Source organism: Daphnia pulex, chromosome 11, assembly GCF_021134715.1.
Source record: "Daphnia pulex isolate KAP4 chromosome 11, ASM2113471v1".
In the NCBI taxonomy this organism is placed as follows: Eukaryota; Metazoa; Arthropoda; class Branchiopoda; order Diplostraca; family Daphniidae; genus Daphnia; species Daphnia pulex.
The window spans coordinates 5,294,235-5,417,707 of NC_060027.1; the positions used below are offsets into that span (position 1 = coordinate 5,294,235).

The 123,473-nt window shown below is 41.2% G+C and overlaps 19 protein-coding genes and 1 long non-coding RNA gene across 45 annotated transcripts; 11 read left to right on the forward strand and 9 right to left on the reverse strand.

Moving 5' to 3' along the window:
• Window positions 1-18,302: 18,302 nt before the first annotated feature.
• LOC124207008 (connectin-like) lies at window positions 18,303-29,470 on the forward strand. 2 transcript variants are annotated; one of them, XM_046604247.1, is made up of 5 exons: window positions 18,303-18,612; window positions 26,402-27,047; window positions 27,138-27,648; window positions 27,724-28,199; window positions 28,236-29,470. In XM_046604247.1, exons 2-4 carry the CDS (start codon window positions 26,484-26,486, stop codon window positions 28,191-28,193), a joined length of 1,545 nt encoding a protein of 514 aa, XP_046460203.1. In that variant the 5' UTR covers window positions 18,303-18,612; window positions 26,402-26,483; the 3' UTR covers window positions 28,194-28,199; window positions 28,236-29,470. The 2 variants fall into 2 exon arrangements, with proteins under 2 accessions (XP_046460203.1, XP_046460202.1); XM_046604246.1 differs by having other exon boundaries at window positions 27,724-29,470.
• A 9,997-nt stretch (window positions 29,471-39,467) lies between these two features.
• LOC124207035 (E3 ubiquitin-protein ligase sina-like) lies at window positions 39,468-42,909 on the forward strand. The gene is made up of 4 exons (XM_046604280.1): window positions 39,468-39,989; window positions 40,213-40,344; window positions 41,379-42,188; window positions 42,389-42,909. Exons 3-4 carry the CDS (start codon window positions 41,853-41,855, stop codon window positions 42,638-42,640), a joined length of 588 nt encoding a protein of 195 aa, XP_046460236.1. The 5' UTR covers window positions 39,468-39,989; window positions 40,213-40,344; window positions 41,379-41,852; the 3' UTR covers window positions 42,641-42,909.
• LOC124207034 (carboxypeptidase B-like) lies at window positions 42,716-45,457 on the reverse strand. The gene is made up of 9 exons (XM_046604278.1): window positions 45,273-45,457; window positions 44,755-44,994; window positions 44,580-44,664; window positions 44,289-44,492; window positions 44,025-44,135; window positions 43,704-43,755; window positions 43,393-43,634; window positions 43,205-43,289; window positions 42,716-43,137 (listed from the first exon to the last, which is right to left on the reverse strand). Exons 1-9 carry the CDS (start codon window positions 45,341-45,343, stop codon window positions 42,962-42,964), a joined length of 1,266 nt encoding a protein of 421 aa, XP_046460234.1. The 5' UTR covers window positions 45,344-45,457; the 3' UTR covers window positions 42,716-42,961.
• A 2,386-nt stretch (window positions 45,458-47,843) lies between these two features.
• Window positions 47,844-54,467, reverse strand: LOC124207036 (palmitoyltransferase ZDHHC8-like). 4 transcript variants are annotated; one of them, XM_046604282.1, is made up of 11 exons: window positions 54,139-54,467; window positions 53,917-54,038; window positions 52,442-52,599; window positions 52,100-52,375; window positions 51,924-52,015; window positions 51,633-51,804; window positions 50,041-50,196; window positions 49,666-49,976; window positions 49,424-49,510; window positions 49,094-49,326; window positions 47,844-48,971 (listed from the first exon to the last, which is right to left on the reverse strand). In XM_046604282.1, the coding sequence occupies exons 1-11, from the start codon at window positions 54,225-54,227 to the stop codon at window positions 48,739-48,741; spliced, it is 1,929 nt and encodes a 642-aa protein (XP_046460238.1). In that variant the 5' UTR covers window positions 54,228-54,467; the 3' UTR covers window positions 47,844-48,738. The 4 variants fall into 4 exon arrangements, with proteins under 4 accessions (XP_046460238.1, XP_046460237.1, XP_046460240.1 ...); XM_046604284.1 differs by having other exon boundaries at window positions 48,830-48,971; window positions 49,056-49,326; window positions 54,139-54,431; XM_046604283.1 differs by having other exon boundaries at window positions 48,831-48,971; window positions 49,047-49,326; window positions 54,139-54,431.
• On the forward strand, window positions 49,240-49,845 carry LOC124207038. The gene is made up of 2 exons (XR_006879730.1): window positions 49,240-49,571; window positions 49,641-49,845. It is a non-coding gene; the product is annotated as an uncharacterized LOC124207038 (long non-coding RNA).
• Window positions 54,468-54,998: 531 nt separating the features above from the next.
• On the reverse strand, window positions 54,999-56,514 carry LOC124207037 (zinc finger C4H2 domain-containing protein-like). Its single transcript, XM_046604285.1, has 4 exons — window positions 56,367-56,514; window positions 56,120-56,291; window positions 55,807-55,985; window positions 54,999-55,755 (listed from the first exon to the last, which is right to left on the reverse strand). Exons 1-4 carry the CDS (start codon window positions 56,438-56,440, stop codon window positions 55,386-55,388), a joined length of 795 nt encoding a protein of 264 aa, XP_046460241.1. The 5' UTR covers window positions 56,441-56,514; the 3' UTR covers window positions 54,999-55,385.
• Window positions 56,515-57,085: 571 nt separating this feature from the next.
• LOC124207045 lies at window positions 57,086-59,568 on the forward strand. The gene is made up of 5 exons (XM_046604295.1): window positions 57,086-57,409; window positions 57,650-57,858; window positions 58,223-58,428; window positions 58,934-59,050; window positions 59,135-59,568. The coding sequence occupies exons 1-5, from the start codon at window positions 57,339-57,341 to the stop codon at window positions 59,399-59,401; spliced, it is 870 nt and encodes a 289-aa protein (XP_046460251.1). The 5' UTR covers window positions 57,086-57,338; the 3' UTR covers window positions 59,402-59,568.
• Window positions 59,569-59,657: 89 nt separating this feature from the next.
• LOC124207048 (akirin-2-like) lies at window positions 59,658-61,651 on the reverse strand. The gene is made up of 4 exons (XM_046604297.1): window positions 61,175-61,651; window positions 60,860-61,110; window positions 60,416-60,578; window positions 59,658-60,349 (listed from the first exon to the last, which is right to left on the reverse strand). The coding sequence occupies exons 1-4, from the start codon at window positions 61,344-61,346 to the stop codon at window positions 60,339-60,341; spliced, it is 597 nt and encodes a 198-aa protein (XP_046460253.1). The 5' UTR covers window positions 61,347-61,651; the 3' UTR covers window positions 59,658-60,338.
• Window positions 61,652-61,657: 6 nt separating this feature from the next.
• On the forward strand, window positions 61,658-63,189 carry LOC124207047 (dehydrodolichyl diphosphate synthase complex subunit nus1-like). The gene is made up of 5 exons (XM_046604296.1): window positions 61,658-61,817; window positions 61,922-62,507; window positions 62,586-62,717; window positions 62,775-63,006; window positions 63,068-63,189. Exons 2-5 carry the CDS (start codon window positions 62,144-62,146, stop codon window positions 63,156-63,158), a joined length of 819 nt encoding a protein of 272 aa, XP_046460252.1. The 5' UTR covers window positions 61,658-61,817; window positions 61,922-62,143; the 3' UTR covers window positions 63,159-63,189.
• Window positions 63,178-66,384, reverse strand: LOC124207041 (arginine/serine-rich protein PNISR-like). Of its 2 annotated transcripts, none has more exons than XM_046604291.1 (11): window positions 66,276-66,384; window positions 66,039-66,207; window positions 65,758-65,979; window positions 65,606-65,697; window positions 65,380-65,430; window positions 64,894-65,316; window positions 64,742-64,838; window positions 64,496-64,552; window positions 64,180-64,286; window positions 63,910-64,114; window positions 63,178-63,715 (listed from the first exon to the last, which is right to left on the reverse strand). In XM_046604291.1, the coding sequence occupies exons 2-11, from the start codon at window positions 66,115-66,117 to the stop codon at window positions 63,303-63,305; spliced, it is 1,746 nt and encodes a 581-aa protein (XP_046460247.1). In that variant the 5' UTR covers window positions 66,118-66,207; window positions 66,276-66,384; the 3' UTR covers window positions 63,178-63,302. The 2 variants fall into 2 exon arrangements, with proteins under 2 accessions (XP_046460247.1, XP_046460246.1); XM_046604290.1 differs by having other exon boundaries at window positions 66,273-66,383.
• A 144-nt stretch (window positions 66,385-66,528) lies between these two features.
• LOC124207043 (oxygen-dependent coproporphyrinogen-III oxidase-like) lies at window positions 66,529-68,444 on the forward strand. The gene is made up of 7 exons (XM_046604293.1): window positions 66,529-66,852; window positions 66,917-67,109; window positions 67,174-67,512; window positions 67,579-67,861; window positions 67,936-68,031; window positions 68,091-68,164; window positions 68,230-68,444. Exons 1-7 carry the CDS (start codon window positions 66,755-66,757, stop codon window positions 68,314-68,316), a joined length of 1,170 nt encoding a protein of 389 aa, XP_046460249.1. The 5' UTR covers window positions 66,529-66,754; the 3' UTR covers window positions 68,317-68,444.
• Window positions 68,332-69,819, reverse strand: LOC124207044 (dehydrodolichyl diphosphate synthase complex subunit DHDDS-like). The gene is made up of 5 exons (XM_046604294.1): window positions 69,491-69,819; window positions 69,259-69,420; window positions 69,045-69,193; window positions 68,641-68,933; window positions 68,332-68,576 (listed from the first exon to the last, which is right to left on the reverse strand). The coding sequence occupies exons 1-5, from the start codon at window positions 69,649-69,651 to the stop codon at window positions 68,442-68,444; spliced, it is 900 nt and encodes a 299-aa protein (XP_046460250.1). The 5' UTR covers window positions 69,652-69,819; the 3' UTR covers window positions 68,332-68,441.
• Window positions 69,820-70,002: 183 nt separating this feature from the next.
• Window positions 70,003-72,340, forward strand: LOC124207040 (RNA exonuclease 1-like). The gene is made up of 8 exons (XM_046604289.1): window positions 70,003-70,185; window positions 70,244-70,386; window positions 70,443-70,669; window positions 70,740-70,772; window positions 70,830-71,114; window positions 71,178-71,419; window positions 71,490-71,768; window positions 71,837-72,340. Exons 1-8 carry the CDS (start codon window positions 70,078-70,080, stop codon window positions 72,317-72,319), a joined length of 1,800 nt encoding a protein of 599 aa, XP_046460245.1. The 5' UTR covers window positions 70,003-70,077; the 3' UTR covers window positions 72,320-72,340.
• On the reverse strand, window positions 72,304-78,449 carry LOC124207039 (protein HID1-like). Of its 2 annotated transcripts, none has more exons than XM_046604286.1 (17): window positions 78,050-78,449; window positions 77,767-77,980; window positions 77,460-77,701; window positions 77,229-77,397; window positions 76,917-77,167; window positions 76,642-76,845; window positions 76,485-76,575; window positions 76,293-76,418; window positions 76,131-76,235; window positions 74,428-74,592; window positions 74,191-74,360; window positions 74,020-74,083; window positions 73,696-73,958; window positions 73,047-73,133; window positions 72,841-72,971; window positions 72,622-72,780; window positions 72,304-72,563 (listed from the first exon to the last, which is right to left on the reverse strand). In XM_046604286.1, the coding sequence occupies exons 1-17, from the start codon at window positions 78,113-78,115 to the stop codon at window positions 72,500-72,502; spliced, it is 2,571 nt and encodes an 856-aa protein (XP_046460242.1). In that variant the 5' UTR covers window positions 78,116-78,449; the 3' UTR covers window positions 72,304-72,499. The 2 variants fall into 2 exon arrangements, with proteins under 2 accessions (XP_046460242.1, XP_046460243.1); XM_046604287.1 differs by having other exon boundaries at window positions 76,642-76,842; window positions 78,050-78,310.
• Window positions 73,294-76,226, forward strand: LOC124207042 (slit homolog 1 protein-like). Its single transcript, XM_046604292.1, has 5 exons — window positions 73,294-73,448; window positions 74,648-75,069; window positions 75,140-75,382; window positions 75,460-75,724; window positions 75,795-76,226. Exons 2-5 carry the CDS (start codon window positions 74,650-74,652, stop codon window positions 76,121-76,123), a joined length of 1,257 nt encoding a protein of 418 aa, XP_046460248.1. The 5' UTR covers window positions 73,294-73,448; window positions 74,648-74,649; the 3' UTR covers window positions 76,124-76,226.
• Window positions 78,450-78,611: 162 nt separating the features above from the next.
• LOC124207049 (28S ribosomal protein S17, mitochondrial-like) lies at window positions 78,612-79,421 on the reverse strand. Its single transcript, XM_046604298.1, has 5 exons — window positions 79,247-79,421; window positions 79,059-79,184; window positions 78,932-78,999; window positions 78,803-78,865; window positions 78,612-78,743 (listed from the first exon to the last, which is right to left on the reverse strand). Exons 1-5 carry the CDS (start codon window positions 79,364-79,366, stop codon window positions 78,641-78,643), a joined length of 480 nt encoding a protein of 159 aa, XP_046460254.1. The 5' UTR covers window positions 79,367-79,421; the 3' UTR covers window positions 78,612-78,640.
• On the forward strand, window positions 79,421-80,098 carry LOC124207050 (glutaredoxin-related protein 5, mitochondrial-like). Its single transcript, XM_046604300.1, has 2 exons — window positions 79,421-79,732; window positions 79,799-80,098. The coding sequence occupies exons 1-2, from the start codon at window positions 79,465-79,467 to the stop codon at window positions 79,969-79,971; spliced, it is 441 nt and encodes a 146-aa protein (XP_046460256.1). The 5' UTR covers window positions 79,421-79,464; the 3' UTR covers window positions 79,972-80,098.
• A 526-nt stretch (window positions 80,099-80,624) lies between these two features.
• On the forward strand, window positions 80,625-87,780 carry LOC124207053. 2 transcript variants are annotated; one of them, XR_006879731.1, is made up of 10 exons: window positions 80,625-80,783; window positions 80,872-80,912; window positions 80,971-81,093; window positions 85,297-85,463; window positions 85,528-85,568; window positions 85,627-85,749; window positions 85,807-85,920; window positions 85,981-86,166; window positions 86,232-86,345; window positions 86,404-87,780. XR_006879731.1 is itself a non-coding variant. In XM_046604317.1 (9 exons), exons 4-8 carry the CDS (start codon window positions 85,429-85,431, stop codon window positions 86,139-86,141), a joined length of 474 nt encoding a protein of 157 aa, XP_046460273.1. In that variant the 5' UTR covers window positions 80,625-80,783; window positions 80,872-80,912; window positions 80,971-81,093; window positions 85,297-85,428; the 3' UTR covers window positions 86,142-86,166; window positions 86,232-87,780. The 2 variants fall into 2 exon arrangements, 1 of the variants encoding a protein (XP_046460273.1); XM_046604317.1 differs by having other exon boundaries at window positions 86,232-87,780.
• Window positions 86,908-94,133, reverse strand: LOC124207051 (endophilin-A-like). Of its 15 annotated transcripts, none has more exons than XM_046604303.1 (15): window positions 93,978-94,133; window positions 92,344-92,484; window positions 91,807-91,875; window positions 91,614-91,716; window positions 91,436-91,549; window positions 91,062-91,195; window positions 90,916-90,988; window positions 90,631-90,633; window positions 90,315-90,383; window positions 90,035-90,135; window positions 89,821-89,924; window positions 88,511-88,647; window positions 88,362-88,451; window positions 88,206-88,288; window positions 86,908-88,134 (listed from the first exon to the last, which is right to left on the reverse strand). In XM_046604303.1, exons 2-15 carry the CDS (start codon window positions 92,386-92,388, stop codon window positions 88,015-88,017), a joined length of 1,245 nt encoding a protein of 414 aa, XP_046460259.1. In that variant the 5' UTR covers window positions 92,389-92,484; window positions 93,978-94,133; the 3' UTR covers window positions 86,908-88,014. The 15 variants fall into 15 exon arrangements, with proteins under 15 accessions (XP_046460259.1, XP_046460260.1, XP_046460257.1 ...); XM_046604304.1 differs by having other exon boundaries at window positions 90,919-90,988; window positions 91,436-91,552; XM_046604301.1 differs by having other exon boundaries at window positions 91,436-91,552.
• Window positions 94,134-99,465: 5,332 nt separating this feature from the next.
• On the forward strand, window positions 99,466-117,920 carry LOC124207020 (myogenesis-regulating glycosidase-like). Of its 5 annotated transcripts, none has more exons than XM_046604257.1 (16): window positions 99,466-99,619; window positions 99,815-99,862; window positions 99,939-100,097; window positions 105,963-106,144; window positions 106,880-107,325; window positions 107,410-107,532; window positions 107,630-107,702; window positions 109,741-109,834; window positions 109,923-109,947; window positions 110,037-110,145; window positions 110,247-110,421; window positions 110,492-110,535; window positions 110,660-110,848; window positions 115,329-115,485; window positions 117,471-117,551; window positions 117,649-117,920. In XM_046604257.1, the coding sequence occupies exons 1-16, from the start codon at window positions 99,481-99,483 to the stop codon at window positions 117,768-117,770; spliced, it is 2,166 nt and encodes a 721-aa protein (XP_046460213.1). In that variant the 5' UTR covers window positions 99,466-99,480; the 3' UTR covers window positions 117,771-117,920. The 5 variants fall into 5 exon arrangements, with proteins under 5 accessions (XP_046460213.1, XP_046460214.1, XP_046460218.1 ...); XM_046604258.1 differs by having other exon boundaries at window positions 99,942-100,097; XM_046604262.1 differs by having other exon boundaries at window positions 99,592-99,734.
• The last annotated feature ends 5,553 nt before the right edge of the window (window positions 117,921-123,473 follow it).

The window sequence follows — 123,473 nt, forward strand, 5'->3', positions numbered from 1 at the left end:
ATAATATTAAGCCTGAATGAATTTAAAAAATTTACTGAATGAATTATTTTAGGGAGTAACGAGTCCAGCTCCAGCTCTGATGACCAACTGCAAGTAAAGCGCAAGAAGTCATTGCAGAGACTTAAGGAGGCCAAACGCTTTAAGAAACTGGAAAAGAGAAGACTGCCTACAATCGACTCAGATGACGACCTTGGAGATCTGACAGATTCGTTTTCGTCACGATGCTCTTCCCGCGACTCAGACGACTGGAGTGACTGGGAGGATGACTTCGAGGACAAATGAGTAGACTTGGATCCATCAAGCTCTGCGGAAATCTTAGATTAAACGATTAAACGATCTTCTAGGGTGTCTGAGTTGTGGAACATAAGAATTAATAAATCTAAAAGTTTGCCACAGTAATAATCGGTAGATCGAGAATAAATGCTTGTGGAACTCAGTTTGTCCAGCACTCCAGCATACGGCTTTTCATCTGCCATAATTCACTGTCGTTTTCTGCTTAATCTCACGACAGGGAAATGCAAAGACGCAAATTGATATCGATTTCTTCCACGGACAAAACAAGTTTAGAACAATTTTCAGATTCAAAACGAAAACTGATAGCACAAATTATTAACTAAGCGACTGGATGAATTTGTTTGAGAAAGTTTCGCCAAAAGGAATGACCGCAAACATTTTTCAACCGAAATTACACACAGAACGTTTTGAATTAACCAAACGAATACCTGTCGGAATTTATTCTTGGAATTGAAATTGGCCATCAGCTTTTGCTCGTCTTCAGCGTCGTCGTCTTTGCCCGGCTTCTGATTTGTGACTGGCATGTGTTCCAGAATCTTTTGCAAGAAACCAAACGCACCCAAGAATCAATCCTTCAACGATGGCAATCATTTGAAGAAGGCCTGGAATCCTGCAACCAGTGGTTGCGTAAACAAGAAACTGCTTTTGGTGAACAGGCCCTACAGGTGACTTTGCCTGACAAAGAGGCTAACACATCATATTTCACCAATCGCGATATGACGGAAGAAAACGGCAAATTGTATCGGCTGTTATTATGCTGCTAAATATGATGGAAGAGAAATGCAAATTGTATCCATCCCATACCGTCCCTTTTATTTCAAATCACAAAATTGGCGCGGCACGTGCAGTACGAGACATACATCAAGTTACATGCAGGAGTGATAATATAATTGATTTGTTGTTTCAGGTGAATAATTGCAAGTCGGAGAAAAGTCGTACGGAGTTGGAACACAGCTGGAGTAAAACGCTGGATCGTGTACAGATGACAATGAACAGAAAGCTTCTGATTCTTTTGTACGTGTCGAGGTGTTTTTGGGTTGTTGTTGTTGTTGGCTATTTCATGTGTTGATTTGCTCCACGCCCTCCTGTGATGTAGTACAACAACGTCGACGACGTCCAAACAAACAAAACGGGAAAAGACCTCGGCCACAGCTGGCGCAGAGCACCAGCACACCAACAGCAGATGATCTCTTCATCTTTTATATGTATATACGCCACACATTCCTCCTCCTGCATGGCTGGTGTATGTACGAATATAAGGCAACAACATCTTTGTGTGTGTGTGTGGAGGAGACTAACCTGCTTCCGTTCCGTATTGATGGCGCTCGAGTCCGAGTCGGAATTGAGAGTCAGCGGGGAAATGGCTCGCGGAATGGGACTCAATTTGGTGGAAAACATGGAGCGATTATTGGAGTCGCTTTCCGCCGGATGAGCTACCAACCCACTTTCTGTTATAATTGTCGAGTCCAGCGGCCTGGCCAGCGAGAAAGTCGCCTCGAACGAGGTGTACTGCGGGGTCAGCGTCAGATAAGTGGTGTCCAGTTCTTGCGGGATTTGGCTGGCATCCGTCTCGTCGTTGGATGGCGGATTGGCCACTGGGGGTGGTCCCGGATGACTTACGCAAGTTGAAACGAAACATGGTGTTAGAGCAGCAAATGCATTTGTATTATATTGAAAAAAAAAATATTTGATGAGGAATGAATAAATTTTTAGAGTAACAGAAACTTAATATTGTTTTTTCTTATAATAGGGTCTTTTCGAACAAGAAACGAAGGAGATCTTGCAAAATTTCTAATGCCTAGCTGAACAATTAAAGGGAAGAAACTACGAGTATCTGAATCTGTATCTGAATACAAGTTCAGTTAGAAAGCGAAAGAGGACAAAGCAAACTAGTTCATATCACAACTATCTTTTGCTGGTTTAATTCGGAGGAATGTTCTGCTGCAACACAAGGTTTTGTTTTGCTAGGATTAATTGTGGGAATAGTCATAGAAAGATTTGAAGACATTAGCTGCAAGTATTTTCAAGATACTTTGATCAATTGTTTATAAACAAAAATTTTTATCAAAGTTTCCCTCAGCTATAACCTGATTAAACTTTTGCTGAGGTAACAGTAGGTATAATAAGTGAAGACACTGAAGAGCATCGTCCCAAAAAGATATGTGTGGAAGCAGTGGATGCTTTCAGACTATATCGGCAAAAGATAGTTGAGTGAAGTACAAGTTCCTGGATAGGCTAAACCATCAGAGAAACTCATAGGAACGCCTGCCCGCCATCATCATGTTGAGACGAGAGCTCTTTTCTCGATCATTTGTTAGAATCAGCTGTGGTTTATTGCAGAAAAATATACAGCATTGCCAATTACAATATACAATTCTAATGTATTGCCATCTATTGAACACATTTTTCAAGTTTCATTTATAGTAATTAAATCGAAATTGAAAACACGAATTATAAGTTTTCCATTTATTTCCCCTCGATTCCCCCTAACCAGTGTTGCCATATCTCAAAATCTCTTTCTTACCTTGAACGGAAGAGGGAGAAAGAGAAAAGGTATAGATTATGGGATATGGCAACACTGGTGAGGGGGAATCGAGGGGAAATAAATAGAAAACTTATAATTCGTTTTTTCAATTTCGATTTCATTACTATAAATGAAACTTGAAAAATGTGATCTTATGACCACACATAGAGCTAATGCAGCTCTTTTTTTTAAGAACTTTCCCACCCTATAATATAACGTAGATACCGAATGACAGGCCTCCAAAGTAAGCCCATTCCCTACTAGGCCTCTCGGCCGTACGGATACTTACGCAACGCGATAAAAACCACATATTGCGTTGCTGAAAAATTCCCAAAAAAAAATCACATGAAACCCCACCCTAATATTAACCTTAGAAAAAAATGTGTATTGAATTCTATCGAAAATTCAATTAATGGGAGCGTTTTGAAAAACGCGTTTTCCCTACTGATCCTCTCAGCCGTACGGATAATTTCGGTACCCACTGTATGTTACAACAAAATAATCACTTGCGCAGCTGATAGCGCTGCAGAAGTCGTGAATTAAGTTCAAAGAATCATCAAGGGTCTGAGCTGTGGACGGCTGTGAATCAAATATTTCCGCCGGGACATTTTTTGCTAAAAGCCAGTCAGCATGACAACTAGTATCACCTAACGGCAAAGAAAACAACTTCGAAAACAAACAACAAGCGACAGTTACAAAAAAATCTCAAGAGCTTTCCTATTCCCTGATAAATGATTCTTAGGGGAGAGTAGTAAGGGTTGGCACCAATTTTTTTAATTTCTCTCTCATATCCCTCCATCAATACCTTTTTTATATCTTTTTGTCTTAAAAAAAGAGCAAAAATTCTTTTATCCTGTACGTATTTTTTGAAAATTTCATTAGTTACAATTCCAGCGTTATTAAAGTTATAAAACAAAAAGAAAAATGGCGCAACATGCCCCTTCAACGGGGCTAGTTGGCTTTCCCTGTAATTCTAATGGGAGAACAGCCGAAACGGGGGTTGATTTGAAACCTCGATTTTGATCACATAAATCATAATAACAACGATTTATTTTTTCAGGGTGGTTTTTATATAATTTTCTTGGTTAGTTTTTTAATGTCCATAAGTAATTTGAGCTAATTCAAAAATTCAGTTATTCTCAGCAATAGCAATTTTCCATAAGCCAACTAGCCCTACGGTGAAAGGCAGAAAAGCAAGGTCGTCTACACAAAATATTTGTTAAGCCACTATAATTTATTTTTCTGTTTACGCCTTTACATATATTGATAGATGATAAAATTATCTATTTCACTACTATTTTTAAATATTTCTATCGTTATTCCAAAAGAAATTATATGAAAAAGCTTTTCGAAAAATCTTACATAAGAAAAGTCAAAAAGTGTTTTTACTTTATATCTTCAGAATGGCTAGTCATATGTTCTTGAAATTTCCAATATTAGTGCGCATGATAATGATGCACACATGGTTAAAAGCTCAATTTTTAAAATTAAATACAGAGCTAAATAATTAAAAAAGAGCGACCCGCCCCAGGCCTTTTAGCCCCACTCTCCCCTACAAGAATTTGAACTTTTAAAGCATATTGATAACAGACTGAAAATGAATAACCAGCATTTTAGTTAGAACATGTGTATGTTTGTATATAGTGAAATATGTAGGCCTAACTATGAGGCCTATATCTATATCACTATATGTATCGCAATTTTCGCAATTATTATATAGACATTTTATTTTGTAACCGCAAATAAATACTCGGCACTAATAAATCTCATTGAACTAACTCAAGGTGAATTCCGAATTGATAAATTCGACCAATGTAAAGTAATAGTTTCATTTGTTACAAATAAATTTATCGCGATTTAATTTAAACTACGCGCCATCACATTTCGATAAAACTTAAAAAAAGGAAGGCATTTATTAGAAATAAGATTACATCCGACAATGTTCCGAGACTTCCGGCGCTACGCGATCAAAAAGTAAACTGCGTAAGTGATCGAAACGTTGAGCATTGGAGCCGTTGAATAATAAAAATAATGGACTGATGATTTATGGATTGATGGTCTGTTTGGATCTTATTCTAGATGGCGTGACGGCTTAGTCACTAACTTTTCATCTAGTGAACTCGACGATGATGAAATGACGAATTGGTAATGGGACACGACACCCATAGAGTTTCATGTTATGTTTCACGTTATTAAAAGTTGGGATGGAGAGGGACGAGGGTATAGAAAAAGGGACAGGGAAGTGGATGGATATACTAAAGTGAGGAAATGCGATCCGCCCGTTATACACCAATCCACCCGCTCTGAGACCTAAACCGCACGAACGCGAGCCGGGGGTTCGCGTGACAGGATTTGTTCATGGAAAAATAATACCGATGCCTCGCGCATTCTTCTTAAGTTTTTTTTTTTTCTCTCTCCCCTCTCTCTCTCTCTCTCTCTCGACAACTCGTGGTGTAATAATTCAGTTATAATTTTCTGTCTAGGTCTATGCAGCAAGACGATATGCTGACGCAATGTTTAATGGCTTCGGATTTTCACGTTCGAACGGATCTATAAGTTTGACGCTTTGCATCGACTGCAGGTTCTCTCGTTCGATCTGTATAGGGGTTCTTTCGTTCTAGACTTCGCTGGCGGGCCTGGCCGCCCAATGACTGATGACCTAATCATAATATCGACGCGGTTTATAGTTTATATAAAACTCCGGGTCTTGTTCCCCTTATATCGTCTTTGCCCTGCAGTTATAAACTCGACTAACAAGAGGAGAAAAAAAATAATCGACGACGATGAAACTTTGGCATTTCCAACAACGGAAAAGTTTCGATTGAGGCACGTTCCAGCCTAAGTACCGCGGGCGCGGTGGAGTAAAACAGACCGAGCGACGGACGGCCGTGCGCATCCTGTGTAGCTGTCACCGATTAATCAACCGCCCGTCTCGACTCTCGAGTTGCCAAAGAATCCGTGGACCCTGGCTAGTATATGTGTTTCATCGGAACCACTAATCTGCTTAACAAAGGAGATGGAGTCCTGTATATGTGCCACAGTCACTAGGCCTGTCTGAGCTCTGTGTGACAGCCGAGAGAAGAAAAACAAAAAACAAACCAAACTAATGAATAGGCAAGAAGGGATTTCAGGGGGTCTTTTATATACCCACTTAATATTTTCCTTTTTCCTTTCACTCTCTTCTTCGCGCATATATTTTTTAGCTGCTGGAACGGAGCCAAAACTCAAACTGCTGGCGTGGTCTGGGATTCGACACACAGTTACAACTATACCTATACAATTTTGTTACTGTGATCTACGACTTTGCTGCTATACTACTACCGCGAATGTATTAGACGAACGAATGCTCTTCTTTCCCCTTTTTGATGGCATTTCACGAAGATCTATTGTCCATCTAGATATATATTATACGGTGGAGTGGGTATATAAAAGCACGGACCATCTTCATTTCATCGGATAGATATGGGGGCCTTGACGAAGGACGTTCGTGTATAAATTTGGCTGGGCCATTAAGCGCGGAAAAAACTTTCTAAAACCGTATAGATACTTTTTAATATGAACGTACACATTTGATTGCTTCTATAGCTACACACGTTGGAATTGTCAATTCGATTGACCTTGTATGGAGTGACGATGCAATGAAAGAAGGCCTCGCACCGTTACACCGACGTATAAACAATCCCGTAGCGATCAGCTGATCTATTTCGAGGAAGAGGATGTGAATGTGTGTTTCCAAAAATAGGGGCAAACTAACTCATGAACACAGTCGACGCATAGGTATATACAAGTGGCGAATTTCCTCTCTCTATTATCTCTGAAGGCATGCGCTTTGGCTCCTTTTGGTTTAGAATTCCAGGATTCCTATAAAACTCAGAGTGTGTATCGTATATACCGCCCAAGAGTTTGGAATGCGCGCCGTGAGAAACTGAGAAATGCGATCGTTATACAGTTTGGAGCTGATTCGTTTGTTTGCAATTTCCTTTTCCATCGTAAAAAAGGAAAAATCGTAATTGTTTTCTTCTCAGAATTAAGGCCAACGAAATGAAACCCTCAACTGAAATCACACGCACAGCAGCAGAGAGCCTGGAACACAACTAAATGAAAGAAAAACAAAAAAGGACGAAGATTAATTGTAGTCTCACCTGATTCGGCTTAAATAGGACTTGTCCACCAACTTCCGCTACAATCTAAAACCGAGCTGGAGCTAAACAAAGATCATATATATACATAGCCCTTGTATACAAGGAGCGAATCGTCACAGCATTGCTCCTTGAATTATCTTTGGCTTTCGAGGAGACGTTGGTTTCCCGCCTCTGAATCATTCCTTATTATATTCTCTCCCGCACAGCACCCAACAGCCGCAGCCCTTGACTATAGCATTAAATTAACCCCCCCGCAACATGCGCTGACACATCGTCGACGAATTGTTAAAAGTATTTTCTTTTAAAAAAAAAATTTCTTGCGCACTCTTCCTTTCGTTTGTCCCGCCTACTTTCCGACGCGTGCCGGGCGGTTCTCGGCTATTTCGCGAAAGATATAAACAAAATGAAAATGAGGCTCCTGAAATAGCCCCCAAAGGGGAGGAAAAAGGCTATACTACGGTAGTACCACTTGGAAGAGAGAAAGACAGCGCCTTCATTCATTCGCAACCGGTTCCTCAAAAGTCGTGCCGTGTAGAAATGCACAGCACGCCAGGATGTGGAAGCGGACCGGGCCAGCAGCTTATAACAGCAGCAGTCGTGTGTTCCAGTGGGCGTCGCGCGATTGTCTCTTTCTCTCCCTTCTTATATAAAGACTGCTGATGATTACGAAAACACGCACAGAAGACGTGCTGGACATTGTTGGGTCATGATTTCATTGAGTATATCCGCGCGCCTTATGTTACTGTGCGGCATTCTTGGATCAGCCGGGCGATTCGCGTGTACGGAACGGCGAATACGGAAGAATTTTTTTTCTTTTCATTTTCTTTTAGAGAGGCAGCAGCACCAAGGAGACAGTGACAGATGGGAGTTGATAATCTTCACGATGTATGTCACACGCCGCGAAGAGAGTGCGCGAATGCGGTAAGAATTGCGGGCGGGATGGAGATGATGCCCCTATGCACGACATGAGAGAAAGGGCCGAGAATCAAGACACGAAAAACCGTATATATACATTCCGTCTATAATAGAAATATGGGAAGATGAAAAAAAAAACTATTGTTGGTAATCGTTTTTTTTTTCTCAGTGTTTCTGACGGTTCCAATTTGCGGCTGCTGGGTAGGACTCTAGTCGACAAGGAGAACAGGTCAGAGAAAGTGCCTGAGGTCTACATTCAATGTAAACAAACAGGAAAATCAACGTTTCCAATATATATATGCTGCATTTGCCAGCAACTTATCGATTGGCATTGAAATACTGCCAAATTCCTCTATAATCCTGTCGCTGGAATATAAAAATGCGTTCAATTGTCTAGGCACTGGAGGTTTGAGATAAGTTATTCGCGATATCCGAGTTCCCTTTGTATTGGAAGAGAAGAAAATGATCAAACGGTGAAAGCAAATGGCCAGAAAAATAATAAACGAGGTAGACAGTCTGATGGCTTTTGAACATTTCCAGACGTGACTGATGACTTAACTGGACACGCTCTTTTGATTCAGAAGACTATGCGAAATGATATGACGAAATTCCTGGACACTATACGGTACGTTACGTTATTTTTACAGCAAGTCATTTCGCGTGACGGGGGGTGATTTAAAACACAGCGTGAACGAAAAAGTGGCGAACAAGAAAGTCAAGTGAGATTTCTTATAAGTAAATCAACGTTACAAACCTGTTTGGAAATGGAAATCAGATGCAGTTCACTGATTCAGACAGCCCAGGCACTTTTGTTTTCTAAACAAAAATGGTGTGAATTCCGGATGACGTTGTATCGCTCTATCGCAATCAAACAACTTCTCCGATTACCGCGGCCAGTAAAAATTATTCCGTTTCTCGACAAGTTTTTCGAGTTTTGTATAGTAGATTCATCACGATTGTGTTTTGAAGATTTCGTTAATCAAAATTCCTGCACGTGAGTGGGATGTGAAAACCTGAATGGACCAACCTGCTGATGGAGTCGATATTAAAAACAATCCCGATAGAATAAGAGACATGGATTTTAATAACCGGATTCGCGCAACTGGAATAAAACGACGGACCTAATGGACTCGCGTTATCCTTCCAGAGGTTGGAGAAATCTCCGCGTATAGAACACCGAAAACGCGATGACTCATTTAATGACCTTTGCCTTTGTTTGGTCTGCACAGCAGTTTTCCTCCACGTATGAGCTAATATTTCGGATGAGTCAATCATCAATTCATAGTGGGAAGAAACGGCGAGGCGTCGGTTAACCATTCATTTCAATTTTTCAACCCAACCAGAGAGAAGAGATAAAATCTGGTTGTTTTTTATTGCCGAATTTCTCTCTCCTCCATTCTCATTCGGCGTGGGCTACAAATACTACAAATCGCATGATGCAATATGGCGGAAGTGGTCCAGCGCATACATTATATTATGCGCCCGGCAATCCCATTTCCCTTCTCCCGTTTAAAAAGCCCAGCATCATCATGGGTGCTGTGCATTAGTCAAACATTCTCAAAATCGCACGCCAAGTCTCATCGAAATGGTCACGGACGAAAAACCCACGCACCAGTCGAAAAAAGAAAACGAAAAGGAAACTTTCTTTTTCGGTTATTTCTCAATCGAAAAGAAGAAGAAGACGAGAAGCTTATTCGTGCTGAAAGTGAGTTGGAATATATGGTAGCTATACTATACCCCCGGCATGATATTACCCGCGTTCAACTTATAGATATACTAACGTGCAATTTCATTCTTAATGCAACACTCACACGCTCCATTTCCAGTTGTTTCAGTGAACAAAACTGCGAATTGAGCCATTCGTTTTCGCAAGTTCTTTTTTGTTTTATTGTCGTTGTCGTTGGGAAAAATGAGACCTCCTTATTTGGTTCATGTAGGACGAAAACCAATAATGGCGAGAAACAGGCGAAAATATAATTTGACCAGTCATATATATTGCGCAGCACGTATAGACTACTAGACTAGTGTGTGAGGTCAACAGCAGCAAGCACATAAGCAGTAACCCAATAGCCCGAAACATTTGTGCTGCTTCGAATATTCTTAGCTGGATCGATTCGGAGACGTTGAGCAATAATGACAGGGGATCTGGAATTCTTTCTTCCGTGAATGATTTGAGATTTGTGTTTTTGTCCACTATTGTGAATCTACTCACTCGTGACACGATTATTGTGAGACAGAGCTGGTGGTGTCGCGTAGACCCCCACACTTTGACACCACGGGGTCGTCCATTGAACCGCGATGAGATATGGAATGAATTCGATTTCATATCGTAGAGAAATTGAGCAGCCGAGTTCCATTAACAGAAAAGGGCAGCAGCACTCGTCAGGTTTCTTTTACAGCGACGCAGTTGCTGTCTACCTTCCAGCCAGCCAGTCCGCCGCCCCATCCGCCCCATCAATAGGGCGACGAGGGAGTGCAATATCACACGACGAAACGAACTTTATATGGTCATAGAGTGAGGCAATATGGCAGGAGGAAATGATGACGTCGAGAGTTGCCAGCAGAGTTGCCCCCGTTGCGTTTCATTCTATAATGTACTAGCGATGATGAAATACTCCAACCTACTTATGCATGGATGCACGCCAAAACTTATTTAAACAAAAACACACAAAAAATTGCGCAAACAAAATTCGCGCACCGCCAAATTTGGTGTAATCGAATCATTGGCGGAATTTTTTTTTATTATTTTTTTTAATTCTCTGCTGCGCCTTTTACGTGTTTGCGGGTGGAGTCGAGGTCTGGCCATGTAACCTGCAATGTTATATTATTCATGATTTCATATTTTTATTGGGCATTATAAATTCGTTGATTTCGGTTTGATTTTTTATAGTTTGTTAATTCGCCTAAAGTTCAATTAAATTTTTTTTAAATAAATTGTGTACAAATTTTTTCATCGCCAGCTGGAGCTATTTGCTAAAAGTACTGAGCTCGTCGGGGTTAATATGTTTATCCCGGTTTATCCGAGACAACCTTCGCCGAAATTACAAGCGTGTGTAGGTGAGAGACCTTCTGCTGGAGACAGAAACACAAGTCCGCGCGAAGCAATAACACAGACTGCCGAGTTGTTGTTGTACGCGGCCGGCCCCCGCCCGTCTAATCGTTAAATGAGCTGATGATAAGTCTAACAACAGGAAAAAGGCAGAATGAAATCAGGTAATTATTTTGAAATAAATGCGCCAAAAATATATCTCCTCTCGCTCCTCGCCCAACACCCGCCAAAAAATGATAAAACATCCTTCAAATTTTTTTTCGAACAAGGTTATTGCGTCACGTGTGGCTTATTCGATTTCGGGATTTTTTTTTTCTTCTTCTTCTTCTTCTTCCTCGTTCAGGTGGCGTCCCACTGCGTTGGAGGCCATTCCTATTCCTTCCTAGTAAAAAAAGGAAAGTCTCGTCCCTTCTCTATCTCTCTCTCTGTATAGATATTCAATTTGACTTAGTACTATATAGTTCTTTTTTCTTTTGGCATAAGACCGACACACACTGTGTGTGTGTGTGTTGTATAGGTTGGGAACTTTTGGATGGACGTTGAGTGACGTGCTACTCTCACTTTTTCTTTTGGTTTTTTGGTCTTTTCGCTCGATCTCTTGGCGCCCATCAGTTTATATTATTCGCCAGTCTTGTCTGCTGATGTTGTGTACACGTCCGCACGCGCGTCCCGGGCGGCGAAATTCTTCGGAGAAGATCAACATCGCAACCGCGTATGAAATCGGCGCAGCGCCAAGGTTTTTTTTTCTTCTATTATTCCCTCGCCCGCGACGACTAAACAAGCCCGTACGTGTGCAACTAGCAGCTCCGAAAGTGACGCAACACCGTCGTCGGTGTATGTCTATAAGCCATCCGGAAATTGATTAGACTGTATAGGGAGAGAGGAGATATATACAACAACAACCATTTTGTGGCCTCTATGTACATGTATACAGCGCTGAAAAGTCGAAGCCATTTAACGCTCTCTCTCTCTGTTTTGCGCTTTTCTTTTTTGTTCTGCGTCTAGTGGAAAGATGACAGGCCACTCCGACAGTCCGACCAAATCAAATTCGTGAATAAATGAAGGCAAATACAAAATAAGAGTTCACTCTGCTGTCACACGCCACTCCTTTTCAGCTTTTCAACGCCCACCTTCGACGACTGCTGCTGGGCTGTTGCTGTGAATATTGTCCGGCTCCAGTTCTGTTTATGGTCGTCGGCTTTATTTTTATTCGCCCCCGCGCCCGTGTGTATATGAAAATGTAATGTTCCAATGACATCACCACACCGCGCAAAAATGATGGCTTCGTCTGCTGCTGCTGCTGCGCCGTCTGTTTATATTTACACTAGCTGTGAAAAAGCATAAATGCGAAGCAGGTGATTCAAAGTGAACCGATTTACTTTTTATTTTTATTTTTCGACTTTTTTGGTGGGTAGTCCAGCTCAGAAGAGTCGAGTCTTTTATCTCTCGACCGGATCCAGCAACACACATCAGCAGAGCAGCTGGAAGAATGCGTCTATTTTTGAGCCGTAACACCGGCCGATAAAAAAGTATACCCCGAAAGAAAAAAAAGAAGAAGAGCCGCGGTCGTCGTCGGTCGTAGGTGTGTAGATAGATATAAATATATTCTACTCTATACGAGATAGAATAGAAATGGGAAGAACAAGAGGGAGATATGAACGGCGACGGGAGATCTTTTCTCTCTCCCTTACTACATCGCGTCTAGCTATATTGGACCTTAAAAAAATAACACACCAAACGAAATCTATCTCTTTCTAGCGTGTGTGCAACATTATTACGCAACCCATATAACCATCACTCCTACGGTCCTGCCCCTACAATCTCGAATCTCAAGTTTGGGCCCAGCGCTCTAAACAAACCGTAAATCCGCCACACTTTCTACAGAGTACGCGGTATAAACTTTTGACGTCATTAAATCGGTTATATAATGTGTTGTGTGTGTGGATATACTACCGGACTCAATGGGAGATTCTATTCAATCTTTTTCTATTTTCTATTTCACCGTCGTGTGCCGTATTGTATTTATGCAAAGAAGATTCCGAAAGACATATAAACTTGATTGGCCGCTGTTAAGTTGGAAATGATTATTATTATTACTCTCAAGTTTGCGTGTGGAGAATGACCAATGGAGAGCAGCGCTCGCCACTGGATGTCCGCTGCTGCTGCTGTCCGCCACGTCAATGCACACGATAAGTCGAAGAAGAAAAATTCGAATATTTTTGTTGTTGTTGTTTTTTGGTAAATTTTTTAAAAGGGTTTACAGCGTCTTATCTATTGAGGTTTCTGTTGTTCCATAGCCATATACGTGACAGGCTATATGCTGGGTGCTCCGCGCTATAGGTGAATCGCTTATCGATTGAAGACATCGCCGAGCACTTCCCCGGCCCACAAAGTTCTTTTTTCCAGCAGCTCCGCTATTTCTTTCTCTTTCCATTTTCTTCGTATTTTCCAGCAACTTGTAATGTGTGTTTCTTTCTTTTTTTGTTTGTTTTGTTTGTGACGATCCTGTTTGGTGAGGACAAATGGAAAAAGAAAAGAAAAAATAATTTTAAATGAAACCCCAAAACAGGAATCTATGGGCAACCGAAAAGACTAGATGGGAAAAAAGGTCACGCGTGGCGCGGAAACTCCAAATCAAAGTGGACGTGATGGATCGGTGCGGGCCAAGTGTTTTTCATTTTTATAATATGACGTTGCTCCTGATTTTTCCTCTCTCGATTTTTGATACGCGCCGATGTGTGGGCTTGTTTGTATACGGTACCTTTTTTTTCTAACGCGTTGTTTTGTCCCCCTATAGGTACCGTATATCGCCTGATAAAAAGAAAAGAAATTTGAATACATTTTCGTTGTCTTTAGACCTGTATTACCGGCCGTCACATTTCTCCCCCCGTCGACCTGTGCCCGTCGTGCTGCTGCCTTTGAAGGCCTTAAACGGCCATGTCGCCCGTCTGCCGCTGCTCCTGCTTATACGGTGATGTCAAAAGCCGGTAGCCGACTTGGCTTCTCGGGTCTCTTGACACCCGCCATTCGAAAACATCCGTCAAAAATATACGTATAGAAATTCCATTTGTTTTATCTGGATGCATATGTATAAAAAGGTTATTCTCTATAGGCTGTATGCTCTCTGGTACAGGCCTCTATACAGAATTTGACTCGATGCTTCCCGCTGTCGCCCGGCATGATAGATTCCATTTACGGACAAGGGGGAAATTTATCAGTGAAATTTGGCATGTTGAGCATTGGGTTTGCTTGCTCACAGGAAAGGCAATAAAGGAAGGGCACTTATACTTCCCTTTCTGGTGAATCTTTTTTTCTTCTTTTTCCTTCTCAGCTTGAAAAGAAAAGTAGAAATCTACCAGAAAGGAAAAAAAAAAGATGAAGGATCCCCTTTTTCGATCGGAATCTCTCCTATCTATCATTTGATACACTGTACGTTGGAGAGCGACCTCGCCAGCTCTCATTGGCTCCATTCTTTTCCATCCCTTTTTTGCCTTTTTTTCCAACACAGAGACAGAATGTTTTTGATCCATTTCCTTGTCACTTTCCTTCCTTGATGCTATATTTTTATACTGAAGAACATCTCCAAACATTACGGTTTCTTTTTTCTTCAGACTTTTTGCTCTTCCATCGTCTGTTAAAGAAGCTGAGCCTTGCAGCAGCAGAGGCTTCCTGTCTTTAAAGCTCTTTCCTGCTTTCATTCGTTTTCTTTTTCTTATGCTGCGGGATCTTGGATGATGGCTGACGCCGGTAATGGCAACATGCCGGAATCTCAAAAGCTTCAAATGCACCGCGGCTACAGGGGGAAAAAAAGAGACCAAAAACAAAAAAGGGGGAAAAAAAAGTCAGACGTTTAAAAATTTCACCAATATTACCAATGGATATGGCCTGCAGGTCACGAAAAAAGCTCACGCTTTTCGTTTGTTTCGATCAAAAAGAAAACTGCACCGTTATTCATCACGACGGGAAAATATCTAATATTCATGTCGTTAGCCTAGCAAACGCGCAGCATAGTCTTCCTCGTCAATATCAGAAACGTGAATAGACGGAAAAATGTAGATGAACGGAGAAACTATATAATATTCAAGGCAGGCAGCATTCAGTTATTCCCCCCTTGAATAACCATAAAATGTTTGAAACAGTCAAGACTTTGACGCTGTTTCGGCTGTTGTTTTGGCTTCCCGAAAATCACGAATGTAAGGAGGATGAACACGGTGTAGTAGAAATCAAATTTAGCGTTATCTAGTCGCAGTTAATGTCCGATGCTGAGATAGACAAGTCGTGTGTCCGATATTATATCGCTGGAACTCGAGTTGGCCGACATGGGCAATTCTCCGTTACGACGTTTATTTGTTTTACCTTTATTATAACCAATCGGTTGTCGGCTTTCACTCGCTATTCTTGGGCTGTATAAACACATAGGAACGGGATGATTATACTTGAAAGGAATAACTTGCGTTCATTTCCAGTTGATTGCATTTGTATAGAAGAATTAGTTATTATAGACTGTACAGGGCTGAAAGGAAGTCCCGCGCCGCTCCATCACCCGGCCTTAATCGTGTCTGCATTCACCGTTATTAGTTCTCTAAATGTATGTACACCTTGATATTCAATCGTCGGTAATCTTCCAGTTCCTCCAGGCCATTTCAACAGCTGCAACAATTCCGATCCAGTCATTAATTTTTTTTTTCCTATTTTATCTAGACAGGCCTTTTTTTCTTATTCTTATTTCCTGTGTTATTAATTCTTTTCCTTCATTTTTATTGATGATGTCCTTTTTTTTTCTTTCCTTTTTTGAATTTAATCCGGGGCTGCTCTGTTCTCCTCTCCAGCAAGAAGAGAAACCCACGGAAAGCAGATATACACTACGCGCCAATCTCCACCCTAGTATAGTTACACTGCCGCCAACGTATACGAAAGGTATTTCGTTCCAAAATAAACAAAATAGTAAAATACTGGAAAAGAAAAAGGTCGAGACGGGATGGACGTGAAGGTCGTGACTGGCTGCTAGGGAGGGAAAAAGAAACAATCCGCCCTCGTCTCTCTTCAAAGACACTATGTAAAAGACGTGTGTGTGTGTGTTTAGGTTACGCAAGAAGCGTTGGCACGCCGGCACACGACGGCCGCCTCTAAACACAAAAGACACCCATTGTGAAACCTGATCACAGATTGGATGGGGATAGAATATTGGGCAGCCAAAGGGAAAAAAAATCTATAGGCAGTTGACGCCCTTCATTAGCTCGTCACTTTTTGGCTCGGTCATTCCGTTGTCGTTTAGAGAGAAAAAAAAACTCTTGACGTGTCTGACGTGTTGCAGCTAATTGATTCAACGACGGACATGCGTCAGGAAATGGAGTGTGAATGACATATCCCGGCTATGATTTATTATATCTAAACTGTTGCCCAAAAAATGTTGGTTTGAAAATGATTTTCCACATTCTCGACACACATCGCAACAACAATTCATACATAATATCTCTATCCAACAATCTACATCGATATTATTATTATTCGCCTTTTCCTCTTCCGCACAGCACAAACCGGAAGCCGGCCCTTTTATACCTGACGCGTATTTTTGATTGTCGCACACTCACATCCATGTATGTGTATGTGCGCACGTGGAGCTCCCCTAGTCCCCTCCCCGCTTGAACATTTGTGCCGTCGTGTTTATGATGATGTTAACTTTCCGGTTTTTGTCCGAAATCGAACGCTTTTTGGCTCTGACTCCAGGGGGGGGGGGGGATGTGAAATGTTGCCGACCTGACAAGCTGCTGGAAGGGGTCCGTCGCTGCCGCAGCTGCAGCAATCCTATGCATATTATTTGGATGGTGTATAATGCGAAGGTCGCGACCCAAATGCCACCGAAAACCAAAAAGGAAATGCAAACGCACAGTCAGCAAAGCTCTCTCGGTTCTACTGTCGAATAATTGGTAGCTGGAAATCAAGAAAGAAAGAAAAAGAAAAGAACACACGGACAACACAAGGTATATATGCCACTCGGCAGTCGGTGCGCATCCAACGGCACACACACGGGGATGCAAGGCCGTCGGGTGCGGATATTGTTGGGGTTGCTGGCGCCAGCAACTTGGGAGAGAAACAAAAAATGTTAAGCTTTCGGGCATTCGTATTGGGTGGGGTCCGTTGCCTTCATACATGAGGAATTATATTATAGATCTCTCTCTCTCTTTCTTCTTCTTCTTTTTTTTCTGTCTGCTGTTCTGCCCCTTTCATCAATCGTAATGATTTTTCTTCGTGTGTGTGTGTGTAGATGTGTTCCCTCCTGTCTGCCCATGTTATTTTATTGACATTAATACCTAATGATGATCGCATCCCAAAATATTCACATCGCAAAAAAAGAAAAAAAAATTATTCAAATCATTTTTCCATGGCCAAGTTATTGCGTATTATATTCGATGGCGATTGGTGCGGCAGACTGGACAATAAATTACAATTAGCGAGCTCTAGGAACCAATTAATTTCCCTTATTTCTTTTTTGTTCTGTAGTCGGAAAAATGTGTAGAAAATAGTCTGTCGCTTTTCGGGTCATTCCAGTTTTTATTTTTTTTTTGTCGTACATCATGTCACAGTTAATATCTGTCTGTGAGTCGCTCGTATCTCGTGACAGGTCAGGTGCTTTTGAGTTGTTTATTCCCTATGCCTTGAAGTATATAGCGGCAAGTTCAGTTCGTCAGGGCCGTCTCCATTTTGCTATGGTTTTTCTAGTTCATTAGAGCGGTTGACTAATCGTGCCGTCATCGCCCGTAGTCGCTACAAGTCGTCATATACAGTATACGTTCACCTTGCGTCAGAAAATGAACAAACGGTATACCCATTTTGACTCAGCCAAGCGTTTAAAATGTTGCTCTGTCAAGCGCGTCATCGACCGCAAGTGATTTCGTCGTCTCCGCTGTTGCGCGTATTACATTTGAACTACTTACAAATCACTTAACCAAAAAGATTCGGCGGTTTGATACCACTTATTCGGAAGCTGTCGTATAGTCAAAACAATTTCACAATCACTTTCCTTCGTCGTCTTCTCTTTAAGGAGCCGTGACTCAAACGGGACGGTGTAAGGATCCATGTCGGCTGCTGCTGTCGACATGATCGTGAAAGTGTTCTTCTCAATTGACCTTGTGGGAAAATTGGCTAAAAGACAAACAGCAACACAACCGACAGAAACAAAAAGAAGAGTCAAGTTGCTACTAAAGATGTGCAGTTTACAGCTGCGGTGAAAAAATAAAAAGAGAAATAACAAATAAAACAGGGACAACTATCAAGACGGCCTGTGGTGGACGGGAATAGAGAGGTGGGAGGAAACCGGCCTCGACCGCAAGAGGGACGACCGAGTTGAGAGAAAGGGAATAGAAATAAGGGGCTGGCCCGTCGCCCGTCCGTCGGCAGTCTTCTTTCGTTAGTCGAGCGGTTCGCACGTACGCGCATTCTATTTAGAGTTCGGCTCCCTTTTCTACATCGATAGTGTCACTCTTTTATTTCCCCCAAAAAATTTATCGATCGTGTGTGCTTGTGTGTGTGTGTGCAATTGATCCCTCCCTACAGGCGAATTAGTCAATTACCCAGTGCAGAGATCAAACAGACTTGTGCTCTTATCCCATCGACTAATATCAATTTGTGGACCGGAAAAAAAAGGAAATATAAGACACACACCGCGTTTCATCGTCACACCTGTCGAGGTAAATGTCACAACTGTTTATTTTCTATTGAATATTGGGGCTAAGAAATTTGGGCAATTTGGGTGAATCAGATTTGCGTGAATATACGCTAATCAGAACTTGCTAACTGGGTTATAGCCGGTGAAAACACAAAATAGACTATAGTTCTAGGTTTCTTTTTCTCCTTTGGGAACTCAAATGGTTGTTGGCGAATGTGTGCTGTTCCCAAGTTTTCCCCAAATGTCAGACACAGCTGGGCGGTCGGCTGTGTTGTGTTGTATAATATCAGTTGCAGCCATCACCGAATGATTGTTCCCGCTAATGTGTTTTTGGGCGTCGGCGCCGATTCACTCTTCTTCCAGTTTTTATATCTTCAATTGTGACTCGGTTTTTTTTCTATCCACTGCCTTTTGTTTGTCTGCACCGGTTTCTTCTCGCTAGAGGAAAGAAATGATCGTCGGTGGGCATTCATCTTCGTCACAAAATGGGGCTCCTGACTTTGCGTGTGTTGACCTAACCATTTCCGACGCAAGAAAAGAATGGAACAAACCAAACACGCGTGTACAGGCGAGAAAAAGGGGGGCACCCGCTTGCTGATTATATTTTTCTAGAGTGCTTATTGTGTCTGCGATACATAAATTTTTTTTATCGCCACCGATTTTCTTTAGAAAATTTTGAAAAACTGGTAGTGGCGCCAAATATTTTTTATTTTAAAAAAGGGACCCCGGTAATGGCAGCTGCTGCCGGGTTTTTGGGGGTGAGCAACGGCTATATAACGGCGTCCATGCATGGCATTTAGACTTGCGTGGGCGATGTGTGTGTGTGTGTTTCTCTGTTACCATAGCTGCCATCGTTGAATCATTAGCCATTCAATGAACTCTGACTTCATTTTCATTTTTGGACCAAATTCTCCGTCATTTTTCATCGTCTAAAAAATCAAAAACAGCGGATGTCACAAAATCCGGATTATTCAGTAAAATCTGGAATGTTTTTAAATTTAAAAAAAAAAATACAAAAGTAAATCCCAAGTTCAATGTCGGAACACACAGGATGTTTCCACAAATCACGACGAGAGAAAAGACTAAAGCCGAGAGGAAAATCGCTCTGTGTGTCTATCGATCCTTTTCTAGTTGTTTCTGTTGGTGCGTATAAAAGACTCTACTAGACGAGATGAAAAAGAAGACTGTCCTCCACTCTTGTTTATTTATTATGGCCGTCGTCTAGTACATAACCAATGCTCAAGTGCTGCAGTGCTACTAAATTCTCTTCTCTCGTCTCCTTGTGTTTTTATTATTTCGTTTTTCTTTTTCTTTCCTGGCTGCTGCGTTTGTTATAATGCCCAGCTCCACTCTCTCCGGCTGGTTGGGTTGCTCGCCTATAGACTCCAACAAGCCAAGTTCATTTATATCATTGTGTGTCACGTCTTGTTGGAACTCTTACCCAAATACCCCAAATGGTCGGAAAAGTTTAGTCGAGGACACCCAACAAAAAAATTGTACATACAAAAAAACGTCAATTCTGCACTTTTTTTTCTTATTCATTTCCCTTCTGCTGTGAGATCCAACGACTGCTGTATATACACGCGAACCAACGAACCGGTTTTTCGTTTGTCTTCGCATGTTGACGTTTGACGTAAAGACTTTTTCTTCTTCTTCTTCTGCTCTTTTTGGGGTTTTCCTTTTTTTGTTTTAGCCTGTCACCCGCGTTTGCCATCGGAAATCTGTGATGATTGCGTGCTGTTGTCCACCGGGTTGGCGGAATAAATATTTATGACTTATTGGGAATCAGCTGTTTGGCTACATTCCAGCCAACAACAACAACACAAAAAGGTATCTCTTGTGTTGTGAGCCATCGCGAAAGTCCGACTTTTGTGGAAGTCGATTTATTTCGGGTCGATTGGATGTTCGTTAGTTAGCTACTTGCCGGTGTGTTTTATTGTTTCGGGGTCTTCTTAGCGACGGGGCCACGCCTTCCTCATTTCCATCGCCTTGTTTTAAAATACTCACTCGAGTGGCATGTTGATGGACGTCGCGCAGGTTGTAAAAGCATCTCGGATTGACACCCGCTTTTGGTCCCCTTTCTTCTCCGTCCAAAGCGACGCCAACAAGGAGTGACGAATTGGGCGGAGGCCATTCTTTTCGGGGTTCGGCCGTCCATCTTCAACCCATGTTGTAGGGTCGCGGTAGCCTAGCTGTTTTTTTTCTTTTTCTAGAAAAACAGTTTGTCATTCCGCTTGTGTTGGCCCAGCTGATTGTCATCAACCTGGCAACACTGAAACACCGACAAAACCGGTTATCAAATAAGGCTTGTAGATTATTAGTTTAGACTGCGGCCTTTGAACTGGGTCTGTATATACAATGGTGTTACGGTGAGGAGAGTCCGTGTTATTTGCCGGATGGCCGGAATTGCGGATGAAGAAGAAGAAGACAGGAAAACTAGCCCGGCGATCGTTCAACACCGGCTTCACATAGACATCACACTTTCATAATTGACGTGTGCAAGTTGGAAAAATGAAGGGGGGAAAGAACCTTAGAACCTCTATAGCTGGGCTGGCCCATTGGCTGTCATCGCGTGTTCTCGAAATATCCCGCGCTTGGCCCTCGGGGCTAGCTATAGCCCTGCTCCCTCGATCCTCACGCGCACTCTCTCCGGCCAAGTAAACCCTATGTCTAGGCTGTGTACCATGTTCCAGCAAAGGGGGAAGAGCAGCAAGGCCGGATGGGGGTCTCTCTCGGCCGGCAGGGTTACTGATCTCTTTCTCTTGATGACGATCATAACATCTGAAGATATGAGCTATTGTTTCCCCATGCGTTATTTACGTTGGTTGACGAAGATGGCGACCCGACGCCCAGACGCCGGGCGATTGCGTCGGTGGCCGTGGCCCACAGCGGGCGATGGCGCTGCGCTGCCACCCCGGAGAAAAAAACAAAAGAGAAAAACGTTTGCGTTTGCGGTCGGGCTTCTTCTGCATCGAAACAAATGGGAAACGGGAACAACATTTTTCTTCGTGACCGTTGCCTTCCGGCCAAAAGGAGTCGTACACTATACGCACACACACAAACTACACACAACGGCGTTGTACCAATTTCTTCATTTTCTATTCAATAACAATTGCCCTCAACCCCGAACTTTCCAACCGCTTTGGGTGTTTTATTTTGAGTCGAAATAATAAAATAAAAAGGTCAGACTCTTACTAGTAACTGAATCTAAAAATAAAATGACGCAACGTGTCAATTGCTTTTAACTTAAAAGAAGAAACAAAAAATTTTCATCGGATTCGACGTCCGTGTAATGTAGGTTTCACTGCGGTTTTATTAAATAGATAACCCGAAAGGAAATTAGTTATTTTTTGTATCGAATGGATAATCAGCGAAGCGGATCACACTCCCGTTGTGTCCAATATACTTAGGTGTGTTTTATCACTTATCTATATATACTGATGTAATTCGAAAATCATATGATCCACATTTCTTTTTTTGGTCGGGTGTTAATCACTCAACTATCAACTATATAGTTAGGGGTATTTTTTATACCGTTATGAAAATCGACCGAAACGACAACACGTTCAAAAGGCGTGGAACCGTGAACAACTCGCAGCGTGTTACTCTTTTGTTTTTCAAAAGGAAAAGATAAAAACGTAATTTTGTGTTTTTTGTTTCATCGTGTGTATGTATGCTGTGTGTTCCTGTTATACTATGATGTATATATGGGCATTCCTTTTGTTTGTTGCTCTCTAAAATAAAAAAACTTCCCTGCGCTTCTTAATTAGAAAAAAAATGCAGGGGAAGAAGAAACAGAAACAGAAAAAAAAGGAAACGAAAAAAAAAAAAACACTCACAAATAAAATAATAAAGGTCGGTGAACCCCCCGGAGCAACCGAATAAGAGACCCCGGCGGGGCCGATGCTGGCGCGTTTCATTTTATATATGACGTTATATAAGTAAGACCCCTTCTGATGAGGTTTCCTAGACATATTGGAATGCCAATAAGACGAGAGTATTATTGTTGTTTAGAAAAGAAGCGATTGAGTCATCACGAATGGGGAATTTACAAAAAATATTTTCCCAGCAGTCAGTCGGATAGATTTATCTTCCGATTTAATGGTGATTGTTTTTTGATGCTCCGAGAACAACTACCACACGCAAGCTGCCTTCTTCTCGTCTCTTTCATCCAGTCTGAGTGCTTGTTAACAAAAATGGCACTCGCAATAGCGACAGAGAAAATGAAGAAAAATCTGTGACAGAACCTCATTTTCGGGATAGGAAAAGTGTTGTTAGTTTATTGCTCCGAAAAAAGTGGAGACAAGCGAAGCGACTGCCCAACTTTGGGAGCCTCGTGAAAACGAGAGAAAAATGAAAAAAGGAAAACGAGAACGTGGGGCGTCCCGACAGGAAACATACTTTCCTATCAACATGTGCGATGGTCTGCATGTGTAGTATGTCATGCTTGCCAGACAGCTGTGTGTATTCGGTTGCCGTATATATACGTATCTGTGTGTTCTATCGAACATTTCTTTTAGGGTCTATACATCGTCTATCGCTCGATTCAACTTCTTTTTTGGTTGCCTCACTTTGCCTTTTTCGCCTTCGCCAAAATAACGGATCGTATACAACGACGTCCGATTCGTCAGGAAATAAATCCTGCAGCGTGATTTACCGAGTGGAGAATCAAGCGCATTTTTACGAAACATTCGACAAATAAAAGAAAAAGAAAAAAGGTGCCAAGCTCGACATGGGCCAGTTGTAGCGATCTCTAAAACCAGATAGGAGCTAGCATAAGACCGCGCGTGATTCAAAACATGTTTTTGTTTGGCCGCGGGAAATCACGGGCAGGCGACAAAAGGCAATACGCGCGGTCGGCACAAATACAAATCTAAACGTGGTGTGTGTGTGTCAATGTATCGTAAATAAAAACGCGCGTTGAACCCAAGACCAGCACAGCTGTTCAATTTGACGAGATGCTGTAATCCTCCGCGGGCCTCGGCTGAATGAGGCGCTTGCCCAGCTCGGGCGCAGTTTCTCAGCTGCCGCTTTATTTTATACATTATACTACCACAGGGGAACAACCAAACGGGCCTATATAGCGCCGGCTTGAACTTGATTGCCACGGCCCCGGCGTTGGCTTATAAGTTGGTTGGATTAGGGGTAGTCTATAGTTTGACACGGGAGAAATGGCCCATTGAGAAACCCCCGACACGTATCACACACACTACTGGCCGTCTAAGTTATATATTAGCCGCGTCAGGGAGGCCCAGGAAGGTTGGTAGTAGCCAACGCGTGTCACACGAGAGTTTTGTCGTGGATATATATGACGATCGTTGCTCTTTTGAGTTTTTCACGGTTTGAGGTACGGCGACGAGTCGACCTGTGCACCACAGGGGGTGTCTCCTGCATTATTTCTTACTCGCATCTCTTTCCAATTCTTTATTTTTAAAACATGTCGTCATCGTCAGAGAGCTAGGCTGCTGCTGCCAACTCGTCGGGATTCATTTCCCCAACAAAGTTCTGGATTTTTGTCTTTTTTTCTTTTTTTTATCGGCCTCGGTTGTATAATGGTCGCCGGCCCACTACACGTACTATATACGCCGTCTGAAAACGAGCTAGACCCGGGTGGTCATTATCACCGTGAATGATGACCCTGTGCTTCCTTTTCGCGTCTTTTTTTCCTTCGTCTCAAAGGCTCTTTAGAGATGGGAAGTTGTGAAGACAGATGGAAAATACTGAGAGAGAACACAGTTCGCTTTCTCGTCAACGCTCCAGCGGATTTCTGAAGTAAGAGACCCGCCACCCGATTATACACAGACGGAAAAAAAGAGAAAAGAAACGAGGACGCGGGTAAAAAAGAAAAGAGAAAATTCGAATTATTTATACGTATTTTTTTTTCTTTCTCTCCTCTCCGTAATCTATTTTGAAAATTTTGCGACAGGAGGGAAAAGACGGATCGGCCTTCTTGGCACCTTGTGTGACGCTGTCGTCTCTGCTTTATATATTTTGTCGCCAGTAGTATACAGACGGCCGGGACAGACGGCCAACAGGGTCACAAAATTACATAATCGTATAGAATGAATCTTGAAATCAAAATGAATCGCCGTCGCCGTGGTGTATTTTCGGCTCTGTCACGCCGCCAGTGATTTATTTGTTTGTTTGCGTTTGTCTGGCCGCTGACAACGACAGCAGGAAAGAAAAAAAAATAAGAAATTTTCGCTTTCTCCTCTAATAAATTTATTGTAGGGGGGATTATTCAACGCCCGTGTACACATCGCTAAACTTCACCTTCTTTTATTTATTCATGACGCATTTTTTACTGGAAGGCAAACGGACGGCGATTTGTAAAAAGGTGGAATAGATTTGGTTGATTTGTATACACATACATCTCTCGTTGGACTCCGCTGTCAAGGTGAACGCGGTCGCGTGTGACGTTCAATCATTTCGAAAGATGTCGATCGTTGTTTTTTGTGGACGAGTATTACATATAAAAGCAAATATGAACGTAACAAAAAATAAACAAACAAAATAATCATAACGGAGATAGGAAAAAACCAGTCTTGGTTAGTTCTGTACATAATCCGTTAACCATGACGACCTGTCCAGCCGTTTCGTTGACTTTAAGGTAGTCCCAACTTTTAGAAAAGAAGCAAGACAAGAACCGTCGTCCGTCTCATCCGCCGGCCAGACATGACAACTTGACGGAGCGTGATCGAATCGTGATCACGAAGAATGAGAAATGAGTCCGATAACGAAGAAAGGCGACGACGCAGCGTTCATTGAACTTTTCTATTTTTAAAAAAAGAAAATCTCGATGTTGTTAGAATTTATTTGTAAATTTTTCTAAAGTAAAGAAAGATTGCATGACTATATAGCCAGCAGCCAGCTGGGCGGCAATCGATCGGCATGGCTTTCCCGCTATAGAGTTTTTATATAATATCAGTTTTGAAAATAGCACAATGGATAGTCTGTAATAAAAAAATGAGAACCCGAAGAAGAAGATTTTAGACTTCAAAACGAGAAACGCCCAAAGTAAGAGGATAGATACAGGCAAAACTCTTGTCACACATATTTTAACTCTCTCTCTCAGACATAAAAAAGAACCCGGCATATAGGATGTCATCCACAACGATATACGAACTTTTATTTTGTTAAACCATTCTATTAGACAATCGTTTTTTTTTTTTTTATTTTGCACCATGACTTATGTGGTTTCTGGAAGAATCTAATCTTTTTAGGTTATTTTTTTGCTCTATATAGTTTTACTACCCTCGTTGCTCGTAAGTCCGTAATCCTAGGCAAAGGCCACCGAACCACGTATCCTATATGGGATGCGTGACACTGTAATGTAGCCATGGACCCACACGGTCAGAAGAGCGGCTCTCATTCTGTCCTAACTTTTGACATGAAACTTGAGGGTTTCATCACTTGGATTCTCTTACATTTGCACAAGTGCAACATTACAAGTCTCTCCACTCTGTTTAACTAATTGGGATCAGGTGGCATCTTTCGCAAAAAACCACAACAATGGGGAAATTTAAGAAAATTATAGAGTTGGATAGACGTGTTGGCCAAAAAAGAAAATGTTAAATTACAATTCCATGGTCGTTATTTTACTACCAGCATCTAGAATAAACGAACAAAAAAAATAAATGCGTCATAAAAAACATCATCTGATAATGAAAGTTTTGTATTTTTGTCAGGCTATAGCAGCAGTATATGACCAAGGATTCCGTTCTATTGCGATGTTGTTGTTTTTTAGTGTAGCGTGTTAAAATGCAACGTGATTCGACTCTTCTTTTGTTTTTTTTTCTCATTTCGTGCAGGTAAAAGGAAAAGAAAGGCGAATCGACCAAACACACGCAGCAACTACTATTAGCTCGAAAAGAAAGACTATTATACATCAACATGACATCAGTTGATTGCGAACGGACTCAACGGAGGTACGGCGGCGAGCGGCGATTTTTTCTGGTTTTATTCTGGATCGCCCTGGTGACGATCACGTCCAGTTTGGAGGCCGGCGCTCAGCGGGACGGCCCCACAAAATTCAACGACTACGACGACTACGACATGTTCAAAGACCAGCAGATGTTGCACGACGCCATGGAAGAGGAAACGTCGTCGGGAGGCCAACCTGAAAACATTTGCGACGTCCGGTCGACTCTGTCCGTCTATTGCTTTTGCGACAGCCTGTCGCTGAATAACGACGCCAGCGAGGCTAAATGTTCCGTTTTCAACGTCAGCGATCAAAACGATTCCATTTGGGAGCTGTTCAAAACCCAAGTCGGCATAAAAGAGTTGCAGCTCAACGTCCAAGAGGACGGACGGCTCAATTTCCTACCAGCTGCCGTATTGCGTCATTTGCCCGGTTTGACGTCGCTACAGGTGCGCGAGGCCACCATCGACACTCTGGCCGCCCAAACCTTTGTTGACGTCACCCATTTGCAGGAGCTCAGACTCAACCGCAACAAGGTAAACACACCTTTAATTAACACAAATAAATTACAATTACAACGGTGAACTAATGAAGAAGTTTCGTGATTTTTTAAATTGGATTTTCAGATTCGTCATATTCGGCCGTTCGCGTTCCAGGGCTTGTCCAAAACTGTCGAATTGGAATTGAGCAACAACGAATTGGTCAGTTTGGAGCGAGGCGTTTTCGCCGATTTGGACGACCTGCGCCAACTGTTTCTGGATGGCAACAACATCTCGCTGGTCGAGGACTCGGTCTTCCAGAACCTGAAGAAACTGGAAGAGCTGGACCTGTCTGGCAACAATATCGCCGTCCTGACGGGCGAGACTCTGATGGGCCTGCAGCAACTCAAGAAGCTCTCCCTGCGCGGCAACCAGTTGGCCATCGTGGGCGACCACACCTTCGCCCATGCCGGCAACCTCCGACGGCTGGATCTCAGCTCCAACCACCTCCAAGTCATCCGCCAACAAGCCCTGGCCGGTCTCGGCCAATTGAGCTTTCTCGATTTGGCACACAATCAACTGGCCGGACTTGACAAGGCCGCTGTGTCGCCCATCTGGTCCAATTTGCTGAATAGTTCCATGACGTTTTCTTTAGAAGGTATGTTAATAGTTATACAAATGGACATCAGGAAAGAGTTGTCATTTTAATAACCTTTTTATTTTCTTTCTCCAGACAATCCGTTGCAGTGCGACTGTCGCTTGTTATGGATCCTCCGAGATCTCAGAATGTCCAGCTCGAGTGCCACTCTGAAGACGGGCATTGACCAATTAAATTGCGCTGCCACTGCCACCGGAAGTAGTTCGCCGACTGCCCTTGTTACGATGTTATCGAAACTCGATTGCCGGCCGACCACCGTTGCGCCGCCGACAACCAGACGGCCGTCGAGGGGCTCGACGACGGCCACCTACGTCGTGGCGGACGAGCCGAAACTGCCGCTGGTGGTCAACGACGACAACAGCGCCTCCCTTCAACTCTCCAGCCCGGCGGAAAGCAAAGAAGTCCGGCCTCAAGTTCCGGCTGCCTCCGCCGCCACCGACACCGTCCAGGAGGACCAGGGCTCTTCATCGGCGCCTGTTGCTGCTAGACCCGTCGCCGGTTTATGTCTGTCCCTGGTGTTGGTGGCCACTGTGCTGCTGTGGTGACCGGCGCGCCCATTTGTCACTCTCCCATGAAGAGAATTGTTACATTAATGACAAATCGCATTCACACAGCACTGCCAAAACGCGCGGCCAATTTTCTCAGACAGGACATAAATAAAGTTTCTAACAACAGATAAAATACTGGAGCCCAGGGTAAAAAAAGGAAATAAGAGGGGTAGAAATCCACAACAATTCCTAATTTTTGTCAACAATGGGGATTTTCAACCATTTCTCATTTTTTTTTTTTTTAGTTTTTTTAAAGTTCATTTGATCTTTTTTTTCTTTCTCTCTTGACAGTATATGTGTGTTTATTTTCATTTTTCGTATAACTTTCGAATTTTCTTCCAATTATCTAATTTTTTTTTCTTCAATTTCATTGTTGGAAATCGACCCTGATTTTTGACGCAATGTGTCTGTGATGTTTTCGCTTGCATGGAGAAACTCTGACGATCAATTATCTGAAATATGACTTAAAGTATGGCAGGAGATTATTAGAATAATTACGGAGAATAACGGCAAAAATTATAACGATTGACGACCGTGACGAGATGGACGACTATATTTCATGTGACAGAAGGTTGAAAAAAAAAGGCTCCCGGGTAAAACAGATTAACTTCATATATAAATAGGCTATGATACGGCAGTTTTCTTTAGACTTTTTTAATTATTATTTACACCTGTTGCTTTCACCGTTTTTGCCGAAGACTGCTGCCACCTGGGCATAAATCTCAATTTCAAATCCGGCGAGTCCAGATGACATATATGTACTAAACTGTATTATTACATCGTTACATGAAAAGAAAAAAAAAAGGTCCGGTATTTATACCACAGGGCTTGCGCTTGCAATGTGTTCTAGTTTTTTTTTAATTATTATTATTATCGGAGACCTCCTTATGTTTTTCACATTGCACCCTAAGTGTTCCGCGTCATGGTTTTGCCTTTCGTTTGGTTTGAACTTTGCACTATATACCGACATGCAACTTGCTGATGTTGTAGCTGTATACGAAAAAATTTAAGAAAAAAAAAACAGTAACTGGAACTCGAAATGCGCCAGCAGCGAATGGTATACATATGGACAAGTCAAAACAGTGAAAATGCCAAGTTCCCATATACATGATTGATGTATTCAAGCGAAAATAAATTCGATTTCGATGTAAATATTTGTCACGATATACTATAATGTATTTTTTTTTCTCTGTCTTCCATTTGATTGATTTTCAATCTTCTTCTTTCTCATCTCTGAATATACGTAGGAAATATAATCATCGTCGTTACGAAAATGTCTCCAATTTATTCATTTCTGTGAGATGGTGGTGGACTGATGGTGGCCCCAGTCCGGTTTGACACCGAGTCCTCCGCGCAAGACTTATCGATTAGAAATTGAGATATCAAAAGACTGGAATTGGTGTGAATAAATTTGAGTTAAACCGGGAGTCAAATTCAGCAACGACTGGTTGAGCAAGCAACACAGGCTTATCTGGTTGAGGAGTGTAGAAAACCGTAACCGAATTATAAAATATAGAATTCCAATCAAAGTCGAGACACATGTTTCGCTGTCTCGCCACCCAACCGGCGTCTTACTTTGTACATTTTTTTGGTTGATTTCTTAATATGGGAGTCGCCCCGGTAGTGATGCAGAGTCCACAGCACACAGTCACTGTCTAAAGAAAGGCGAGCTCTATGGACACGAAATGTAGTGACGAAATCAGGGTGGAGTTATTTTACACGAGAGAGGAAAGAACCCGTCATCCCAAAACCAGCATATGTCATGTTGCATATTGCGCCTGCAGCAGGGAATGAATCAAATCAAATAACAACGTCCCGCCTGTATAATACAGTCTGGCAGCTGGTTCCTATATATTCATAAAGCGCATTTAATCCGCTTTGAGAGGTAACCTAGTAACCAATAAAAAAAAGAGGAAAGATTCAATCACGATCTCAACGGTTGGGAAAGTTTGATTGACAATAGACGGCGCAGTTCCCATCAAAACTGAAATCTTATTAAAGTTTTATTTTCAAATATTTGATGCTATTCGCATGTAAACTATACTCGTGTATTATTCGAGGTAGGCCTATTTATTATGTGTCGACTTTAATCTATTTACTCGAATATAGGCTGTGCTTTCAAATATTTCTTAATTTGTTTTATTCGTTTATTAAGATGTTTATCGGTATCATTAGCTTAAAAAAAAAGCGGTGACCTCTGCCGTTCTTCTTCTTCGTTCATAACAGTTGTGTAGTAAATGTAGGAAAAAGAACACGCGATCGGGGACAAGGAAAACCCATAAATAAATCTAAAGCCGTCTAGAGCAGATCAACCGAGATGTTAACCCGATCTGCCTACCCTAGCCGAAGCTTACTATCTAAATTGTTAACGGTTACAGAAGACATGCTATTCTATCAAGAAAGACATTTGAATGCTGTAATTTTTTTAATCCGCTTTATGGCGAAAATATGTTATGGTGCGCTAGCGAATTTGTTGCTGGAAACAAGTTCGAATGTAATTCAATCGGAGTAGATCAGTTTTCACTGTATACAACTTTATCCCCCCCAACCTGGACAATTTTCTTACTACATAACCACGCATTAGTAGGATGTAGCAAATTTGAGCGGGTTCTTTTTGGGGCCTTCTTACAACCATTTCTCTAGTTTCTTACCTTTTTTACACTACTCTAAAAATAAATGTCAACATAACATTTACGTTAATCTGTGAAGATTGTAACATCAACTGATTTTTACACGTTTCATGTTATGAAATTCAGCTCGTAATGTAACATTTATAACAACGGTCCTTTTACAGAAACATACCGCAAACACGCTAAAAAGAGCCTGGGAAGGAAAATTCGTATTTTTGATTTCCAATTTTGATGCTTGATTTTTTTAATTATGCATTTTTTGTTCCAAGAATTAGTACGCCTTTACCGCCATCTGTGGCTTTTTTTGTCGCACGGTCAATCCGCTAGGGGCGCTGTCACCTGACGGACCCCATCCCCTATGCCGCTCGATGAAATTCCATACCTTTATTGGTGCTCCAACCCTCCGTAATTCCGTAAGCATTAAAAATTAAAATTAAGACTGGTACGGTACTGGAGACCAGTAAGTGCTATATAATTATTATATGCTAGTTTCCAGACTACAGACTACCGTTAGTTACTCTTATACGAAGATAGTGAAGCGGTTATAGGCTATGTCGCTGGTTATGCGGTAAACAATAATAGATTCATGATGTATTTATGAAAATATGTTATGGTGTATGAGTGCCGAACCGCGGCATAATTTTAGGCAATTGTCAACTATTCAAAAACGATCTTCTTGTGGTGGCAAAAACCGAAATAGTTTTATCACACCTTTATCGATGCCTTCAGCCCCTTTTATACACCTGTGCAGAAGTTGGTGTGTCTCCTAACTTCTGATACAAGAAGGATGCCAAATAAAAAGGTTGCAAACTTTATTGAAGCCCTCGTGAGACCGGGCCGTATCGGGCTTGCCTAGATAACCCCTGGATAACCCAAAATTCTTGTAACTTTTTAAATCAGTACAAGGTCAAGGATTGTACATCAGTGTTCGAGAAATAATATTCCTCGTAAATCCAAACATGAACAAAGCTATTAGCGGACCAATCCCAGTCCCTCAAGTATATGTCAAATAAGATGGAGCAAGCCGGAGGAAGCTTTGGTGTCCTAGAGATACAGGGCTTTAATTTCAATTATATAACATAAAAGCTGATAAATATCTTACATACATTAACTAAACGATCACAATTATTTAACTCACACTCGGAATGATAAGCAAGGCCCGAGCCCGAGAAATTTATTTAAAACCGACACGGTCTCTACGAAATAGGTATCTGTAGCCGGACGTAATTGGGCGGGATTTTTTGAGGGTTTTAGAGGTTTAAATTTAACGGGTTGTTTTCGTTGGAGAGTTTTCAACCGGTTTCCTTAATGTTCCCTAATGTAAGAAGTAAAATGGGACTCCCCTCATTTTGTGCAAGAAGCTGAATATTTGAATAAGCAAGGAAAGCAACGCAAAAGGCATATAAGATTCCGAGCATGTCTCGGAAGTTAAAAGTCTAACTTAAACTAACTATTAACCTTTATAACTTTTATCGATACTCAACTCCTCCGTAAGAATTTATGTAAGAGTGAGTAGCCTACTGGAGACCAGAAAGCATTCCTAATGATTATTATTTCAATCAGGCATCACGGAGGAATTTGTAATGGTTCGAGAGCTTCGTAGAATCAAGGCCGATGTAAAGTTTAGTTGGGAATGGCACGAACTTCCGTAAACTGATCGACTTATCTCTTCATTTATTTATCCTTTTTTTGTTCTATAGCGGCTTTAAGCCAGCCTGCTGCTGTCAACCTTTGAAAGACTTTGCGTTGTTTTCTTAGCGGCTAACTCAAGTCGTGTTTCCGGTGCGAACTATTAATGTCTGCTTGAATAGTGCGGGGAGGTGCGGGATACGTTTGGCCAATTGCCACGAGCTCTCAAGCTACCGGCAAATTCATGCTTATTCATATACAAGCTAAAGAAGACGTCCGTTGGTTATCTAAAACGAGTTGCTAGATAATCTAAAAATCAAAGAAAAGGTCCACGTTAGCTAAATATTAATGAGACAGTCACTTTAATGGACCATCGATTCACTTCCGCTACCTCCAGTTGCTTCTTCCCTTTCAACGACATCGTCACACATCCGCTTGGCGTTGGGATTTTCCAAGGAAATTTGAGACGCAGAAAATTTGAGTTGATCTGGTCAGTTTTGGCGGAATTTTGCACATACTACCAACCAAAGAAGGTTCTCATGGAGGTCTGTTAAATAGATTTAGGGTTATCATCACTGAGGAAGCAAAATAAAATTTAATCACAAATTTTCGCTTACGAATTCACGTTTAGAAATCAGAAAAGTCTTGACCCTGATATGATACAGGATGAATTAATGACTGAATTTTGGGAAATTCCCAAATACTATTTGGTTACCGCGATAAAATTCAAGTTTTAGCTGCTTGGGACGACAACTTAGAAAACATGATGGTTTGGGATTCATGAAAATGTCAGACAAAAACATGTAATATCGTGTTTCTTTTTTTAATGAATAAAAAAATAATAATAATCTGATAGCTTGGATTTAGCGAAAAAAAATATTTAAGTTTCAAACGAATACAGATATCCTTGCTTTTTTTCCTTACACTTCAAGCGATTGAGTTTATAAATGCGATTTGTTATTTGGTATGACAGCTTGCATAATTTTATCCACAAACTGACAAACGGCAGTGATTCACGAAAAAAACCAAAATAGAAAATATCAGATATACGAGCTCGTGGTCTCAAGCAGACTTGACAGAATGCTCTTCTTTCATATTCGACTGTTATTTATTTTTACGTGGTGCTATATCCATTAAAACGACAAGCTTATCTTCCAAATCTGCCATGGTTTTGCTGACAAAAAGACCACAATACCAGATATATAAAACGACACTCCGGTTTTTAGAGCTTTGCTGATGCCATTTTTAAAAATGCAATTTATTAGAGCACATCGAATGGGAATTACGAACGAAAAAAATAAAAAATATATGTGCGTGCACGAGAAATGTATTTCCGTCATATTTCTTTCGTTTTCTGTATCCCGCCGGAAGGCGGATCCCTCACAATTATCACTTGCGCCACCCATTCCCAGACCGTTAACTCATAAATCAACAATGACTTATATACCGGTATTGCCTTTGCGTGAAAGAATGGTCATTTTTAAAGTTTTGATAAACAAATAGGAAGAAGCAGGTAACTAGCAGCAACGCTTGCCACTCATTTAACTCAATATTTCCAGAAATCATTACAATTCACGCTGAGTAACAGTATACCTGTTACTAAGTAAACTAAGAGCCCAACCATAAGCCTATAGAGTGATGGTGGGATTTGGATTTGTTGATTTTGAAAGAAAAAAAAAGCTCTGGTCATTTCCGACGTTTGTTTAGTTGGAAAAACTTTGAAGAGGTTAGACAAATAGAAGAATCTTCTCGGTTACGTACAGAATCTTCAGTTAAAGCACTCATGTGTTCTCGGGGTAAGATTGAATAGAAACAACAACCACCGGTTGATAAGAGCCATCGTTCATTTTCCTATGCATTCCGATGAAAATAAAGAACGAAAATTCGGTTGATTGAAAGTGACCATCGCGATTGCTCGGATATATACTACAGAATGTCGTCCAGGACAAGGGTAAAAGCCATACAGGCATGACGAAGATAACCTAAGCTTGGGTGAATAAAAATAAAAAGTAAGAAAGAGAATTGCTCAGTGAGGTGAGAAGGAAAGAAAGAAGAATAGAAAAAGGTGTCCATTTTTTTTATTTTTGGTGGCCTAAATTTCTTTCAGCTTCTTCTTCTTACAGATTCAAAACGAAACACTCGTTTCATTCTTCATCGGTAATCACCCTGGCGACAATCTACAATCAGAAGCGATCGAGCACAGCTGGGTGTTATTATAGCTACTTTCTTCGTCTCTCCACGGGTCTCGTTTCTCTCGTTGGCCTCTACTTGATTTCTTATTCTTCCAGCTTTTTTTTTCTATTTCATTTTGTAAGGCACAGCAGTTTTTTTTATTTCCCTGCTGTAGTCCACTGAATGCTCTTTTGTGTCTATTTCTGAAGAAAAACATAGAACCGCTTAGAATGCAGCATCACAGGCTGCTATAAAACTTTTTCTCCATTTTTTTTTCTCTTTTACATTTCAAAAAGAAAACGTAGAATACTCTACGCGGCAAGAGAATGCGAGCGTAAGGGAACCCCTTTTTGTGTGTATCCTCCCCCCCCCCTCTCAAAAGAAAACAAAATATGTAAGCCGAAGAGATGGTACTATACTACCCCGAAACCGGAATCCAAAGTAAGTTTCACCCTATTCAAAATTTGGACGGACGAGGCGGAATATAACGACGGTCGTAAATTGCCAGACATACCGCGTCGGTGAAATCCTATATTATATATATTTTTTTTTCCTGGGTAAACCAGGGTAAACGCCCATCATTGGAGAGCAGTATATGATTTGCCATTCAGCCAAGGGAAAGTATGGATGTACAAATTGTAGACATCTATACTTAAAATCTCGTTTTTCACATGCACTACTTTGCTTGCCACATGCTGTGGTCTCTTCTCTGAGAGAGTAACGACTCAAAACGCTGACATCATCACTCATTTTCTCTTTCAACTGAAGCGAAACTGTGAAAGTGTATCAACACTATTTTTTTTCCCCCTCCAACTTTTCGGCAGCGTCATTGGCGTGTCCCGAAAGATTTTGATGGCGGGTCAATCTTTCGTGTTTGATAACATTTCGTTTTTATTCGCTGGCGGGTAACAATTGGACACTCGACCCGGCCCTATAGTCATAAAATGTTTCATTTTATTCATAACACATTGATGGTTATTACTAGTTTGCGACTTTTAAATCGAACAGAATGGGGACAGTAGAGCGTGAGTTACTTTTGTGCGCTATGTACAGTTTGGGTTAGATTATTTATGACATCCGCCCGTAGAGTCCGCTCTCCACCAATTTGGGATAAGTAGCATCAAATTCTACCAGCAGGTGGCTCTGTGGATGTGGTGAATGAGAAAGTTGGAAATCTCTGGAGAGGAAAAAGGCTTCAAGTTTGTCCGGGAAGTTCAGAATGACGACGACTGCGCAAGAGCAGTTTCGAAACCGTTTAGATTAAAGGTTAATTTAATTTGAGAAAATGGACAAAACCATTGTTCCAATAGAGATGAATACGGCTTCTATCGGAAATGGTTGATGCGCGATTCCGTATGAGAAAGATTGAATTCTAGGGCGGACAATTTCGTCGAACCAATTTGAAAAAATAATAAAATGGCGTGTTCGGTTGGCGCAAAGATTGAATACTCTACTGTGATTATATAAACTAAGATTCCCCAACAATACAAAGTGGCGTTTGATGGGCACCTGCGACAGCCTTTTGGAATACATAATAAATATTTGCATGACTTATCAGCAAATCAAATAAAAATTTCTCTAAAATTCTGAAAACTGTTTCTCATTAATTTGGAAAGAACAACAAAACCAAGGGGCGTATTTAACGAGACATGTGTATTACCCAAATTTTCTTGATTGAAAGTGCGTGATAAAGCAATATAAGCTTGTCAAGGCTATCGAACATCTTCGTTACGTACTCCCTTCACTTGTGTTCTATTCAGTCAACGGGCGTCTTCGTAATCAAGCATGGTGATCTGACATTCGATACGGAGTTGATCTTTGATAAATAATTTCTGCTTCATCTCCATCACTCGAGCCCAGCTGAAGAGGATGGTGGGACGCTGTTGTGGCCCATCCAGTCCGAAGTTCATCTGCCCGTGATCCTCGAATTCAAGGTCTCCGTTCGTGTTGGCGATGCCGTAACGATACTCGACGTGAGGCCGCCGTTGAGTTGCCGATTGCAACTGCAGGGCCAGCGAAGAACTGCAGGCGTCTCTCACGTTCATCACCAGCTGCCACTTGAATCCACCCTGAGAGAAGACGGGCGACTCGAATGTTAGGCCGGCTATTCGCGATTCATAGCGCTCCAAGTTCTCCAAAATCCATTCGACTTTCAGGACGTTCTCGACGAGACGAGAAACCAGTCGAATTTTTTCCTCGACCCGATGGGATCCCTCAGACATGGCGTGATTGAGATATGCGCAAGGAAATAAGGAATAGAGCTGCTGCTGTTACACAATCACTGACACGTACAGCAGCGAATTTCACGAGTCACAATGAAAGAGAATTCTATCACCAACGAGTCCCATTGTGTGTACACTGTGACCCATAGTGGTCCCTAGTGGTCGACGAAGAATAGCGGCACATTTCTGTTCGATTACCTTTCGTTGGTCTTTTTTCGCAGCTACACGAGGGAGATTTGCGTTCTTGGAAGAAGCCGCTTCGTGGTATTAAAAAAAAAAAAACAAAAAATAAAATAAATAAAATGATTGAAGTCGATATCGATATTCCTATAGTCACGCTGAGGGCATCGATCGTGAAGTTTTCGGTCACGTTTCTATCGCCTTTTTCTAGATTAAATGCACCAAGTCGAGTTCAGTTTCGAATTTTTTTTCTTTCAGGTCTTCCGTAACATCGGCGTCATTTTATTCTGTTTGGCTAGTGATCGGGGAGATATGTGGGTCAACAGTTCAAGCACTTCCGCCTGACAAATCCCTCAAAAATTGATTGTTAATACTACGGCCGATGCAGTATAAGTGGAGGGCGATACAGGAAATGCCCGGAGGAATATACACTCTTTCACTGATATCAAGAGCTATCTAATATAATGCAGGGCTTTATTACATCATTACCATTTGATTGGTAAAGTACTTCCTTATCAGACAAAGTTTCATCCTTCAACTCTTCTTCTAACGACTAGAAATGATTCATATTTATCGGAACTAGATAATTACAATAATATTTATTTCGGGCGACTGAGGGCCAAGATAAATAAGAAGCTGAATTAACGCTCATGATGACGCCTGTTTAGTAAGGTAACACCAAATTTAAAAGTCTAAACGCAGGCTATATTTATTTCCATCTATTTTCTACCGTACAATGCTGCTGATCACGGCTGAACATGTGCCGTTGACAGGTGCGGCGTTCATAATTTAGTCTGTACTTAGCATATAATATAAGGAAATAAATGATGCTGATTGAAAAATCACCGAAAAACAGATACGATAATTTCGATAGAGCAATCTAATGTTCACTTATCTGGCCACATTTTGCGCTGTAAAGCGACTCTTTGTTCTACAGGATTATTGACATTGTCATCGCTGATATCTATGGGACTTGGATGAATGCGAGAGATTGCGAACAATTATGCGACAATTCAACGTCTTACACGCGTTTCTATTGTGCGATTTGATCGATTGATAATCGAGGTATTATATTATTGCGAATGACGAGTGTCGGAAACAAGAACTTCGTCATCGTCACGCCGAGTGTTTAACCATCGATTTCCTTCAGTTCCCTCCACCCTTTCTCGTGCTTAAAACATTAAGAAGATTAAGAAGAAGGCGACGATACTGAAATGTCGTGATAGTCATACAATGACGGCCCGCACCACTAACCAGCTTTAGTCGTTTCTTAAAATGTCCAAAGAGTACCAGTAGCGTCATCTGTGTCTATCCCCACGTATCTCCACGACCAAGTTATATACATACATAGCGAAAATGTCGAGATGAAATTTAAGAAATTGTATGTTTTCAGATTTTTTTTTGAAAAATTTGCGTGATCGTCCGTAACATTTTGCCCGGTTGAGCTCATAACTTCTCGCGCCTTAAAACAAAAATAAAATAAAACAAAGCCGACAAATTTGTCAAAGAGCAAATAGAAATAACCCGAAAAAAAGAAGGAACTACACAATAAGAATGGCAAGCGACAACCTTAAAAATTCTTAGTGTTTCACAAAATTCCGCACTGCATGTATACACCGTTTTCCCCTTTGTTTTTGGACGTTAAGATTCGCTTTAGAGTTGACCGGCCGAGCATGTAGCAGGAATGCCAACGATTGAAAAACCATCCGGAACTGATCTATTTACAACCGAGGCGCATAGACCAAATAAGGAGGTTCCTCTTCTCGAAACCCCGCAAGTGGTAGTCCTCTTATTGGCTGTCCCCCTTTAAGTCAACGCTATGTGACCGGGGCTTTCGGGAGGCCGTAAAAGCGAAAAATTATGGGCAACGTCATACTACCCCCCATAGCTCCTGCGCCTAGCCTCTTCCTCTGTTGGGGCTTTATTATTGGCGACGGAGTTTTCGAAGAAAAATTAGTTGGATGTCCTAACGAACCTTTGACACGTTCGAATGTTAATTCGACAGGAGTTGAAACTGGCCAGACACTCGGCAAGATTTTTTTGTTTGTTTTTTGGCATTTCGGAAAAAAGGTATTCACTTCGAAGTTCGTGACCAGACATAGCGAGCATAGCCGTTGAACGCATTGCAGAGTCAAATGACGCCATACGAGCCTGGAACGTTGCCAACAACGTTTGGCGTATTGGCATGGCGCAATGTATATAATAGCTATAGAAATCGACTACCTGGTAAAGTGCTGCTCTTTTGTGGTTTCCTATGGCCATTATTAATGAATTTTCAGCAGCCGACCTTCACGCGTGACGATGTAGCATAAACAACAAGTGAATCGCAGGCGAAAAAACAATGGCAACAATTCCCGTACGTGTAGATTTCTGCGTGGCCCATTCTGGCGAATGTTAGAATGGCATTGAATCTGCGCGCTGACGGGTCAGCGCAGATGAATAGGAAGCCCCAGCAAACGTTCGCCGCCAGTCTTGCGTCAAGTAGCACCTGATATCGATTGAGGCAGCCTTTAAGTGCAACAGGGAACACGTATGGTAGCCTCCTGCGAAGCTTATTTGCAGCCCCCCTTTGCTTCTCCTTCCTTTTCTTTTTCTTTTATTTTATGTAAATCGGTATAGGTACCGACATCGTTCAGTTGTATCGCTAGAATACTCCGGCTCAGTACCTATTCAAACACGAGTGCATGCTCGTTGCGTCGCTCTCCTCAATTTTGTCGGTACACAAATTATTTGTCTTGAATGTGCTGCTGCTGCTGCTGCCGATGGTTAATGGAATAATGAGCTAGTTTCCCGTCAAAAAAACACACACACACAGTTAACTGGAACATTGCCAGTTGATCCAACTTGAGTGATGGACAGAGGTGACAACCGAGTGAATATTGACGCGCTTTTGCGGTTGTTCACTTGTCCAGGCTGCGGGAATCCTGCCAACAAGCCGCCGCTATTCCAGTGCGTCAAAGGTCTGTATACATTCTGAAGCATCTGTGTATAATCTTTATTATATATACTATAGATATTTATAAACTAAACAAGGGGGGATTTTCCGGTGGTGATGTATAAAAAAGATGACTCTGTGGAATTTGAGAATCACAGAAAAGAAAGGTGGCGCCACACATTGATGATGATTAGCCGCCCAGCTTTGATTTTTTTTTTCTCTCCTTTTTCCCTTGACTGAAATTTCAGGTCACGTAGCCTGTTCCCAGTGTTCCGTCAAGTGCCGAGGCTCATGTCCAACTTGCCGTCAACGTATGACGACCGAACGCAATTTTTGGATGGAGGAGGCCTCCACTTTCATCACATTTCCCCTTCAAACAGGTAAAGTTTTTCCCAGTGTATTTTTTGGGGACGAAGAAGCAGTTCCAGCAAAACAAGTGATTAACCTTACATTGATGGACGAAACTTTTGCCGTATTCGAACATATGTAGACTGTTTTTTTTTTGTCTCCTAGAGGGTCACCAATCGATGGTGAAACAAAGAAACGGCGCATCATTTCATTACGTAGAGCGCAACTCGTCATTTTTGTGCTTGGAGCAAGCTAGCTTAATTGAGTTGAGCAGTCGTTACTCGGAAATGGAAGACGAAGCAAGAAATAAGGACAAGTCGGGGTAGCCGGGATAACCACAGTCAAGTGGAAGACCTTCACAACGAGACAACAGCAACGCCTGCTGGTTCTTTTGAGACGATTTAAACTACAAGAACATTTGTAAAACATTTGAAACTGTCCAACAGAAGAAAAAAGGCGACCCCTTTGGAAATTGACGATTTTCCTGATCCATTTGGGAACTCGCAATTTTGACTTTCCGTCTCTTGCACGTTCAGTCTAGCGAGGACTTGGTTACGAAGGAAATTGAACGAATAGCCAAACGATGGCATCGGTCCAATTTTCTTTAAGAAACAAAAAATAACCCTAAATAAAAAATAAAATAAAAAAGTGATTTCCAAAAAGCCTAAATTACTTTGGCGAGCTGCCTAAAACATAACACCAACTATCAGGACACGATTTAGCGCTCAAGGAGTGTCGTAGCGTTGCTTGGTGGTCACTTTCTCCTTGAGTAGGTAAATCACGTGAGCACCGTGGCGTGGCTTATAACATGGCTTCCTACTCTCTAGTCGTCAACGAAGCTTATATTAATTAATCTAATGCGCATCTCTCGAGTGAATTCATCAATCTTACAATTATTTAAAAGTGAACAAGTTGTACATTAATGTCCGATATAGCACGACAAAGTTTCTGCGTAGAGTTGGTGTGTACTTTGTCTATTTTTAACTAATAAAACAAACAATTTTACGGTCCATGTGATTTGTAATTCTCCTTTCTTTTGTGTTCATTTTCGCTATGCGGTCTGTAGGAACCGATAGAAATGGAATGAAGCATTGAAGATTAGCGAGAGCAAACCCAGTGCGACTCCATTTTTTCTCATCCCGTGTTTCTTAGCATCAGCACTACGCCAACTATTTCCATATTTCGACGTCGACCGGGCCTCGCGCAGTCGTCAGTGGTTTGCCCAGCAGGCTGGCCGCCAGATCCGTCAGCTCTTCTCGATCTATATTTTTCGCGCTATACTCGCATCTCGTCAAGTTTCAAGCAGTAGTGTGTGTGGCTGTGGTTGGATGCGAACTTTTCCTAGAATACTAGATGCGCAGTGCGAGTGCTAATCACAAAGTTGCTTGAACGCAAGACAAACAACCCGGCCGCAGGTGAACGGCAGTCCGCCAAACATAAATTCCGGACGGATACAAACAAACACAAAATCCATAATAGACAAAAACCAACAAATAAAATCAGCATCAATCTAAATTGATCATCAATTATACAGTGCGAGATGGCCAATAGTTCAATGCCAAATGGACGCGGATACGTCGAATGCAGGTCTCCAACCGCAGCTCTGGCCAGGCAGAGTAGCGTTCGAAAGTCGTCGGCGGGAGACGTGAGCGGAGCAGGCGCTCTGCCGTCGTTGGGCACAGCTGGCCGCCTCGTTGATTACGACGCGTTGATCAAACATTTCGATTGCCCCGTATGCCACGATTGGGTGACGCCGCCGATCGTCCAGTGTCGGAAGGGTCACATCGTCTGCGGCCCGTGTAAATCCAAAGGCTTGAAAGCCTGTCCGATCTGCAAACAGCGCTTCAGCGATGTCAACAACTGGATGATGGAGCAGGTGTTTCATTTTCTCATATGCATTTTATTGGTTTTCAATTAGTAACCTGTTTGTTATTTAGAATGAACTATATTATTAAGGAAACGAATATTCCGGTTAAAACACTCACTTGTTTGTTATGTTTGATGTCATAAAAATGAATTTAGTCAAACTAAAAGAAAAAAGAAAAGTTTTTGACATTTTTGTTTTGATTTGAAAAGGTGTCTCTCGTCATCGCTTTTCCGTGCAAGTTCCAGGGCAACGGTTGTCACATCTACAGTGAACTGATTCACAAGACATCTCACGAGGCCCTCTGCTCTTTTCGACCCGTTTCCTGTCAGTACGGAATCCGTGGATGCACTCAGATATTGCTCTACCATCTCATGGAGAAGCACGTCCTAGAGTGTCGCTTCAGACCCCCCAATCTTCAACAGCAGCTGAGCTCTTCATCGCGCGACAGCTCCCACAATTGATCTGAGATAAAAAACAAACAATTGAAAAGGAATTTAATTTTTTCTGATGACAATCAATATGAGTTGACGCGAGGGTCAATTTAGAACGTTACTCTGTAATCCACGTTTCACATTATCCACAACACAACACAATACACAGACAGACACACCAAAAATTATTACACACCATTTCCGATATATTTGTCAGCGTTTTACTCTCAACTACATTTGTATTGCTGCATTATATTTCACTTATTTGAAAATATACTGTACATCCCCTTCGTTGAAAACATTCGTGAATAGCTTAAAGGGATGCATGCACTGGCGTGAGGATGACGTTAATTAGGCAATTGCGTTGGCCATAGCCTTGATCCCGTTCCAGGCCTCGGTTGCCACGGGAGCGATCAAAGTGGTCGGAGTTATGAACCCGTCATCCGTGTTTCGCAGTTCCAAAGTGTAGCTGTGAGTTACACCCAGAGTACCGTAAACGTAATCCTTGGTTGTTCCCGATGCGAAATCTAACGTTCGAAACAGATTTCAGTGAACGTTTATTAAACTGAACAAGATAATTATAAATAGACTTACAGAGAACTTCGGAGCCTGGGCCGAAAGGACATTGGGTGCCGTAAGTTGCTTCAATGGCCGCTGCTCCCAACGACATGACTCGTTCCTGTAATAGCGACAGTGTTCACGATAGTTTTATTTATTTTTTCAGAGCTGTTATCAGCAGTTATTGAACGTTTTTCACTTATTAAGTTATAACCGTATCTTACCATTTCGTCGTAATCGACGGGGCGTTCCGTCGTGTAACCGTAAGGCGAAAGCCAAACTTGAGCATTATTGTGGATAGACACGACGGCCTTTGTACGTCCTTGAAGACTCAGTAATATGTCCCTCATGGCTCGCGATTCGGTTTCAGAAAAAGCCGAAGGGCCACTGTACGTATTCGAGCACGGATCGTCGGAACTCCCGATGCCACCAAAGTTTGCATCGAAATTTCGATTGGTATCGACCCCTATAAACAACAAGATGCCCTGCGCTTAGAGCTTTTTCTTCTTTCGCTTACGCAACACTTCCAACTTACCTATGCAGAGTGACGATGGATTTATTTTGCGATTTTTCCGCCAAAGCCGATCCTTTGGAGGGGGTAAAAGAAAAAAGAAAGAAAATTTGCTTTAGAATAATAATAAAATAAAGATTGATCAAATATTCAGTGCGCTGCGCATTTAAATAAGTCAAAAGCTAGGACAGCGAAATGTCGGAAAAGGAATAAGTAATTTTTGCGAGCTGGTTATCATTAATTAAATTATTACAGATCCGATCAAAAACCAGAAAAGCCATATACAGTAAAGAGCACGAGTCCCCGGTAGTAACCTTTTTATAGATTACGTTCTAGTATACGTACATTTAACCAGGAGTAAACATATCCGTCAGGGTTGGAGACGGGCGTGATGAACCAGTCGAAACGGTCTACCAAACTGGTAATCTCCGGTATCTGGCCGTAGAGTGTGGTGAGCTATAGATAAATTTAGACATTTCATCAGACGACTGTCTACAGTGCATATATCCTCTAGCCTTAAAAATATACTACATTAATACGAATGACGTAAAGATAAACTACTGAATTATTCAAAGTTGTTTCATGAAATAAAAAAAAGTTTGCCCAAACCTCATCAATGATCCAAAGACAGGTAGAATGGGCGATCCATTCTCTGGCGTGCATGCCGCATTCCAAGTAAATAGCGGGCTTGGTATCGCCTCCTCCGCTGGAAATGCGGGCCGTCACGATGTCGCGAACCTCGTCCGATTCGCCAATTTTGATGACGCTAACCATCGAATTATTGCCGGCCAACTGGTTCAAGTAATCGATAATCTGCGCGATAATAGCATAATGCACTTGACCGCTTAACCGTATTTTGATGTGTTTAGTCAAAGAATAGGCGTATCGAAGAATTTCTACCTCTTCGTAGGTGTGGTACGTTTCGGTGAACTTACTTCCCGCGGCGATGCTATCGGCATTTTCCGCTTGCCTTTGGTCCGCGAAACTATGACAACAACGTGAGGAAGAAGCCCCGTATAAGCGCGTGAATAAACCATTAGGATTTGAACGGGTTATTGTCACACATTTGGGTCACCTTTGAACGTCATCCATAAGTATCGAAGGATACATCCCTCTCGATGTGAGCTCTCGTTCCAAGAACGCACCATTATTGGTCAAAATGTCAACAGGCTCTCCAAGTCCGGTGGGATCTCGCCAGAAATCTAACGCGTTATCGTCTCCGGTCAGCCATCCCTTGGTGTCCGGCGTCAGACTCAAATTGACCAAATAGGCCAGTTGTTCCGTTGTCTCGGGCGTCACCCGCAACAATTTGTACCTGCCAACATGAATACCAGATTTGGAATCACCTTCGATTGGATAAGATAGCACGTGACGTGAACATGTCACGTTGAATCTCGGTCACGTTGGTATAATTAATTGTTTAGGCAGATTATTATATAGGCGATAGGCGACTACAAAAGACCTTTTGTTCCCGTATACTCAATTCAAGCCGAATAAAGCATATAAACAGTGAATCGCGGACTTGAATCGAAAACAAAATGGATCTTTTTTTTTTTAAATTAAAAAATTTCTTATTAAAATAAATTATAATACCCTCTGTAGTTGGCTTTTTGAGCCCAAGCCAGAGCCACCATCAAGACTAAAATGATAACAAGGCGATTCATGTTGTAGGGCTTTACTGTTTCTTAGCGTGGGTCGCCTGGGTACTCGATGAACTCTTCTGTTCGAGTCTTAAAAATGGACTGAACTATATTCGAAAGGAGAGAGAAAATCAATTCCATTTGTCTTTCAACGACGGGCTTTCTTTTATACAGCTGGGCTCCCGATAGGAAACTATGATTAGAAGTTTTTGTTTTTACGGTCAGGTCAGATGTTTTGTGTTTTGTAAGGCCGTTATCGCTGAGGGGTTGCCCACTCTTTTTCAAAGTGCACATGGAGACATTTTTCCATGTTTTCTACCTTGTTTTTTCCCGTAATTTATCAGATTTTCTTAATTTTTCTAAATTTCCGTAATTTCCCTAAATTTCTCAATATTTTTAGTAATTCTACCTTTTTCCCGTTTTTTAAAAAGAAATTTCATGAAATTGAAGAAATTTTACAAATAACACTTTTGCAATCGACATTTCATAACATTTTATTTCATAACATTTTATTTCATTTATTACGACATAAGTGATATTATATATATAGTGATGTCAACCTACAACTATATTTTTGTCATTCGACACTACTTATTCTAACTACTAAATCGTGAGACTTTCATACTTATTTATTGAGCCTACATAATAATGTTTTCACACATCGAGACAAAGAGTTGGCAACCCCTCGGTTATCGCAAGTTAACGCTTGATTGAAATCTACCAACGAAATTCAGTGCCTACTGCTAGAAAATCAAGAACCCCAGAGGTTGCTGGAAAATTTCTGGTTACATTATTAGAACGGGGAAAGATGATAATCTTATACTAAATCTATATTTATATGCGCACAGTCTCTATATAGATTTGTCACGCTTGGTTGTTTGGGATCGTCCGAGACAGCTGCGGCCGGCCCAACAACGATTTCTTTTATTATTATTATTTGTTTTTGTTTTTAGATTTTTGTTTTTTCTTTCTATTTTTTTATTTTGTTTGTTAATATTTTCGACTCTGGGTTCTCGTGTTCAAAAAAAATCTTTGCTTTATGAAACGGAGTGCCAAGTGAGTAAATATAAATAAAACAAGACATGCAAGTTGGCGATTTTAATTGACGGTTCTATTATTACTTGAACACTGCTTGATGCGCTTGCGCGCTCCGGATTCAACCCACCAAGTCTGGAACTCTGAACCTTTGGTGGCCAACAAACAAAAACAAATATTCTCTCGAGGAAGGAATAGAAACGATGAGTCCCTTAGCAGCGCACCGAGTGAGAGTCGCTGATGCGAGAGGAGAGAGAGAAAGAGAGAGACAAATATAGCCCCAGTGCCGTTCCCGCTGCCAACGCATATGCTGCTCTTCGACGAAAGCTATCGGCTCCATTAATTGAAAATATGGTTTTGCTTTCTGCCCCTTTCATCTCGCAAACGGCATTTGTCTCTCGACGCCTGTGCACTCAGCAGACGCCGACCAAGCACATTTTCCCGTCAAAGGCTATTTGTGTAATGGAATCGTCGTTCAATAGTGCAATCAGAAATCGAATTACTGATCAATAATATACGCCACATTAATGTCTAAAAGGGTAGGAGAGAAATACGAACGGGTTTTTGTTATTGGCGAAATTCTCGTCGAGTGGTGGTGACCTCGAATAAAAGATTCACCTGTTGCGCGGGTGACATTGTCATCTCGACTACACGACTTCGTACACGAACTTACACAGTAGCCAATCTCTCAACAAACCACATAAATAGACGACAACAAATTCTTTTTGTCGCAGACAATTTTTGTAAAAAAGGATCGCAAAATAAACCAAACAACAGCGTCACACTATATCGTAAGACGTAAATAAAAGTCGTGAATGTAAGGTGAAATATGGCTGGATTCCTTCACCTTTAGCTTTTTGGAATAAGGTCATTGACGAATCGGAAACGGACGGAAATCGAATGGTCGACTAGCCTAACTATCAAGCCAAGTCACTCGAGAATGTGTGGTGTAGTATGGTATAACTTAACGCTCCGTGTGTTCCCAGAATGTACAGCCATTCAACATACTTGTAAGTTGTAGGGTTCAGTTGGTCTCAAAAACCAATTGCAATGATCGGAATGAAGTAATTAACTGTCCGCGATGCTGTCCAATTTGCCCATCAACACACTTGCCAATATTTCAAGCCAGATTCAGTTGGTCTACGATCAAAATCTTTTCAAATATTTTTTGTCATTTACATGTATACAAAAAAGAGAAACGCTAACGTATTTCTTCAGAAAGCTCAACCATATGAGGCGATATCAAAGAAACGCGTAGTGCGCAATTGGCAAATATTTTTATTAGATTACACATGCCATGATCCGAGATACGGTTGTTGGCACCGACGTCAGGCATCCACCCAGCCATAGATCTGAAATCGAAATAAACAAAAATAAAGCTGTCAACGTCGAAAGATTTCTCCAGTCCAAAGCCAAGTTGATCGAGTCGAGCAGGATATTCAAAACAAAATAAAAAAAGATGGAATGATAAGATAAATGGCAACACGAATCACACGTGGACTATACTTTGTATTCAAAGGTCACGGTTGATTTCTCATAGTCCTTCAATTACGAACATTCGTCTACATTAAACGATCATTAGACGAGATGGTCACCCACTGAAGGACGGAGGGACACCACAAATTATAAAAAGCAAAAAAAAAAAAACGAGGACGATCAGAAAAGTGACAAAAATATAATACAAAAGGGTGGGTCATCAGGATGGCAAACTAAGAGTTAATGTCTTCGAATTTCTTTACACAAATGGAAAAAAAAATTTGAAAAAAAAAAAACAAACAATTATGTCATGTCCCATGGGCAAGAAAATTATTAGAAAACATTAATCGTGATAGTACACTCGAGTGGACTAGTTTCAACCCACCAGTGTGGTGAATTCCATTAGTCCCATCTGACACACGGCACGTTATCTATAGTCGTATCAACACGGACAGCTCTAACATTCGCACTGGAGAACATCATTTTACTTTTTCGTCTCCGTCTACGCTCACGGATACACGCACATTCGCACTGACAATCACCCATTGCTCAAATGTTGTTTTTTTGACAATAGACCAGAGACGATATAGATTAAAAAGGAAACATAAAGAAAAGGAGGTGTGTTTCTCTTCACAATGGTTAATGGCGGAGCTCCCTGTTAAGCTTGCTGTCGTCTAATCTTCTCTCGGTGAAACGCGATGGCAAGCTTGAGAGACCAACGACCATTCTTTTTTTCTTCTAGTCTTCTTATTTTTTAAATATTTATATCTTTAGTTAATGTTTTGTTTGTGTATACATGTGTGAGTGAGCCTCCCCCGTTATTTTTTGGCGGAGGCGAACGAAGAATCTGGTTTCATTCACACACTGGTAGGGTCGGTAGGATCGAGTGGCCAACCACGTCGCTCACGCTACACAGATATCTCATAGTTCACTTCGTAGACACTGGATGTTGGAGCCTGGCTACGAGCCTGTTTGGCTGACGGTGGACCCGCTAGGTCTTGCTGCCCATTTTCCATCATCCGATACGACGTTGCATTCATCGGTATCGGACGATTGTTGACGTGTGCTGTCGGAGAATAGACCCCTGGTCGGCCCGGTGAAGAGTACAGCGCTTCGTGGTACGTGTCCGGTGAGCGGCGCTCTGCGTCACAAAAATATAAAACCGTATAAATAAATAAATTTAAAAGTTGTAAGACAAGAAAAGACGCCAGAGAACCGTGTCTACTTTCAAACTTGAAATTCAATAGCCAGTGTGGAGCGAACCTGTCATGGGCATCGAGTAGTTCATGACACCGTCGTCTCCTCTGTGATACGACGACAATAATTCGCCCTCCGAATTGACCCGTCTTTGAGCTGCTGGCTGCTGGAGCCGCGAGTTGTAGCCGGACGAGCTGTAGTCATATGTTGGTGATCCACCACCGATGCTAGAGTCGACCCGATAGTCATTGTTCCCTTGCTCCTGGACGTAGCCCGTTGACGTCGCAGACCTCTGTCGGCTGAAAGAAAAACAAAATTCGAGTTGAAACATTTCCAGCACAGATGGGGCAGTCGTGTTAGTCCAAGCTAAAATTGGGTACAGCATTGTTTGCCCACCTGTAATCGGCGTAGACACCGCGAGGAGGGACGGCGAATGGAGTAGGAACACCGCCAATCGCACGCAGGCGCTGTTGTAAATTCGTTCTGCATTGAACAGGAAGACAATTTAATTATTAAAACTCAGCGACGCGCCAAAGGAGTTCAGGTATAATCCAATCTGACATAATAATCTTTTCTTTTGAAGGCTAATTCTCTAAAGAACAAAAAACAACAGACAGACAGACAGACAAACAAGTTACCCAGTATTTGAAGAATTTTGAACGTCGTGAATCGATAGAGGGCGGGCAAAGTTAAGTCCCATGGCGGCGCCATCGGCATTCAACAGATCATCGGGGGTGTGAGATCTCGATCGCTGGCCTTCACCCCCTCGGTTAGCTCTAAAAGGATGAGGTGATCCGCGGACGTTGGGCCCGCGGAGAGTCTGCACTGTCGTCATCCGGCGAGGAGATGATGCATCGGTCATGTCTGATTGTCCAAAATCGCCACCTGGCCGCATCCCATAGCCGGAATTAGCCGGTACGATGAAGAAATTTGATTTGGAACCCCCTCTCTGAAATCGGGAAAAACAAAAGTTAATCCAGTTTATTCGTTTAATGTTACAGAATGGAGATTACCTGGAGAGATGGAGGTGAAGCTTCGCAATCCACTGATTGGCTGCCAGCGCCATTGTAGAATTCAGTCAACTCCATTTCATCATCTATGTCATCAGCGATTCCGTTTCTATTCTCCATCATGCTGATGGCAGCTGGTCTGGAAGGCGACAACTGCAACTGTATATGACAACGACAAACAGAAGGAAAATAAGAATAGAATCAAATAAAACAACGACATCCGTTAGTCTGCTGCATTAGGAATGCAGCTCATGAAACGAATAAAAGAACGGGTTAGAAATCGAGGCAGCGAAGAATCACAATGAAGCAGTATCGATCGATTGTGTACAATTCACGAGAGCGTCTAAGACGCCTATTATCATAGCGTTTTACCCGCGCTGAATATACCTCGAAGGTGGGACACTTAAAAGAGATTCGTGGCTTTTTCTAGAATTATTTTTCATTCTGTCTTGATCTGGCAAAGGTTTGAAAAAAACGATGTTGGGAGGGGCTGTGAAGTGCGGATTTAGCGATCGATTCTTCACGCTCGTCTGATTTTTCATTCCTTCTTTTTTTTTCCGCCCTTCCCTACGAAGGATGCCATACACGGTTGGTTTATTTCCATCTTTGAGCAAACTCGGCCGGCTTGGCGAAGCCTGTTAAGTTGACTCGAACCTCCCCGTGCTTCTTTAGTTTGTACATTTATTATTATTATCGCAGATGGCGTACGTCCACAATAGCCCGATCCCGAAGAAGAAGCGACCTTTGGATGTTTACATGTACATTATAAGATAATGTAGCTTCTATTAAGACTGTGAAAACAGTTACAAAGGAGGGAGAAAAAAGGGATGAAGCGCTAAGGATATAATGCTGTTTGACGGGAGTCTGGCCAACGAAGCAAGCAGGGCCCTCGACGGGAACGTCATGCTAGACTGACTTTTTTCCCTTTGTATCGTAGTAGAACTCTCCACATTTCCAAACCAGTGAATAGGGAAGAAACAAACAGGAGCTCGAAAAGTGGTGAAAAACAAACGGATATGAACACTAAAAGGCACATCTCGAAACTTGAGTATTTTAACTCACAAACCGTGAATTATTACTGACGTCATTCTGAGGTCTTTATTCCGTGCCGGGACCGGAGGGAAAAGATTATGTAGCCAGTCAATACAGACAGTTGCGAGAGAGGTCGTTCGAGGACGTAATCTCCTTACCCATGCAGGCAATTGATCGTCCGAGTCAACGAATCGATCCGGTGCTTGCAACCAGACTAAGGAAGCTCGAGCAACACAGAAAAAAAAAACGGACTAGATATCTATTCTCCTACCATAACACCCACCATTGGACTCCAACAGACACACACATAGAACAAAAAATGTCGCTTTCGACGTCGTTATCATCTAGGCATTCACGTTACAGAAAAATTCAACATGGTTGATTTCATTAAAAACACACACACACATTCTAGATGAATGAATGTCAGATATGTAACCAACAACAAAACATCTGAAAGAAGCAGATTCTTCTTGAACTATCAATGTCTCGGTCGGTAGTGACGAAAATCCATTCAATCAGACAGAAAAGAAAAGACTAAAATTTGTTTAAAAATGGTTATATACTTTGTTGTAGGTGACTCCGGGTCCTGTTCCGTTGCCCTTGGCATGCCCTCCAGAGTTGAGATACACCTTAACCTGATCGGGGGACACGTCGGAGTTGTGGATGTTGTTAGTCGTCGAGCTGAAAGTGTAGCGGTGTGGCTTTCGGCCCACGTAACGCGTCGGTTGAGCCAAACTATGGAAGTTAGTCAGAAGAACACACAGAATAGAAATGCGCGTGAACGTGCGAGCCAAAAACAACATACACCAGTCTACTCTAGATTCTAGCTCGTCTATTATGATTCACGTACATACCTGGCGAACTGCGGACCACACAGAGCGTAGCAGCAGTTGGCGCCACATCCCCGCGAGAAGGGGTTAAAGCCGCCGCGGAACTTGCCCGTTACCTGTGCACATGAAGGTTCCAAGGAAATGGCAATTCTTAGATCAGTGTCATACTGCAATAGTAAAGAAATCAATAAAACGCAAACCTGTTCATTGGTCGTCCTCCCTCTGGCAACGAGGACTACATGAAACCCAGCGAGACCGAAAACGGGCACGGAAAGGATGCCCACCAGCGTGACAAGGCAGAGTGAGACGACAGTGGGAACCTGAGTGAGACGGTCCTTGTGCTGGATCAAGAAATACGTCGAGAAGCTAAAGACAGCCGCCATGTGCAACGACAATGAGATGAGGAAAAGGAAAAAGTAGCGGTAATTTCGGCGGCCAATACAATTGTTGACCCACGGACAGTGATGATCAAACGTCTAGAGCAAGTCCCATTCATTAGTGTTTGTTGCAAGAAAAGATCAGAGAAATATTCGATTCTTTACCTCGACACACTTATTGCAAACGGAGCAATGTGAGCACCGAGGCGGTCGGTAGAATTGGCAAGTGACGCACCACTTCATCCGCACTGTCACTCCGTTAATATCCACATTTTTATACAGAGGAGCGCGGAAGTCGTCATCTTTGTCCTCGTCAGGAGACGCTAGAAAAACAAATTTAAATCAAACCAATAATGTCATCCGAAACAATCAAAGACAAAAGCACTCGACAAACAGAGCACTTCAAAATAAGGAATTGATGAGTCTCAAACAAAGTTATTTTGCGTCAGTTAATAACCACTAACAAGCCGCACTCGAGTCCCACATTCACAATTGATAAAACATGTTGCCTGAAGCTACCCTGTCATACCTTTATATGGCTATATGATTTATTAACAAATGATTTGTTTGGCTTTACTTTATCTCAGTAATTACGAAAAAAAAATCCCGTTGACCTTCCACAAATCAAAAACAAATATAGCCGGTTTCCTTGTTAGTGAAATGTTCACACGTTACCTTTTGACGAATCCCCTCAACGACTTTTTTTTACTTCCAGCCATTTCCAAATGTATAACCACATCTATGTAAACTGAATATGCTGCCAGGTTAGAAGTGATTTCCGTCAACACGGAGGTGAAAAACCATTAGACTATATCCCTTTCCGTTAAGTTTCGCCCAGCCCAACTTCCTCCCATAGTCTGATCTGTTCAGGCGACTGTATTTAATATAATACTAACAATGCAAGAAGCAATAAAGCTAAATTTTCTAATAAAAAACTGGAAGGATAATCACTGATGTAGATTGGACCACACAAAAACATTAAAAAGACCAAATCTAGAATATGTTCAAAATACACTTGTAATATACCATATTTTCGTTTTTACCGATGCCGAAAAGTAGTCAATACTTATCAATTTAGAGTTGCCTTGTGTCTTCACCAGGGAGGTGACCCACCATAAACGATAAAAAAACTACACAAAAGCAGGAATTTTCTTATCTCTGATACATTTCAAGCATTCTTTCGTGAAAGTCAATTAGTATTCCCGGCGATAAGAATCCCACTCATTTTTGACACATTGACATTTATGTGATATAATCTATTAATCTGTCACTGTAGTAGCCAACTTAAAACATTTTGAGTTAATTTTTCCTACTTCTTAACAAGAATAAACTTTTGTTAGGTTAAGAGCATAAATTTCTCAATAATTAAATGTTAGATTACAGTATTACGCTATTAATTTGAAGACATTTTACTCAATTCTGGTGTAAAATGCCAACATTGGATGACACTACAATAAAGAAAGGTAAATCTTGAACTGAAATGAACAAAGTATTATCATAAAGGAAAAAGGCCTATGAAGCAGAAGGTTGATAAACCTCACTTGTTGGAACACTTCAATCTTTTACAGCCTAAGAAGTGTCTAGCCACTTAAAGACTACCAAACGTTTGACATGTGTAAGGAAGTATAAATTAAATTTACCTTTAGGAATTACTCCAGCATCCATAAACGTTGCTAGGCTGAAGTTGGCTATTACAAAGAGAGTCACCACAGCTTCACATAGAGGTATAAGTATCGAGACATTCTCGTAAAACCACATACATCTACAAAGTGAACAAGCAGAACATTAAAACACATTTCTTAGTTTAATAAGGGATAAGTAAGTTATTAAAGATTTGACAGAATTTACAACAGAATACTCACGGAAAATAAAAGAAAAGAGCTGTTGTAATGAGTAAGATTGCCCAGGCGAAGAATGCTGGGAGCACCTTAGTGCCCTTGCATCGAACCATGATACTGATCAAATCCTTCCCATTCAATAGATTCGACCGGTAAAAACATTCAACGTCTAGTAAAACCTAGGCAAAATGTAGCCAAAAATCACACTTTTGGAAAAACTCGACAAACATTTTGACTTTTTTTAACGCCGTGGATTTTGCGAAACAACCGTCACACTAGTCAGCAAGTCTCGACTCGCGTTTGTTATGATTAGCGCAGACACGAGCCGCTAGATAGCGCTTGTCACAGATTTCTTAATGGGCGGGTTCAGAGTTCAGGTTGAATCCAGCTGGGTACAGGTTTTCGTTTGGGCAAGTTTTTTTTTTCCTAATTCGTTATTTTAATTAATTTGTTTGTGGTTTTTTTTTACTATCACTATCTGGTCTGTAACTAATCTCGATTAATTCTTTTGACAGGTAGCAGGTTTTTCAACTATGCAAAACATTTATTTTCGATTACATTTGTTAAACGCTTGTACCAATTTGACTAATCAATTATTATAATTATGTGCGCAGTTCAGGTTTGGGATATAGGTTTTCCGATCTAATTCAACTACCCTGCAAGTTGCGACTTGCTCCGATTATTTAGTTCGATAACGGGGTCGGGTTTGTAGAACTGATGTAGTGCCAATAACGCTTAGATTTTGGCTTTCTATCAGAAACTTTCATCTATAAAACTAAGAATTTTGAGTTCAGTATTTATATAGCGACCTGTTAAAGAGGAAGACAAAGATAAAACAATGAATAGGTAGAAATACAGAAGAATGAGTACGACTATAGCAAAAATCCATTTTAAGGAGCGTTTATTAGTTCTGATTGTGTTCTTACAAATCGATACTAACGAATACTGTTGCAGTTGAAATGAATTGCAGTCTCAGAAGATGAATCTATCTGAGACTGTAAATAATGTAGTGATGACTTCAGATCTAAACCGACCACACATTGTTTGTTTTCAGAGTTGTAAAAGAAAAAAACGATTAACTGATGCATACGGAAGATCAGCTTAGCACAACGTCAAACAAAACGAGATTCCAACTCGGAAGGAAAAAAGATGAAGAATGAAAATCTTCAAGAAATTGGAGCGTGACAGGAATAATAAAAAAAGAGAATTTGTGAAACTTTTGTAGATGATTATTCGGTCCTTATGAAACTTTACGAAGTTACCATCCCGTTTCAGTCTTTTTTCTTTGGCTTTTTAGGATTACGTGAGCGTGACTTTGCCTTACATAGAGGACAAATGGGAGCATTGCGATGGATTTGTTGATGGCAGGACATGCACGACTTCATCGGTGGCGGTTGTTGGCGGAAAGCTGGTGATGGGCCAGCTGGTCCTGGTGGAGGAGCAAGATTTCTTGCTTCTCCTCTATTGCTGTTTCCCATAATGAGTGGAGCTTGAGGTGGAGGTGGAGGCAGAAAACCACTACCTCCACTTTGATGACCTCCAGAACCCACTCCAGCTGCAGTCATTGTTAAACTTGCCAAAGCAGATGGAGTGGAATCTTCCCTCTCTGGCAACCACTCAAGTTTTGGTTTTTCAAAAAACCTAATGGAAGAACTTTAGAAAAATTTCATAGAAACATAACAAAAGTCATACCCTGGAGGAATGTGATTTCCGTCTTCTTCCTGTAAATCTGGAAGAGTGTCCAATCCTAGGCATTCACGCCGGGTTCTGTCAACTTCAGCCTTCATTGGACGATACTCATTGTACAAATGACGAGCCACTTCAACTGCTTTGTTACGGGCATCTTCAGCCTGTTTGATGACTGATTCCATCTATGAAAGTTAATACAGAAAATCAATGAAGAACTATAACTATTTCAAAAAATTAAAGAAAAAAGTTTAGATTGCAGAATAAGGAGGACAGGTAGAGAGATTTCAGGAAACAATTTTGTAAAAAAAAAAATTACCGCATTAATATCAGCATGGATCTGTCTAAGTTCTTCTACATGAGCCATTTTTTCTTGAAGCAAAAGCTCCATTTCCTGGCGAAATTCGCCTAAATTCTTTTCTTCATTTTCGGCTGCCTTTACCTCTTGAAGCAAACGCTGTTTAAGGCGCTCCAAGCTGAGGGTCTTTTGCCTAATAAAAAAGTTAGAATCCTTTTAGCAATAGTAAACAAACTATACAGAATTTAAACATGAGAATTTAAAAAACCTTATTTCTTTAAGTGCTTCTAATTGTGCGAATATAATTCGCTCTTTTCCTTCACTCGACATGAAGGTCGCCATTTGGAAAACAATTGATTTGACGTCTAGATCATAAGTAGCATCTTGTGAGAGAAACTAGTACTTTATGTATTTAGCGCCTCTAGTGGTCAGACCGATGATATTGTTTCTTTGTGAAAAAAAGAAAAATATAGAAATTCGATATTAGAAGATAAATATTGATTCGTTGTGAGAAGAACTCAATTTCTTCGAGTAAATGATGTTCTAAAATACGGAATGGCTGATAGTTATAATTTGATGGTTCCGTGTATAAAACTCTTACTAAACTAACCACTATTACTGAGTAGGAATATCTCAAAGCTGTCGAGTGTCGCACTGTCGCTGTGTCCCATAAAAGCCGCAAAAAGTGAATCCAAAGAAAATGCAGTAATACATCTCGTAGGTATAAAATTAATCAACTGTACATAGTCGCATTTAGTTATACTGGATCATGGACAAACTGTAAAGCTACAGTGTAGTCTACACTATTTGTCGGTGCAGTTCCGTGCTGAAAATTCAATATTCTGTTTTGTTTTAATGTTTTTTAATGTTTAAAATGAAAATATCATGTGTGTCTACGTATTGTGATTACATATTATTACTGCATGACATAAAGACTTCGATAGTGCACTGTCAGTATTACTGAAGCCTATCTCGTGATGGTTATAGGCTGCCTACCCATCTATCTATTCACGATTCCATTGCGCGCATAGTCAACCCGGACTAGAACCCCGCGGTTGTAAAATCCCTTGCTTGTCATTTCTCTGCCGCCAGTTAAATAAAGAACATGCCCGCTACACAGCCGTCTTATTGTCAGTCTGTCCGGAGGACATCGTGCAGACACAGCAGTCCCGTCTTGTGGCCTTAATAGTACAACTGAAACGCAATTTCAATTATTTAAAAAATACTATTTCCAGCGAATATGGTGTCAACTCTTCCGCCTAATCGGACGGTAGACGTCTGTGGAACGCATCGCTTCATGTTCTTTACCAGGTAAAAGTTCAATGATAGTCATAGTCAACGTCACCTTCGGCTTTATGGCAAATAAATTGCCGATTTTAAATATTATTATGGAAAGATATTATTTAGCAATTTTTAAAAACTGCCTAACTCATTCAGTCCGTGCGTTGATTATTTTGCGTGCCCGCCAATAATTACCATACTAAACAATTTCGCACATCTGTCTTTATCGTTTATTCCTGGTACAACACGACCGATGGTGCACGCATCCAGTTCATCGGGAGTGAATCGGACGAAAAAGGGTCGCCTGCTTTTTTCCAGGCGAACAGTTGGACGATCATCGACCATCGGTAATAGCAGGAAACTAGCTAGCAGTCGCACGACAGGATCCCATCCTTCAACAATCTTTCAAACGGCATCGACTCAAACGGATATGCGAGACTCGGAAATTCAAACTGATCCATGGTGGCATCGATCGGAAGGTAAACACGATCAAGTCCGATTCCCTTGTCTCATCACATGTTATTTGCCCCAGCTCCGACTATATACGTAGCAGTAATAAACACAATGGCGTGACCGGATATGTGGCCTTGTCTATAAACTTTGAAAGTTGGTAGGACAGCAGACGTCCTAACGAAAAACACCCTTTCAATCTACACACCCTTTACCAGCAATGCATAGTCCCATTTACCGAGTCTTAATGGCGCCACTCTGTTCCTGCTGATGTTTGATGCATTTGGACATTTCAACAGGGCAACTAGAAGGCGTAGCAACATTTCTTTGTTGGATCAATATAACATTGTGCATAGAACATCCTTTTGTTTGCATTTCATCGTTCGATGGCAGGTGTGCCGCTCCTTTGCTGTCGAGGATCTCACCGAAAACTTGAAAGAGCTAAATGGAATGCACGCGCCTATCTGGGAGCTTTTGATCATCAACAGCAAGAAGAAGATCAAGATGTTACACATCAAGAAAGTTTGTCGACGCTGGAAGACGGCGACACGAGCACAGGCACGCAAACCCTTGGTGGCACGACAACGCAATCCAAACAAGTATATTACATCGAGTACAGTATGTATTGTCATTACCAACAGCTAGTGCTGCACACGCAGTTCTCGAGTATATTTGGCTCAACCATGTTTATTTTATAGACATAGATTTTGTTAAAAAATTCTCACAAAAAATTTTAGTAGAAAATAAAATGTCAATTTTGTGAAAATTTCTCGACTTGTTGCGACCCTAGAACATTCATTGTGTGCACTGCATAGTAACTCATGGTCTATGGTAGTATCCTAAAAAATGTGTGTGTAAGGTAGACATTTTTGCTGGTTAATTATGTTGATGATTTTTTTAAAAGATACGTTTCACATATTATTCTTTATGCACTTGATTGGATTCGTATTCTCATTCTAATTTAAATTAAGCTACAATTAGGAAGCCCTGGTCGAATTCCAAATAGAGAAAAAAACAAACACGCGCAATTTACTTGTAACAAACAGCACTCGATCATCATTTGAAAATGGTAATGAAGAATTCACTGTCTGAATATTTCTTTAGAGAACGGTTAGTTGCGGTCCGTCGTACGGCAGCCGAGCATGCTTTCCTGATCCTCTTGACCTCTGGGTATCGACTTATCAGAAGCTTCGCATCGACGACGAAATTGAGGAAGAAAAGGTAAACTAAAAGTACAATTTCTTGTACACAATTATATAATCTATTTGTAAACGTCGTATCTACCTATTCATTCGCATGGGATAGATTTCGCTGAAGAAAAATCGCCTACTTAAACGCCAGGAGTCTCGGAACATGAAGCGCCACAAACACCTAACAACGGAGTCATCGCAGATTTTCAGAAAACCACCAACATCAGACCCAGTGTTTTTGAATCGTAGATATAACAGACTTGTTCCTAAAGTGCTACCCAGTGTTCCAAAACTTGATAATGCCACATTGGAGGAGGCATTGGACCAACTCTGCCAACAAATTCAAGAGCAATTTAATTTGAATACCATACAGGTAAAATAAAGAACCAACCAATTCATTGTGTTTATTCAACTGAAACTCCGTTGCTATCTTTTGTCTGACAATCAAATAAAACATGATAACTATGAAAACTTTATCCCCTGTCATACCGGGATATAAAATATTAGGCTAGTTGCACGCAACATGATGGGAATTAATTGTATAGCGTAATTTTCTATTATCCTAACACATTTCTAAATAAACAGCATAAACTAAATTACAATAATAAACAGCTTAAGAGCTGTAACGAACAAACGTCTTAAGAGGTAGCCAAGTGTATTGTTTTTCCTCGATCCGCGCAATCAAAAGTCTTGTAATTGAAAACAAAATAGGAGAAAAAGGGAACGAAACAAATACCAACGCCAAGTTATTTCATTCAGATTAGAAAGACATCCGACCAAATAGGAAAGGTAGTAAATGTGGACATAATCCCCTTGGGCTTTACCATGCAGAGGATATAAGATAGAACTTGGCACTCATCCACATTTCACTTCGATTGCTACGTTTCCTCTACCATCAATCCAGATACTTTCGAGACTCGGAAGTGTTCTCATCGCAGGGTTAAAAGGTATATCAATATACTGGCAACATCGATGTCATCACCTCACGAGATAATCTTAACTAATCGGATGTTTTTTTTCTATTGCTAACGTTTGGAGCATCAAAGAAATACACGGCTACGACAATTTTCAAATGTATGACAAAACCACATTGAAGATCAGACGGCGGATTTTTTCCCCTTCTCTTTACATATACAAATAAGCGGATGATAACATTACGCGCGCTCGTACATGCCCGTGTGCATAGCGCGTGGGGAATATGTAAAGTTAGGAGCGAGGAAATTTTGCGCAATTAACCGTGGTGAATTGCGATTAGAAAAAAAAAACAAAAAAAACGAATTTATTAAAAAATAAGCTTTAGTTTATGCGCCTGTTGAATCTTATGACAAATCTGTAAATAGAAGAAAAAATTCAGTTAGGATAGAAACAATTTAGAAAGAATAAAAGTATATCTTACAAGATGGTGCCGAATTGGCCTCGAAACGCTTCTGTAGCTGGTCCTGAGTAAACTTAACAAATGCGTCGTATTGCTCGGCGAGTTTAAGTGTCAATACTCGATCATACTCCTCGCGAATTTCTGTTTCGCGCTCTTTTAACATTCTTTCACAAATGAGGCTCACCTGTAAAACAACAAGGGAATGTTACAAAATCTCAACTACAAAACACTTGTTTCTTCATCTCTTGAAAATATGTTTGAGGAATTGGAGGACAGAATGCCGTACATGACACATCCTGTTACTATGATACTCTATTTTTAATTTATGGCATGTGCTGGAGGAGGCCAAGCTAGACAACAGCAGAACGCTGAGTCTAGCAAAGACGCATGATACTGGAAACATCAAGCTCAAAGAAAACCAGCACTACCAACATGTAACACTAGAGAATCACAAACTGTTCCTACCTGCTTAAACGTGAACAAAGGTTTCTCTTTAGTTGAGCAGCTTTGACCAAAATTATTGGAGGAAGCCAGGGCCATCAATGGCGAAGGTGATCGAGGGCATGAGGCAGGAGATGCTGGACTGGTAGGGCTCTCACACATCAAACTGTCTTGATGCTGGCTGCTCATGTGCTGAGATTGATTTTGACTGAAATTAAGCTGTTTACGACGTTGAAAGCGTTTAACTTCCTCACGAACATTCGCCAAGATTTGCTCTAAAGTAGAATAACGTTAGTTAGAAATCATTCTGGTAAGACTTGGTTATGAAATCTCACATACCTGGTGTAAGCTTCGAAGAGACATCGCCAAAAGGAGAAGGTTCATGGCACTTTGTTGGTGGAGTTGTTGGAGGCATGCAAATTGGCATACATCTCCTTCGTTTCGGTGTACGACCACCGGGACTGTGCACAGGATCAAATTCCAAACTACGCTTCAAAGTAACACAAGCCATTTTGATTCAACGACTTTCTTTCTTAGGCAAGTTGCTATGCTATGCTTGAAAAGCAACAGAAAATAGTCAGCTGAATTACACAGGATGCGTTAAACGAATGGCTATCAAAAGATGCTAGTTCACAACAGATGCAATTGGAAATCCAATGAACACAAATTCGTCGTAATATATATGATAGACTGATGGATGAAATGGGATAATTCTTCGAAGAAATTTACCCAGCTTCGTCCATTAAGACAACTGCAGCTCTCTTGGTTTTCTATTGGTTACAAAAGTAGCTTTAGCCCTAGGGAGAGTGGTGAACAGCATTGCCAGTTTTATGTAGAGCTTCAATCCCCTAAGGGCAATTCCAGCCACGTCGACGGTCGACATTCGACAACCGAAGCCGATAAAAATTCATTTTTCCAGTTCATTTTATTATTCAGATGACCAAGATCGCAAGTTCACTTCTAAATTTACAAATTAGAACAAGTAAGTAAAATTCTAATGACAATTAATTTTCAGTAGAATATTTGTTGTGAGAAAAAACGTTTGAAGTCCGCGTCCGTAAAAACATAATTTTTGTTTTCTTGTAGGTGCTGTTTTGATAAAAAAGAGAAAATTATACCTGGAATCGAGCTAATAATTAGTTGTGTGATTTATGGCAATTAATTCAAGTGTTGCTATTTTTATTTGACATGTGTTAAAAAAGTGGCGTCGATGTAAACTGTTTGACATGCCAAAAGATCCAGCAGACCGGCATGTCATGTGACAAGTGGTCACCCTTTTTTAGTTAATTTAGTTAAATTCTATCGGTCATGGGGGTTCTTAATGTGCTCTATGTGATTCTTCATTTTATTATCACATATATTCACAACATTCATGTGGCGTTTAGTGAACTCATTGATCGTATCAAACCAGTTGTTAAGGATCGAACTTACCTCTGGCCAGCAGACTGCCATGTTTTGCTGAATGCCACGACTGTGAAATTAGGTGCAAATATAAAAGATGAACGTCTTCTCCTTCAAACTATTGGAAGTGACCTGAAACTACTTCAAAAACTTCCCATTCATGTTGCTTGCTTGTTTACTGAGAAGGATGTAAACATTGATAGAATAATAACTATTGTTGAGTGGTTTGTTAGTATGGGTGTCTATTGCATCAGTCTCTATGATCATGAAGGTATTTATTTATTACCTGTTTAATTAGTACCTTATTTTTCTAGCAAATTTGATTGATTCATAACTGTTAAAATTTTAGGTTGTCTGACTAGCTGTCATGATGAAATCAAAATCAAATTGAAAGGTGTTGCTGCCAATTTTCGCAATGGATTGAAATCCAAATCTGTTGCTGTTCATAAAGGCTTTGTAACAAAAGAATTCTACAATTTGGGTAATTGGATAGTATAGTAGTGAAATTCATTTTTCTAATTATGTTTTTTCTTTAAAGATTCTATCAATGTTTTCATCATGAATCAAAATGATGGCAAACCTATGTTTGCCCAAGTTACAAGGCAAATAGTGGGTGAATTAAATTATTGTCAAATTGATCAGGGTGTAGTGGAAAACACCATGAATCAATTCTACCCCAAAGACCCAGAGTTGATGTTACAGTTTGGCAGCTTACTGTCTAACACTACCCTAGGGTACTCCCCATGGCATCTTAGACTTACTCAGATGATGTAAGAAAAATATTGATAATTTTACTATCATTAGAATTTTATTTACCTTTTATCTTTACAGGCGTGTACCCAATCACATGAGAATACGCGTTGACCATTTAGTTTCAACCATGCTTGAATATGGTTCATGCCAACAGCGTTACGGGAAATAATTAAATGTTAATAAAACAATTTCTGACAACAGTTCCAATTTGTATTAACTTCCTATTACATAAGATTATAATTAACTCCACTCACACACAGTATATTTATTACTTACGCACGAAACATTTTCTCATTCTTTACGCCCGAATGTACTATTTCCTCCTATCTTTAGAACTAGCTCTTTCTTTCCCTTTACTGCCCATGGATTTTCTATCATTAGAACGCGATCTCCGTCTACTTACAGATCGCCTACGGTCACGAGATCTGCGGCGACTGTTGGAACGTTTCCGTTCTCGAGAACGTGATCGGCGTCTACTCTTAGGGTAATCTCTTGATCGTCTGCTAGAATATTGACAATCCCTAGATCGTGAACGTTTTCTTCTTTCGGAAGAACGTGATCGTTGACGAGAACGACTACTTCCTGCGTTCGACCGATCTTGAGATTTTGAAGTCATACTATTTTCCCTAACCACAGAAATCTCCCTTTTGCAGTCAGAAATTTTTTCACTCTTCACAGCCGAATCTTCTTTTTCTGAAGGACTCGAAGTTTCCGCATGGCCATGACCTGTAATAATACCACAAAATTAAAATTCTGCACGATGAAAAATTATTTAAAAGAACAAAAAAAAAAAAAACACACAAACTTAAAACAGGTTATAAACGGAAGCAATTTGCAACTGTATCGAAAAAAAAAAAAAACAGGTGTGGCAAGATATAGAAAGAATGTTTCACTTGGGGAAGGTGGTTTATTTGGCTTACCATGAAGACATTTATTATTGATGTCCTTGTCTACCTTTGTGCCATCTTGCAGTACTTTACTAAAACTTTCTCCACTGCTCTTATTTTTCTCCAACTCTACCGAGTGCGAAGGCTTTTCAGGGTGATTTAAATCTTTCTCAACCTGAGAAAACCGGTCGCTTGCCCGAGTTTCCTCCATCCGTTGCTGCTTCTCGTAGTTCTTACCCTTTAAAAGCAAACAATAATTAAAAAAACTATTTAAAATGTTAAAACCAACATAAAAAATCTTACGCGCAACAATTCAGCTGTCCCATCATCAAATCCACTAGTCCGGTTCACCTTCGCCGATTCATGGTCGCTGTCGTCGCCTTCACTGTCACTGCCATATTGATCCAAACCTAAACAAACATATTCAACTAGGCCATCAATCTATATTACCGCTTACATAATTTACTACGACCCATCCAACAATCATCCGAAAACAATACTGCATTGACGGTATGCATCACTTTGCTATCGACAAAGCGCATCAACAGTAGATCGCACAGAAACATATACTCGACCGTTGATTGAAAAAAGAAAAAAAGAAATGATAAAAGAAACTTACCAAGCTTTCGGGTCAATGATTTTGAAGACAGGGGGGACTGCACTTGTCGATTCTTGACTGTAGTCGATATACAACCAACTTATACAACTTTTACCAATAACCTTCTCTACTAAGATTACACATTTCTTCATCAAACCACCTCGACTAAACTTAATTACGAACACTTTCCAAGCAAACTATCAGGATCTTATCGTTCTATAATAATAGATTAGAGCTATAACTAGATTTAACTAAGGCCAGACTTGCCCTTTGCTCGTTGAGAAGCTTCCACAGCTGCTGATCGAATTTCTTCTGTTGTGACCTCCAATAATATCTCTGTCATAAGTTGACGAATCCTTACCATCTGAAAGGAGAATTGTTAGTTGAAATCGAAACTTGTTGGAATTTTCACTATTTACAATATCCTCAAGAGTTTGCGCGTTGGGAACAGCTGTTGGCGTCGACTCCTTGAGAGGAGATTTGATCTCATCGGCTGTGTCATCTTCTTCTTCTTCTTCCGAATCATCGAAACGACTGCGAGTAACTGCCAAGTCCCCTTGACCTCCAGATTCTAATTCTTTTTTCCGTCTCAACTCTCTTTCTAAAAGAAACTTTTCTCGCTCTTCTTTTTTTTGTTTTTCCTTTTCCATCTTTTCGAGACCTTCTCGGATCCAGGCAGGTAGATTTTTGCGCTTAGAAGCATCTATCGAAGGCATCGAGTTAAAGGATGATGCTCCAAGACTATCTTCGTCAGAACTGTTTGGCCTGGCCGAAGGAGGCAGTGGAAGCAGCGGAACACGCGGAGTGAAATTCATGGAAGGCGAAATCGTTGAAAGGAATGTCTGTAATAAATTTAGGTCAAATGTATTTTGACACAAGAATGCAAAATTCTAAAACACACAAACCTGGGAAGGGCCAAGTGCTGTAGGAAGGTTTGCAGCTCCTGGGTGGGTGACCTGGTTCAATAAAATGAAAGTTAAAATTTTTTGTACAAAACTTGTTAGTTCTTGATTTGCACTGATGTTCCTCAGTCTCAATAAATCAGTTTGAACTACCAGCTTAATGTCTAGTAAATATTTTTCACCATAGGAGTATATAATACATTAATGTATTCACAATATATCTAATTACTTGAGGAAATGAATGTCTGGGAACATATGGTCCATGTTGAAGAGGCCAGTTGTTAGTTTGCTGATTCAAGGATTGGGATTGCCAACTCCAATCTAAATTATATTTTACATTAGTTGCTGGCATTCTATACACCAAGTTATACTTTGTGTTACCAGAAGCAGAAGAAGTAATTTCATCTTCTTTCTCTACATCCATAGGTGCTTCACCACTTGTCACATTTGAATCTGATGGCTGTAATTCTACTGCTGGTGATGAGCGCAATAAATTAATATTGCTTTGGTAGTGACTTTGTGCCATTTCAGGAACATTCAAGACTACAGTTTCATGTACTTCTTTCATTCGAATCCACTGCTGAGCCAAAGAGGCCCAATCCACTAAAAAAGACAGTAACATATAAAAATGCAATTCAGCTAGAGCGGAGTTTGTTAATTACCAAGTTCGTGATTCATGTTTTGGTATGCGGCTGCATCCAGAGGTATCTGGTTCCCCCATTGATTACCTTGCGCCCACATAGTTTTGCAGTAAAGTTTTATATTACTCGGAATGAAGAACAGTCAACTATAGCTCTGCGAAATCGAATCGTATCTCCAACATCAGTAATGCTGCACAAGAAAGAACCAAGTTACACATATGTTCTCATGTACGCTACTTTTAGGGATTAATTTACGACTTCAATCATCACAACACTTGTTTTCCAATCGAATTGCATTAGTCGAATAAAAAGTAGTGCAAACAAATTTGCATTTGTGACTGACAAAATCTTTTCGTCTGCTTCCCTCTTACTACTCTTTGAATTCCGACATTGTCAAATTTTTCGAACATATTTGTTTCCCTACCCTATCCACCCTATCATGTATTTTGCCGTTTACTTTCAACTTTTTAACTACTAGTTTTTGTCAGAAAACTCTAAATAGAAGTATACAAATTTTTCAAATGTTACATACGTTGGACGTGACTAAAGAGATACAGCGGTGGGGGTGGGCTAAGCGGGCTAAGTCCTACGTGGTATATCAAATAACTCTTGTTTTGGTAAAAAAGCTTATCTCTCTTGAAAAGAGACTCGTGGCAGCTGAAGTTACCAGTTTTATCAAACATTTCCAGTAAAACTCTCACTCTGAATTCTTCGTTCCTTCGAGTCGTTTGTTCAAAATGAAGTGGGCTCAACCAATCGCTGTTACTTTACGTACGATGCGTACGTTATCTACGCTGGTAACATGTCACGCACGTCACAGACGAATGCTGATCAGGTAAAAATAATCATTAATTCAAATTTTCCGTGGATGTTATTTAATTTTCCAAAATGGCAACTAGATTCGCCGGACTCGGATTAGGAGCAGCTTCCTTTACAACGATCTTTGCAGCTAGCAGTAATAATACGAACGTGGTCGATCCCTCGTACGATGCTTCCAAGTTTATGGCAGAGCCGGTTACTCCCCGTTCGACTCTCATCAAAGACAAAGATGATATGAAAGTAAAAATGGAATTGTTCATCATGAAGATTCAGGTACATACTGTTTTCACTTTTTGGATGAAAGGAATATTTAACGTTTGAAATTTCGAAATTACAGGCAGAATTTTGTCGCGCGCTTGAAAATGAAGAGGACCCATCAAAAAAATTTTTCGTTGATCGATGGACGAGATCAGAAGGAGGTGGGGGCGTTACTTGCGTTATTCAAGATGGTAAGACCTTCGAGAAAGCTGGCGTCAACGTATCGGTGGTTCATGGCGTTCTCCCGGTCGATGCTGTTCGCCAAATGAAGGCTCGCGGAAAAGATTTAGTAGGAAAAGAACTTCCATTTTTCGCTGCCGGAATTAGCTCGGTTATTCATCCCAGCAATCCCCACGTACCCACTGTCCATTTCAACTATCGGTATTTCGAGGTTACCCAAGAAAATGGCGAAAAGATGGTATGTTTTAAAAGTCGTACGGCATAATCGGTATTTTTATACACGCTAACGGTCTCCTTATACAAGTGGTGGTTTGGTGGTGGTACCGACCTTACCCCGTATTATCTAGTCGAGGAAGATGTGCGCCATTTCCACTCTACGCTTAAAAAGGCATGCGATTCTCACGATCGTGGCTATTATCAAAAATTTAAAAAGTGGTGCGACGATTACTTTATGGTCAGCCATCGGAACGAAAGGCGAGGAGTTGGAGGTATTTTCTTCGACGATTTTGATGGAAAATCCAGTGAAGATTGCTTCGAGTTTGTCAAGTCTTGCGCCGAGTCCGTCATACCGTCATATGTTCCCTTAGGTAAAATTATAACTTTTATATGTATTTTGAAACGATTTCCATTAGAAATTTCAACGAATTATCATTCTTTCAAGTAAACAAGCACAGAAACGACCCTTACACTAGCGCGGAACGAGATTGGCAACTTCTAAGACGCGGACGCTACGTCGAGTTTAACTTAGTCTATGACCGTAAGTACATTTTACAAAAAAATTTACCCACATTCATATTACGTTTGCGTTCGTGCCAGGTGGAACCAAATTTGGACTTTACACTCCCGGTGCTCGTATCGAGAGTATTCTGATGTCTCTTCCAGTATATGCCGTGAGTTATAACCAAACATGTCTTAAGACCCAAGAAAACTCATTTACTAAATTGCAATTTGCTAGAAATGGGAATATATGCACTCACCACCGGATGGGACCCCAGAGGCAAAATTAACTGAAATACTGAAAAATCCTAAAGAATGGATCTGATTACGTCAACCTCAATTTTTCGCAAATTTAGTCTCAGATGTATTACTATTTTTTGTTTAACACCACTTGCTCTATATTCTATAAATTTTAACATAGATGGGTTACAATAAATGGGTCATAAAGGTTTACGTCGCTTGTGTCAAAATATGATTTCTAAATTGTGATTCTTTTAATTCCATTTCTGTTAGGAAATGTTCGATTCTTTCGGTATCCTTTGTGTTTGGCAGCGGTCTTGTAATGCAAGAATTCTTCTGAGCCTCCTATAGTAAACAAATAATGAGTCTAATACCTTTGATTTACCACATAACTGATTCGTTACTTTACCATAAGGGTTGGCAAATTTTTTTGGTAGTGAAGTATAGCTTTAGAAAGATCCCAAATTGTAAATTCGGGCCATAAGACGGGTGTAAAGTACAGGGTGCAGCAAGTAGTTTGCCAGAGAAGAAAATCACTTAATCTCACTTCTCCTGAACTTCTTATTAAGAGATCAGGTTGGAGGGAATGACGAGTATAAAGACATTTTTGAATAAGGTCTTCATCAATGTCTTCGATTTTCAAAAGATCCTCTTGCACACCCCATGCAACTTCACTTATAGCATGTGTCATTTCTTCTCTTGCTGAAACAACAAACAAACAAACAAAACACAGAAAATAATTAAACATAGTCATAAAAAGGCTTCACAGTACCATGTAAATGTTGTTAGGGGATTAGTATGATAAATAATTACATGTGTATGAAAATGCTATATTCAAAATAGCTTTCGTGTTCAATTTGGTGGATTCCATTGACTCAACAACTAGCTTTTGTAAATCAGTGGGAAGTAAAGCCATGTTACCAATTACCCTAATGCCAATTCCATGCTCATTCAGTTTATCCCTGTTAAAAAGAGAGATAATATAGTTTTCAGTCAAAGTCAATTCTAAAGCTGTTTAGAATATTACTTTTCTTCCAATAATCGTTTGAACTTTTCCCTTGCAAGAGACATGAGCTGATCCACCTCTTCCTGAGAACGTCGGAAATTTTCAATACTAAAGGCATACACAGTAACTTCTTTTATTCCTAATAACAAACACCACTGCAACACTTCAGTCAATTTATCAAATCTATTGGAATTAAAAAAATAATAATATCAGAAATAGTAACATCATAAAATATTTATAACAAGCTGTTTACCCTTTTGAATGCCCTTCTATTTTCTTTACTCCACACTTATTAGCAAATCTTCGATTACCATCCATGATAAAGGCGATGTGTTTAGGTATGGCTCCACATTTTAGTACATTCACTGCAAGTGTTTCATACCATCTTAATTTTGATTGTTGAACCCAAGACATTTTTCTCTAACTTTGGTTGTGATTTAACTTTTAGTAGCAGCAAGTCATCGAGGCAATAGAAAACAGGGTTTTAAGACTCAAGATTGTGTTCGTATTAGACCTTTGAATAGCCCTTAAAATTACAACAACACCGCCGGTCAGATGACGTTTACCTTCCTCAACTTACAGCGATGCATGCACATCTTAACATAAAATTATACACATAGTGATTTACCAGAGATTATTACAAATAAACCAGAAAAATCTACAATGAAAGAAATATTAACCATGCATTGACCATTTTTTCATTCGGATTTTCCCCTCTTAAAAACTTTATAAAATTCTACATTCCGACAACGTTGTTTGATGGCTGTCAAACATCATAACACTTCAGCAGTCGATGCTAACACGTGCACACTGTCGGAAACGCTGAAGTAATAAAAAAGAATGTTTGCAGTGAAGGTAGATCAACCAGCCGAAAAAAAACCTCGGTTAGATGAAGAAGATTTTCAGGCTCTAAAAGATAAACTGAAAGCAAGAAAAAAAATTTTTAAAGTATTTGCTTTTTTAAAATTATTACATCTCATGCCTAATCTTTTAAATCTGGATTTAGACTTTCCCTTTATTCAAAATAATTGAATCAGGCACTAGTGCAAGTGTATCTACCCCCAAAGATTCACGTATTCCAATTTCAGTGAAAGATGTTCAGGATCTAATACTACTTTCAGTTTCAGGAGAAGTACGACATTTGAATAGGCAAGTGTTGATGTTTTTCATAAAGTATTGGTTGTTTAAAAACTTCATTTCATTAGGTGGTTTCTACTTACACAATGGCAAAAGATTTCTCAAACAGCAGTACTGGTTCTTGAAAATGTGTCTGTTAATGACATTGAAAATAATCAAGATTTGTTTCCTCGTACTCTTGGAATTTTTGAGGATGGAGTAGAATTGCTCAATTCTAATAATGCTGGACTTAGTTTGAGTGTTGCGTTGGCTTATTCACCCATCACCCATATGTTAAAGAGTAGAATACCAAAAGGTGTATTGAGCTCACAATTTATTTCTTTATAATTTTCCCATAGTAATAATGTTTAATTATCAATATCTAGTATACACATCCCTGAAAGAAGCCCTTGATAATGGTACTTATTGCAAAATTGTTTATGAATGAATGTTTTAGCAATAATTTATCCCAATAGGACATATCTTCAGCATCACTGATTTCACTGAAGAAAGTTATCAAGAAAAGGATACATCGGGAGATGATAGCAAAAAGCAAGACCAAACAGAAATGAATGGGCATACCAAGGGTTGTAGTAAGCCTGAATTAATGTTGAATGCCTTGCAACTGATCACTGGTTACTACCCATTTCCGGGACATGGGCGTGCAAAAGAATTTGTTTTTACGAAGGACAGATATGAACCAGTCACAGAAAATTCCCCGATGTTTGCCATAGATTGCGAATGGTGTTTATGTGTTGATGGTGATTCACACGTAGAATGATTTTGTCGAAGTATTATTTAACTAATTATATGATTCTTTTTAGGTACGAATGGTTTAGCCCGTGTAGCCATCGTGGATGAAAACTTGGATCCTGTCTACCATGCATACGTTCTTCCTGAGAAGCCTGTTAGGGATTACGCAACGAAATGGTCAGGCATTACCCCTGCACTTCTCAGGGGAATCCAAAAAAGATTGTGTGATGTTCAACAGGATATTAGGAAGCTTTTACCACCTGACGCAATCCTCGTTGGTCACTGCCTTCGTGGAGACTTATTAGCTTTAGAAGTAAAAGGAGCGAAAGCGTTTGTATTAAGGATATTGAATTTATTTAATTGTTGTCTTTCTTCCCGTGTAGTTATTCCATCCATATATTATCGATTCAGCCGTTATCTATAATATGACAGGCTGTCGACACATGAAGTCCAAGCTGCAGTTTTTGTCGAAAGTGTTTTGCGACCGTGACATTCAATCGCTTGATCGTATGGGTCATGACCCCAATGAAGATGCTTCTGCTTCCATGGAGCTGGTGTTATTAAAGATGGGAAAAGGATTGAAGTATGGAGACTCATGTTCAGGTGGTTGCTGGGATGGTCCTTCTAAAGAGAAGATACTGAGCGTAATGTCCGACTCAATAGTAAGTCTTCTTATTTTTTATTTTAAAATTTCGAAATGCCTGTGTTTCATTTATACGTTTTCTTGAAGTTCCATTCCAGAAACAAGTCAGAATCGGAATTGGATCTTCAAGACGTCCTTCTTATGAAATTTTTTACTTTCGTACAAAGTCTCGACAAAAGTACTGTTCTGATAACACAGCCAACATATGACAAGATCTATCGCCCTAAAACACCGTTACATTCAGGATTATTCGGTAATGTTAAAGCCGACTCCGTAGAGATTGTTCCTGAAACGAAATTGCAGAATATTGTTCCTACTCTAGAGTCTAGAATGAATAAGGATCTGTTGTATGTCCACATGTCTGTTGCTGACGAAGAGAAGAAGGGCAATGAGCATTTAAAAAAATTAGACGATGTCATTGCAGATGTTTATGATAAGCTCGCTATGCGAGGAATAATGATTGTCATTTTCGGAGGTAAATCAAATCCCATGGAAAATGGAATGTGCATGATTCGTGTTAAAAAGCCTTGTAGAGAAGATCTCTTGAGAGACCATTTTCCCAACCAATAAAATGTATTTTTGTTTCAAGAATATTTTGCCAGTACTTCACTTTTCATTTATAAGCACAATTTAAATATGATTTTTTTTTAGATTAGCGAGATAGAATGTGTTGATTGATGTTATAGCAAAGCTCTTTTATATTGGTAAATTTTCCGTTATACGATCCAGCGCAATTAAGTTTCTCATTAGTTAAATTCGCTGGATTTCGAATAATTTAACGGCTGTATCGTACCAAATTGGAGGATCAACATTCCTGTGAGATACAGATAATGAAACTTTCTGTCTTAAAAAAAAAAATTTGAAATACGAACCTTAAATAAATAATTCCCCACATGTAAGTACGGAACCACATAGAAGTGCCATTGTTTGCTTGATATTTTCGAATTAAGATGGGGTGTGGTACGGGTAAAAGTCCCACTAGCGTACCATGTTGCAGAAACTTCAGAATTTCGCTTTCATCAGTAAGACCCCTTAAATAATAAATGTTAAAATCATAACGGTTCAACTCTTGCCAAAATAATAATACTTACTTATCTATACAAATCTTTTCGACTTGGGGCACCAACACCTGAAGCAGACGCATAATGGTTTGCAGGGGTAGTTTTTGTTTCCAACTTAGTACCCAGTCTGGATTGGGTACCCACTGCAAACCCACCTGCATCTGAAAATAAAACACAAAGTAAACAAATACCTAATTAGCAAACCAATCATCGCACAATTTACAACATTGACTAACTTGTGATGCAGTGCCAGGGTGATGTAGGACATGCTGCGAACTTTCCGAGCTTGATGATTTGTGTGAAGTTGTCGGTGAGAGCGGTTGCTTTTAAAAATATAACATTGTTAAATTAACATTTTAGACGCCGAAAGTTTCAACAGCTCTCAAGCTACAGACTTTTCTTATCTTAAAATGTTATTGACTTCTTATCCGTTATTTCTTTCAAGATAAGATAAACAAAGTACTCTAACTTTGCTTGACAAGGATATGGGGAAGTGAGAGCCTGTCAGTTCTTGTTGTCAAGTCAAGGGCTAACGAAGTCAGAACTTATTGGCCCCATCTGTTAAGGTATTGGCCTTATTCAGGCGGTTTTTTGTGTAGATTTCAAAAAATTATTTGAAAGTTATCAGCGCGCTAAAGGTAATGAATGATTTGTTTTCATATATCTTGGTCTCATTAAAATGCTAGGAAAGATTGTTCATGAATAACAAAAAAAAAAACGCAAGTAGGGCGCTCTTTCCGTAGTTTCGTATTGTTCACTAATTATTGAAAATAGTACTAGGGATGTAAGTAGCAAATCCAGAATATATAGTTCTTTTAAAATGATATAGCAAAAGGATTGAAAATGGGAATAAGAATAGAAAAAAGTTCCGTTTTTCGGACATACCTTAATATGCGTCCCCGAAACATCAACGATGACAGGCTCACTATGGAAGGCGCCTTGATCTACAAATTCTTTGTCTGCCACTTCCGAGCTATTATCTTCGTCGTCTTCTTCGCCCTGGACCAGGGCTGTAGCGCGCTCTTCTATCTCATGACTGACAGTAATGTTCTCCAAAGCCCCATTGACTGCAACAGCGGCACCAGTCAATTGACTCAGTTGCTGTAATGAGGGATGGGCCGTTTCTTGCTCGGTAATTTTTTCAATCCCTGACGAAGATATAATAACCGTAATTTAACGAACAGAAAGATAAATAGCGTGTAAAAGTACCAGGCATGATAGCGAGAGAGCAAGTATGTGTTCCCGGTTGCGCAGGCAACGCTGGATGAGAACCCTGTAAATAATGCAGATTATTTTTAAATATTTATCACAAAAATTTATCTATGATCAATATGAATGTGGAGTCGTTAAACGATAAATGCGTCCAAATTCCAACGATACCTCCATACTGGGAGCCTCCTTCACAGATTCCACAGACGGTTGACGACCGAGTTGCTTACGGCCACGACGGGACAATGAACGATTAATAGTACCGCAGTCAGTCGGCAAACTAGCCAGCGCGTGAAACACATGTCTTTTACGTATGATGGTGTAAACTAAATTAGCATTGCCTATTGACAATGAATAAATGATCAATATGCAGAGAAGGTGAAGGCAGAGACAGCGTTATTTACTTACCATCAAACTGATACTGTATTATGTTGTTAAATATCTCGAGAAGGAAGAAAACGAGATGATGGTTGTTGGGGGCTGAAAACAGAAACCATGGAGTACTGAATGCTTCCAATAGATGAAGCAGTTTGGTGCTAGCCACCATAGACAGCGTCTTTAGATAAGGAGATACTGGAAAATAAAATAGAATAAATTAGTAAACAAAATTTATGATTAAATTCAATAGAGATGCATTTCCGCTGGATCACTGCTGCCTTGTTGGTGATCTTGTTGACTACCGCCCCGGTGGACTCTCAAAAACGCCGTAAAGGCGAAAGGAAAAAAGAATCCGAGGCTACCACTGCTGCACCGAAGGTAGAGGTGAAACAAGAAGGGGGAGGGGGAGGAGGAAGACGTTCGGGACGTCACACGACTACTACGACTACTACCACACCGCCAACTACCCTAGCTGTTGCTGAGGAAGAAGTGGAAGAGGAAATTCAGATCACCAATGAATCTCGGTCGCCTGTAAATGTGTGCCCTCCCGAATTGAAACCTCAAGAGGGTAAAATTTTACCATGCACCTGTCGTGATGAACTGGACGAAAATGCTCTGATGATTGAATGTGTCGCTCTTACAAGTGCACAACAAATGCATAAAATTTTCAACGTAATCGTGGCAAATATTTCGTTATAATCTGCATCAGTTCCGATAAAGATTTAAATTTTTTACTCCACAGACTTTGCTTCTCGGTAAGCGGATCGACGCACTAGAAGTTCGTAACTCGACTCTTGGACCACTTTTGGCTCGTCAAACTGCCCAAGCTTATGTTGGAAATATGCTTATGAGAGGCAATGAAATCACCGAACTTGTCCATAATACATTTCAAGGAACCGATCAAATCGTTGGACGTCTAGATCTAAGTTCAAATCGGCTTACCAGAGTCAATTTTTCCATGTTTGACTCGTTCACTCAACTGCAGGTAACAAAAATAAATTTATTCTTAAGATCTCATTCGTGATACTGATTCAATGTGTGTGTGCGGGAAAAAAAAAACAGGTCCTGAACTTGGGCGAGAATCAACTGACAAACATTGAAGATGCCGGTCAAGCGCCTTCTCTAAGAGTACTTTATCTCTACTCCAACAAGATTGACACGATTGCTCCTAAAGCATTCCGGCGTTTAGGCGCACTAGAATATCTCGACCTTCGCTGGAATAATCTGCAAGTTTTAGCTCCTGGTGCGTTTCACGTTTCCTCTGATCGGTGGCAGCTACGTTTACGTGCCAATCAACTAAGTTCACTAGAACAGGCTTTTTCAGAAGGTGCAATTTGTTATAATTACATAAGATAAAAAGTACTAAATCAAAACCTAACCGGATTTACTCCTAACAGATAATATGCCGTATCTTGTCGACCTAAGTTTAAACAACATCGCATCCCTAACAGACAACATTTACGGACCTATAATCGACTCGGCTATTTTGGAAGGTTCAAAATTCTATGTGGCGGGCAATCCTATCGCGTGTGACTGCAGCCTTGCCTGGTTAGTAAAAAACGCACGACTACTATCCATCGTGGTTGGTGCGAGGTGCGATGGTGATGGCTCACCCATCGCCGATCTTGGCCTTGACGATTTCCGCAAATGTCCTCCTCCAAGACCATGGAAATCTCAGTTGGACAAGACTTTAGCTGAGTTGGCAAAAGATAACGAAACGAAGTAGAACTTACCATTTACGAGAATTGTCAGTAGACAATCAAACAATGGCTGAAGACGTTGATGTCCTGTAGTGATTATCTTGTGGAATACAACCACCAGCAAATCGGCATGCGTACCTAAAATTCATTAGAATAACAAAATTGTTTTGGAATCAATAATATGTAAATAACCACCTGTGAATACTGGAATGTCCATGGGGACGGTCGCCGTATATGGCTTATTCAGACGAACTCCAAAATTTCGTTCACCACTCAACAGAAGAAGGATAAAAACTCCAATGTGCATTAGTCCAACGCGAGCTAAGCAAAAAATTAAATATCGGATTATCATATTATTTCTTCAGCCGTCTAGGTATAGCGACTTACACTGATCAGCACGAGAATCATTGAGATGAAATAGAATAGGAACTAATACATCGAGTACGTCACTCGATTTTAGGACATAGTACAGGAATTTCTGTTATGAAAACAATTAATTGAAAAACGCATAGTCTGAAAGAATTTGAGAAGACAGGATAATTACCTTGTTAAAATCGCACACCTTCCAGAAAAACACAAGTAATTCTTGGTGATTCTGAACTTTCTTATTAGAATTAGGCAGGTATGTTTGTATCAAAGGATTTTTTAGGAGACGAGTGAATCCATGAAGCATGAAAGCAAAGTCTTCTTCTCGGTGAATGCGCGACAAATAATTGATGAACAAATTTTCGTGGATCATTCCGCTCTGCTGCACCAATAAATTAAAGCAACAAATGTACTTAAACTGAATGTTACAAATAACTTAAAACTGATTTATACCTCGTCAATAGTATTCAATTGCGAGCATTGAGCAGATGAATCCCAATCAAGAGTAACAATTAGGAGTTGTAAAGCTGTCTCTACCAAAGGTTCACGACTGTCGGTGAACAGTAAATGATTATATGGTAAACCGAGTCCAACGGGGTCATATGCACAGAGGACATTCAAAAGTGAAGTAAATAAGGGCAATGCATGGCGATTCTCCGGTGATGTGAAATGTTGGACCCATTTGTTAGGAGCCTCACTTTCACCTAAAACATCGATTTTAAAATGTAATTTGAAATGTATAAAAATAACAGAAAAACTACTTACTCCCAGGTGGATGATACATTGCTTGACTAAAACAAGTCAACAGAAGCTTCAAAATCTCATTTCTATTATTATCAAGGCGTGGATCATGTGGAGCAGCATGGGCAAACCCAACACCAGCTTCCCATATAAATTCACAGCTATCTATTGAATGGAGATCTTCATGTTTGTCCTACAGGATAAATTCAAGTTACAGAAAAGAAACCTAAATTTTATATAATGGATATAACTTACAGGTCCAAATTTTTTACTAGAATAAACTGTGAAATCTGGGCAAAAGAGAAGATCACAAAGTGCATTTAGTAAAGATTGGGCAAGGGGAACAGATTCTTCTGCATGGCCCTCTGGATTTTCACCATCATCTTTGAACTGTTGCTTAGAGCTACTGGGTAAACTAGACCAGAAAAAACTACGCCAGTCAGGATCTTCGAAGATGTAAGGAAGCAGTCTTGTGAGTATGCGAACACAGTTGATAACTAGGATAGAAAATAAAGTCATATGAAAATAAATGCGGAAAACTTGCATTTAAAGATTACTTTACCAGTACTATGTTCTTGCTGAGTAGCACACGATGAGTCTGCAGCACTTACTAGTCTTTCAACAGCTTTGTAGCATAATGTTGCTAAATTTGATGGACATTCTTCTCTTAGAACACGTATTTCTGTAGCAGGAATTAATGTAAAAACATCTTGGATATTTGTGATGCTCTCTGACCAAAACTGGGACCAGAAAGTGTTATCCGAAGGATCAATGGGCTTCATTTTCATAAATTAATATCGAAACGTTAAAGAAAAAACAGATTTTTAAATCTTTTGAATTCTGACCTGTGTTTTTGATGTAAGTTGAACAACAGCTTTACGGAAGTTGAGTTTTGTGTCAGCATTACCCATTGCAAAGGCTATACAGAAACAGTCAAACAAATAAGCCTTTCATGTACAGTACATGAATTCAGAAGATGAAAGAACAATGAAATAGCTGAAATAGATACAGAAGCTAAGTGCCAACTGCCCAAGTCTCTGACAAGCGACAAGGCCGACAACTGACAATCAATAATACGTCACTCACACGAGTAATTTGTAACTCATGCAACGTAGGCAACACAGTCTTCACCAGTGAACTGATACTGATCCGATTCCGTGTCGTTAAAAAACGGATTTTTTGAGGGCCGTAGAACGGATTGGTTTCCGACTTTTCCGTTCTCTTACGCTAGAGTCGCATGAAGGCAATAACGTTATGCCTACCAGTACCCTCTAGCGCCTCTAGCTGATTCATAATCGGATTCGTTTCAGTTAACCGATTTTTGATAAATCAGCGCGTTGTTCAAATCAGTGAGCGGACCCGTTTCCGTTCACAGATTCGTTTCAGTTTATTATCAACTTGTTTTTATAATAAGAAGCCCACAAGGCTTTTATCAACTAAACAGCATAGGGTTCATCATGTTCAAACATGTGATATTTTTTGTAAGTATCTTTATCTGAGAAATCTCTCTTTCCAACTTGCCATCCTCTGTCCGGAGCCCTGTGTAATGTATACATTTAATGAGAAGATTCAACATGTTGAAGCAGAAGTGGAAATACCTGGTGTAATCAAATCCAGATGGATTTTTCCCATAAAGTTCATTCCTGGCCTCAATTTCATCACTGAATGTAAAAATATGCAAGCTGTTTGAAATAGCTGAAATAGGTTACAAAAAAAAAATAACTTACCGATATTTGCCCACAACAACTTTTTTCCCTGTTATAGGATCTGTTATATCCCCAAATGTGTATACAATCTAGCAAAATAATCACAACTGTAAAAATGCAAATCTTTTTAGAGTGAATTTTCATTAACCTTATTGACTTGGTGGGTGATGTTTTTCGTCAGCTTTTTGGGTAACAGATCAATCATCACAACATCACCAGGTTTGCACACACTACTTGGATCATGTGCGTACACTGTAACATGTTTTGAAAAGTGCTAAAAAATATAGAGGCCTACAGTTAAAAAATTTTATATAAATAATAAAAACCAAAACTAACCATATTCAAATGTGTATCAAATTCCATCACTTTTACTTTGAATTTTGCGGCGTTCTTCAAGTCTGACGGTAAGCATCGGGCAAGAACAGATGCAAGCTTAGAAACCTGTAATGCAGCCATATTCGTATTCGGTTGCAATGTGTCGATTTTAAATGTTATGTAAAAGCAGATAGGGTTCATTCACCTGTCCTAAATTCAATTAATCAATTTTCCGCAAGATGACTGGTGTCATGCAAAAGTGTTCTAAAGTCTTTCTTCAAGCGGCTGTGCTTAACAGGCCAATTTCAATAGCCTATCTTTGCACTGTGTCACCAAAAGATCAGTATGAACAGATGGTTAAGAAAAACAAAGTTGTTGTCTTCATGAAGGGGGTTCCTGAGCAGCCTATGTGCGGCTTTAGTAATGCAGTTGTTCAAATTTTCAGAATGCATGGAGTAACAAATTATGATGCTCACAATGTTTTGGCTGATGAGAGTATTCGTCAAGGTAATTTTGAACATTACTCAGTTTAAAAGAAATTGTAACCTAACATACATGTTTCCTTTTTTTAAGGTATCAAGGAATTTACAAACTGGCCTACAATACCACAAATTTTCATTGGTGGTGAGTTTGTTGGTGGTTGTGATATTCTTTTACAAATGCACAAAAACGGGGAGTTAATAGAAGAACTACAAAAAGTTGGAATCCAATCAGCTTTACTTGAACAAGAAAAAAAGGAAGAATAACTTGAAATTTTATTTGTTTTTCATCAACTGTATTTCTCAGTCACAATAATTTTTCCTCCGTCAGCTGCTTTAGGACTTCCCCAACAATCTAAATTCATGAGAAAACAATATCACATTAAACTTTCCTGTAATAAAGCCTGTTTCCGATTCATCCACGGTTCTGTCATAGACAAAGACCACTGGTTGAAGCTCTTCATAAGAAAATTAACATTTAACATGGCCAACTGTCGCCAGAATTCTTGCTACCCTTCCTCCGATTTCTCCAACCCCGTATTACTTGTCCTGCCCTCTAGTGTACGTTTTCATCTCTACACTCTGCTTACTTCTATTCAATTGCAATGATTCAATTGATTTCTCTGCTTTTGTAATTAGCTAATGTCAAAATTTAATACAATTTGACTTCTTAATAAAAAATTTTAAGGCAAAATTACCTAAAACTATTAAACGCCAGCAAAGAATTTTACCAAGACAGAAGGAAAACAATCTTCGTCTGCAAAACCCTTCGTAGCCTCGGTGCAGTACAGTACTTTGTCCGCTAGAGGCACTACAATCGATACGGGAGCTCGGGGTCAGTAGGGATAGGGCTAAAAGGATAGCACAGCATCAACCAGTGGTCTTTGTCTATGGTTCTGTGTCTGGTGACAGTTGAAAAATAAGAACCTGGCAACGGTGGTCAAAAAGCGGGAAAAAAAACTGAGCAGACGACGTGGAAATTTCAGATTGAAACTAAAGCAAAATTTGCTACATTTTACAACTTTTAATCTAAACAATTGAATTGAAATGAGTGAATACCCGCCCTACCTCTGCCCATTGTAAGTTTAAAATTTAGGTTAGGATAGGTTAGGATAAATTTTACCTAGGGCCAATCATGTATCCCTTTCTCTGTGATCTTCCTTTCAGATGCGAGGAACACCACCACTATCTGACTGAAAACTGCCACAGTAAGTAAAATTACATTTTAATTTTTAAAAATTTAGTAATGTTAATAATTGTTTAAAGATGTAGAAGCTCAGGAGGAACAAGAAGAGGAGAACTCAGACGGGGAGCAAGATTTTGACTGGGAGGAAGAAGGTCACCAACAAGATTGGGGAGAAGAACTTTTCGATGTCAATTATCACTATGGTAAGTTTTAAAATTTGTTAAGCAAATCAGTGTGTAATAATATTTGTTGGGAATTTATTGCATCCCAACAGTGATCGACATTATTGCTACTGTTAATTCTGTGTAATTTGTAGGGACCTCAACAGAGGGCCCCGATTTTACCCTCTCTTCCCATTCAATCTATTGTTCCCTACCCTACTCAACCCTAAACCAACTATTGAAATACCAAAATGCTGTATTATACGGCAGTGTGAAATATAAGGACGAACTAGCAACAACAAAGGTGTCATCTCTTATCTCAATCTTGGAAGTTGAACGGTCGACACCGCCAACAAGAGTTCCATTTCCAACATGGTCCTTCGAACCGGAGTTTTCTCCAACCAGTGTTAAGTTAGTTTCGCTCTATCACACTCAAATCTTTCTCTCGTTATCTCCTTTTGCTTAATCATTGCCGCCATTTATCAAAGAAAATTGTGTTTAATTATGGCAGGTCAGTCATTTATTAGAATCTTTTTCTCTCCCTCTGAGTTTAACTTGTTCTCAGGGGTCTAGTAAGCAAATAGATCCCTTTAAACAGTAAATTATTTCTCTTCTCTCTCTTGAATTAAAGCTAAAATATTTCCTCAAAGTTTCTTAAAATTAGAATACGATTCCTAAATCATTTTTGAAGGGGGATTCTTTTCTTGTCACGCAAATTATCATCGCCTAAGTAAAATTATTCTCTCTTCCCTTTCAAAGAATTTTGTGGATATTGCCTTTCCATCTCTTAGATCGGGAAAAATCGGGAACTTCCCTACCTCTTTAACGTGTTCACCTCGTGTGAGCCTTAGGTGATATTCTCTCTCTATCTCTTGATACGCCTCCCGGCATTGTCAAAACGAATCTCAGCTGATTGGGTTCACTGCCCGTTCTTTAAAAATGGGATAACGCGGGAATCTCTTTCCTTTCAAGAATTTTTTTTGGGGGGGCTTGCTTCCCTACCTCTTAGATTGGGAAAACGCGGGAACTTCTCTAACCCTTCAATGAGTTCGCCTCGTGTGAGCCCCAGGGTGAAAAGACTTAAATAAATTATCGCTCTCTTTGCTATGGCCTTAGACCATTTCCCGAAAACAAATCTCTCTCATTTTTTTTAATTTGCATTGTTTGTTATTCAATCATTTGGGTAAATCTCTCTCTGTCTCAGAAGGCACAACGATCTCTCTAAATACGACAGAAAAATATTCTCTTTTTTGGGGGGCTAGGCCGGTTTCCCCTTTAAACTGGAAAAAACGCGGGAAAATTCTCTACCCTTTCAACGCGTTCGCCTCGTGTGCGCCTTAGGGTGATTAAAACTTGAATTTTTTTTCTCTCTCTCTATTTACAAAGGCCTTCCGCCATTTCGAAACAAATCTCGCGCTCTTACGCTCTCGCATTTTTTGTTTGCTTAAAGGGAAATCTTTCTCTTTTTCTGAGAAGGCACAAAGCGCCCTCTGAGCACAAAATTGGGAATTAGAAACCGCCGTCTTGCGGCAAAAACTCTTTAAATTCTCTTTCCTAAAAAATTGTTATTATGCCGTTTGTGGGATTGTAAGGAGCTAGAAAATTACCCTAGCTCCAAAATCATTCAGTTTTTGCAGATATCTTCACATAAAGGAATTCAAAGAAAGTGGAAAAGACAGCAGAATTTAATTCGGCACCACGAATCTCCGAAGACCGAGCAGAACAACAAACAAAAAGGCTAATCAACTTAATCAAAACATTAATTTAAACTAATTATCTTCTTTTCGTACTCTCAGCAGCTCCTTAGGAGCCACCTCCAACTCACAATGGCTCCAAATTACGCAAGAACTTTAATTAAAAAGCATATCACCCGTATCATTAACCTCGTCGAAACGTACAAATCAACAGAAATGACGTTGGAAGCGTTTATCGAAGTCGAAAAATTAGAAAAAAAGCTAGATGGATTCTACAAAACTTATGAGATATTCTCAAAAAGGGTCCAGGCTGAAATGTACAAAGAAGGCGAAGACCAAGAAGAGATCAATGCAGACATCGACACCATGTACCAAACAATGGACGATGTTATTGTCGCCAAAATTCACATCTTAAAGAAAAAACGAAGAGAATGGTTAGACAAACTCGAAAAGGAAGCAGATGACGAAGAATGGGAGAAGGACAGAGAAAGAATGCTCCAAATTCTCCAACACCAGGCAGCAACCCAAGCACAACTCAATCGGGACATAATCAGTCAGGTGATCGCAGCCATCTCAACAGCCTATTCAGTGCCCGTCGCTCCAGGAGATGTCAACTTATCACCAACAGCTTCTCAGGAGCCAGCTTCTCAAACAAATCCAGTAATAGAGTCAATTCTCAAAACCCTCTCAACATCTCAATTTGCAGCAGTATTAGTGCCAAACCCAACTCCACTAGAAGTGTCGTCGCTTACGACAACAAGCTGTAGTTTTCAAAACACCCCTTCATACCAGTCAAAAGAAAATATCCAGACGGAAGAAAAAGAGACTGGAACGGCCAGTCTCCCTCACCCACCGAAAAAAGGAGACTCACTCTCGGATTCTCCGGATGGGCCAGACGGATATCCCGACAAAAAAAGGTTTGAAAGGAACGAAATAAAAGAAAATAATTCCTTTGTTTCAAAGTTAGAAAACTCAGCAAAACTGGATGGAGCAGAAAAAATCACATCATCGAACGCGAAAAGTTGCTACAGCGACCAAAACGTCAAATCAGCCCAGTCAAAAGAAGTCCCGATGGAAAAGGAGCCTGGAACAGCCAGTCTCCAACAACGACCAAAAAAAGGGCTATCAATCTCAGATATTCCGGTCAAATCCAGTGGAAACAAAGACGAAAAAAGGTTTGAAGACGAGCTGAAAGCAACTAACCTCAAATTTGCAAACTTAGATGGTGTAGATGCAATGGAGTCCAAAAATCTCTTGAGCTCCTCTAGCAACGAAAAAACTGCTTGCACACTCAATATTCAAGAAGCTCCAGCTACTCCGGCAGAAGCTCCTCGTCCTCTCATTATTCTAGAAGCTCCAGCTACTCCGGCAGAAGCTCCTGGTACTCTCAATCTTCAAAAAGCTCCAGCCAATCCGGCAGAAGCTCCTCACTCTCTTAGTCATCAAGAAACTCCTACTTATCAAGCAGAAGTTCCTGACACATTCAATTGTCTAAAAACTAAAGATTCAATTATTAGGATTCCGCCAGCCGGCTCCAAAGAAAAGGATATTCCTACCTTTCTTTTTTTCCCCTCGGGAAGGCCAGCTGCATCGCTGGAAACACTTAACTCTTTTCCGAGTCAACTTAAACAAACCAACTTCTCTTCTTCTGGAAATTTATCATCGTCGCCAGAAATCCAGGAAGCTTCGAAAGAAAATCCTCAAGAAGCCGCTGCATTTGTCAATTCAACAAACGTAGAAAGCAACCAAGAAATCATTCCGAAGTTCAGATCGCCGTGCAGTCAAGCAGCAATTCTTCCGGAATTGGCCAATCAACAAAACTCAATGAAACGGAAGCGCTTGGAGCCAGTAAAACCAGCTCCTAAACGCATCTCAAGGTTACCAAGTATAGAAGAACATCTCATCAACCAGTTGCTGTTCTCTTATTCGTTAACCCAGGTACCAAACAAAATCGTTTCACATCTTCTAAAAAATATTCTTGTGTTAAAGGACATTGAAGAAGATTCCAACACACACCAATCGGTATGGGATCCTGGTGGCAAACTTCCAAAGAGTCAGCCAACTCTCAATCGGAATCAAATGGAATGGACAATTAACTGAATCCGTAGCCAGTCAACGAAACAGCTCCTCGTAATCCAGGCCATCCGGCCATCCTTCTTCAACCGCATTCTCAGATCTCTAATCCAACGGATATCAAGTCGATCAGGATGTCGAGCCAATTGAACGGGCTCTACTGGGGAGTGTGTTGGGAATTTATTGCATCCCAACAGTGATCGACATTATTGCTACTGTTAATTCTGTGTAATTTGTAGGGACCTCAACAGAGGGCCCCGATTTTACCCTCTCTTCCCATTCAATCTATTGTTCCCTACCCTACTCAACCCTAAACCAACTATTGAAATACCAAAATGCTGTATTATACGGCAGTGTGAAATATAAGGACGAACTAGCAACAACAAAGGTGTCATCTCTTATCTCAATCTTGGAAGTTGAACGGTCGACACCGCCAACAAGAGTTCCATTTCCAACAATATTACCAAAAATTCTACAGGAGATGAAATTCAATGTTCAAGTGAAGAAAAAAACTAAGCAGACGACGTCGAAATTTCAGATTGAAAAAAAAAAGCAAAATTCTGTGTCTCTAAATCTCTAAATCTGTCTCTAAATCAACTAGTCAATTGAAATGAGTGACATATACGCTCCTTACATGTGCACTGAGTAAGTATAAAATTTATAAATTTTACCTCGGGCCAATAATGTAGTTCTGTGATCTTCCTTTCAGATGTGATGAGTGGCATCCCCACCTGACAGAACAATGTCCGAGTAAGTAAAATTAGATTTTACTTTTTTTTAATTTAATTATGTTAATAATTGTTTACAGACGTGCAAACTCATGAGGGAGAAGAAGAAATCAATTCTGATGGTGAACAGAACTTCGATTGGGGGGAGGATGGTGTCCAACAAAACTGGGATGAAGAAACGGAAGATTTTGATCATTACTATGGTAAGTTTTAAGATTTGATTCATAAGTGTGTGTAATAATTTTACCAAATTTCTGCAGGTGATGATATTGTTGTAGAAGATTTCAGCGATGATGGGTTAGGAGACGTTGAAACTTCTTTTTCGACAATTGATCTGGACAGTGAAGAGGATGAGGATTTGGATTTTGTTGAAGGTAAATTTTTATTTCAAATTATTATTGTTTAATACTAATTTTTATCTGTTATAATTTAAGAGGAGGAAATAAAAAGGAAACGAATGAGCGACGGAGAAGGGCCGCAATTTAAACGGCCAAAACAACTCAAGATGAAGAGGAGGAAGAAAATTCCGATGGTGAGCAGAATTTTGACTGGGGAGATGAGAGTCATCAACAAGATTTTGGAGACGAAACCTTAGACCTCGATGCTCGATCATCACTATGGTAAGTTTTAAAATTTGTTAAGCAAGTCATAAGTGTGTGTAATAATGTTACCAAAAATTCTGCAGGTGATGAAATTGCTCAAGATGCTTTCAGTGATGATGACGGGTTGGCAGACCTAGACATTTCTTTTTCTTCTACAATTGATCTCACAATGGACGAGGAAATTAATTTGGTTGAAGGTAAATTTTAATTTAAAATTATTATTGTTAAAAACTAATTTTTATGTTTGAATTTAAGAGGAGGACAAGAAGAGAAGAATGAGTGATGGTGATGTCCCGATGCAATTTAAACGGCAAAAACTACACTAGTAGCCTACTGCTACAACTGTAGTAGTTTTCTACCATTCCGTTGAGAAAAGACATTACCCTAATCCCCTCAGAAATTCCATTGTTTTTGTGTTTTTTCTTTCTCTCTCTTTTTTCACTACTAAATCATTTTCTCTCAATAAACTTGTACTTTCTACCATTATTGTTAAATCAAATTTTGAGTTTAAAGAAACTTTTGAAAAACAATTTCTCCCTTGTCTCCTTTTGGTCCAATCGGCTTTTTTTCTTTGAAGAACTCGCAATTAGATGTATTATTTTAATGCCTTGTATGAAATTACAAATGAGTTTCAAATAGTAAATAACATGTAGGCCTATGCAATAAAGTGGTTCTATATTTTTAGTGTGCTACTTAAACATTTTTCTCGAGTTTCAGTTCGTTACTCATTTAAGATATTTGAATTATACATAATATGAATTATCTATCTAAATCAAAAAATTTATTCAATTGCATCACTACAACTGCAGTTGAAAGAGATAAGACCTATCACGATAATACCCAGTTAGTATTCAACGACAAAAGTTATGGTAATTCACTAATTCGTTGACAATTGCCAAAACTACATTTAGTTTATCAAATTATGTCGTCACCAGCTTTTATTAGTTCCGCTACAGCTTTAAGCAATCGAAGCAATCTCACAGAAAAAATTCCTTGGATTTACCCGTGGCATGCCCAAATGTTCAGAATTTTAGTTAGAAAGTTTGACCATTATACTCGGATTAGTCTCCAATAAATAAAGATTTGAACTATTAGACAGACGCATAAACACGATAAAAACATTTTTAAACAACGGCCTTTTAATCACACAACAACATTCTTTTTCTTACTAAGTACAAGAAATTTAGAGAATAAGATTCAAAATACAGAAGATGGTGGATTCTTAATTGTACAACGGTATTACAGCGTTGTAGCTGATTATGAGTAGAGAGTACAGTTACCATATTATGCTTGTAAACGACGGAAAGAGAAATGTTTGCCAAACAAGAAAAGGTGATAATGTAGTAGTTATTAACTCCAAACTAAATTAGAAGTAGACTGCGATAAACTGGTTAGAAGTATATATTCCCAGAGCAGGAGGATAGGAAAAGAAGAGAAACATAAAGACGGGGAGAGAAGACAGAGAGTAAAACATTTAGTCAGAAATCAGAAATCGGATAAGCCAACATTCCGAACCCGAATAACACTCAGAAATTTGTAATTTTTTATTTAACACGTGATGTAAAAATTGATACGATCCCGGATGCTAAATTTAATGAAGCAAGAACACAACTTCTGATCTTCATAACAAAAGAGCAAACCAAATATTTAATACAACCCGGATGCTAAGTGTTTTTCTTCTTTTTTTTTGTGTTTTTTCTTTTTTTTTATGTTTGGTATTCTTCAACAGAAGTAGTGAATATTAGCAGAAATCCTACCCAAGAAAACCGTAAATCTCACTTTCGGCATAATCGGCTCAGCATTCTGTATCCTTCACCATCCATCGCTCACAGATTTTATTTTACTTATTTCCCTTTCTTTATATAATTAGGGCAGCGGCACCGTCACCTGCACGTAATTGACTGGGAAGAATCCCGTCTTACCATTGACGCTGCCTTCGAACCAGTTCTCATCAATACGACTCGTGAGAGTGATACAGTCTCCTTCCTAAAACAGAAAATGGCAGTTGTTAATATCCGAGAAATATTTTTTGTTTCTTTGTTGTTATGCATCCATACCTTGAAACCCAGTTCACCAGGGTTTTCAGGATCAAAATCGTAAACAGCCGTAGCGCTAGGTTGTGGCCTAGAGTTCGGACGCCCTGTCACAATTGGATTACACATTTCAAAAATCAGTTTTCCTAATCGAACCCAGTGCTATAAATTGAGAAATACCTTGTGCGGCTGACGCATTCTGACCAAACGGATCCCAACCAGGGGCAGAGCTGGGAGACACTGCGCTAGGTGTTTTGGCATTATTCATGCCTAAGAATAAATTGATATTTAGGAAAACTTTGAGTCTTAACTTTTAAACTTCAGAATACCATTCAATCCATCCGTAAGACTTGATGGTGTAGTACGGCCAGTTGACGACATCATTTCTCCGCCCATCGACATAGGCAAATCAGCCAACGTTTTGGGGATAAATTCCTTGCGAGGCTTGCTTGCCGCTTCGTTCCGTCTAAAGTAAAAATAAATAAAATAAAGGTGAACATATTTATAGTCTAAACTAGTAACTTGAGCCCGGTCGAGACCGGGAACTTAGGTCTAGCTTAAAGTCGGAATCATTTTCTACTTTTTTTTAAAGCAAGGAGTGTTGCACGTAAACAGCGCCAGACGTAACCATGTGTAATTTTGTTTGGCAACGTCCGTTTCTTCATAGGTAGCTGCCTGGTGATAGCAATTCGTGTTATTTAACAAATGTAATATTATTGCGAGTAATTAATTTCCTATGATTATTTCCCAGGTTATTAAGCAAAATGGGTAAAAAATAAGTTTTGATCATTTACTGCTAAATTCTCTTGGGCCGTTGCCCATCTGCCCGTGCCAATGTTATCGTAGAAAATCTGCCCAGGCTTCCCAGACAAAAGAATTGTTTTTTCTTGCGTAGTGATAGGCTCTTCTATTGTTGTTATTTCGATAATTATTCGTTTTCTGCCTGCCGATTGGGCGATTGGAATTCAATTGATTTTTTTAATTAAATTCGATTAAATGTTTATTTGAATGTAATCTTTTTATAAGAAAGATATGTCCGTTTACCATCTGCCCGCCAATTTTTCTCGTTGAAAAATCTGCCCGTGCCAAGTCAACAGATTTTTATTTTCTACCTATATTTTTAAATTTTAAATCATTCCGTGGATAAATCGTCCAAAGTTATTTCGCCCGTGGGTTCCTATTCGTTATTCTACCCGCCAATAAATACGTTTTCACGTGAAAAATAATAACATTAATTGCTAAACTGTAAATAAGACGGGACTTGATCTGAGGGGAAATCTATGGTGGGGGCGGAAATCAGTATCCTTCGAACAGAAATACCGATTTGAATTTGGTGCTATTTGACATATCGATATTTGCGGCGTAGAAATCGATGCCACGTACTGCGTTGTGAGTGTGAGCCAGTACCCACCCTTCTTTTTGCAACGGCGCGGAAATTTACCCCATTGTCTTTCCCCCCTTTCCCCTTTGCAGCGACCCCCCTATTTGACCATCAGCAAGGAGGGTGAAAACCTGCGGCGGTTTTCACCCCTCTTGATGGGCGACTGGACTGACCAATCACAGCGTGCTCTCATTGGGACAGACACAGGCTCCTCCCAAAAAAGCTTGTTCTTTTATTATATATGGATGTTAGAATTACTTGTCGTGAAGTGTTTCCGTTAGCACTTTCAAAATATCCGTACACTGTTTGTGATACTCGAGTAGTCCTTCGGCAAAGAAAGCCAACTGCGCAATTTGCTCGACCTGCACAATTAACAAAAATAATAAACGAAATGGAAAAAAAAAAATAATCTCAAAGTTTCCAAATACACAAATTGAGCATCAACACGAATCAACAAAATACGACAACTCACGTCATTATCTAGAATGTTATGCATTCCCATTTGGGCCAGATGAAGAGACTCGGCAAATTTTTCTTCTGCTTGGCGAATTTCATCCTCGGTCACTGACGAGCCTTTAGAAAAATAAAGTTAATGTTAGATAAAATAAGAAGTTTGTAATGTTATTGACGGCACACATATACGTAAAGCATTAACAGCTAGCGTGCACGTTATTTTAGAAAAAAAGAAAAAAAAAGACAATAAAGGCAAAAAGCCTTCTAGACAGAAGCGGAGCTGATTAATGAGTGAATACCAGTGCCCCGATAGGGTGAGGGAGAACGTGCAGGGCTCCCATAAGGACTGCTGGATTGCAGGTTACCGCCTTGAGATTTGAATATCGTTTTAAAAAAAGTAGTGTCACATTGCCAAAATTGGCTTCATTTTGTACATGATCGCATTCATATTTTAGGTGACACAGCACAGATAAAAGAAAATCACACCAAAAGCGGAATATTTCGAGAAAACAGTGCAACCATCGAAGACATTCGTTAGTAACGCTGCTATGACAGTCTAACAGGAAAATTGATCCATGCTAAGAAAACCGTGGTAAATAGTGTAATTATTCTTACCCGCTGAAAAAGGACGACGTCAAGGAACGCAGCATACGTGTAAAGCGGATCAAATAATTTAAAAAAAAAAAAAACAGAGATGAATGAGAAATGTAATCAAATCTAGTTTTAATTAAATAACTAGATCATTTCGCTGAATCTAAAGATTATTTCGGTCATTGCAAGTTTGTATATTAGTAAGAGCAATGAGGGAAAAAAGTGTAAACCTACGTTAGACCCGAAAGAAGCATGATCAAATTAGCATAATTAGTTTAGAAATAGAGCGAGTCGGTACAACGGTACTACTACCTCCTTTAGTCTGCTTGCGTTTTTTACAATCAAAGTCCAAGCGTCGTCCATGCAGCTTCTTGCGATGATGCTGTGGGAAAGGAAAAGCCAGTTCCAAAGTAAGTTATTGCACTTGCGTCAACATCATTTGATTATACCCTTACCAAAACTTCTTTCAAGTCTTTGCTTTGCAAATGGTGCAGTGGTTCCAGGAAGTTTTGCTTGACGTTATCATCCAGAGCGTATTTGACGTCGGCCAACTGCTTCATTGTTTCACCAGATTCAATGAGTGCAGCGCCTATTATCATCAGATCCACCCCCATCCGGTGATCACAGATAAATATCAGGCAGTAAAGGAAGAAAGGAGGCAAAAAAAAGTATATGAATTCGGTTGGGGAAAAAATAAAATAGATCTTGGGAGGAGCCAAGGCCAACGGAAACCCGGAGACTATCGATCGGTTTCCTCTTTAGCGACACAGCCAATCGATAATATCCGATGAACAATTGAATGAACAAAAATAGAAATGTGTTCACGCACCGAAAACGGATTCTTCGCCTAGTTTGCGTCCATATGCCGACATGGTCTCCCCTAGGGTTCCCTCCGGCTGTGGGTAGGTGGCAGCTTTGGCTTGACCACTTAGTTTGCTTATTCCTGCTGGTCAACGATCTTGACATTAGTACGAAACGGCATGGCTTGTTAAATCATTAAGAATTACCTTTGACTGCGGCCATCTTAGCCCGGGCAGTAGGATTGGGCTGCAAAAACTCTTTCGTCTTCATTTGGAGCTCCTCCACTAGTTCATAAGTAACATCAGTTTTCTGTGTGTCGAGAAAAGTCAAAGTGAAAACAAAACAAAAGTTAAACGTTAACACTATCGTCCAAAAAATGAAACATTCAATCATCATTACCCTCTCCATTTCGACGAAGTCATCGTCCATTTTGGTGCCTTCTGCGGCACCCATCTTCTCCGTGACATACTATTCAATTGACAAGGAAAATTAGAGCAAAAATGGTAGATAACATGAGACGACAAAATCAAAATTACAAGAAAACGAACGGAGGTGTGGGCACATGCAATTTCGTCATGTCGGATTTAATAGGAGGAATCAAAACTTGTAAGTCATAGAACAAGACCGCCCATGCATTATTCTCTTGTCCAGCGTTGTTTTCAATCGGTTTTCTTGCAACCACTCAACCTCCCACTATTTGAACCGACTGCGTCAAACCGATATCTTCTTCACGGTCTGTGAATCTCAAATTCATTCAGCTCTACGATTTTAAATCCAATCTCAAGTCCAGCCTCAAACAAAAAGTTTCCGACATGAGAAGAAGGCGACCCAAAAGGAATAAGGAGTGGGGAGTAGGAGAAACCACGGATCGATGAAGAAAAAGAACATGGAGAGCGCGGGGGTGTGTAAAATCAATACAGTATACACAGAACATACTTGGTTGGCTTTATTGATCTGTTTCTTGAGACCGGCGAACGCCATGATGCTTTCGGTTTTGGGGTTGGCCTTTCTGGATTCCTCCTTTTAGATTCCAACTGAATGAAGCACTACTGACGTGTCCCAGTATTTGGCATCCACCTGCTCATCAGAATAACAAAATGGAAATCACGGTGAACAATAAGAAATCACTAGACACAATTTTCTAGAATTAAGTTCATTGGTATAAACTTGTTTTCAAATCGAGCGCCATTTTTATTGATTTTTCCAGACACGCTTAAGAATCGATAGCTAGACACAAATTCGATTATCGTTCACCATCTGGGCTGAAGGGAAGAAAAACTGACTTTCAGCTCGATGGCAGTAGTATGCATCAGCAAAGTTATTGATTGATACTGGCACAGACGTACCCCTAACCCTTACCCCCCGCTACCTCGGCACACAAACAGAGCAGTGGGAGTCGTCGATAGCGTTTACCCACACACTCGCCACCGTGAACATATCGACGCAGTTGTTTTCTTTTTTGTTTGTTTTATCGACAACGAATATAAGAGTTACTGCTAAAACGAAAGTAACAAATATGAACCGAATAAGTACCGCTAGGAAGTGGAACAGGCCAGCCGACGTAACGGATCTTGAGTACCGGTCGAACGAGAAGAGTAGCCGTTGCCAAAATGACAATTGGAAACGAAAGAACATGACGAGGCGCACGCGCCCGACGCGATTGCAATTGCAAACTTGAACCTATCTCTCCATTACGAGTTTCATCGACTGTCTGATTCTCCGGTTGTTAACGACGGCAATCGGGCATGGTCAACATCTTTTGTTTTTCTTTTTACCCCCCAACGAATAGCAGACGGAAAGAAAAAGGAAAGCAAAAGTGAAATACACGGGGCGTTTTACTTTTGCTTGTATGGAGGAGAATTCTTCCGATTTTTTTATCATTTCCATCCAGAGAAAGAGAGTGGGAGGGAAATGTAGAATTTGTTATTTCTAGTTCCAAATATGGAATCCAACCACGGCCTTTCGATAACAAATATCGACCTTCTTCTTCTTGTGTATCTCTTTTGAATTTGGTTTGGGCAGGGATAGAGAGACTTGACCGTTATGGAATGAGGTGGGACGAGCGAAACAGTAGACGTATACGTAAGATACCCATAAAAGGCTTTCAGAAAAGAAGAAAAGAAAGTCAATGTGGTGGATGCTAGTAGTGTGGGTGAACAAGTCCCCCCGGAGAACGGCCGTTTTGAACCATTATACGAGAGAGAGAGAGCCATCTCTCATCTGTGTCTTTGTAGGGCGCGCGTCAACACTACCACTACTACTATACAACGGCACTTATGTATTCGCTGCTACGATATGACTAATCAATATTGCCCGTCTGGGCACCGATAAGAATCTAGACCCGATAAAATAACTTGGTTTGCTAACCTATTTGGAGAATTTGGGTACGATCTGACATCAGTGCGACGACTATATATAATCAAGTGGAATAAAAACAGATGGAGTGACTAAATCTTGATCCACCTGCAAATTGTCTGCATGCTAAAAGCCCAAGGCAAGAAATACCCAACGAGACAACAAGCAGACCTTGTCGTTATTTCATGAGACAACAATAAAACGGTCACACTTACTTGACTGTTGTTGTCTCGTTTACTTTAACTGGATCGAAGTATGATGGCACCGAATATTCACACTTTTTTCCCCAATCGAATGTCGAAGACCACAAGCGGGACTATTTCAGCACCGTCGACCGCTGCTTGACTGCAACTGCTGACGGCAAGGAGGAGTGGGTGGGGGGGAGGAGTCTGGCTGGCATACCGCGTTGCCAAATCGTGATAAGATTATTTTCGTAAGAGTCGGCGGAACACGGAGAATAAGACATGGAGGACGCGCTCACATCCCTTCTCACATGGAAAAATGTTACACTCGCTCGGTAAAAAGGGCGTCAACAATTGCTCACAGAGAAATTCTATTGGCTGTCGTTTAGATTTGCGTTCGGGCGTAGCGTGGGAAGGAAACCGCCGACACGAATTGAATCTGAGCACTTGCTAACGCCCATTTTCCACTTGGTCGAGACATGTTTCTGTACTCTTTCTCTCTTTGTCTGTGGTTCTAGACCCACGATCGATAATGCAGCAAGGCTCTGCAACTTGCATTCGTTTTTTTTTCTTGGAAAATAGCGGCGACTTGAGTGAAACTACTCTGCTTTAGAGTTTAGCCGTTTTCGATTTGGAACTCAATAAGCTAAAAGCGGCTGGAAGTGTTGGGGACAATTCTTTGGAAAAATACACAACTTAGTCTCACTTAAGCCGAGTAAACTGTTTCTTTTTATGTAATGGCAGCAATATTTTCAGCAATAGACGTGATCTAGCGACAACAATAAATTACAACTGTCACAAAACTAAATAGGCACCAAAATTAGCAGTCTCTAATTGGTAAGAAAATCGATAAGACCATTACAACTGAGAAGACTATAAGGGAGAAAACAATTTAATTGAATCCCTCCCACCCGGCTCGGCTTTGTAATCTGGATTTCAATATTTTAAAAACCACGGTAACTTTATTCGTTCGTTGTGTCAATCAACAAGGATGATTAATTTGAGTTTCAATTATTCTTACAGAACTCTTTATGAAACAACTGAATCAAAATGAGTATGGAATTATTAAATCGCTATAGATAAAATAGTGTAGATAAAATATTATTCATCTTTAACTTTAGACAAATGTTATCGATTTTAGATTTTTTAAAAATCGAATGATATCGCTGGCAAACGAATGTGAAATTTGTTTGACTATTTTCTTAAGGAGACTGAAAAAGGAGGGTATCTAGCGACAAAAATTGAAACTCCGTTGCACGGAGCCAATGAAAAAAACAGAACAATTTTTAAACAGAATCCTAAACTAAATGGTTACATAATAAAAAAAAATACTCATCAATGCAATAACAAACAAAAATTAAACTATTATTTAACAAATAATTTTTTTCTTTTTATTACAGCTTCTTGGCTTTATTTCTTATTTCTCGTCTTATGTCCTAATTCATTATAAATAATTACCACGTTTGATTAATAATTCACTGATGCTTCTTGAGTCTTGACTCGCCCTGATGCTTCAGACTCGACCTCCACCGTAATTAACAAAGGATTCTTAACTGAATGGTAGTCTCCCCATCAATGATTCGATTAATAGTTCAAATGTATTACGCCCATTAGAATTTTATTGGACATTTAGAGGAAGGGTTCGCGTAACGAAATAAACACAACAACACGCTCATCCTATGAAAACTAATGATCAGCATTCAAAATGTCACGTCCGTCAAAATTCCTCTTCACTCATCACCTGGCCTTTAGAAATTTCCGTTCGACTCTACAGTTTCAACCATTTTATTTTTTATTTTTCTTAAGATTCGGATGATTAAGCGCTATAGGTGGTTGCTAAAAACTCTAAATGTCTTTCTCGACCGTTCTCTGACGACACACTTACGCCTGAACGTAACCTTTTTATCCACACTGTCTGAAAGCATTTGACTGGTAATGTATAGAAACTAGAATTAACTCCTAATCGAAAAAAATGTTACAAAAAAAAGTAAAAACATTTAGTCATCTTTCCATAACATAATGAAAAATAGCTTGACGTTTCTTAGACTATTATTTAAAGCGACAAGATTGGAGTTGGTATACGACATTTAAAAAAGGTGATGAGTAAATGATGAAGCTATTTAAGTAGATATTTCGTTCAATTTTTGTTTCTCTTCAAGAGTCGGTTTTTGTATGGAGTGACGGTTAGCAATCGACGACATCGACCGACTCCCCTGCTGGCTGCGGTTGAATTGGATCTCGTAAGACATGAGGACGCATCTGCGTGTATAACATCCGACCACCGCCGTGCATAATATGCCTACGTATAGAGCTATTCTATCCAGGAAATGTGCTAGGTGCTAGGCGAATGTGTTGACACACTTCTTTGCATTTATACGGAGAGGAGAGACTATCAGTTTGAGAAAGTGCAACACATTTCCTCACTTTTCGTCGCCTTTTTCAACGCCTTTTTTTTTTCTTTCGTCTTTTCGTTCTCCCTAGCAAATTTTCAAAAGACGTCGAGGGAGTCGTTTCTGAATGCGAGAGACAGATTGAACGGAGCTGGTTGAGCTCCGATTCGCCTCGGCCGCCAGACAACATGTAATAGCTCTGCTGGCATTCGGCGAGAAAAGAGAGCGAAAGAGATTGAGCCCCCACCCGTTTTACCTCTCTTCGTCGTTTCGTCAGATCTTCTTTGTCTTATTTTTCGCCCATCGCGTCGTCTTCCTCATTCCGCCGCGTGTCCAAGTTGGGCCTCATCGCCAGCACCAGCAGTCGTTGATGAGTTTTCATCAACGACTGCTGATGAGAAGATGCCAAAGAAACGTCCAATTCTCATCCAGACGTCCAGGCTCTAATAAATGGGTGTCGCTCTGCCTTATATATTTCATCAAAGTTGGCATGTATACTCAAAAGAAAAGCACCCAACTATAAGACCCATCGATGGCGAGATCATGTTGCAGAGACCCACGTCGCTCCGCGTGATGTTTGCTTGCCCCAAACCATCAAGACGAATAAGCGGAGCGATACACATATCCACTTAGGTTTTTTATATTATTGTCTGCGCTAATCATAGTACACATGCACCTCGATGATGTCGTCAATGCTCCGCAAGAAATCCCGTTGCTTTTGTATAGATAGAGCTGTAGGATGTATAGCGCTCCGGCTCCCGGCCCGGGATTGGCGTTGTCTTTGCTTGTGTGTTCCTACTTAAGACCAGCATGTACTAAAGCGCATGTGGCGCGGCGGACCCTGTAGTCGCTTCTTTCTTTTTCTTTCTTTCTTTCTCTCTTTGCCATCACCGCTATATTTAAACATGCAACTACTATCAGTTTCACTGTGTCGCACTGTTGCAACTCCAGGGGGAAGACAAATCCGCTGACAGCCGAAAACAGCCAAGTTGTTAGATGTATCCGCACCGAAATTCGGGGAATAGTATAATAACACAAGAGAGAGTCGCTGCGCGAATAGCTAACAGTGCAACCGCGCTGGATGGTGATGGTGGTGTCTCCGCTGTATAGACATCTGAATGTTTTGTTGCAGTGCAAGTAGAGAGCTAGTAGACAAGCAAGCCAGCAGACGCCTGACGTCGTGATTACTCTGTGAACGAAGAAGGGGCTAGATACATATATGCCCAAGGTATATAATACATTGTTTTCCATCCCCCCGTTATGGCACCCAGCAGCATGCACTTCCGTCATATCCATTTTGTTTTTCTTCTCTTTTTTTCCTTTCTCATTTCATCTTTTTGGGGTTACTATTCTTTTTCTTTCTCTTTTATTCCATCTCTCTCTCTTTCTCTCGTTATTTGACGACGGCAAACCGTGTTCGCAGCCATCAGAGCACTTGTCTAACATCGTTTGCCCCGGCTGCATGGGGCTCGTAGAGAAAACTTCAACGTTCGCGCGCTCGCTCGCTCTCACGATGAGCACGTAATAGCAGCCAACAAGCCCTGTCATTTGATTCCCTTTGACCCAAAAAATATCAAGACACACACACATACACACAAGGAAATAGAAGAAGACAAAAAAAGCCAAACGATATAATATAAAAAGCTCAAACAGCAGATGCCTCGAGACAAAAAAGTAATATTAGGTTAGACGGTCGCAACTGTCACGGTCTCTTTCTCGTCTAGTCGCTCTCACATGTTCGCCTTTTCTAAATGATGATTGCCATCGTGTTAGTGTGCCGACGTATATATACAAACGTATCCCTTATAATAGCGCGCGGTTTGACAGCCCTACGGTGCGAGGTCTCCCGTTCTACAATTCATCTGGTACAGTACGTATATACGTACCTGAGCAGTGTTGGCGGGCAGCAATCACATCCGGCGCGGCCGCTAATGAGAATAACACGCCCAGATCATTTGTTTCACTTACCAGCCGTTTTATGCCAGGGCCTGTGCATTCAAAACGGCTCGCGTTGATTAAAACTCTGGTCGTTTTACATATGAGAATACGCCAGCGCCCTGTTGAAATTCATTGATTCTTCTACTATAGCCTCTGTATAATACCGTGGAGCCAACATCACGTAACGAATAATGAGATATTTTTGTATAAATCGTGGCCATGGAAAATGCCAACCGCGCCGAGTAGTAACAGGTGAACTACTAATTCAATCTGATAAGTAAATTCAATTCAATACTCTGTTGCGTGTAGAAAGAGACGTCCAATTTGCTAGGCACACTAGCTAGCACTAGCACGTTATTTTTCTTTCTTTTTCAAAAATATTTCCTAGGCGAAGATATTCACTTTGATCAATTTGGGCTCTCTAAAGTGTATACACGTACGTGTGAGACCAGCAATAGACGCAGAGTAGACGTCTCCTAATCGCAAGTGCAACCTTTGGCGCATTTCTTATTTTCGAACGGGATAACACGTCGACCTGTTCTATCGTCTGTGTATACGCCACCAGCCGGCCACGTCTACTTTATTATCCGCGTCCAGCAATAAGACGACAACGCTACGAGAAGTATATAACGAGTCACGTATGTACTAGATACTGCTGCTGCACCGTGTCACCTAATTAAATATCTCTAAAGATGATGCGTTCGTGATGATGCGCAGAAAACACACAGACGGCGATGACTAGAGATAGCATCTTGAGTCAATTCAATGCCCCCACCCAACATCCACTTCCGTCGTCTACCTCCCCATCCTTTGGCACACCTAATGAGCAAACTCGTTACATAAAGTCAGAAAAGAAAAAAAGATTTCGTTTCACCTAGGAAAATCGGGCGAATCCTCAACGCTTATTATTTGCTTTGTGCAATTCTGCCTATATTTCAGTCGGTACTATATTACATAATAGTCTTCTTCATTGGATAAATGTTGCCGGGATCATTATACAAAAGGCGCAGGGTCTCATTTCCCTTTGAAAGTTCAAAATGCTGGGCGAGATGTATAGACTCTAGAGCCAGCAGCCGGGCCGCTTTCAAACGATACACAATGCATACACAGGATAGATATATATACCTCATACACACACACAAATGGTATATAGTCATAGAGGTTGAAAGGCGAGAAGTTTCTCTATTGACACACAGGGGACGGCAGGGATGATCGTGCTGCTATCTCACCAACCGTCTGCTGCCCAGTCCGGGTTCGGTCGGACTTTTTCAAACGCTTATCTCATTCCGTCGTTGATAGGGCGGTCGCTGGCCAGTTGTTGCGGGTCACTCCTCCTATACTTTGCTGGTTACGGTTTATCTTTGTTTGTGTTTTTCTTTTCTTTTTATTTGTGCGCATCGCGAAAAATTACTTGTTCCATTCGATTCGATTACTTTGGTTCTCGATTCTCTTTGCGAGAGTGGTACACTTTTGTTGCTCATCTCTTTCCCGTCCGCTCACGCGTCCCATCTCAATCTCCTCTTTTTTTTTTTTTGTGCCTAGTTTTTCCACATCGCCAACTTCTTGACGATATGCTGGACAGCCGATTGGGTAAGTTGCATTACACAACATAACCTGAGCATTAACAGCTGGACATTACATGATGATCCTCTTTGACTTTTGACAGCAGGTTTCCTGGTGGCCGTGTGGGTGGCATCCGCTTTCGCCGCTACACCAGACGTTCGACCATCAGATTCGGCTGCTGCTGGGATCGAACCGAAGGAGACTTCATTGATAGTCGCTTGGAATGGAAACGCCTTTGACTTTGTCTACCAATCGCAACAAGGTACATACCCTGTAATTGGATTTATTTAAAAAAAAAGGAAATTTGAACAATCCCTCATCTTCTCCATATTGTCTTCGTATCATGTCACGTTCGAGCTAAGGGAAATTTTTGGCAAGGAAATGAAATTTTATTTCTTTTTTTTTTCGGCAAAAAAAAAAGAAGAAAAAACGTTTGTTTCGGGAAGTTTTCTTTATTTTTTAGTTTACCTGAAAAAAGTTTAGGAAGCCCAACATGTTAATTCTTGCCTAATTCAGTACTTCTTGCCGTTTCTCCCAAAACAAGGCGACGACGACATCAAACGATTTTGTAGCTTTTAAATGTAATCGTAGCCTACAGGAAACAAGCGTCAAAATGCAAACAGGCACAATATCCTACCTGAATGTTTAATCAGTCGACATCTATCCGCACATACGCAGGCCCTCAGAGAGAAGCAAATGTATGGCCGTGACAGTTAATGCATAACCAATGATGTCGAGCGGTACATATAGCCAGTAGAAGTCCGTGATGTTTATTTGATTAGACCAGGGAGTGGATATCACCAAAAGAAAACGTCAATTTCAGTGTTTGACTCTTGCTAGTTTCTACCAGGATTTTAAATCTGAATGCCAGAAAATGTAACTATATGTTGAATATAAATGTCGTCCCTTAAACCTCGCCGAGAATGAAAAAAGACACAGTGAAAGCAAAAAGTTGAGATGGATTGGAAATGAATTAATAATGATGGAAAGGGGTGTGGTACGGTATTAAAACTAGGAAAAAGCCAAACTGCTGCATACATTTATTGCCATCTTGCATTGAAGAATCGCATTAGCGTTTCAGACTTTCAGTGCTGGTTCCGCACCGCGACACCGAAACTCAACGACTGAAAGTTGAAACCGTTCCGTTGAGTATCTTTTTGATCTTAATATATGTCAACGAAATAAGGTATTCTATTAAATGCAGACTGATGCAAACCTCAACCAGCAGCATCAACCCACACACGTAAAACAAAAAGCGTGTTCTTTCATCTGCTTCTTCTTTCTTGTGCTTTTCCTTTTTATTTTGAACTCTTGACTAGTCTATACTTTGCAAAGAACTCGAGAAATGATGGAATAACATTATTTAGCATCCGTCGTGATATACGCCAGCTCGCCAAGAGAACTTTTCCATTACGACCGCCCTTGATGCCCTTTCAAACATGCATTAGGTGACAGATTTAGCAGTACAGTACAGCACATCTGCATTATATGATTTTATTATAGTTGATGGATTCTCGTTCACATGATCTCTAACTTTTATTTACTGCTTAGGCCATAATAATGCATCAGGTACCGATGGCTTTATATAAGCTTAAATCACACTTGAATAATGTTTTCTTTTTAAGATGCTGGGGACTAGGGGTCGTAAAATTCGAATTTAGTATGTTCACTTAACGTCGTTTTGAGATGAAATTTTCTTAGTGAATTGCCACTTAAAGTTCCTTAAGATGTATAAGCGCCAAGGGAAAATTCCCTGTGCAAATTGCCTATTCTTATGTATTCTTATGTAAGCGGTTCGCCTGCCAAACAAAGTTAGAAGTGAGGCAAATTTTTTTTCCTATTACCAAGTATAGCAGTATCATATGAAGGTACAGAGAGTCTGGGATCCTGTTGAGAATAGCGGTATAGAGTCTTATTATATTATCATATTTGCGTGAAACCTTCCCAACACTTTTGTAACTACCAAATTTTAAATGGATTGATCGAATCAAACTCTTGGTCTAGTAACATTTTTCAGCTGAAAATTAGTCAATTACAAAAAGAGAAAAAAAAAATGTTGCTTGTAAATGTCAACATTAATTATGCGTTGATTAAAACACGCTTAAAAAAATATGTTTGGTTGTTTTTTATAGCTATCAGCTAGCTGTGTCTGGCTTGATCCATCTCGTAATTCCTCCAATATCAAAATATAGTTATTGCAATCCAAAACGCATGCGCTGTGGGGAGGAGCCGATTAAAATACTCTGTGCGGCTATAGATAGCGGTGTGTAAACATCATAAATCTACTTTATCAAGCTGTTACGACGGTATGTTATCAGGGGAAAAAGTTCCAATTGCAGCAGCAAATCGTATACATTTTGTGTTTCTCTACCAATTTGTTTCCACCCACTAGAAACAGTCTGGCCGAAAAATGTTAAGAATATTTAGAAAGCCGAAATAAGACCTTAACAAATGGACCAAAAGACCCCGGCGCGTTCCAAGCAAGGCCGACCGTAAAGAGATTGCTGCCGCACTTCAAAGATGAGCAGGTCGCATTAAATAAATAGCCAAATAATCGGCGTCATTTCTCACTCTGCATGGGTTGATTTGGCAGACGCTATATGGTTGCGCAGCATGTGCGCTTCCTGCATCTGGAAGTAGAGTATACGTAATATCCTTGACGGGGTTAGAGAATAGGAGCAGCCGAATATAGGAGAGCCTATGTGATATGGATCAGGGACGCATGACTCTGTTGGACGCGTAGGTTAGAACGGCTGAGCGACTATAGTCCTTTTTCCTGTTACTCCTTTTCGTAAATAATAAATCAAGAATCTTTTGAACGTGTACATGGCTCCTTAGTCCGTGTGTACACTATCTACTACAGTGCAGTGCGTATGTCTACAAAAATCGAATTTCCCCCTCAAATGTAAAAGTGCATTTTCGACAGCCGTGTGGAAAAGCTAGGAAAGCAAAAAGGTCAAACCATCAACTTATGCGCAACTTTCGATCCTCCATACGTCCTCTTACATCTCCATCTTTGTTATTATTATACGCCAAAAACTTGCTGGGTGCGTACATACACCTATTAAATCTAAAGACAAAGTTGCCACAAACCATCTCCCTGGGATACTACATGTTGAATAAATTGAGATCGGCCGCTCCATTTGTTGAAAGAGAATATTTCTGCTGTATAGCTGCCGCTATATGTAGTTGTAGAATAGAAAATATAGTTGCGCATAGTGCGTTAATATACAAGCCGCGCTTGCCGCTATATGCCTTGAAAAGCGAATTATAGGCCAAAAAGAAGACGCAGCCAACCCTTCTGTGATGTCGCCCAGTTCAAGCGCCCGGCTGCCAGTTGAACCGAATCAAAACGCGAAAAATGTCATACCACTCTGTATATAGTATGGAATATATAGGACGGGCATACGCGCGGGTTTGGCACGATCTCAAGAATCCAAACTCATTTTTACAGATATATATTGAATAGAACTAGAAAGGGAGGGAAAAAAACGAAGAAGAAGCGAAAGCGAATGGGTTTAGCGGCCATCATATATCTATACTAGTCGGGAGACGGCCTACACGTTCTGAAAAGTTGAGATCCGGTACACAATATGCCATAGAATCTCGAATAGAGCTATTCAACGGAGAAAGAAACGCCACAAGGCTTAGCGGAAAATAAATCAAATCAAAATAAAAAAGAGGGAAAATCAAAATCAAGAAAACGGAGGGCATCACAGCAGCAACGCTGACGAGAAGCCTCCTTTGTAGAAATACCTCTATTACCTATATCCATATATACTGATAAGCTGGTTAATGCTAGACGCTGTGCAACTTCTCAGATTAAAAAGCGCCGTTTTTATTCTCTGCTTTGCCGGCCCATTGTTCCGTTCACGTTGCCGACCCTCGCCGTCCACTCTTAAATTCTGAACCGGCTGGAAAATGATGAATAGCCGCGCTAACGGCTGAATTTCTCTCAAGTTCATCACATTTCCGAGAAGAATAAGGAACCGACAAGTCGGCCGCCAGAGAATAAAAGGCCAGTGCGAAATTGGCCAAAGTTATAATATAGGCTGGAAAACGCAAACAACTACTACATGATACATACTACAGACTGCGCTGTCTGTATAGCTTCAAAATAAAGCGACTAAGCAAGTATAATATACCGGCAACAATAAAGTCATGTTTGCCTATTACTTATTGCAGCAGCCGGTGCTTGTGAGTTCCTTGCGGCTTGTACTTTTTTTTTCTCTCTCCGCTTTGACGCTCTCAATTTTCATTTTGGGGATGTTTTCAAATAAAGAAGTGACGAACAACCGCTCCAACTTCTTCTATGGGCTGCCAAACTCGCAACTTTTAACATTTCCCAATATATTTTACCCCATTGAAGATGGGGGAAAGAAAAGAAAAGTCGCTCTAATAATGCGTCGATATGCTTTATAGACGCAGAGTACCGGTACTCTTACAACTGAATTTTCAAATTGAAATTGTTTCTTTCTTAAATGTAAAAATAAAAATAAAATTAATTAAATGAAAAGAAAAAAAAAATTCTGAAAATATGGGCGGAATTGTTTTGCTCCAGTCGATATATCCTGCGTGCTGTTCCTTATATGCCATGCGCCGGAAGGCGCCTCAATCAAGCATCAAACTCTGGTCGCTCCAAGTTTTCCCATCCGTGACGGCTAAATCATATAGTATACTAGAAATGGTGATGTCAAAACTCGAGTGATCGTCGTCAACTTGCCACTCATCGAGATTATTGATCGAATGAATCAGCAGCATTGGTACACGGATAGTCTATTATGCGCGTTATGCTCCAGCACCAATTGTACCCAGAGTCCTGGACAACGATACATGTCCACACAACTACAAATGCACATTCTGTATGATACGTGGATACGCCATACGACTATGCATGAGAGATGTATTGAAGGGCGTACATAGATCAAATGACGAAATTGAAATGGTCAGAGATCGAATGAGATAGAAACAGGGTGGCCCTGTGCTGCGCTGCTCTCCTGAAATGCAAATGTTTGAGCTAGCCATTTGTGCGATGTACACCAACGAAGGAAAAACGTGAACTGGCGGGGGTGTAGAATGGCCATGGCACCACGCTAATGCTTTTCCACCCGATGCCGGCGTTCACAGGAAAAGCAGCAGCTCATCATTCAACCAGTGCGGGACAACATCAGTAAAAGGGCCATTCATCAAAAACACGCAACTACTGCCGCCGCTGTACAGCAGAAGCAGAAACCAGAGGCTATATAGAATATAAGATCTATAGAAAAAAACAAAAAACCAACAGCTCGAGACTTTGGGGTTTGCTGGTTATAGGATAGATGCTGTCGGGCTAATATCCCCCAACCGGGAACTCCAATCTTTCTTTGATGATGCTTTTGGCTCAGCGTTGAGCCAGCAGTCAGCCCAGCCAGCGCCCAATGTGGCCGGGGTGGTTGGTTGGATCACTTGGATGTCTTTTTATTTATGACATATTTCTCTCTTTTGTATAGAGTCATCGTCCATATATACTAGTCTGGCTGGCATGAAGCGGCAGCATTGAGAGATCGGATCGTAATAGAGGAACTACCCCTCCCCTCCCTCCGCCACAAAATAAAATAAAATAATAAAGTCAAATCAATGTTAAAAGCCCAAAGGGGGGGAAGGGAAGGAAGACATAGAAGAAGGAAACAGCAGCAGCAGCAGCAGCAGCGTTGTGTATAAGAAGAAAAAAGATATGTCGGGTGGGGGGAAAAAAATATGGGAGCCAGAAATCAAATCCTCTTTCTGATCCGTTTATATTTCATAACCTTATTTTTGCAAGCCTCTTCGGTCCGCTTTTTACGTTTGCTGGTTGTTGGCTGGCTGGCTGCTGGGCTTGACGTCCGCTATGGATGCGTCTATACGGCCGGATTATGTCCTGCCATCCTGTCGGAATGGCTGCAATCGTATAGGCCTGTATGATGCTATATACTCCCGCAGTCAGATGACTGCCGAGAGTTTTGATTGGAACTTTCTCTCCACCCTTTTATAATGTGCTCCTGTATTTTATAGCATATATTCGTCGCAATTTGTTTGTATGTACACTCGATATATTGGTACACACGAAATAATGATGATCATCAAATGTACTATATTTTATAACATGCAGGCGCTCAGCTGGTGGGCCAACTGGGATCCGGCTCAATTCCTCTGGATTTGCCTCCGCCGGAGCCTTGCGACGAGGCCGGTTTATGCTGGACATTCGGGACGATGGCCTCATTGTCAGTGACTCCCACCGCCGATGGACAGTGTCATTTCGTCGAGTGGAAGAGCCAATTTGACTCCTTGGCGGTAAATGACGATCTAACCTAGCCTCATCTCTATTCCCGCGCTCAATTCAAAAATCAAAATGTCAAGAAAAGAAAAATAGAGAACTTTCCCGCGTCCATTGGCAGCAGCAGTAGCAGTTTTCAAAGGATGCCGGGTTACATAGACGCGCGCACCGAAAGATCCCCGTCGCGCGCCGTCTAACATTAGCATATGGATCAAATCCTGATTTCGGCAAGATGGATAGATAGATATATAGCCCCTATAGCTGATGGCTTTCTAAATGATTGCTGGTGGCTCACAGACGAAGGATTGCACTCGTCCTCCCCATTCCCCTTTTCTCCCAAAGCATTTCCCTCGTCGTCTCTACGCGGAACCAACAAAAGGCAAAGAGCAGCAGTGACGGATGAGCTGTGTGCATATACAGGAAAAAGGGAAAAAAAAAAAAGTTAGACGCCGGCACATCACGTCGCGTCTATTTTCTGACTTTTTTTTCATTCCGTCCAGTTTGCACGCGCGCCGGATGAGGAGAGACGACGACGACGATTTCCCCGAACTCATTCGAAACGGAAACGCCCGCCGTCGAATGGGAATAGATATTCAATCCGTCTGTGAATGTCAATGCAGCTAGAGATATATATTTATTATAGTATACTAATATATGACACCGCAGCCGGAAAGGAATAATATTTTTAATCTCCAAAAGTTTTATTTTATTTCATTTCATTTTTTGATTTTTGATTTTGATTGTGTGTGCAGGACTGTTTCGACATGGGCGACGGCCATTGGTACGGCGGCGGCGAGGTGTTTGATCAGAGTTGGCCCATCGACGGCGACACGTCGCTGATGGGCGACGGCGGCCGGGCCGACGTCCCTTACGTGACGGGCGATTTCTTCCACAACGACTTTGCCGGCGTCCTCGAACCTTACTGGATCAACACGGACGGATTCGGTTTTTTCGCCCTGCACGAAAACCCGCTGTTCGTCAGCTGGAACAGCTCGGGTGACCACCGGCTCTGCCTCAAGTCCCGCTACGAGTTGCCCTACCCGGCGGCGGCGGCTGCCGGCCAGCAGGAGCTCGGCTTGCGCTACACCGTCTGCTCGACGGCCGACGTCAAGGCCATGCACCTTTACGCCCTGTCGCAGAATTTCTGGCCCAAACCGCGTGACATTCCCGACCAGCGCGTCTTCGAGCATCCCATCTGGTCTGTCCTAGTTGACTCCATTCCGATTTTATATTTGATTAACTCATCGCATTTTCGTGTTTGATTTCCGGACGGGTTGAAAAGGTCGACGTGGGCGAGATACAAGACACTGGTCAATCAGGCCCGCGTCCTCTCCTTTGCCGAGCAAATCCTCCAGTACGGGTTCAACAACAGCCAACTGGAGATCGATGACCGATGGGAGTCGTGGTTAGTCTTTCTGGCTCTGCCATAGATTTAGTTATACAGGCATTCAGCGCACAATGTATAATATATGGTCATATCTTGATGATTATGATGATTATAGCTACGGCGAGCACCGGTTCGACGCGGAGAAGTTTGCCGACCCTTCCGCAATGGTTAATCAACTGCACAGCCAAGTATATCCCTAGACGAATCAATACTACTCTCTTTTATAGTTCTCCTTTGATCCAGCCCGCCCAGCTAGTATAGAGAGCCGGATGGATTCGAGAAATCGCCAAATATTCTTGTCCTCTATCTTTCCTCCCTGTGCTGCTCCCGGCGTTGTGATTGCGTAACAAAACAAAAATGAAGATTATTAATTAATGGGCAATCACTTGAAGAAGAAGAGAAGAAATAAAAATCCTCCGGCCACAGCAGCAGCAGCTTCCGTCCGGCTGTTGTGTCCTGGTGGTGGTGGGGTAAGTCGATCGATGTGGGCGAGTCCACGCCCTTGGAAGACATCGTCATCGCACAATTGACTGGGCGGATTGGGTGTGTGTGTACTGCTGCTGGTGGTGGTGGTACAGTATAGTGTGCGGTGCCAGCAGTTCTCTCTTGACGACAGTTGTCGTGGTGGAGCCCAGCAAAGTCAAAGCTTCAAAGTTTTCAAGGTCCAGCAGGGGAATAACCACCATACACTGCCACGCTATATAGACACTGGGCACAGCGACCAGCACGTCATTGTCGGTCGCATTTTCAAATCACTGCTGGGACAATAATCAAGCCGGCGAGGAAGCCATGAAAAGAACAGCTGCAGCATCAGCAACTCGAGAGGGGAAAAGAGCAGACGCTGCTGCTGCTGCCCGGGAGACTACGTATATATATGCTGGGCCAAAAAGTGGAGACGAGAATCGCTTTTATAAGAGGAAATGCCAGTTCAGACTTTGCTAACTGGGAACCGAACCTGCTTGATATGATGCCCCAGCAGCAGTCGAACGAAATCTAACTGCTGCTCTACAACTCCCAGACGAAAAAGGGGTTGCCCGTCTATCGGTCCAAAGTTTCGACCTTAACTGAAACGGACGTGGTGTGCGGGAAGGGGCAGCAGTAGCAGGATGAGAGAGACGGGCGGCTGTGCTGTGGGGTGAAGAGCGGTGGGCGAATTATTGAGTTATTCCTATTGTGCATTGTCGTTAACTTGTAAGTGCTGCACTGCATTGGCTGGTGTGCTGCTACATACAGCGCCGCAGTTGTTGTTCTTTTCTCTTTTTGTATCAACATACATACACACACACACTCCCTCCCCCCCTTTTTCTCTGGGCTACTGCTCCTGGTAATCCATCAGCTCACTGGCGAGGCTCTTTTATATTTTCTCTATGCGGTCCGCGAGTGATTCTGATGTATAGAGTTCAAGTTGAGCCGAAAGGCTATTTGGAGATTCCTCTACAATGCACTTGGCCAGCGTAATGAGATAACGCGACGGCCAGCAAAAAAGAAGATGAAAAAACACACACACGCGGAGAGAGAGAGAGAGAGAGTCGGAGTAATGGCAATAGAATCGGACAGGCGGCTGACGTTATCACGGAGCCTCTTTTCTATACCCTACGCACAGCACATTCCTATAGCTATAGCTATACAGCTAGCTCTCTTTTTTCTCCCAAATAGATGGATAGTCTCCATACCACAACCGTGATGGAGATGTTTTCCCCAAACTTTTTCTTCTCCCCACCAAGTCTTCCAATCTCACGTTACCGTCCGCCATATACCGTTATATATTTTGCCCGGCCAATTTCCTACCGCTTGGCTTTGGTTTTTCTTTCTTTCTTTCTTCGCCATAGACCATAGAGGAGGTTTTTCTTTGTCGATTTCTTCTCTTGTCTACTGTTGATGGCGGCCGCAATCAAGAGATCCCCAATGACCCCGAAACGTGTATATTATATCCATCATATCGCCGACGTTGGAGAAAGTACAGGCCAGTCAAAGGAAAGTTCGGCCCGTCACTGTATACCTTTGAAGCTTTGATTGAGAGTCGGCGGCACCTTTTCACCTCGAACACAAAATCTGGCACGTGAAAACTTTGTACATGGAGTGATTGTGCTATTAGATTCAACAGGACACGGCACACATCTAATTAGTGATCGTGTCAAATAACATCATCATCGTGTTAATGAAGTGTAGAATGTTTTCTGGTTCTTTTTTTCTGGCTGGACTTGAACGTGATTGATTATCATCTAGGGTTTTAGAGTCACTTTGTGGATCCATCCGTTTATCAACGCCGAGTGTCCCTCGTATGCGGAGGCAAGTCCGCACGTCGTCAGCGACGCCAATGGTATAATCATATTTTTAAACAATTCATTTATCTTATATTATTATTGCCTTCAATTTTAAATTGAGTACATTTTTTATGTCGTGTTTAGGAGTGCCACTGATAACCAGCTGGTGGTAATTATATTTTATTGAGAAAAATTTGTAGTTTTTTTTTTACACAATTCTGATTGAAAAATGTCGAACGGATTTGATTATTTTGAAAGGCAAGGAAATGCAGCCGGCTATTTCGATTTCACTCGAGCAAGTTCCGGCGATTGGTGGGCGGAGCGCATCATGAAAATCAAGACAGACTACGGTTTTGATGGATTCAAGGTCTGATTTGATGATACCAATTTTTGTATTATAATAGCGTTTAAATTTTAGAAACAAATAATTTGTTTTCCTTTTTTATTACGATTTGATTTATTTTCAAGGTTGATGCCGGAGAAACGAATTGGCTACCAGTTGGATTCGACTTTGGTCAGCGATTAGCGGCCAACGCCACACCCAACGGTTACTCAACTGCTTACTGTAGAACAATGGAGCGCTTCGGGGGCATAACCGAGATCCGAACTGGTTGGGCTGCCCAGGATATCCCCATATTTACCCGTAATTATTTTTTTCTTAAAATAGTGTGCAAAGTTCGCCTTTAAAAATCAAAATTTTTAATTCGTGGTAGGTATGCTGGACAAGGGCACCGTTTGGGGCAAAGCCAACGGCCTGGTAAAAATAATATTCCCTGAATTCAATTTTAAAATTTGGATTTCATTAATAAATCATTAGGGTGGGGGTATGCTGAACTAGTAGGCTAATAACAAATGACTTTTAAATGATGCAATAATCATAGGCGACGCTGATTCCGACGCTCTTCCTGTTCGGCCTGGAAGGCTACGCATTTGTCCTTCCGGATATGATCGGCGGCAACGGTTATAATACGATTCTGCCCGACAAAGAGCTCTTCGTCCGCTGGATGCAGGCCAATGTTTTGATGCCGACGATGCAATTCAGTTACACCCCGTGGGACTACGACCTAGAGGTACTGTACACAGCATCTAATACACTACTACTCCAGCACTTGCTGCTACTAGTATACTGTAGATATAGATAGATAGATAGATGTAGTGTCTACAATCTTACAGATCCCGTGTAGAGAGCCTTTTGTCTCTCTCTCTATGGCCATCTCGTATATGAAGTACATAAAGGAAACCCTCCGTTTCATTACGAGCAGCACGAAACTGTTATTATCGACACAATATCTATATAGATAGACTGCTGCCTCAGAGAGCTGCGCATCAGTCTCTTTACTCTCCACCAGCACTGTCCGCCTTTTTTCTTTGCGCTGTGTTGACACTGTTGACACTCCGGGGTCGACTATATATCACAGACAACATTGGATATGGGCTGCTACTGCTGCCACTATATAAGTGCGTGCTATGGGCTATACAAGCAGCCGTAGTGTGCATAGACATTGGGCGCACATTGGACGGTTGTCGAGCATGAGCGCCCAACTTGTCCTTTATTTTGGTCGGATTTTTGTGGGTCACTTTGAGACATCCATAGACCATAGTCAGGTTGCTGGTCCCTCTGATACAGGCCATAACATATAGCATCTAAGACGTGTATGTAATACAGTCAACTCGGATAAGTGTCGCCCTCGCATTTATGAATGGCGCATTTATATCTTATGGCGGGCGAGGCCAGCGCATCTAATGGCCTCCGCCGCCGATTCCAATAGTGGGCGTGTGCGTGGGGGGATACCCTTGAATCTAATAGACTTGCCGAGTCTTGTGTGTATTCATCACTTTTTTTCGCTGGTGGAATCTTCCAATATCTATGCCGTCGCCTCGATTTTCGTTCCACCACCACCACCGTCAGCAGCCCCATGGACCATGGACGCATAGCTGTCGCTCTTTCCCGCTCACTTTCTTTTCTTCCATTTTCTTCCATCCTTCCATCCATCCATCCATCCATCCATCCATTTTTTTTGTTGCTGCTGCTTCTTTCCCTCTTGTTTTTTCTTTTATTTCTTTTTCTTGGATTCGCACGTCTATAGAAGTATTAGTGCCGTTCTTGTGAACCCCGGCTGCATGATGATGCGCATTGCAATAGAAATATCTCTAGCTATGCCTAACAGCGATATCCATAGACGCGATTGATGTACCAACAGCTGCCAACTCTTGGGCTGAGCACTGTTGACGACGCGCGACAGCTCATCTCCGTTTTTTCTTTTTCTATGGAGACCAGAAGACGATGAGGCGATCGACGAGTTGCTGGCCGCCTTGGCCGTCTTGTCTATGTGTGTGCACTGTGTGCATGTCGCGCGGTTGAACACCAGCAGCAGCGCACAGCCCCGGCCCACCCCGCCGTATATAACCGTATAGCCTCGGTGCGGTGAGCTTTCGGTCGCAAGGCTGTATTATAGGCGGTTGATGTGTTGTTCCGCCCTTTTTCTTTCTTTAGCAGAGACTCGGCCGCGGCCGAGTGATCCGTTACACAACTTAATACACACAACATGCGGATCAAAGTATCAAAGCAAAAGAATAATAATAATAGAAAAGTCTTAAGCGTATACTGCGCGATGCCTCCTATCCAGCTCCTTCCAGCTCCTACACATGTATACTCTAAGCGTACAGCTCATGTCTTTTGCTTTTATTTCCCACAATTTTTGTTTGGCTTCGTTCCACTTACCCCGTCCAGTAAGTGCATAGAGCATGTATACGTATATATAGACATTATACTATTATTATTATTTTCGGATTCTCTTGTGCGTCTAAACTGTGGACGCAAAGTTCCTGCTGTGCTGTACAGCCCCCGTCTCACCTAAATATCTCATCTCATCTCACTCTGAACTGTGTGATGTTGTCGGGAAATCCTAATTGGATCCCACTTAGATTCTTCTCGGTGCGCGGGCGGAGAGAAGGAAAAGGGAAAAAAAGATAACGAGAAAAAAAGAAAAAAGAGTGCTGGCGCTGCTCTCGACAACTCGCCATCTTCTTCTATTCTTTCTTCTTTTTGGCTTTTATTTTGGCAAATTAGACTGGCAATTTATAACGCGACGAGGGCGAGGAATAAGACAGGGCCCCGATCCGCTCATTATCAGCAGCGGCGGCGGCATACACATGATGACGTTATATGGGCTGCACCCAAAAAAGAAAAGAATGACTTTCGGTCATATGGACAGGAAACTGGCTGCTGCTGTGTGTAGAAGTATAGCCCACAGAATAGACACTCTGCTCTCCCATCAAGTAGCGACCCCACCTTGATCATCACGGCACTCGACACGTCGAACAATACACAGGACAGGACGGTGATCTTAATGAGAACTTGAGAACATCATCAGGGGGGTAATCAACTCTTGGGTTCTACTACCATCTGGTTGGCAATTTGGAATTTCCCTATGTCGATCGTTTGCCATCATACATATATTATAGACGCGATGACTATGCATCTACGATGTTCGTGGCGTCGCATATGTAAAAGATCTTGGCCAACTTCGTTACCATGTATACGTGACGTCACAGTATGAAGTAACAGTTGAAAGGGCATCAGGGCATGACGGATTTCACCGTTCGTCGGGTTGCCAATCGCTACAACAAGTTGGTGGTGCCATTTTCCCGTTTTCCTCCTCCTTCGCTGCTGCGTGTCGGTCGCAATATCTAACACTGCGAACGAGAACATGCGTATGCATCACAATCTGATCGTCAGAACCTAGTTCATAATTAAACTTCAAAACTGGCGCGCGTGTCAATATGGACCAACGGCGTGTCGCTCAAACACTGGCGCTTGATTAATATACTCCATCAGCTTTATATAGCCTATATCCCGGTGTCATTAAGAATGTGTTGACTCAAATGTGACATAATCGACACAAGTTTCTTGTAGATGAAACCTCCTGAAAACGACATGCTACTAGCTTGACACCAAGGAGAGAAACATAGTTGAGCATAAATTCGTAGAATGTTTACTCCGGAACAAGAAAACTGTACAGCAAAAAAAGGACAAATAATTAAAAAAATTAAAGAAAATGGAATCTGATGCTGAGGATGACATGAAAAAGAAAAAGAAAAAAAAAGAAAAACTTTTTTTCTGCTTTATGGAGCGGATGCCGTGTGTAATGTAGCCAAACACCTCCGGTTATTCGAGGACATGGCGAAATAATAAGAAAAGCCCGCGCGCGGGGGGACTTTGAAACGACGAGGGGGGTAAAAAGAGTTCAAGTGTGTGCATAGATAGGCACGGGGAAATAATAATAATAACATGCCGGGCGTATAGGACGAGAAGATGACAGTGGTGCCAGCAGAGACTTGCGATGTAAAACACGACGCGATTAGACGACTCGGAGGAAAGGTTGGCGTGCTGGTATACACGATCAGCAGGCGCCGGCCGGCTCCTTGTGCTCATCTCTTTGACAAGACGAGCGACGTCGAGGCGCGCACAGAGGCCCAAGTTGATGGAGTTGAAAGCGCGTCGGCAACGATGAGCGCTTGACTTTGGCCTATTTTGGGGCTCCCATTTTGTTTTCTCTTTCTACTTATTTACCCGTTTAATCTTTTACAACCTCGTGCGGCCCTTACACAGCGCCAAAGTGGCAGCGATAGCTAAAGACGAGCAGCTCACTAAGTAGCTCAAAAGAGCCTCAAAATGGAAAAAAAATGGCAGTCGATGGCAGTCGGCTACTGCACACCCTTTTCGGCTAAATGACGCAGTCGGAGGAGTAGTGCAGCACATCAACCTCGTTATAAGATGCGTCAGTTTGCCTCGGCTACCAAATTGCAGTTGATCTAAGTGCTGATCTTTGAACTTCAAACGACGACGCCATAATTGTTGGGCGGCCAGCCAGTCAAGACTTTCGTCCGTATGACCTATAGGCCTGTAGAACTAGTGCTGCCTTGTGTGTGTACTGTATATATAATAAGGTAATCTATATATAAGGTATAAAGCGCCCGACTTGTTGCTCCCATTCCCTCCCGGCGCGTCTGTCAAGAAAAGAAAGACCCAAAAGTCTATTTGAACCGACAGTCTCCCCCTTCTGTTGAACAGTTCTGCGAATCTCTTGCGCTATTTTGAGATAACCACTTTGTCTGACCGAGCAGGAGAAACGTACGCCAGTTTAGCCCTCTAACCTATATATAAATTTTAGCCACTGAAAATAAATTTTAAACATTTAACTTAATGGCAAGTAGAAATGTTTTCGGACAAAGTATTAAAAAAAAGAGCGTTTTTTAAATTAAAACTTTTTTTGTAACTGGCAATGACGCACTGATCGCCATTATTACATCACATTTAACACCACCCCCACGACATCAGCTTCATCTCAAATGAAGGACTCTTGGAACTTGGAAATTGTCACGTCAGTTGTTCATTTCGTCGTGCAAAGTTGTCGTTCAAGAACTTAACACGACCCCTGTGTGACTTGATGCCTTCTATACTTTCCATGTGTAGTTGAGTCCAACTTGAGAGGAGAACTACTACTCGCTGATGTACTTCATTATATTCCTCTGATTTCGTATACGTAGGTGGTCGACATCGCACTCAAAATGACGAGCTTGCATTACGAGTATTCGCCGCTAATCATCGAGCTGGCCCGCCAAGCCCTGACCACCGGCCAGCCCATCAATCGGCCACTCTGGTGGATCGATCCCACCGACTCGGTTGCCCAAACCATCGACTCAGGTACGTATTGATAACGTGTAATCTTTGCACACCATGTTTGGGTTCCCCTATACAACCAAAACACCCAAACGTAAACTCTTAATCAAATAATAATAATAATAGTCGACTACGGTATAATAATTGCTGGATGTTTTCCATCGTTAAATCGGTCTAGAAAGTGAATAGAGGGGCGCTATGAAGATACAACTGACATATTTATTTTGAAAGAGCTAGCGAAAGGCGCGCTCAGGTTACTCGTTTCGACGTTAACAATATTTGGATCTGTGTCAATGGAACGGCGACGGATCGATAGATAGACTAATCCGAGAAACAACGAGCGGATATATTGCTCCGTCGTCGGAGACTGGTGACGAGCTAGAGCTGCTAGAGACGTCGTACACTACGAGAATCTAAGGCAATAATGGCAACACACACACACACATCACACACACATATAACCGATTTGTCAACTAATGAAAAAGAGAGTCTTCCATCTTATTGCAATAGCCGTTATTCCTAGTATAGTCCGTTTTGGCTTTTTTTCCCTTAGATTCTATCAAAAATATATATTGAGCCGGACTGCTGGACGTTTAATCACATCTTGAGACAAGTCTCTTGACTTGATGGCGTCAGGTGATGTTGTTAATATACTGTGTGTGTGTTGTAGACTCACGCTCTAGTAGGTAGGTTATTTATTTACAAGTGGCCGGTCTATATACGAATAGGCTATACATATTAGGAAGTAGTTGACGTCACGGAGAGAGTGCTCTCTCTGTCTTCTCCCCTAGCTGCCATAATCCACACGATATAATACCGAGTCTTTTTTCTTCTTCTTCTTCTTCTTCTTCTTCTTCTTCTTCTCTTCCGCCAGACATCTATGTATACTATATCTGTCAGTTGCTCTTTGTATTCCTTTTGTGCACCAAGCAATATCCGGGTGGTGGTGGTGGATGAAGGAAGTTCCCTGTTGGGTATACCGCAGCAGCAGCAGCAGCAGCAGCTCAGAGAAAAAATCTACAGTCGGGCATTGAGTTGCAGATGACTGGAACTAAATAGCGTTAGACATGAAGAGATGCGCCGACGCTAAAAACCGCCGTCGACTTTCTTCTTCTTCTTCTTCTTCTTCTTCTTCTTCTTCTTTTTCTTCTTCTTCTTTCTTTTTGTTTCACTTATCTTTTGGGCCTAAATAGACTCTTCTCGTCTTCTTCACTTTCCTACCCTTCGCCGTCAACAGATGATCGTCAATTCACTTATGCAGCCGTCATATATTTTCCTTCTTCTTCTTCTTCTTCTTCTTTTTTCTTTTATTTCTTTCACTTTTTCTTCTTGCCACTCTCGTTTGCCTTTAGCATGAGCGCAGTCAATCACTTCAGCTTTGACGCTATCACTCGACTCGATGGCCAAGACGACGCAATGAGCACGTCACATCCCCCCTACCACCACCACTACCACCAGCACCCACTCGAGTAATATTCTATCGAATTAAATGCCAACTACACCCCGACGGTTCTCTTCTATGACCATAAATTCTTCAACTCGGCCGCCCGTTACTTCGTTGGGGTTTTCCTGCGTCGGCACGTCGGACATCCGTCTGCTGAGGACGGGCCGCCCACCCCAACCCTCTCCCACTCCACCCGCCAAATATATAAGTGAAACTGTCAAAAAGATGAAGATGACATGTCTTTTACGCAATACTCAAGACACTACTACAGAGACTTGCCTAGTAAAAGAAATGTCATAGGCACTCACCGCGCGTTTCCCATATCCGGCCTAAAATGGCACGACGAGCTCATTCCTTTCACCGCTAATTCATTTTATTATTTCTTTGATTTCTTTCCTCGCACTCCGTTACACGACTTGGGAAATACTACTGTCTATTTCAATGTGCTACGCCTATAGAAATAACACAATGTCATCATTTCATCAATCATTCGACATTGTCTTCTTGTGACTCCGACGTGAGTGTCTATACTCAACGTTGCCTTTACACTTTTGATTTTTGACAGAGTATCTGCTGGGCGACGATGTGCTAGTGGCGCCAGTCGTCCAACAGGGAGCCGTGACAAAGGACATTTACCTACCCAAAGGCGAGTTTACACTTTCTAGAAAAAGAAAAAAAGAAATGTTACATACCAAATCTTATTCGATTTACTTTTTTTAAAAAACAAATTGTCTCAAATGAAGGTCTGTGGCGCGACGAAGTTGATCCGGCTCATCCAGTGTACACGGGACCCATTTGGCTGGAAGCCTACCCGGCCCCGCTGCAAACGCTGCCGTACTTTACGCGTGCCGGCCCTCTCCAATGATTAGACACGCCGTCGCCGTCTTAACTGTCGTTTGGCGTGACGAGAAACGTCGGCTGGCGTCGGTTGGCGTCTGCCGGCGTCGTGCGTTTTATTTTCTCTATTTCACCTTAGACTATATATATGCAATGTAATACACCTGGTTCAATAGTCGCTCGATTATATATACTGGGGAGAATGAGCGTGTATACACGGGCAGCCAGGCGGGATGTGCATCACCTGATGGCAGCAGCGCCAAATCAGCACAAAAGCTCAAAAGAATGAATGATCTATTGACTATTATTATATATCTACCCATGTATGTATATATACATATATACACACTTGGCATTTCAAAATGAAGTCACGAACGGTGTTGCATGGACGGTCCGTCTGGCGAAAAAAAAAAAAACCAAACAAACAAAAGCTGGTCGGTCCGACTGGCGGGGGGTAAAATCCGCCATGGAATAAGCGCTAAATCGCTTAGGTGCGTGTTATCATTCCACGACTTTGATATATCGAATCATATTCGGTCTTACAAGTATAGGGCTCCTATTTAGATGTGTCTACACTGGTTGATGCCGACGTGAAATATATATACCAGTTATTCTTTATTGTTATTATTATATCCGAAAGGTGAAACTATACCGTATCATATAGTTTGCCAAAAATCGAGCGATAAAGGATAAACCCATCAGAATCTGCGTATAATATACGAGGCAAGAAAGTTTTCCCTTCGCCAGTCGAAACTCGTCTACTCACTCACGTATTCTACAATCTAGTTTCGGCTTTTTCAAAAAAAAAGAAATGAAGGAAAACTCCAATCGGGCACGAGCGGGAGAAAATGGCGACCGCCGCTCAGATACCGCCGCGCTACGTGATTTTACAATCGTAAAGAAAGAAAGAAAAAAAAGTGGGCGAAAATCCAGTGAAACGGATAAGAAAAAAGGACTACAAATTGCCACGTGACATTCGATCTATAAGAGGAGGAGAAAAAAGAGACACAAGGAGTTGATGGAACAGGCGTGTGTCGTGTGCTCTTCAAATCAGGTAAAGTGCCACCGGCTGCTGATGGGCTCGTGCCATTTCCCTTCACGTCGACTTGTGCAAACAAATCAGAAAAGAAAAGAAACTTGTTCCGTCTATTTGCTGATGAAGTCCTGTGCTCCTGGACTATACTATATAAGCGAACGTGTCGTACCCCACACGGCTCATATGTGAGCATCGTAGCCTATTTAAGTGTGTTACGTGAACGTGACTGATGCGCAAGCTGTCGAAGAAACCTGGCATAGTACACGAGGCGAATCTATCTATGGCCAGCCAGCCACCGCGTCGTATATATCAGGATTGTTACGCCGACGTGACGTCATACATCTCTATTATATGTCGGATCTGATATCTACCTTTGATGCACAGATTGGAGCCGATGAAAATGGCTGGAATAAGACATGACTGGAGGCCAGATGTGCTTGCGTCAATTGCCTGCAGCCACAATTACCCAAGTTCAAATACCAAGTGTTCCATTAGAGTCGACACTAATTCATTCGGCGTTTTTCTGGCAGGAGCAGGAGCAGGAGCAGCAGGAGCGCCGCATTCAAAATGGAAATGGGCCGTTTTTGCATTTATTGGGCCCTTGAGCGATACTGATTATAACGCGGCGGGCATCTAGGGAGCAATAAGAGTGGCCCACGCCACATATGATTGACTGTCAGACAAGCCAAGTCAACATTCGCTATGCTCCTTCATCGTCGGCATACTATACTCGAGATTATAATTCAGCCGAACCTTATACTATTATTATTATATAGTGCTGCTGCTAGCTGCATCTAGAGCCAAAATGGAGATGCAACACAGCACGACTGTTTTTCATAAAGAAATTTCCATAGTTCTACACAACTCCCAATGGATTTCCGACTGGCTGATTGGTCTTTGTCTTTTATTATTTTATTTTATTTTTTTTGACGGTGTGTGCCTGTGCCGTGCTGCTGCGCAGGCAGCGACATTGTATATATGATGATGGGCACACACGCACACAGACAGGGCCGCGCCAGCATCTCCAGCAGCAAAGGGAGGACGCCAGTCAACGCAGCCAGGCCCTGACTCTCTTGTGTGTAAATCGAGGGAAAAAATTTGCATCTTCCATCAAACCATCAAGTCGGCGGCGGGGGGAATGAGAGAGACATGCGTTTCTTCTTCTTCTTTTTCTTCTCCTTCTTTCTGCCTTGCCTCATCTGCTCCTGCTGCCTGCATATTTCTTCTCTTCCGTCTTGCATCGTTCACAAGTTTCTGTGCATATTGAACAATTCAGCAGCAGCCAGTTCAGCATCAGCCCCGTCTTTCTCTCTCTCTCTTCTGTTTGTCTGTTTTCGTTTTGTTTGCTCTCCGGTAGTCGTCGCTTTTGTTGTTTCAAAATGAGTGAAAGAAGCTTCAACGTCACGACGTCGGCAAGGAGAGCGACTACACCCAGGAGACCCTCGGTTTCACAGGCCAATTCCTATAGAGCAGCAGCTAGGCTACTATACTACCCGACTTGCACAGCATATAGACAACTGACTGAGATAAAGAGCTGTAGGCCATATAAGCTGATGAGATCAATGTCAACCGAATATCAAAAGACAAGAAGGGTCCGCCCCTGTATTGCATATGGCACTCAGCTTCTTGCAGCGACTCCGGCTATGTTACATATATAGGTATATGGTATGTATGTAGACCATGAAAATGTATGCTGATTTGTAGTTTGTGCTAGAGAGACGATATATATGTGTACACAACAATCGTCGAATATATAGTAAAACCATGGGAACCGTTGGACTTTTAAAACCTTATACATATCCCCGTAGATGTATATTCGTTACAGTGCTGCATATGCGGTCGTTTTTATTCGGCTCGGCCCTGTACCTCGAGTTGCCATTTCGTCGTATTAAGTCTATTGCTCGCAAATGCAGTTGTATAGAGATGGGGAGTATAGTAGATAGTACTAGTACTGCTGCTGCTGCTGCTGCTGCAACTGTCAGGGAAAAAGCAATCACAGCAGCGGAAAAGCTAGGCAAGAGAAACTACCAGACGGAGTGCCGGCCATCGGGCAGGTATAAAGTGCTGGACTGCCGGGCCTTTTTGTTGAAACGACTCTTGTTTCGGGGTCCGGCAGCAGTTTGATTTAAGACCAGCACTCCCTTTCAGTGGAATCAAAATGTCCAACGGCGCCACAGCGCATACAGCAGCACACGGGACCGGAGAGCGCGTATTCCGTTGCGCTCAACTAGTCGTCCGTCACGAACAAATGCCATGGTCCTTCGAAATTCTTTGTGCACACAATCAAACTTACCGCGGCCGGGAGAAGGCCAAACTTCCATTTCTTCACGTACAATCCGTTCAAAACAACCGGAAAAGAAACGATTTCCAATGGTTATATGAATATATTTATCAGACTGGGTCATTTGGTCCTGTTCTCTTCTGTTCAGTCAGCCCCCCACAACGCCATTCAAAATTGATTAACTTACGCGCCAATAAAAAGGTCGCACTGGTGTCTGATATGGGCCTGCCTGCCTGGCTGCCTGGCTGCCTGCCTAATACAAATACACGCTCTTCTATATATAGCAGCAATAACGCGGTTGACGTATTGAAAAAAATGTATGTATTCGAGATTCTATTGACGTTCAGTCAGAAAAATGGAAGCGTAGGACGTCGGAGGAATACACGGCGTCGGGCGCCTGCTGAATGCCAAGCAATGGCACTACAAATTGCCAAGTCTCCAAGGCGAGCGTGTGGAGCCGGAGCGCTGACACTCTCACGACACTACGACAGCAGTTGCGCCCATGTCAAATGTATACACTACCAAATCATATTTCTAAATAGAGTAACGCTCGACGTTTTCCCGCCTCGCCTCGACGTCTTCTAAACTTCTGGGAAGTCAATGTTCAATATATAGTATCGCTCTATTACCCTATATCTTGTACGCAGCAGTGTTCATTAACCAAGAGATGCGCAAAAGATAAAGAACTGCGTATTATCTAATACATTTATAAAGATCTGGTGATTTGAATCGATACCGAACTGAAACCAACGGCGGTCAAATGTGATTATAAAAAGACCCATTGAAACAAATCAATAGCTCGATCGTCTTTATTGATGATATTTCAGAATAAAGAATTCAAAATAAGAAAAGACGACATTTTCCTCCGAATTTTTGGCATCTCATTTGGCATCGCTTGGCACGCCCATGCAAATCTCAAACGAAGAAAAAACAAAAAAAAAACAAACCAAAAAGAAACATATAATAACGTACATACCATCTTTTACAGTCTAGTCTAATACGAGCGACGTCTCCAGCACAGTAATGACATTCCAAATATCAAGTTTATACTGCGTGAACCCCAAATTTATGAATCGTGTGGTCCCATATCCTTGTATGTTAAATAACCTTTTCTGACTTTTTTCCCTTGATCCCGATGGCGATTTTAATAAAAACTCTCCCAGCTACATCCAACACGAAAGGCGAAGCGAATTTATTTCGTCGAAAGCGAAGTGACTCGCAGGTCGTACGTATTATTATATAAATCCAGGGCATCCAAAAGCGCTTGATTGTAGCACTGTTGTTTTTTTGTCTGCTTGGCCAGCAGCAGTGACACGAGTGGGCAGCGTAGGTCAGCTGGTCTGTCGGCACTTGAAAAAAGAAGTGGTTGTTAAGGGCCACGGCGTGATGAGAAAAGTTATGCAGTGCTGCTGTTGTTGTCCCCCTTGAACCACGACTGAAATGTCACCAACAACATTTTTCAAATGTGATTAGTAGTAGTAGTTGAACCCAACGGCTTCCACCAATTTTGACATAAATGATATCGAACCCATGATGTATTCATTAGTACACGCTGAACTGAACGAGAATGACGAAAAAAAAGATATATAATATATGAATATTATACCGGTACTGCTTTTCTGGACTCGATTCACCATCTATAGCAACAACTTAAATATTTGAAGATGACTATAATATTCGAGGAATTTCTTAATTAAGCCACCCAGCTTCTGTAGGCCCCGGTAGTATTGAAATGATTGGGTGCCAGCCAATTTGTCCTGCTCATGCAAAGGGTATATGGTGCGGTATATTTGGCTTGAAGGCGGATTAATTCATATCGATCTAATTTGATTCGAAAACATAATTAACAATTAGCCGCGCTGTATCCTATTAGCGGTGCCCGGCCGCCGCCGCCGTACATGGTGACGTCAAGAGATCAAGTGGCTGCAAGACGAGATTACAGCTGCTACCACCGCCGCCTTGCCCCGCTGCTGTCTCTCCCCGCTGCTGTTACAGTCGTTGATTCCCGCGCGGCTCCCGGCTCCGTGGCTCTACTCTGTGTGATGTGCGCATCTATATATTTGGCTGATGCTGATGCTGCGGCCTCCACCGCCGTGGTGGTGGTGATGGCGGTATATGGAGAGAGAACATGCCAGGCTATTTTGATTGATTGACTTTGGAATGGCTCGGTTATCGTGAATTGCCAGGGCGAGGACGAAAATCGCGTCAGTACCAGGACTATATACCTATTAAAGAAAAACCCGCGCTCGAGACTATACGCAGTACGCTAGCGGCTAGCCTGGTAAAGGGTTTTCCTTGCTTTGAAGCCCTGCCAACATTTTGTAATTAGAAAACGATTGAAGAAAATCATATTGTGTGTATGGGATATACATGTTGCAAAAGAAGAAAATGGAAAATATCTCTCATCTGTTCGC

Coding starts and splice junctions, on each gene's coding strand:
- LOC124207040 (XM_046604289.1), top strand. CDS start 70,078: ATGTTTGCAGTGAAGGTAGATCAACCAGCCGAAAAAAAACCTCGGTTA. Junction 70,186..70,243: donor CAAGAAAAAAAATTTTTAAA/GTATTTGCTTTT, acceptor ATCTGGATTTAG/ACTTTCCCTTTATTCAAAAT. Junction 71,769..71,836: donor GCGTAATGTCCGACTCAATA/GTAAGTCTTCTT, acceptor GTTTTCTTGAAG/TTCCATTCCAGAAACAAGTC.
- LOC124207041 (XM_046604291.1), bottom strand. CDS start 66,117: ATGTGGGCGCAAGGTAATCAATGGGGGAACCAGATACCTCTGGATGCA. Junction 65,431..65,605: donor CCAGACATTCATTTCCTCAA/GTAATTAGATAT, acceptor TTATTGAACCAG/GTCACCCACCCAGGAGCTGC. Junction 65,317..65,379: donor CAGCACTTGGCCCTTCCCAG/GTTTGTGTGTTT, acceptor AATTTATTACAG/ACATTCCTTTCAACGATTTC.
- LOC124207036 (XM_046604281.1), bottom strand. CDS start 54,227: ATGGTTCGATGCAAGGGCACTAAGGTGCTCCCAGCATTCTTCGCCTGG. Junction 50,197..51,632: donor CCGGAGTCACCTACAACAAA/GTATATAACCAT, acceptor TGTCATATACAG/TTGCAGTTGTCGCCTTCCAG. Junction 49,977..50,040: donor CTTCACCTCCATCTCTCCAG/GTAATCTCCATT, acceptor TCCCGATTTCAG/AGAGGGGGTTCCAAATCAAA.
- LOC124207020 (XM_046604257.1), top strand. CDS start 99,481: ATGATCGTGCTGCTATCTCACCAACCGTCTGCTGCCCAGTCCGGGTTC. Junction 110,849..115,328: donor CGTGGGACTACGACCTAGAG/GTACTGTACACA, acceptor TCGTATACGTAG/GTGGTCGACATCGCACTCAA. Junction 115,486..117,470: donor TGCCCAAACCATCGACTCAG/GTACGTATTGAT, acceptor GATTTTTGACAG/AGTATCTGCTGGGCGACGAT.
- LOC124207042 (XM_046604292.1), top strand. CDS start 74,650: ATGCATTTCCGCTGGATCACTGCTGCCTTGTTGGTGATCTTGTTGACT. Junction 75,070..75,139: donor AAATGCATAAAATTTTCAAC/GTAATCGTGGCA, acceptor TTTACTCCACAG/ACTTTGCTTCTCGGTAAGCG. Junction 75,383..75,459: donor ACTCGTTCACTCAACTGCAG/GTAACAAAAATA, acceptor AAAAAAAAACAG/GTCCTGAACTTGGGCGAGAA.
- LOC124207048 (XM_046604297.1), bottom strand. CDS start 61,346: ATGGCTTGTGTTACTTTGAAGCGTAGTTTGGAATTTGATCCTGTGCAC. Junction 61,111..61,174: donor CTCTTCGAAGCTTACACCAG/GTATGTGAGATT, acceptor ATTCTACTTTAG/AGCAAATCTTGGCGAATGTT. Junction 60,579..60,859: donor CTTTGTTCACGTTTAAGCAG/GTAGGAACAGTT, acceptor GTTGTTTTACAG/GTGAGCCTCATTTGTGAAAG.
- LOC124207053 (XM_046604317.1), top strand. CDS start 85,429: ATGAGTGACATATACGCTCCTTACATGTGCACTGA. Junction 85,464..85,527: donor GCTCCTTACATGTGCACTGA/GTAAGTATAAAA, acceptor TCTTCCTTTCAG/ATGTGATGAGTGGCATCCCC. Junction 85,569..85,626: donor CCTGACAGAACAATGTCCGA/GTAAGTAAAATT, acceptor AATTGTTTACAG/ACGTGCAAACTCATGAGGGA.
- LOC124207044 (XM_046604294.1), bottom strand. CDS start 69,651: ATGTCTTGGGTTCAACAATCAAAATTAAGATGGTATGAAACACTTGCA. Junction 69,421..69,490: donor ATAGAAGGGCATTCAAAAGG/GTAAACAGCTTG, acceptor TAATTCCAATAG/ATTTGATAAATTGACTGAAG. Junction 68,577..68,640: donor AAAATTTGCCAACCCTTATG/GTAAAGTAACGA, acceptor TGTTTACTATAG/GAGGCTCAGAAGAATTCTTG.
- LOC124207039 (XM_046604286.1), bottom strand. CDS start 78,115: ATGGGTAATGCTGACACAAAACTCAACTTCCGTAAAGCTGTTGTTCAA. Junction 74,361..74,427: donor AATACAGTATCAGTTTGATG/GTAAGTAAATAA, acceptor CATTGTCAATAG/GCAATGCTAATTTAGTTTAC. Junction 72,564..72,621: donor TGGGGAATTATTTATTTAAG/GTTCGTATTTCA, acceptor TGTATCTCACAG/GAATGTTGATCCTCCAATTT.
- LOC124207049 (XM_046604298.1), bottom strand. CDS start 79,366: ATGGCTGCATTACAGGTTTCTAAGCTTGCATCTGTTCTTGCCCGATGC. Junction 79,000..79,058: donor TCACCCACCAAGTCAATAAG/GTTAATGAAAAT, acceptor TTATTTTGCTAG/ATTGTATACACATTTGGGGA. Junction 78,744..78,802: donor TCTGGATTTGATTACACCAG/GTATTTCCACTT, acceptor TACATTACACAG/GGCTCCGGACAGAGGATGGC.
- LOC124207051 (XM_046604301.1), bottom strand. CDS start 92,388: ATGGCGTTCGCCGGTCTCAAGAAACAGATCAATAAAGCCAACCAA. Junction 91,717..91,806: donor ACTTCGTCGAAATGGAGAGG/GTAATGATGATT, acceptor CTCGACACACAG/AAAACTGATGTTACTTATGA. Junction 90,136..90,314: donor CTCACCCTATCGGGGCACTG/GTATTCACTCAT, acceptor ATTTTTCTAAAG/GCTCGTCAGTGACCGAGGAT.
- LOC124207047 (XM_046604296.1), top strand. CDS start 62,144: ATGGGGGTTCTTAATGTGCTCTATGTGATTCTTCATTTTATTATCACA. Junction 62,508..62,585: donor CAGTCTCTATGATCATGAAG/GTATTTATTTAT, acceptor TTAAAATTTTAG/GTTGTCTGACTAGCTGTCAT. Junction 63,007..63,067: donor CTTAGACTTACTCAGATGAT/GTAAGAAAAATA, acceptor TTATCTTTACAG/GCGTGTACCCAATCACATGA.
- LOC124207037 (XM_046604285.1), bottom strand. CDS start 56,440: ATGGCGACCTTCATGTCGAGTGAAGGAAAAGAGCGAATTATATTCGCA. Junction 55,986..56,119: donor TCCATGCTGATATTAATGCG/GTAATTTTTTTT, acceptor TAACTTTCATAG/ATGGAATCAGTCATCAAACA. Junction 55,756..55,806: donor GGAAATCACATTCCTCCAGG/GTATGACTTTTG, acceptor TTCTTCCATTAG/GTTTTTTGAAAAACCAAAAC.
- LOC124207035 (XM_046604280.1), top strand. CDS start 41,853: ATGGCCAATAGTTCAATGCCAAATGGACGCGGATACGTCGAATGCAGG. Junction 42,189..42,388: donor ACAACTGGATGATGGAGCAG/GTGTTTCATTTT, acceptor TGATTTGAAAAG/GTGTCTCTCGTCATCGCTTT.
- LOC124207043 (XM_046604293.1), top strand. CDS start 66,755: ATGAAGTGGGCTCAACCAATCGCTGTTACTTTACGTACGATGCGTACG. Junction 67,513..67,578: donor AAGAAAATGGCGAAAAGATG/GTATGTTTTAAA, acceptor TCCTTATACAAG/TGGTGGTTTGGTGGTGGTAC. Junction 68,165..68,229: donor TGTCTCTTCCAGTATATGCC/GTGAGTTATAAC, acceptor GCAATTTGCTAG/AAATGGGAATATATGCACTC.
- LOC124207045 (XM_046604295.1), top strand. CDS start 57,339: ATGGTGTCAACTCTTCCGCCTAATCGGACGGTAGACGTCTGTGGAACG. Junction 57,410..57,649: donor CGCTTCATGTTCTTTACCAG/GTAAAAGTTCAA, acceptor GCACGCATCCAG/TTCATCGGGAGTGAATCGGA. Junction 58,429..58,933: donor CGACAACGCAATCCAAACAA/GTATATTACATC, acceptor ATATTTCTTTAG/AGAACGGTTAGTTGCGGTCC.
- LOC124207034 (XM_046604278.1), bottom strand. CDS start 45,343: ATGAATCGCCTTGTTATCATTTTAGTCTTGATGGTGGCTCTGGCTTGG. Junction 44,995..45,272: donor CAAAAAGCCAACTACAGAGG/GTATTATAATTT, acceptor TCATGTTGGCAG/GTACAAATTGTTGCGGGTGA. Junction 44,136..44,288: donor GTCTTTGGATCATTGATGAG/GTTTGGGCAAAC, acceptor ATTTATCTATAG/CTCACCACACTCTACGGCCA.
- LOC124207008 (XM_046604246.1), top strand. CDS start 26,484: ATGACATCAGTTGATTGCGAACGGACTCAACGGAGGTACGGCGGCGAG. Junction 27,048..27,137: donor TCAGACTCAACCGCAACAAG/GTAAACACACCT, acceptor TTGGATTTTCAG/ATTCGTCATATTCGGCCGTT. Junction 27,649..27,723: donor CATGACGTTTTCTTTAGAAG/GTATGTTAATAG, acceptor TTCTTTCTCCAG/ACAATCCGTTGCAGTGCGAC.
- LOC124207050 (XM_046604300.1), top strand. CDS start 79,465: ATGACTGGTGTCATGCAAAAGTGTTCTAAAGTCTTTCTTCAAGCGGCT. Junction 79,733..79,798: donor TGATGAGAGTATTCGTCAAG/GTAATTTTGAAC, acceptor CCTTTTTTTAAG/GTATCAAGGAATTTACAAAC.